Source organism: Cuculus canorus, chromosome 28 (genome assembly GCF_017976375.1).
Source record: "Cuculus canorus isolate bCucCan1 chromosome 28, bCucCan1.pri, whole genome shotgun sequence".
NCBI classification, from domain to species: domain Eukaryota; kingdom Metazoa; phylum Chordata; class Aves; order Cuculiformes; family Cuculidae; genus Cuculus; species Cuculus canorus.
In genome coordinates, this window is record NC_071428.1 from 2921880 (window position 1) to 3057807 (window position 135928).

General features: G+C 59.7%; 6 protein-coding genes across 21 annotated transcripts in view; 5 read left to right on the plus strand and 1 right to left on the minus strand.

Annotated features, from left to right (window-relative positions):
* The first annotated feature begins 5579 nt into the window (after window positions 1-5579).
* KIRREL1 (kirre like nephrin family adhesion molecule 1) lies at window positions 5580-43001 on the plus strand. Of its 2 annotated transcripts, XM_054051082.1 has the most exons (15): window positions 5580-5799; window positions 33088-33237; window positions 34380-34529; window positions 37030-37187; window positions 37824-37974; window positions 39096-39201; window positions 39339-39487; window positions 39571-39698; window positions 39780-39906; window positions 40024-40124; window positions 40224-40422; window positions 40576-40683; window positions 40805-40944; window positions 41049-41126; window positions 41708-43001. In XM_054051082.1, the coding sequence occupies exons 1-15, from the start codon at window positions 5748-5750 to the stop codon at window positions 42176-42178; spliced, it is 2268 nt and encodes a 755-aa protein (XP_053907057.1). In that variant the 5' UTR covers window positions 5580-5747; the 3' UTR covers window positions 42179-43001. The 2 variants fall into 2 exon arrangements, with proteins under 2 accessions (XP_053907057.1, XP_053907056.1); XM_054051081.1 differs by lacking the exon at window positions 5580-5799 and having other exon boundaries at window positions 32697-33237.
* Window positions 43002-52378: 9377 nt separating this feature from the next.
* Window positions 52379-61743, plus strand: LOC128849411 (SLAM family member 9-like). 3 transcript variants are annotated; one of them, XR_008447376.1, is made up of 8 exons: window positions 52379-52824; window positions 56083-56175; window positions 56557-56898; window positions 58017-58310; window positions 58443-58562; window positions 58682-58762; window positions 59941-60065; window positions 60892-61743. XR_008447376.1 is itself a non-coding variant. In XM_054051216.1 (8 exons), the coding sequence occupies exons 1-7, from the start codon at window positions 52752-52754 to the stop codon at window positions 60055-60057; spliced, it is 1131 nt and encodes a 376-aa protein (XP_053907191.1). In that variant the 5' UTR covers window positions 52381-52751; the 3' UTR covers window positions 60058-60065; window positions 60892-61741. The 3 variants fall into 3 exon arrangements, 2 of the variants coding, with proteins under 2 accessions (XP_053907191.1, XP_053907192.1); XM_054051216.1 differs by having other exon boundaries at window positions 52381-52824; window positions 58682-58773; window positions 60892-61741; XM_054051217.1 differs by lacking the exon at window positions 56083-56175 and having other exon boundaries at window positions 52399-52824; window positions 58682-58773; window positions 60892-61737.
* Window positions 61744-65125: 3382 nt separating this feature from the next.
* ETV3 (ETS variant transcription factor 3) lies at window positions 65126-79400 on the plus strand. Its single transcript, XM_054051037.1, has 5 exons — window positions 65126-65261; window positions 67654-67716; window positions 68660-68897; window positions 71613-71728; window positions 75181-79400. The coding sequence occupies exons 2-5, from the start codon at window positions 67671-67673 to the stop codon at window positions 76356-76358; spliced, it is 1578 nt and encodes a 525-aa protein (XP_053907012.1). The 5' UTR covers window positions 65126-65261; window positions 67654-67670; the 3' UTR covers window positions 76359-79400.
* An 8866-nt stretch (window positions 79401-88266) lies between these two features.
* Window positions 88267-90461, plus strand: LOC104059575 (ETS translocation variant 3-like protein). Its single transcript, XM_054050637.1, has 4 exons — window positions 88267-88420; window positions 88635-88872; window positions 89690-89846; window positions 90423-90461. The coding sequence occupies exons 1-4, from the start codon at window positions 88318-88320 to the stop codon at window positions 90459-90461; spliced, it is 537 nt and encodes a 178-aa protein (XP_053906612.1). The 5' UTR covers window positions 88267-88317.
* A 3861-nt stretch (window positions 90462-94322) lies between these two features.
* On the plus strand, window positions 94323-131304 carry ARHGEF11 (Rho guanine nucleotide exchange factor 11). Of its 13 annotated transcripts, XR_008447349.1 has the most exons (42): window positions 94324-94435; window positions 104587-104678; window positions 105314-105412; window positions 107603-107652; window positions 107751-107808; window positions 108901-109079; window positions 109192-109263; window positions 110403-110522; window positions 110727-110784; window positions 110861-110937; window positions 111682-111819; window positions 111971-112045; window positions 113072-113173; window positions 113567-113665; window positions 114205-114247; window positions 115736-115832; window positions 115911-116033; window positions 116316-116339; window positions 117188-117332; window positions 117569-117668; window positions 118114-118143; window positions 118529-118658; window positions 119719-119898; window positions 120730-120777; window positions 121271-121458; window positions 121565-121711; window positions 122250-122329; window positions 122517-122642; window positions 122922-123039; window positions 123414-123592; window positions 123683-123758; window positions 124594-124761; window positions 125295-125382; window positions 125487-125588; window positions 126210-126292; window positions 126371-126607; window positions 127077-127346; window positions 128134-128226; window positions 128877-129070; window positions 129711-129897; window positions 130458-131194; window positions 131235-131304. XR_008447349.1 is itself a non-coding variant. In XM_054050980.1 (41 exons), exons 1-41 carry the CDS (start codon window positions 94408-94410, stop codon window positions 130505-130507), a joined length of 4557 nt encoding a protein of 1518 aa, XP_053906955.1. In that variant the 5' UTR covers window positions 94323-94407; the 3' UTR covers window positions 130508-131208. The 13 variants fall into 13 exon arrangements, 12 of the variants coding, with proteins under 12 accessions (XP_053906955.1, XP_053906948.1, XP_053906951.1 ...); XM_054050980.1 differs by lacking the exon at window positions 131235-131304 and having other exon boundaries at window positions 94323-94439; window positions 130458-131208; XM_054050973.1 differs by lacking the exon at window positions 131235-131304 and having other exon boundaries at window positions 130458-131208.
* A 64-nt stretch (window positions 131305-131368) lies between these two features.
* Window positions 131369-135928, minus strand: part of LRRC71 (leucine rich repeat containing 71) — a 6353-nt gene continuing 1793 nt past the window's right edge. The window contains 14 exon segments of the mRNA XM_054051021.1: window positions 131369-131510; window positions 131864-131976; window positions 132053-132161; window positions 132248-132315; window positions 132401-132440; window positions 132974-133069; window positions 133149-133235; window positions 133321-133404; window positions 134001-134148; window positions 134224-134292; window positions 134391-134465; window positions 135176-135251; window positions 135537-135671; window positions 135750-135928. The exon segment at window positions 135750-135928 is cut by the window's right edge and continues 125 nt beyond it. Of these exon segments, the coding sequence (XP_053906996.1) occupies window positions 131394-131510; window positions 131864-131976; window positions 132053-132161; window positions 132248-132315; window positions 132401-132440; window positions 132974-133069; window positions 133149-133235; window positions 133321-133404; window positions 134001-134148; window positions 134224-134292; window positions 134391-134465; window positions 135176-135251; window positions 135537-135671; window positions 135750-135928 (1396 nt within the window). The 3' untranslated portion in view covers window positions 131369-131393.

A 135928-nucleotide genomic window follows, 5' to 3' on the forward strand; every position in this document is an offset into this window, starting at 1 on the left:
TGATGTCTAATATAGGGCTGAGGTCTCTCCAGCCTCCTTCTGCCCCATCCCCTTTCTCCCTGTGACATTGCCCCACTTGTGAAACCCATTGGGAAACAGCCAAGGAGTTGAGGGGTTATTGGCAAGGGAAGGAGGCCGGAGAGAAGCTGCCGCCGTTCCTTAGGAAATCAACTTTCCTGCAGCTCTTTGCAAATCACCATCCGGCGAGCAGGCAGGAGCTGAGCACGCAGCGCCCGCCGCAGCCCCTCCTGGAAGGCAGTTAATTACTACGGAATAGAGGTCACGCCGGCAGGAGCTGAGGAACGCAGGCAAAGAGGCTTCCTCGTAATTGCTTTGCAAAGAATTCATAATAATAAAGAGCCCTAACGTGGGTCTGGAGGGCTGGAGCACCGACTCCTCCATCCCAGCTGCTTAACTAAACTGGGAATTCACTTGGTTTTCCCCATCGAGGTGTTTTTCCTAAGCCAAAAAAATCCTCAAACAGAGGTTTTGCTCCCGATCGTTGCGAGCGGGGAGTGAAATCCCATCCTTTCCATTCCATCTCAACTGGAGCATCAGGCGTTGTTGGAGCTCCCTGGGGATCCTGACCCCGTGCGGCCCCGGGGCTGGCTAACGAGCGGCTTCGTTAGCCATTCCGCTCCAGCGCGTTGCTGGTAATGAGGAAAGGCGAGCGGCTGCTTCCAAATGGGTTCTGGAAGCTGCTCGGAGACATTAGGCTCTGTATAAATATCATGATGATTGTTATTATTATTGGCGCAGATGGGCTTTCATGGCCTGCCGCGCGCCGCGGGAGATCCTGTTCTGCCTCCGGCGCTCGGCGAGGGGGACAAAACAAATTGCCGATGCCAGTCCAGGCTCGGCGCGGGGCTGGGGGTGCTGGGTACCCCCACTTTGTTCCCCCAGCCTGGGGGCATCTCACCTCACACGGTGGGGATGGTGCCGTGGAGGATGTCCCCGTGCCATGAAAGATCATAGAATCAGCATAGAGTCATGGAATGGGTTGGGTTGTGTTGAAGAGACCTCAAACCCATCCAGTTCCACCCCTGCCATGGGCAGGGACACCTCCCACTGGCTCAGGGGCTCCAAGCCCCATCCAACCTGGCCTGGAACCCCTCCAGGGATGGGGCAGCCACCACTGCTCTGGGCCTCATCATCCTCATTGTGAAGAATTTCTTCCTAATATCTCATCTAAATCTTCCCCCTTCCCATTAGAAGCCATTCCCCCTCTTCCTATCATTCCATACCCTTGATAAAAAGTCCCTCCCCAGCTTTCTTGGAGCCTCTTTCCCTACTGGAAGCTGCTCTAAGGTCTCCCTGTAGCCTTCTCTCCTCCAGGCTGAACAACTCCAACTCTCTCAGCCCATCAAGGATGTCCCCATGCCATGAAGGACGTCCTCAGGGCTGCGATGCCACAAGGATGGGGTTGATGGGCGTAACACCAACTTGGCCAGGTTGTGCTGCCCCATTGGACTTTGCCCTCCAATCTGCCAAGGGTTTGGGGGTCTCACATTGCCCCCTTCACACACCCCCCCCCCCCCCCCCCAGCCCATCCCTGCTCCACAGGGAGCTCCAACCCCCAAGCAGCCACCGTGGTGGGTTTCTCCTCCCGTCAGCAAATTCCTGGCTCCTCCTTGACCTCTCTCCTCTTCCTCCGCGCTTCAGAAACTCCTTCATATTCCTCTCCTCCTCAAATTCCTCCAGGTGGCTGTGGGAGGGGGTGGCAGCTCCCAAGGGCCCCTCCAGCACCCAGGGAAGAGTTTGACCGGATTTAGGGAAAGAAGGAGCCCATGGACACATGATGCTACAGCCACACTTGCCCATCAACACCTTGAGGTGTTGCTCCAGACAACCTACATCGCCCGTGCGCCGCCTTCCGAGCAGAGCGGCTGTTATGACTTTTAATAAAACATCCTTTATTTTCAGCTCTTTTTATTGCCATCATCCATCTCGGCTGCTTTGGAACCCGGTGTGGCCTCCACAAAAGCTCCCGGCGCTGTGGAGGTGTTTGGGGTCCCTGGGTCCATCCCTGGGAGAAGAATCCGGGAGCAGTGGGGCCTTGGAAAAAAAGCTGAGGCTCAAGGGAGGCCCTGAGGAAGAAGAGGGAGCTGAGAACCTGGTAGGAGCCACACGAGGGACATCAGAGATGTCACGGCCACCAGGATGGGCAACAAAGACGGAGAGCTGGAGCTCTAAGAGGGCCTGAAGGCCCTGGAGAAGAGGATCCTGGAGAAGAGACCTCATCCTTCTCCACGGCTCCCAGAGAGGAGGTTGTGGTGAGGTGGGTGTTGGTCTCTTCTCCCAAGGATCAAGAGGAAATGACCTCAAGTTTTGCCAGGGGAGGTTCAGATTGGATATTGGGGGAAAATTCCTTTACTGACAGAGTGGTGAAGCCCTGGCAGAGGCTGCGGTGGAGTCCCCATCCCTGGAGGAGCTCCAAAAGTCTGTAGGTGCGGCACTTTGGGACACGGTTTGGTCGGTACTGTGGGGTCTGACTGACAGAGAGGATCATGGAATCGGTTGGGTTGGAAGGGACCTCAAACCCATCCAGTCCCACCACGGGCAGGGACACCTCCCCCTGGATCAGGGATTCTCAAAGCTCCACGAGCCTCCAACACCTCCAGGGATGGAGCAGCCACTTCTCCGGGCACAAGCTTGGAAGTCTTTTCCAAGCGTGACGATTCCATGACCCCGTGGTTGGGTTTGGGGGCAAAAAAATCCCTTCTCGGATTCCCTGCTAGACCTAAAACCATGGCATGTGGTGGCTCTACAACCTTCACTCCTGCCTTGATGGCCCCAAAGGCTGCTCTCCTTCCCCCTTGGCCGATCCAGCGGCTGCCGGAGGAGCCGGAGCTGCTGACTCAGGCACTGCTTCCCATTTGCGATGTTTTCTCTAAAACCCTCAGGGCCAGAAATTCTATTTAAGAAGGGAGGGGGGGGGGAGGGAAAAAAAAAAAAGGAAAAAAAAAAAGAAAGAAACTCAACAACAACAACTGAGGCAAAAAAAAAAATCCCAAAAAAAAACCCAACCAAACCCATTTCATGAAAGCTTTTGCCTCCACCGAGGGCTTAGCGGGCTCGGCTGGGATTGGAAAGCTTCCCTTCCCGGGAGCCTGCGGGCAAGAGGATTTTTGGAGGAGCTGAGATCCAGAGCCCTCAGCTGGAGCTTAGCAAGTTCTCCAAGGAGAAAGAGGGAAAGGAAGGGCTGGATGAGTGCGGGGAGAGGGAGGGGAAGGTGCTGGGGAAGGGAGGGCGGTGCTGGCACCAGTGTGTCCTGGGCTGGGGTGCTGGGGGGTCCTGGGTGGGTGCTGGGGGGTCCTGAGTGGGTGCTGTGAGGTCCTGAGTGGGTGCTGGGGAGACATGGATTGGTGCTGTGTGGTGCTGAGTGGTTGCTGTGAGGTCCTGAGTGGGTGCTGGGGGGTATGGATTGGTGCTGTGAGGTCCTGGGTGATGCTGTGAGGTCCTGAGTGGGTGCTGGGGAGACATGGATTGGTGCTGTGTGGTGCTGAGTGGGTGCTGTGAGGTCCTGAGTGGGTGCTGGGGGGTCCTGAGTGGGTGCTGGGAGGTCCTGAGTGGGTGCTTCGGAGACATGGATTGGTGCTGTGTGGTGCTGAGTGGGTGCTGTGAGGTCCTGAGTGGGTGCTGTGGGGTATGGATTGGTGCTGTGAGGTCCTGGGTGATGCTGTGAGGTCCTGAGTGGGTGCTGGGGAGACATGGATTGGTGCTGTGTGGTGCTGAGTGGGTGCTGGGAGGTCCTGAGTGGGTGCTGGGGAGACATGGATTAATGCTGTGTGGTGCTGAGTGGGTGCTGGGAGGTCCTGGGTGGGTGCTGTGGGGTATGGATTGGTGCTGTGAGATCCTGAGTGATGCTGTGATGTCCTGAGTGGGTGCTGTGAGGCCCTGAGTGCTGCTGGGGGGTCCTGGGTGGGTGCTGTGAGGTCCTGAGTGGGTACTGTGGGGTCCTGAGTGGGTGCTGTGGGGGCATGGATTGATGCTCTGTGGTCCTGATTGATGCTGTGGGGTCCTGAGTGGGTGCTGGGGGAGACATGGATTGGTGCTGGGTGGTGCTGAGTGGGTGCTGTGGGGTCCTGAGTGGGTGCTGGGGGTGCATGGATTGGTGCTTTGTGGTCCTGAGTGATGCTGTGGGGTCCTGAGTGGGTGCTGGGGGACATGGATTGGTGCTGGGGGGGGTCCTGGGGGGGTGCTGGGGGGGTGCAAACACAGACAAGCACATATTCCAACACTCGAGTGCACCCCAACAGACATGCGCACCCCCCAATACACACGTGTGAACCCCAACATGCAAACACACAGCTAAACATGCACGCACGCGCCCCAAGACACACGTGTGCACCAGAACATGCGGGTGTGCACCCCAACACACGTGTGTGCACCCCAACACAGGTGTGTGAACCCCAACACAGATGTGTGAACCCCAACACACGTGTGCACTCCAAGACACATGTACACACACACCTGTGCACCTCAACACACACATGCACCCCCTAACACACATGTACACCCCCACATGTACCCCCCAACACATATGCACCCCCATATGCACTCCCCAACACACACGCACCCCCCCACATGCACCCTAACACACATATACACCCCCCCACACACATGTACACCCCCACACACGTGTGCACCCCTCAACACACATGCACCCCCCACATACCCCCCAACACACATGTACACCCCCCCATGCACCCCCAACACATACGCACCCCCCCAAATGCACCCTCAACACACATGCACACCCCCCCACACATATACACCCACACCCACACACGTACACCCCCACACACATGTGTGTGCACCCCCACATGCACCCCCCCACATACACTCCCCAACACACATGTACACCCACACACACACACGTGTGCACCCCCCAACACACACACACGCACCCCCACATGCACCCCCCAACACACATATACACCCCTCACACACACACGTACACCCCCCAACACACGTGTGCACCCCCACATGCACCCCCCATACACCCCCCAACACACATATCCACCCCCACACACGTACACCCACACACATGTACACCCCCCAACACACACACGCACCCCCCCACATGCACCCCCCAACACACGTACACCCCCACACACACACGTGTGCACCCCAACACACACGTGTGCACCCTCCAACGCACACGCTCCCCCCATGCACCCCCCAACACACATATGTACACCCCTCACACACACATATACACCCACACGTGTGCACACCCCAACACAAATGCACCCCCCCACATACACCCCGCAACACACACATACACCCACACACACACATGTACACCCCCACACACACGTGTGCACCCCCCAACACACACGCTCCCCCCATGCACCCCCCAACACACACGCACACAGATCCCCCCCACGCACGTGCACCCCAAACCCCCCCACGCCCCCCAACCCCCAGCGCACCGCCCCCCCCTTCCCCCTCCCCGCTTTTCCTCCTCCCCCTCTCCCCCCTCCTCCCCCTCTCCTCCCCCTCTCCCCCCCTCCCCGCCCCCTCCCCGCCCCCCATCCCCGCCCCCCATCCCCATCCCCGCCCCCCCGCCCCGCCCGCTCCTCACTCCGGGGCTCCGCTCGGTGCGCAGCGGACCCCGCCGCCCCTTCGCCGGCCCCCGCCCGGCCGGGCCATGGTTTAACGGGGCCGAACGGGGCCGAAGGGGGCGGCGGAGAGGGGGAACGGGCACCCCCCCACCCCCGGAGAGCGGCCGGGACGGGAGCATGCGGATCCTCCTCCTCTGCCTTGTGACTCTCGCCGAGACCCGCGGGCAAGGTGGGAACCGGCAGTGTGTCCGGGGAACGGGGACCGGGGGGGATCGGGCATCGTGTCCCGGGAACCGGGCATCGGGCACCGGGACCGGGAACGGAGCATCGGGCACCGGCACCGGGAACTCGGGGGGATCGAGCATCGTGTCCCGGGAACGGGACATGGGACCGGTACCGGAGCATCGGGCACCGGCACCGGGACCGGGAACGGAGCATCCGGTACCGGGAACTGGGGAGGATCGAGCATCGTGTCCCGGGAAACGGGGCATTGGGGACCGGGAACTGGGGGGGATCGAGCATCGTGTCCCGGGAAACGGGGCATTGGGGACCGGGAACTGGGGGGGATCGAGCATCGTGTCCCGGGAAACGGGGCATTGGGGACCGGGAACTGGGGGGGATCGAGCATCGTGTCCCGGGAACGGGGCATCGGGCACCGGGACCGGGAACGGAGCATCGCGGATCGGTACCGGGATCTGGGGGGGATCGAGCATCGGGGACCGGTACTGGGAACCGGGCATCGGTGACCGAGCACCGGGAACTGGGGGCCATCGAGCATCGTGTCCCGGGAACGGGGCATGGGACCGGTACCGGGAACCGGCCATCGGGGACCGATACCGGGAACGGAGCATCGGGGACCGGGACAGGGAACTCGGGGGGATCGAGCATCGTGTCCCGGGAACGGGGCATCAGGGACCGAGCACCGCGTACCGGGCATCACGTCCCGGGAACGGGATATCGAGTACCAGCACCGGGAATCGAGCATCGAGGAGCGGGCATTGGGTACCGGCACCGGAGGCACCGGGCAGCGTATTCTGGGAATGGGGCATCGGGTACCGGCACCGAGCATCGGGGACTGAGCACCGGGGACCGGGCATCACGTCCCGGGAATGGGGCACCGGGAACCGGGGGCACCGGGCAGCGTGTCCTGGGAAAGGGGCATCGAGTACCGGCACCGTTCATCGGGGGATCGGAGACTGGGCATCACGTCCCGGGAACGGGGCACCGGGAACCGGGGGAGTCGAGCATCGTGTCCCGGGAACGGGGTATTGCGAATGGGCACCGGGAACCGGGCATCATGTCCTGGGAACCGATCATCGGGCACCGAGTACCGGGAATCGGGGGTTGGGGTACCGGGCATCACGTCTCGGGAACGGGGCATCGAGTACCGGCACCGGGCATTAGGGACCGGGATCGGGGGATCGGGCATGGGGGATCGAGTACCGGCACCGGGGGGGTCGGGGACCGGGAATCACGTCCCAGGAACGGGACTTCGAGTACAGGCACCGGGGACCGGGCACGGGGGATCGAGTACCGGCACCGGGGATCGGGAACCGCGAACCCGGTACCGGCACCGAGAAGCGGGTACTGAGCATCCGCCACCGGGCATCAGGTCCCGGTCCTCGCGGAACCGGGCACGGGGGATCAGGGACCGGCAGAGAGCACCGAGGACCGGTACCGGCACCGGGGACCGGGCACGGGGGGATGGAGGACTGACACCGGGCATCGGGTACCGACACCGGGTGCCGGGTACGGGACATCGGGGATGGACAGCAGGTCCCGGGCATCGGGTACGGAACATTGGGGACCGGGACCGGGCATCGGGGACCTGGTACAGGGGATCGGGTACCGGCACCGGGCATTGGGTACCGGGTACCGGGGCAGCGGATACTGACACTGAGCATCGAGTACGGAGCATCGGGGACCGGGCACGGGGAACCGGGGCATCGGATACCGGGAACCGGGGCATCGGATACCGGGAACCGGGTGGTAACGGCGGCAGCAGCAGCGCGGAGCCTCCGCGAGTGCCAATCCCAACTCCGCGGGCAGCGCTCCAGCCCGGTCCCGCCCGGTCCCGGTGGAATGAGAGCGGGTTCCATCCTGCCCACCCTTTCCCGGTGGCGATGAGAGCGGTTTCGGTCCCGGGGGGGGGACACACACTGGTGTCGTTGGGGACCCCCTTTCCCCCCCCCCCCGGGGTTGCTGGGATCCCGAAGGACTGGGTTCGGATCCTGGAGAACCAGGTTTGGATCCCAGATCCTGTGCCAGTGACACCCCCCCTCCGTTTGCCGGGGGTCCTGGTGGAGATGGGGGTCCTGATGGAACCAGGACCAATTCCACCCGCGCCCCAGGATTGCATCTGTTCTCCCAGCTCGGACCCGGTCGGATGCTCTGATCTGGGACCGAGGTCTTGGGTTGGGTTCCCCCCATTAAATCAGGGTGCTGGACCCCCCCACCCCCCAAATCTGAGTGCTGAGCCCCCCCCCATTCTGGTCCCGTGGGGCTCCCAGTCGTGGGGGGGCCAGAGGAGTCGGGATACGGGGTGGGAAGCGGGGGGGGGGTTGGATATGGGGAGTTGGGGGTGTCAGGAAGTTGGGGAGGGGATCCCGGTTGGGGGTTGGGGGTGGAGGAGGGGGGGACACGGGGCTGAGGGTGATGGAGGGGGCCCAGCCTGGACATGGTGATGTTGGGGGGGCGCAAATGGGGGCTGCCGTCTGTCCGTCCATCCATAGGGAGCAGAGGGGGCACCTCTGCAAGACTGGGGGCAGCCAGGACCCCCATCTCCCAACCCTTGAGAGGGTCTGAGGGCAGCGTGGCACGACCTCTCCCCCCACCCCCTATTTCATTGTGACCCCTCCCCCTCCTCTTCCCAAGCCTCTGTTTGACCCCCAAAGGCTTGGGGAAACTGAGGCACTGGGAGTTGCTCAGCCAAGGTCACCTAGAGCAGGGGCAGAGGGGGGGACACAACCCTGCTGCCCCCCCCAGGGCCGCCCCGAAGCTGGAGGGGAGCGTGCCATGCGTGCGGCGAGCTCGCCAGGTCTCAGCTGGCTCATGGCGGGCATTGCCCTGCGCCGCAGCAGCCCCTGCACGGCCTCCGGCTCCTTCCCTGCTGCAAAATCCAATCTAATTTTTAATTAAGGGGGCGGCGTTGCTAAGATGCCAAGAGGAGGGGAAAAAATTGAGTCGACCCGGGGTTTCAAAGGAGCGTGCAAAGCCTCTTAGGGGGCCTGGGGGGGTGTTGGGGGGGGGGGGCAGATCCCAGGCTCCCCCGCGCCCGGGGGGCTTTGCTGCCCTCCCAGGAACAAAAGCACCCGCTTTCCCTCCTGGTGCCATGTGGATCTCGTTGGCGAGAGGGGGGCCCAGCGCCGGCATCGAGGGAAAAGGATCTGGAGATCCAGCATGGTGGGAATTGGGGGGGGGGGGGTCACATCCCTTGGTGAGGGATGCGCTGACCCCCCCCCGCCCTTATCCTTCCATTTCCCACCATCCAAGTTTTGCTTCGCCTCGGAGAAGAACCTCGCTCTAAACTGGGGGTCCCATTGCTTTGGGGGGGGGGGGGGACAGACAAAGGGGTCGCATCGCTTTGGGGAGGGGGCAACATTTGGGGTGCCCCCTCCCCTTTCCTTGCAGCCAGGGCCGCGTGCGAGCCCCGAGGGAGGGGGGTCGGTGCCATTCATGTCGTGGCACACAGGGATGTTGAATGGGTTTCATCACTCTTCATTTCTCACTAAATAATTTTCTGTATCTTATCTAAATGAAACCCATTATTCTTCGCCCCGTTTCAATCACTCGCCGTGATTGCGCCTCAAATTGAAATATTTATTCATTTTCTGGGCGATTCTTCTCCTCTTTCTGGCTGTGGTTGGGGTTGTTTTTTTTTTTTGAGTCCTCCCTCCCCTTTCCTTCTCAAAAGGAGCACAATTGAAGCAGCTCAGAGGTGGAGGCTGAGAGAGAGAGGCTCCTGCCAGCCCCGCGTGGCTCGTGGGCCACCGCAGTGGGTGGCTCTGAGACCCGGCGCGCTCGCCGCACGTCCCGGCTCAGCCCCTCTCCCCCTGTGGACGGCGCCGCCGAAGGAGTCGGGGTGGCAAAGGGTGGTTTGAGGTCAGGTTGGGCTCTTTGCTGGCGACCAAAAAGTTCCCAGGCCCCTCTGGAGAGCTTGGATGGGGTGGATGGATGGAGCTTGGATGGGGCTTCGATGGTGTTCAGATGGGGCTTGGGTGGGGCATGGATGGAGATTTGATGGGGCTTTGGATGGGGCTTTGATGGTGTTTGGATGGGGCATGGATGGGGCTATGGATGGGGCTTGGATGGGGCTATGGATGGGGCTATGGATGGGGCTATGGATGGGGCTATGGATGGGGCATGGATGGGGCTTTGGATGGGGCTATGGATGGGGCTATGGATGGGGCATGGATGGGGCTATGGATGGGGCATGGATGGGGCTTTGGATGGTGCTTGGATGGGGCTTTGATGGTGTTTGGATGGGGCTTTGGATGGTGCTTTGGATGGGGCTTGGATGGGGCTTTGGATGGTGCTTTGGATGGGGCTTTGGATGAGGCTATGGATGAGGCTATGGATGAGGCTATGGATGGGGCTTTGGATGTGGCTTTGGATGGGGCTTTGGATGGGGCTATGGATGGGGCTATGGATGGGGCTTTGGATGGGGCTTTGATGGTGTTTGGATGGGGCACGGATGGGGCTTTGGATGCGGCTTTGGATGGGGCATGGATGGTTTTGGATGAGGCTTTGGATGGAGCATGGATAGGGCTTTGGATGGAGCATGGATGGGGCTTTGGATGGAGCATGGATGGGGGCTTGATGGGGCATGGTTGGAGCTTGGATGATGGGATGTGGCCCCTCAGCCCCACATTTCCAGGGCAGGAGAGATGGTGCAGGGGCACGAGCCCACCCTGGTTGGCCCCGATCTGAGCTGTTGATGCCCTCAGTGGCTCCCCAACGCGGAAGGAGGTGAAGGAAGGTCCCGGTGGTTCCAGCACCACCAGGGAGATGACGGGGATGGTGATGGGCACCTGCCCCTCCTCCCTCTGGCACAGCAGCATCGGCTCAGCTCCCCGTGTGCCGCCGGAGCTGCGTTGGTGGGATGGGGTTTGTAAGGTGACCGTCGGCTGCTGCAGGGTGGCAAAAGCTCCAAGAGATGCTCCAGGGCTGAGAGGTGGTCGTTGAGAAGAGAGACCCTCACAGCCATCCCTGGGGCTGTGCCAGAGCTGGGGGAGGCTGGCGGTGATGCTGGTGGCCACTGGGTGATCCTGGTGGTCCCTGGGTGATGCTGGTGGCCCCTGGGCTTCCCTTGGGCTCTTCCCTGGGTTGACCCCCACCATCCCCACAAGCACGTGGTGCCCTTGGCCCAGCGCTGCCCTTCTGGGGATGCTGATCCGGCTCTGGCTCCGCTTTGGCGTCGCGGTGCCTGCGGTGGTGGCCGACCTCTGCCTTGCAGCGTCCCCCGCTGTCCCCCGATGCCACGTGGACCCGTGCCAGCCGTCCCCCCCAGGCAGGAGCGCAGGTGACCGCGGTCGTACCCATCCCCAAAGCCCTCAGTGGAGGGGATGGAGCTGCGGTTCGGGCAGGATGAGCGCCTCAGCCCCACAACCACCCTTCAGAAACCATTTTGGCAACTGGAACCGGGGCTCGGGGGCACTGGTGGGGATCTGCTGGTGCTTCCCTTCTCCAGGGTGGGCACGGGAAGGGGACAAAGCCCTTTTCCCCACCCTGGAGATGCTGTGGGATGCAGGAGGGGTTGGGACGCAGCCCTGGCTCTGCGGCGCTGGGGCCAAGGCAGCCTTTGGGACTGACGGGACAGGCTTTGCCGCCGCAGCCGCCGCCCCATGCCGGGACCTGCCTGGGCAGCCCATGCCAGGGCTGAATCACCCGCTGCCGTGCCGGAGCCCGCTGCTGTGCCCGTGGGGAGGCAGCCAGCGCAGCCGCCGAGCCCCCCCGGCAGCATCTTCTGCTGGGACACGGCACCGTCCGTCTGTCTGTCCATCCACGGTGACATCCCAACCCGCCTGAAGGTGACACCAGGGTCGTCGGGCACCTCTCTCCCACCCTCCAGAGCGGCATTAATTCCATTCCCAGCCTTTAATTCAGGATTGGGTTAATCCCGAGCTTGCCCTGCGCCTGGCCTAGATCCTACCTGGGATGCGCGCCTGTCCGGTGAGGACATCCCTAAGGACCGTGGCACACGGTGCCTGCCTGGCCTCGTCTGTCTGTGCGTCTGTCCGTGCGTCTGTCCGTGCGTCCAGCCCCCCGGCGCGTGGGCGACGTGGGGATTATAGCTAACTCTCCATAAAGATTCCCCTAATTGCTTGCCTTACCTCAGGTTTTATCATCAAAGCATCCGTTATTCCCTCTCCAGCCTCCTTTTCTTTTTATTATCTCTTAATTAATCACTCTAGCTTTCACACTTAGCAGATAATTACAGTCTCCTGGGCACGCGGCTCATTTTCATAACCTCCTGCTCCCAGCCAGGAGTGGGCACGGCGCGGGAGCGAGGCGGCAAGCAGGAAAGATGGGATGGGGAGACCATCCTGCGTCACTTCTCTGGGGGGGCAGCGTGGCCGCCGTGTCACCCTCTGGATGGGGGAGCGGGTGGCGCTGGGTACCAACCCCAAGGGGAGGGTCCTCGGCGAGGAATCCATCCCAAAGGGGTGAAGTTTGGGGGGAGGAACCCCTGGGTTCCAACTCAAAGGGGAGGATGCTCAGTAAGGAACCCTTGGGTTCCAGATCAAAGAGGAGGATGCTCAGTGAGGAACCCCTGGGTTCCAGATCAAAGAGGAGGATGCTCAGGTGAGGAACCCTTGGGTTCCAGATCAAAGAGGAGAATGCTCAGTGAGGAACCCCTGGGTTCCAGATCAAAGAGGAGGATGCTTGGGTGAGGAACCCCAGGGTTCCAGATCAAAGAGGAGGATGCTCAGGTGAGGAACCCCTGGGTTCCAGATCAAAGAGGAGGATGCTCAGTGAGGAACCCCTGGGTTCCAGATCAAAGAGGAGGATGCTCAGTGAGGAACCCCTGCGTTCCAGATCAAAGAGGAGGATGCTCAGTGAGGAACCCCTGGGTTCCAGATCAAAGAGGAGGATGCTCAGTGAGGAACCCCTGGGTTCCAGATCAAAGAAGAGGATGCTCAGGTGAGGAACCCCTGGGTTCCAGATCAAAGAGGAGGATGCTCAGTGAGGAACCCCTGGGTTCCAGATCAAAGAGGAGGATGCTCAGTGAGGAACCCTTGGGTTCCAGCCCAAAGAGGAGGATGCTCAGTGAGGAACCCTTGGGTTCCAGCCCAAAGAGGAGGATGCTCAGTGAGGAACCCCTGGGTTCCAGATCAAAGAGGAGGATGCTCAGTGAGGAACCCCTGGGTTCCAGATCAAAGAGGAGGATGCTCAGTGAGGAACCCCTGCGTTCCAGATCAAAGAGGAGGATGCTCAGTGAGGAACCCCTGCGTTCCAGATCAAAGAGGAGGATGCTCAGTGAGGAACCCCTGCGTTCCAGATCAAAGAGGAGGATGCTCAGTGAGGAACCCTTGGGTTCCAACTCAAAGAGGAGGATGCTCAGTGCAGAGTGTGGCCGATAATGGGCAGAGTTAAGAGTATCCAGAAAAGTGATGGAGCTCCGGTCTGGGATCCAGCCTGGGCTTGGCTGGGATGCTTCTGCTGGGGCTGAGAGCTGGAAAAGAAGCTCCTTTCCACCCACCGGCCGCCAAAGCCCCGTTGGCGTGGCATCAGGCGTGGCACAGCCGGCGATGTCCGGCCCTGGATCTGGCGATGCCGGGGTCGGAGCTGCGAGGGGATGGCCCGAAGGAGGGATTTAAAGAGCAAAACCCACTCAGGGAAGATGCCGGGAAGGGAAAAAAGGGGAGAAAGGCCTTTTCTGCAAGGCCTGGGACATAAAGGGCTGCCAGTGCTGCCATGGCAACGGGCGGATTATGATCCAAATGGAAATCAAAATAAGGGGGGGGGGGAGAAGCGAAAGAGTGGAGTAAAGGAGGAGGGGAGGAAAAACAACTTTTTATTTCCAATCGGAGAGCGGTTGTGTGCCTTGGAGGGGTTGCCATAGGAACGGGAGAGAAAAGGAGCCGGGAAAGTGTGTGTGCGGGCGTGCAAGGGAGCGTGGGTGTGCGAGGGAGCGTGCATGGGCATGGGGGGGGTGGGAGCACGTGAGTGTGCAAAGGAGTTTGGGGAGGGGAGGGTGTGTACATGGGTGTTTGAGAGAGGGTGCGTGCGCGTGGGGGTGAGAGGGAGCACGTGAGTGTGCAAGGGAGCACAGGGGAGTATGTGCGGTGCCAGGGAGAGTACCTGTGTGTGGGTGTGCAAGGGAGCATGTGGGTGTGCAAGGGAGCGTGCATGTATGGAGGTGTGCAAGGGAGCGTGTGGGTGTGCAAGGGAGAGTGCATGTATGGAGGTGTGCAAGGGAGCGTGTGGGTGTGCAAGGGAGAGTGCATATATGGAGGTGTGCAAGGGAGCGTGCATGCATGTGGGTGTACAAGGGAGCATGTAGGTGTGCAAGGGAGAGTGCATATGCACATTGGTGTGCGAGGGAGCCTGTGTGCACGTGGGTGTGCACGTGGGTGTGCGAGGGTGCCCGGGTCCCACCGCCGCCCCGGGCAGAGCAGGACTGGGGGGGTCACAGCCGCCTCCTCTCCTGCTTCCCCCTTCCCTTTCTGATACGGTCAAAAACCCCCAACGTTCGGAGGGGATTTGATGTAAAATAATGACTTTCGACAGTCGAGAGGGGATTTCCCATCCCAGGAAGCTCCATCCCGTGCCTCCAGGGAGGGCTGGAGGTGCTGAGCACCCCCCTGGCCAGGCTGGTGGGGTGCTGGAGGCATCTCAGGGGGGTTCCTGGTGGGATGCAGGGCGATGGGCTGGGGGCTGTGTTTGGGTGAAGGCATCTCCGGGGGGTTCCTGGTGAGGTGGAGGACGTGGGGTGATGGTGGGTGCTGGGTGATGGGCTGAGTGCTGTTATGGTGAAGGCATCTCCATGGGGTTCCTGGTGAGATGGAGGACATGGGGTGATGGGCTGAGTGCTGTTAGGGTGAAGGCATCTCCGTGGGGTTCCTGGTGAGATGGAGGACATGGGGTGATTAGAGTGAAGGCATCTCTATGGGGTTCCTGGTGAGATGGAGGACATGGGGTGATGGACTGGGTGCTGTGTTTGGGTGAAGGCATCTCCATGGGGTTCCTGGTGAGATGGAGGACATGGGGTGATGGGCTGAGTGCTGTGTTTGGGTGAAGGCATCTCGGGGGGATTGTGATGGGTTGGAGGACCCGGGGTGATGGGCTGGCTGCTGTTTGGCTGAAGGCTGGAGAAAGGAAGCCAGGATGGAGGCAGGAGAGCAGCAGTGGGGAAACTGAGGCACGAAGCACTTTGTTTTCTCCAGGCAACTCGGGTTCAGGGCCCCAAACCTCCCTTCAGCTTTAAACACAGCAGCGGGTGCCCAAAAACCAGTGGGGAGGAGCAAGAAGCGACCCCCAAACCTCAATCTCCAACCTCCTAAAATGCCCCCACCAACCCCACCAGTCCCCTTCCCTTGGATCCCAGTCCCTTCCCTTGGATCCCAGTCCCTTCCCTGGGATCCCAGTCCCCTTCCCTTGGATCCCAGTCCCCTTCCCTTGGATCCCAGTCCCTTCCCTGGGATCCCAGTCCCTTCCCTTGGATCCCAGTCCCCTTCCCTTGGATCCCAGTCCCCTTCCCTGGGATCCCAGTCCCTTCCCTTGGATCCCAGTCCCCTTCCCTTGGATCCCAGTCCCTTCCCTTGGATCCCAGTCCCCTTCCCTTGGATCCCAGTCCCTTCCCTTGGATCCCAGTCCCCTTCCCTTGGATCCCAGTCCCCTCCTTGGGATCTCAGTCCCTTCCCTTGGATCCCAGTCCCTTCCCTTGGATCCCAGTCCCCTTCCCTGGGGTCTCAGTCCCTTCCCTTGGATCCCAGTCCCTTCCCTTGGATCCCAGTCCCCTTCCCTGGGGTCTCAGTCCCTTCCCTTGGATCCCAGTCCCTTCTCTTGGATCCCAGTCCCCTTCCCGTGGATCCCAGTCCCTTCCCTTGGATCCCAGTCCCTTCCCAGGGGTTCCAGCTCTCTGCCCGCTGCGGGGAGCTGAGGGTTAAGTTCGGGTTTTTCTTTCTCTCCCTCTTCTTCCAGAGAGCCTTGGCAGGAAATTCCTCAAATTCCAGGCTTGTGGGATCATTGCTGCGCTGCGACCGCAGAGCGGGGCCGGGGCTGCTCCTCCGGCTCCTCCCCAGCACCGTGTGCTGAGCCCGGGGGGAGGCAGCGAGGGGCCCCCCAGGACAGGGTCCCCCCAAATGCAGGGTCTCCTCAAATCCAGAGTCCCCCAAATCCAGAGTCCCCCAAAATCCAGGGTCTCCTCAAATCCAAAGTGCCCCCAAATCCAGGGTCTCCTCAAATCCAGGGTCCCCCAAATCCAGAGTCCCCCAAAATCCAGAGTCTCCTCAAATCCAAAGTCCCCCCAAATGCAGGGTCTCCTCAAATCCAAGGTCTCCTCGAATCCAAGGTCCCCCCAAATCCAAGGTCCCCCCAAATCCAGGGTCTCCTCAAATCCAGGGTCTCCTCAAATCCAGAGTCCCCCAAATCCAGAGTCCCCCAAAATCCTGGGTCTCCTCAAATCCAAAGTCCCCTCAAATGCAGGGTCTCCTCAAATCCAGAGTCCCACAAAATCCAGGGTCTCCTCAAATCCAAAGTCCCCCCAAATCCAGGGTCCCCCTCAAATCCAGGGTCACCTGGGTTGGATGGGACTCCCCCAAACCCAGGGTCCCCCCAAACCCAGGGTCCCCCCGGGGGGACAGGACCCCCCTCCCGCCGCGTTGGGCGATGACCCCACTGCCCACTGGGGAGAAGGAGCCAAAATTCCTGCTTTTATTGTCCCCGGCGGGAAGGGAGCGCCCAGCCCAGGGCACAACTTGGGGTCCCCCCAGTATTTGGGGTCCGGCGGGTGGGGGGACACCACGCTGTGCCTCAGCCCTGTTGGGTTTTGCCCTTCCTTTCAACCCATTTCCTCCTGAATTCATTATTTTACACACCCCCCCCCCTTTGCCAGGGATCGGAATGAGCTCCGAGTTTAACCTCATCTCGTTAGCGATGCTCGTGGTGATGCCTTTCCCAGTCGGGAGCCAAGTCACGAGTGGGGAAACTGAGGCACGGAATGGATTCGCACACCCTCTATCCCACCCACAGTCCCCATCTCTAAGGAGACCCCCGACCGACAAAGCCAGGATTCCATCCCAGCGAGCTCCGGATTAAACCTCAATGCGTTAGTGATGCTCACGATCCAAATTTAACCCCATCTCATTAGCGATGCCTTTCCCAGTCAGGATCCAAGCCAATCGTGGGGAAACTGAGGCACAGAGTGGGGCACGCACCCCAATTCCACCCATGTTCGCCATCCCTAACGAGACCTTGACTAACAAGGCTGAGGTTTCGACTAATGAGGCTGAGACCTCCACTAATGAAGCCGGGCTCAATCAGAACGAGCTCCGAATTAAACCTCATCTCGTTAGCGATGTTTGCGACGCCGACTTTCCCAGTCAGGATCCAAACCATCCACGGGGGAAACTGAGGCACAGAGTGGGACACTCATCCTTAACAAGACCTCAACTAACGAGGCTGAGATCTGGACTAACGAGGCTGAGACCTTAACTAACAAAACCAGGGCTTGAATTAAACCTCATCTCGTTAGTGATGCTCATGGCACCACCTTTCCCAGTCAGGATCCAAGCCATGCATGGGGAAACTGAGGCACAGAGTGGGACACTCATCCTTAACAAGACCTCAACTAACGAGGCTGAGACCTTAACTAACAAAACCAGGGCTTGAATTAAACCTCATCTCGTTAGTGATGCTCAAGGCACCACCTTTCCCAGTCAGGATCCAAGCCATGCATGGGGAAACTGAGGCACAGAGTGGGACGTGCACCCTAGGTCCCATCCATGCTCCCCATCCCTAACGAGACCCAAACTAACGAGGCTGAGATCTCGACTAACTAACTAAGTAACGAGGCCAGGGCTCGTCCTCTGACTCATCCCTTTCCATCGGCGCTCTCCCAGCTGCTTGTCCCGATTCAATGTGAATGATAATCCCATTATTAAGAGATGTCTCATTAAGACATCTGTAACGAGAGCGCTCACCAGCAGCTCGGTGGAACGATGCCAGCGCTGTTTAAATATGTTTCCCCCCCCCTTCATTAATAATTAGGGATTTTTATTCCCCCCTTTTCCCAAAGAAGAGCTCCCCTCCCCCTCCCCGCACACACACACACAAAAGTCTTAATTAGACATTGTTCCTAACAGGGATATTACACAAATTAATTAAACTCAAGCCAATAAACAGCGCTGCTCCATCATTCCGGCGGCCCCAGAAATGAAGAGGAAATAACAAGGGGAGAGGCTCCAAAATAACAAGGGGGGGGGGGGGTTCTGCCAGTGCCTTCCAGGGTGCGGGGAGAGGGTATCTGGGTGCCTGGGGTGTCCCAGGACTTGGGGGGGTTAAGCCAAGGTCTGGGGGGGGGGTGTCTGAACCCCCTGGGAGATGCTGGGGGGGTCTCTGGGGATGTTGGGTGGGGTGGGATGCTGAGGATGCAGGACCAGTGGGTGCAGGGGGGATGCTGGGGGTGCAGCACCACTTGTGGGGGGATGCCTGGACACCTGGGTGCCCCCAGGACTTGGGGGGGGGGTCAGGCTGGGTGTCCAGGGCTCTGTCCTGGGGGGGGCTTTGGACCCCAATGGGAGATGCTGGGGGGGTCCCTGGAGATGTTGGATGGGGTGGGATGCTCAGGGTACAGGACAAATGGGTGTAGGGGGAATGCTGGGGGTGCAGGATCACTTGTGGGGGGATGCCTAGACACCTGGGTGCCCCCAGGACTTGGGGGGGGGGGGTTGGGAGGCTCTGTCCTGGGGAGCTTTGGCCCCCAATGGGAGATGCTGGGGGGGTCTCCGGGGATGTTGGATGGGGTGGGATGCTCAGGGTGCAGGAGCACTGGGTGGGGGGCAACGCCCTGGGTGGGGGCTGCTGAGCGGGAGGTGCTGGGAGGGGGGGGTCTGACCCTGGGAAACCCGAGCGGGAGCAACATCTGCAGCATCGCGCACATCTGCAGCCCAGGCCTTTGTCTGGCAGCGGAGCAAAGGGCACTGGGGGAGGAGGAGGAGGAGGAGGAGGAGGAGGAAGGCTGAGCTTTGGAGGCAGTTCTGCACCCACAGCCCCTCTGCAGCCCCCCAAAGCGCAGCCCGAGCGCTGCTGGGAGCAAAGGGTGCACCAAAGCGCCAGGAGCCCGCGGGGACCCCAACCCCGGGGGGGCTGAGGGAGCCTGGTTGGGGGTGGCATGGAGGGATCCTCACCCAGGGCGTGCAAACGGCTGCACACGCGTGTGCACACGTGTGGCTTGCGCTCAGGCTCCCGGCTCTTCCAGACATACGTGTTCCTGTGCAGGCGTGTGGCTGGCGTGCACACGCACACACACCCAGGCACACACACACCCATGCACATGCACACACACACGCACACACGTGTTCCAATGCATGAATGTGGCTGTGCACACACAACACACACACACGTGGTTGCAAGAACAGAGCTGCTTTGCACATGCTCCCCTGTGCCCCCCATAGTCCCCTCCAGACCCCCTATGCTCCCCAGAGCCCCCCGTGCCCCCCATAGTCCCCTCCAGACCCCCATGTCCCCCATAGCCCCCCATGTTCCCCACACTCCCCTTTGCCCCCCACAGCCCCCTCCAGACCCCCATGTCCCCCTATAGCCCCCTGTGCCCCCCATAGTCCCCTCCAGACTCCCCGTATCCCCCACAGCCCCCATGTCCCCACTCTCCCCTGTGCCCCCCCAGCCCCCTCCAGCCCTCCCTGCTCCCCACACCCCCCCTGTGCTCCCCACACCCCCCCTGTGCTCCCCACATTCCCCAGTGCCCCCCCCCAGCCCCCCTGTGCCCCCCACATTCCCCAGTGCCCCCCACATTCTCCGGTGCCCCCCAGCCCCCCTGTGCCCCCCACATTCCCCAGTGCCCCCCCAGCCCCCCTCCGAGCCCTTTGTCTTTCTGCCTGGCTGCCCCCTTTCACCAGGATTAGTGATGGGTAGAAAGGGGCTGAGTTTTTCCACTAACTTGGGGTGGCCGAGGGGTCCTTCCCCAGCGCGGGGCGAGTGGGGGGCAGACAAAGACCCCCGAGCCCCCCCTCCAGCCTCTGCCTGCACTCGGGGGGCAGGAGCTGTGAGCAAGAGTGGGATGGGGGGGTACAGGGGTTCCTGATGGGACCCCCGAGCCAGGGACCCCTTGGGTGACACCTTGGGGGGGGGCTGAGCCTAACCTGGACCTTCAAAGACCTTGAGGACCCCCCAGTATGGAAAGGGGCTCCAGGAAAGCTGGGGAGGGGCTCTGGATCGGGGAGGGGGGGGGGGGTGCAGGGATGGGATGAGGAGGAAGGGTTTTGAGCTGAAAGAAGGGAGATTGAGATGAGAATTTAGGGAGAAATTCTTCATGACGAGGGTGGGGAGACCCTGGCCCAGGGTGCCCAGAGCAGTGGTGGCTGCTCCATCCCTGGAGGGGTTCCAGGCCACGTTGGATGGGGTTTGGAGCCCCCTGGGATTGGATCTGGCTGGGCTTGGAGGTCCCTTCCAACCCAACCCATTCCTTTTTTCCCCCACCCCCCGCCTGGTTCGGTTGCCGTAACGCGCTGAAGCAATTCATTTATTTTCATCTCTATTTTCTCTCTCTGCCCGGCGCTGGGCTCTGCTTTATTGGCATCTTTGCAGCGCTGAAAGTAATGTAATTACGAGGGGAATTTATATGTTGTTTCATAAGTCGGGAGTTCATTTTTTTTTGATATTATTATTATTATTATTATTAGGTGGGGAATATTTAAGGCTCCTTGGGAAGGAAAAATAGAACCCAATTCCACCACGTCATCTCCCCCCGGTATTTATGCCTCTTCCCAGGGAGGTTTTAATTGAAAATTGTTCTGCCTGGGCCCTGTGTTGCGTGTTTTAAACCCATCTCTAATGACAGCCCGGAGCCTCCGCTCGTCTCCGCGCGCCGGTGCCCTGGGTGGGTGGAAAAGGCAGGAGATGGATGGAAAGCAGGGAGGGAGCGAGGGGGATTCTGCCCCTCTGCTCTGGTGAGACCCAACCTGGAGCCCTGTGTCCCGTTCTGGAGTCCTCAGCACTGGAAGGATACGGAGCTGTTGGAGCGAGGTCAGAGGAGGGCACGGAGATGATGCGAGGGCTGAAGAACCTCCTGTATGAGGACACACTGAGAGGGTTGGGGTTGTTCAGCCTGGAGAAGAGAAAGCTCCGAGGAGACCTTAGAGCAGCTTCCAGCGCTGAAAGGGGCTCCAGAAAAGCTGTGGAGGGGCTCTGGATCAGGGAGTGCAGGGAGAGGATGAGGAGGAACGGGTTTGAGCTGAAAGAGGGGAGATTGAGATGAGACCTTGGGGAGAAACTCTTCATGATGAGGGTGGGGAGGCCCTGGCCCAGGGTGCCCAGAGCAGCGGTGGCTGCTCCATCCCTGGAGGGGTTCCAGGCCAGGTTGGATGGTTCCTGGAGCCCCTGAGCCAGTGGGAGGTGTCCCTGCCCATGGCAGGGGTGGGACTGGATGGGCTTTGAGGTCCCCTCCCATTCCATGATTCCATGGACGTGTGCCTGCACACGCACGCCCGTATCTCTCTGTGCATCCACGCGTGGACCCGTTGTCATAAAAGCAACCTGGGGACAGGGTTATCCACTGAGCTGATGGACCCCTTCAATCTCTCCCTTCCCCGTGCCTCAGTTTCCTCGCGAGGATGACCAGCATCTTCTGGTAACCATGGCAACCTGAGGATGCTGCCCCGGCAGTGGTACCCGGGTAGCAGGGACTTTCCTTGCCGCCGCAGGCATCCCCCCCCCCGCCAGGCTGAGCCTGATGGGATCCGACACGGAGGTGCCGGCGCGGCACAGCAGCGCCCGTCTCCCTGCCCAAGGAATAATCGAGGTGGAATATTTGATCGGATGGGAAATGAGCTGCTAAATTTGTTGTGAGATTGGTGTCACCAGCGATGGCGGCCGGGCTGGGAAATGAGAAATCGGGAGGTTACAGAGAAGCCATCGCAGCGGCAAAGGGATGTGGTACAGCGGTTTGCTGGGGACACGGAGGGACCGCAGAGCCGGGGTCACCAAGGGTGTTGCGGTGGCACAGAGGAGATGGGGGGCTCTGGTCCCCGTGGATGCTCACACTGGTGATACAGAGATGGGGGGCTCTGGTCCCCATGGATGCTCACACTGGTGATACAGAGATGGGGGGCTCTGGTCCCCATGGATGCTCACACTGGTGATACAGAGATGGTCCCCATGGATGCTCACCCTGGTGATACAGAGATGGGGAGACTGGTCCTTATGGATGCTCACACTGGTGATACAGAGATGGGGGGCTCTGGTCCCCATGGATGCTCACACTGGTGACACAGAGATGGGGGGCTCTGGTCCCCATGGATGCTCACACTGGTGATACAGAGACGGGGACTCTGGTCCCCATGGATGCTCACACTGGTGATACAGAGATGGGGGGCTCTGGTCCCCATGGATGCTCACCCTGGTGACACAGAGATGGGGGGCTCTGGTCCCCATGGATGCTCACCCTGGTGACACAGAGATGGGGACTCTGGTCCCCATGGATGCTCACACTGGTGATACAGAGATGGGGGGCTCTGGTCCCCATGGATGCTCACACTGGTGATACAGAGATGGGGGGCTCTGGTCCCCATGGATGCTCACACTGGTGATACAGAGATGGTCCCCATGGATACTCACCCTGGTGGCACAGAGATAGGGAACCCTGGTCCCCACGAGCACCCATCCTGCATCCCAGTGCTCCGGGCAATGCTGTGCCAGCGTGGCACGGTCAAGGTGACCTCTTCCGGGGTGCAGGGAGGCGGTGGGGACCCAACGCTGCCGGCAGCGGGTGGGCAGGAGAAGACGGCGGGGCCGGGGGAGGGGAACCAATCTCCTCCTCATTTGTTTTTATAATTTTGCCTTTTAAAAAATGAAAATAACTGGAGCATCCTTTCCCCGGAGAGCTTCGCTACCAACAGCTTCGGGAGCGAGAAGCAGAGGGGGGAGGCACGGAGCAGCCCCCGCCAGCACCCGGGAACACTGGGGACGCCCGAGTGTCCCCAGCCACACAGGGAGGGATGCGCAGCCCTGGGGGAAACTGAGGCACGGTGTGGCTCTGAGGCTCTGGTGGGATGGGGGGCAGTTTGCGTTGGTTTTTGTGCCCCCCATGCCTCGTTTTGCCCCTCGGAGAGGGTTTGGGTTAAAACAGCCCCGGTTCTGCCACTGCACGTGTGGAATTAACAGGGTCAAACACAGCAGCAGGCGGGGAAACGATGTCCCTCGAGATGGCGGCGAGGGGGGCCGGGCTGGATGTGGCCCCGTCCTGGTGCCTCCCAAGCCCGGGCGCTGGGTGCTCGCCAACGATGCGCTGGCGTCATATGATGGTGTTGAAATACTTTCCGTTCCTGCCGGGATGGGGAGGACCCGCCAGCGCCGGGAGACGAGCCAGGGCACGGGGTCCAGAGGCAGCCGGGATGGCGGTGGGGACAACCGGCCACCAAGGATGCTGGCACAGTCAGAACAGGGATGGGGACAACTGGGCATCAAGGATGCTGGTGCAGGAGGGATGGGGACAGGGATGGGGACAACTGGGCACCAAGGATGCTGGCACGCTTTGAATAGGGACATGGATGGGGACAACTGGGCACCAAGGATGCTGGCACGCTTTGGATGGGGACAGGGATGGGGACAACTGGGCATCAAGGATGCTGGTGCAGGAGGGATGGGGACAACCGTTGCTGAGGGTGCTGGCATGGTGGGGATGGGGACAACCAGCCACCAAGGGTGCTGGCGCGCTTTGGATGGGGACAGGGATGGGGACAACCAGGCACCAAGGATGCTGGCACACTTTGGATGGGGACAGGGACGGGGACAACCATCTACTGAGGGTGCTGGCACAGTGGGGATGGGGACAGGGATGGGACAACTGTCCGCTAAGGATGCTGGCACACTTGGGATGGGGACAGCGGTAGGGAGAACGGGCTGCCGAGGATGCCAAGGGTACTGGCGTGGCTGGGATGGGGACAGGAATGGGGACAGCTGGTCACCTGGGATGCTGGCACATCCAGGATGAGGATGGGGACAAGTGGCTGCTGAGGATGCTGGCGCGGCGGGGATGCTGTCAGCTCCCCGTGCATCACAGAGCAGCGGCTGCAGGATTCAATTAACGAGGAATTAAAGGCTAGTAATATTCAATTAATGTCAATCAGAGCAGGATTATAGGATAGAGATTTTGGTCAAATGGGGTCGATGCCTTTTTAACGAAGATGCGCTGGGAGCTGATAACGGAGCTCGGAGGGGAAGAGCTTTGACCCCCAAACGGCGCTACCAGCACTGGGATGGGACCCTGGCTGCCAGCATCCCCACACCAGTGCCCCCAGCATCCCCACACCAGTACCCTCAGCATCCCCACACCAGTACCCTCAGCATCCCCACACCAGTATCCCCAGCATCCCCAAACTGGTGCCTCCAGCATCATCACATTGGTGCCCCCAGCATCCCTGTGCCAGTGTCCTCAGCATCCACACACCAGTAACCCCGGCCCCCCGAAACTGGTACCTACACTATCCTCACACCAGTGCCCCCAGCGTCCCCACACCAGTGCCCCAGCGTCCCCACACCAGTACCCCCAGCATCCCCACACCAGTGCCCCAGCGTCCCCACACCAATGCCCCCAGCATCCCCACACCAGTATCCCCAGCATCCCCAAACTGGTGCCTCCAGCATCATCACATTGGTGCCCCCAGCATCCCTGTGCCAGTGTCCTCAGCGTCCACACACCAGTAACCCCGGCCCCCCGAAACTGGTACCTACACTATCCTCACACCAGTGCCCCCAGCGTCCCCACACCAGTGCCCCAGCGTCCCCACACCAGTACCCCCAGCATCCTCACACCAGTGCCCCAGCATCCCCACACCAGTGCCCCAGCGTCCCCACACCAATGCCCCCAGCATCCCCACACCAGTATCCCCAGCATCCCCAAACTGGTGCCTCCAGCATCATCACATTGGTGCCCCCAGCATCCCTGTGCCAGTGTCCTCAGCATCCACACACCAGTAACCCCGGCACCCCGAAACTGGTACCTACACTATCCTCACACCAGTGCCCCCAGCGTCCCCACACCAGTGCCCCAGCGTCCCCACACCAGTACCCCCAGCATCCCCACACCAGTGCCCCCAGCATCCCCACACCAATGCCCTCAGCATCCCCACACCAGTATCCCCAGCGTCCCCACACCAGTGCCCCCAGCGTCCCCACACCAGTATCCCCAGCGTCCCCACACCAGTGCCCCCAGCATCCCCACACCAGTGCCCCAGCGTCCCCACACCAGTGCCCCAGCGTCCCCACACCAGTATCCCCAGCATCCCCACACCAATGCCCGCAGCATCCCCACACCAGTACCCCCAGCATCCCCACACCAGTGCCCCCAGCATCCCCACACCAGTGCCCCCAGCATCCCCACACCAATGCCCGCAGCATCCCCACACCAGTACCCCCAGCATCCCCACACCAGTGCCCCAGCGTCCCCACACCAGTACCCCCAGCATCCCCACACCAGTGCCCCAGTGTCCCCACACCAGTATCCCCAGCGTCCCCACACCAGTGCCCCCAGCGTCCCCACACCAGTGCCCCCAGCATCCCCACACCAGTATCCCCAGCATCCCCACACCAGTGCCCCCAGCATCCCCACACCAGTATCCCCAGTATCCCCATCCCAGAGCCCTCCCTGGAGCTGCTCCGGCTTTGGCGCTCAGCACCCATCCCCGTTAGCGTTAAAAAGCCAAGTGGAAAAAGAGAAGAAAATAGAAGAGGGCATTGAGTGACTTCGAACAAGGAGCGGAAGCGGCTTCTCCTGCCAAGCGCCTTTCGGAGCGCGCGGCTCGGCCCGTTCCCGGCCAGCGCTGTCGTGCCGGGGTGAGCGTGGCAAAAGAGGCTCAGAAATTGTTGATGGCACCCGAGATCCTCGCTAGCAAATACCCCGTTACCAGCTGGGTGGGCGCCTGCTGCCTGGGTCCCATCCTGCTCCGGCTGGCAGGGAGCGAGGGATGCTGTGCGAGATGGTTGGGGGCATCGCCGAAGCGAAGATCCCTCTTTATCCCAGCCCTGCTTCCCATCTCTGGGGTCAGGATGGGATCCTTGGGGTTCCTGGGGTCAGGATGGGACCCCTGGGGTCAGGGTGGGATCTTTGGGTCCACGAGGTCAGGGTGGGCTCCCTCGTCTCCTTGGAGCCCAGATGGGCTCCGTGGGGTCAGGATGGGATCCTTGGGGTCCCTGGCATCCCGATGAGGTCCCTGGGCTCCGAGGGATGCTGAGGTCAGGATGGGATCCTTGGGGGCTCTGGGGTCAGGATGGGGTCCGTGGCCTGAGGATGGGATCCATGGAGTCAGGATGGGATCTTTGGGGTCCGTGGCATGTCAGGATGGGCTCCCTGCGGTCAGGATGGGATCCTTGGGATCCCTGGGGACAGGTTGAGGTCCTTGGGGTCCCCAGGACCAGGCAGGATGAGGGTCCCCAGCACCCACCCGCGACCTAGCTGGGTTTCAGTGAAAGCCTAAAATAGGCGCCGGTGCCAGGGGGAGCGCGGGGACGTGCCAGGACCGATCGCATCTCAGCACCGCCACAGCCCCCCGGCGAGGCAGCAGGATGGGACCCTTCGGGGCTGCATCCCTAATCCCTGGTGGGATCCATCGGTGGGACACAGTGCTGCCGGGTAGGGCTGAGCTCAGCCCCCTTCGTGCCTCAGTTTCCCCCCCGCAGGGCGCGCGGGGTCGTCGCAGTTGGTCCTGAGCTGCGGTGCTTGCGCCTGTTTTCCATGCCATTGCCTCGCGCGGGTGACGCGTGGCTCGAGGCGGTGACAGCGCTGTGACAGGGACAACAGCGATGCCTCATCCTCAGCATCCAGCCAGGGCCTCATCCTGCCCTCCTCTCCCATCTCCCAGCGCCGTGACAGGGATGGGGATGGGGACAGCAGCTGTGCCACACGCTCAGCATCCAGCCAGGGTCTCATCCTGCCCTCCTCTCCCATCTCCCAGCATGGTGACAGGGATGGGGACAGCAGCTGTGCCACATGCTCAGCATCCAGCCAGGGCCTCATCCTGCCCTCCTCTCCCATCTCCCAGCATGGTGACAGGGATGGGGACAGCAGCTGTGCCACACGCTCAGCATCCAGCCAGGGCCTCATCCTGCCCTCGTCTCCCATCTCCCAGCGCCGTGACAGGGATGGGGATGGGGACAGCAGCTGTGCCTCATCCTCAGCATCCAGCCAGGGTCTCATCCTGCCCTCCTCTCCCATCTCCCAGCATGGTGACAGGGATGGGGATGGGGACAGCAGCTGTGCCACACGCTCAGCATCCAGCCAGGGTCTCATCCTGCCCTCCTCTCCCATCTCCCAGCATGGTGACAGGGATGGGGACAGCAGCTGTGCCACACGCTCAGCATCCAGCCAGGGCCTCATCCTGCCCTCCTCTCCCATCTCCCAGCATGGTGACAGGGATGGGGACAGCAGCTGTGCCATACGCTCAGCATCCAGCCAGGGCCTCATCCTGCCCTCCTCTCCCATCTCCCAGCATGGTGACAGGGATGGGGATGGGGACAGCAGCTGTGCCTCATCCTCAGCATCCAGCCAGGGTCTCATCCTGCCCTCCTCTCCCATCTCCCAGCATGGTGACAGGGATGGGGATGGGGACAGCAGCTGTGCCACACGCTCAGCATCCAGCCAGGGTCTCATCCTGCTCTCCTCTCCCATCTCCCAGCATGGTGACAGGGATGGGGACAGCAGCTGTGCCACACGCTCAGCATCCAGCCAGGGTCTCATCCTGCTCTCCTCTCCCATCTCTCCCAGCAATGGGGACAGGGACAGCCCTGCTCCACGCTCAGCATCCTCCCGGGGCTTCATCCTTCCCTCCTCTCCCATCCTTTCCGCTCTGCCGGGCAGGGCCACAAGGAAACCAAATCCTCTTTTCTCTCCCGCAGAATAAAACCAGCGGAGGGTTAGGGTGGGTGGGTTTTTTTTTCCCACCCCTCCCTGTCTATTTTTTGCCAATATAAATAGAAGCGAAGAACTTGGGAAGAGGAAGGGGGGAAAAAGGCTTAAAATTTAAAAGCAGAGAGAAGAGGACGGGGAGGAGGGAGAGAGATAAAATAATAAAAAAAAATAAAAAAACCTCTAGCGGGGAGAGATTTGGCTCCATCTGAGAGCTGTCAGCGCAAATAAAAAGCTTTTCTTTGAACCCTGAGTTTAATAGCGAGAGGAGAGAGAGGGAGATTGGAGCACCAGCCCCGGGGCTTAATCAGCCCTGCAGTGGATAAATAGAGGGAGACAGGGCCGGGAGTGGGGGTCCCCGCGTCCCCCCGCGCCCCACCGGCCACCCCGAGCCCTCCAGGGGCACCCAGCGCCGCCCCCGGCCCTCGCACACGCGTGTGGCACATCCCAGTGTGCACATTCCCTGCTCACAGGGGTGTGATTCCGTGCACAGACACATCCCGTGTGCACATTCCCTGCTCACATGGGTGTGATTCCGTGCACAGATACATCCCAGTGTGCACATTCCCTGCTCACACGGGTGTGATTCCGTGCACAGACACATCCCGTGTGCACATTCCCTGCTCACATGGGTGTGATTCCGTGCACAGACACATCCCGGTGTGCACATTCCCTGCTCACGGGGGTGTGATTCCGTGCACAGACACATCCCGGTGTGCACAGACACATCCCGGTGTGCACATTCCCTGCTCACGGGGGTGTGATTCCGTGCACAGACACATCCCAGTGTGCACATTCCCTGCTCACATGGGTGTCATTCCGTGCACAGACACATCCTGGTGTGTACATTCCCTGCTCACATGGGTGTGATTCCGTGCACAGACATATCCCGTGTGCACAGACACATCCCGGTGTGCACATTCCCTGCTCACACGGGTGTGATTCCATGCACAGACACATCCTGATGTGCACAGACACATCCCGGTGTGCACAGACACATCCTGGTGTGCACATTCCCTGCTCACAGGCGTGTGATTCCGTGCACAGACACATCCCGTGTGCACATTCCCTGCTCACACGGGTGTGAGTCCGTGCACAAATACATCCCGGTGTGCACAGACACATCCCGTGTGCACATTCCCTGCTCACAGGGGTGTGATTCCATGCACAGACACATCCTGGTGTGCACAGACACATCCCAGTGTGCACAGACACATCCCGTGTGCACATTCCCTGCTCACAGGGGTGTGATTCCGTGCACAGACACATCCCGGTGTGCACAGACACATCCCGGTGTGCACATTCCCTGCTCACGGGGGTGTGATTCCGTGCACAGACACGTCCTGATGTGCACATTCCCTGCTCACAGGCGTGTGATTCCGTGCACAGACACATCCCGGTGTGCACAAACATACAGTCCATGTACACACATGTACTCCCCTGCAGACACGCTCCCATGCACACACACACATTCCCATATGCACACACGCACATTCCCATGCGCACACACATTCCCATGCGCACACGCGTGTTCTCATGCACACAGGTTTGTCCCTATGCACACTGGCGTGTTCCCAGCGCACACATGTGCATTCCCATACACATACACGGATTCCCCTGCACGTGGATGCATTCCCATCCTCATCCCTATGCACCCATGCACATTCCCATGCACACATGCACGTGTTTCCATGCACGTGGGCTCCTTCCCACGCCCAATCCGTGGGTTCCCCGTGCCCACACGCGTGTGCTTGCACTCCCGCGTGCTCCCTTGCACACGCGTGTGCACGCACAGAGAGCGACGAGCGGGTGGGATGGGCGATGCCGAGGTGTAAACCCTCAGCCTTTGGGAAGCCAACATCTCCTCGGCATCATGGCACGGCCCCGCGACACGGAGAGCCTTTCGGCGCTCGCTGTGCCGTGGCAGTCGCTTGGCACTCGGCCTCCCCCGCGCCCGCCGGCCTCGCGTCGCCCTCCGCCAGACTCAACAGCCCTCGGCCTCGCGGGACGCGCGGCGCAGGCGGTTACGTGGTGGGGGAGAGGTTGGACGTGGTGATGGGTCCACCAGGACGTGTCTCCACACCAAATCCCTCCCGGAGAAGCCCTTTTGAGGAGGGATTCCTGGGGTGCCAGATCTGGGGGTGTCCTGAGCCAGGGATGCTGGGGTGTCTCCATCCTGAGGATCGTGGGGTGTCTGATCTGGGGGTGTCCTGAGCCAGAGATGCTGGGGTGTCCCCATCTGGGGATCCTGAGATGCCATGTCCCGAGGATCATGGGGTGCCAGATCTGGGGGTGTCCTGAGCCAGGGATGCTGGGGTGTCCCCATCTGGGGATCATGAGATGCCATGTCCCGAGGATCCTGGGGTGCCTGATCTGGGGGTGTCCTGAGCCAGGGATGCTGGGGTGTCCCCATCTGGGGATCGTGAGATGCCATGTCCCGAGGATCGTGGGGTGCCAGATCTGGGGGTGTCCTGAGCCAGAGATGCTGGGGTGTCCCCATCTGGGGATCGTGAGATGCCATGTCCCGAGGATCGTGGGGTGCCAGATCTGGGGGTGTCCTGAGCCAGGGATGTGGGGGTGTCCCCATCCTGAGGATCATGGGGTGCCAGATCTGGGGGTGTCCTGAGCCAGGGATGCTGGGGTGTCTCCATCTGGGGATCATGAGATGCCATGTCCCGAGGATCCTGGGGTGCCTGATCTGGGGGTGTCCTGAGCCAGGGATGTGGGGGTGTCCCCATCCTGAGGATCCTGGGGTGCCAGATCTGGGGGTGTCCTGAGCCAGGGATGCTGGGATTCCGTATCCTGAGGATCCTGGGGTGCCCCTTGCCAAGGATCCCGGGTGCCTGATCCACGGATACCCCACTTCAAGGAACACCGGTACCCCATCTCGGGGATCCTGGGGTGCCATGTCCAGAGGATCTGTGTGTACCCCGTCACCGGGATCCTGGGTGCCCCCTTGGTTGCGGGTAGTCCCCATCCCTGTCCCCAGCCCCACTCCAGCCCCACTCCAGCCCCACTCCGGCCCCCCCGGTGCCAGGCGGTGCCCGTGGGGCAGGTGGGGGGCTGGGGGTCCCCCGGTGCTGTCTGGCAGCCGCTGCCTGCGCCTCCTCCCGCCTGTCTCGCTCCCGGTTCCCCGGCTCTGATCTTCCCTCACACCCACCTCTCTCCAGGCACCTTTCTCTTTGATCTCCGCTCTGCTTTTTCTTTCCCCCTCCCCTCGCCCCCCCCAATCCCTCTCCATCCCCCTCTCCTCCTCCTCCTCTTCTTCTCTCTCCTTCCTTTATCTCCCTCCTTCCCTGCATCCCGGCTCTCTCTCCCATCCCGGGGGGGCCACAGGACCGACAGGCGTGGGATGGGGGGGACCGGGATGGTGGCACTGGGTCACCCCAGAGTGGCCGGAGCAGGGACTGTCCCCACATCACCGCTGTGGCTTTGGGATCCTGGGGTACCGTATCCTGGGGATCCTGAGGTGCCCGATCCATGGGTACCCCACCTCAAGGAACCCCAGGCATACCGTCCTGGGGATCCTGGGGTCCCTTGTCCCACGGATGCTGGGGTGTCCCCATCCTGAGGATGCTGAGTTGGCATGTCCCAAGGATCCTTGGGTGACTGATCTGGGGGTGTCCTATCCCAGGGATGCTGGGGTGTCCTCATTGTAGGGTTCCTGCAGTGCCTGATCCAGGGGTACCCCAACTCCAAGATCCATGGGTACCCTATCCCGGAGATCCTGGGATGCTCTATCACTCAGATCCTGGAACGCTTTGTCCCAGAGATCTTGGGGTTCTTCATCCTGGGGATCCCTGGATGCCCCATCAAATGGGTCCTGGGGTGCTTGGTCCCAGGGATCTTGGGGTTCCTCATCCTGGGGATCCCTGGATGCCCCATCAAATGGGTCCTGGGGTGCTTGGTCCCAGGGATCTTGGGGTTCCTCATCCTGGGGATCCCTGGATGCCCCATCAAATGGGTCCTGGGGTGCTTGGTCCCAGGGATCTTGGGGTTCCTCATCCTGGGGATCCCTGGATGCCCCATCAAATGGGTCATGGGGTGCTTGGTCCCAGGGACCTTGGGGTTCCACATCCTGGGGATCCCTGGATGCCCCATCAAATGGGTCATGGGGTGCTTGGTCCCAGGGACCTTGGGGTTCCACATCCTGGGGATCCCTGGATGCCCCATTAAATGGGTCCTGGGGTGCTTGGTCCCAGGGATCTTGGGGTTCCTCATCCTGGGGATCCCTGGATGCCCCATCAAATGGGTCCTGGGGTGCTTGGTCCCAGGGATCTTGGGGTTCCTCATCCTGGGGATCCCTGGATGCCCCATGAAATGGGTCCTGGGGTGCTTGGTCCCAGGGATCTTGGGGTTCCCCATCCTGTGGATCCTGGAGTGCCTGATCTGAGTGTACCCCATCTCAAGGATCTCCAGGTTCCCCATGCCAGGGATCCTGGGGCGCTTGATCCCAGGGATCTTGGGGTTCCCCGCCCTGGGGTTCCATGTCCCGGGGATACAGGTGTACCCCATCTCAGCCCTGCAGCATCCTCAGGGCCCGAGCGAGAGCAGGGGCTGCCGGGAAGGGCTGCCAGCGGGGATTTGGGAGCTGCCTTTGCAGGATCAAAGGCAGGAGGGAGCTCCTGGTTCTCCAGGGATGTGGCACAAGCCCGGGACAAACCCAGCGGCTTGGGGAGCCCGGGATGGAGCTGCGCCCAGCTCGGCGGGGGCGTGGGGCACCCCACGAGCGGCACAGCCCTGTTGTGCTGTGCTGTACGTGGACACGGTTTAGAGGCAGACGGCAACGGTTGGACTCGATCATCTCCGAGGTCTTTTCCACCCTAGCGAGTCTACGCTGTGCCAAGCCGTGCCGTGCCATTCCGGTCGAGGCGGGCGGAGGCCGTGCTGGGGACTTAGCAACTTCATTATCCGCAGCTCGCTCATCCCCAAAAGGGATTTTGGGATTTCTGCCTCCCCCTCTCCCGCCTCGGCGGAAATCGGTGGAATATTTTAGAGACGAGGGTTTTAAGGGGAGGGGGGGCGGAAAAACCACCAAGGAGAGCGGCTCCTCCGCCGCGATGCCTCTTCCCTCTTGGGGTCCTGGTCCCCAGCTCCTGCCCCGGGGCCGGCAGCACACGCGTGTGTGGGACACGCGTGTGTCAGGCCCGTCCCACGCCTCCCCGCACCGGATCGATTCCCGCTGGCCGCGTGCCGGGCGCTGTGCCGGGGCACCGAGATCGATCCCGGCTGCTGCACCGCGTTGGGGCTCGGGAAAGGGGGGTCCCAATCCCCCGGCAGCCCCTCGGAAGCCTCCAAGGACTGCAAGCGGCTCCAAGGAGACCCCAACCCGTCGTGTTGGAGCCTCCGGAATGCCAGAGCGCCGGTTGGTGCCGGCACAGCCGCCGGCATGCTGGGCACCCCAAGCCCTCGCTGAGCCCCGTTCTCTGTCCGCAGTGGCGCAGACGCGGTTCGTGGAGGAGCCCGAGGACCAGACGGTGGTGGCCGGCCAGAGGATCGTCCTCTCCTGCGTGGTGCTCAACTACTCGGGGATCGTGCAATGGACCAAAGACGGCCTCGCCCTGGGCATGGGCCAAGGGCTCAAAGGTACCCGCGAGCGGCGCTGGGGACGTCACCGTGCGGGGCTGGGATTGTCACCGCGCTCTTGAGAGGCTCAGGGGTGCTGCAGCTCTTGTTTCCCAGTTCCCTCTGCACCATCCCTGCTGCGGGGTCCGGGCCACGCGCCCAGCAGCAAAGCCACAGCTGGGGTTGAGTGCCCACGCTCCGCTCCTTCCTGCGTGCAGCGACGTCCCTGCGTGCAGCGATGTCCCTGCATGCACCAGGGTCTCTGCCTGCACTGAGGTCCCTGCCCGCTGGGGTCCCTGCATGGCAGCGCATTCCCTGCACGCATCAAGGTCTCTGTGTGACACCAGGGTCCCTGCACCCCTTGGGGTCCCTGCCTGGCACCGCATTCCCTGCACACCAAGAGCCCTGCATGCACTGGGGTCTCTGCATGCGCCGGAGTCCATGTCTGCATCAGGGTCTCTGCACACACTGAGCTCCCTGCGTGGCACCGCGTTCCCTGCGGGCACTGCATTCCCTGCACACAATGCAGTCCCTGCACCCACTGAGGTCCCTGCACATCAGGGTCCCTGCACACCACGTTCCCTGCACTCCAGGGTCCCTGCATGCACTGAGGCTCCTGCATGCACCACATTCCCTGCACACATTGAGGTCGCTGCACGCCAGGGTCCTTGCATGCACCACATTCCCTGCATGCACCACGTTCCCTGCATGCACCACCTCCCTGCATGCCGTGTTCCCTGCATGCACCACCTCCCTGCATGCCGTGTTCCCTGCATGCACCAAGGTCCCTGCACGCCACATTCCCTGCACTCCAGGGTCCCTGCATGCACCAAAGTCCCTGCACGCCACATTCCCTGCACTCCAGGGTCCCTGCATGCACTGCATCCCCTGCACGCCACATTCCCTGCACTCCAGGGTCCCTGCATGCACTGCATCCCCTGCACCCACGGAGGTCCCTGCACCCACCAGGGTCTTTGCATACACCGAGCACCCCACGTGCCCCGGGGACCCCTCAGGTGTTGGGTCCCCTCCCTGCGAAAGCGCCCCTGAAGCCTTCGTGGCCACAGCAAAGCGGGCTGAGCCGTGTGCCGTGGGCGCTGAGCCGCGTGCCGTGGGTGCTGAGCCGCGTGCCGTGGGCGCTGAGCTGCGTGCCGTCCCCGCAGCGTGGCCGCGCTACCGCATCGTGGGCACGGCCGACTCGGGTCAGTACAACCTGGAGATCTCCGACGCCGAGCTCTCCGATGACGCCGTGTACGAGTGCCAGGCCACCGAGGCCGCCCTGCGGTCGCGCCGCGCCAAGCTCACCGTGCTCAGTAAGGAGAACCCCCCCACATACCTCACATCCCCCCACTGCACCCCACATCTCCACCGGACCCCACATCCCCCCCTGCCCCACACATCTCTGACCATCCCCTCCATCTCATTCCAAGCCCCACATCCCCTTCTGTATCCCACATTCCCCACTACACCCCGCATCCCTCGCTGCACCCCACCCTCACATCCCGGTGATGGGGTATGCCCGGATCCTCAGGACATGGCACCCCAAGATCCCCGAGATGGGGTACCAGTGTTCCTTGAAGTGGGGTATCCATGGATCAGGCACCCAGGATCCTCAGGATACGGAATCCCAGCATCCCTGAGACAGGACACCCCCAGATCTGGCACCCCAGGATCCTCAGGAATGAGACACCCCCACATCCCCCTCCATGCCCCACATCCACCTCCGTATCCTACATCCCACACCACACCCCACATCCCTCACTGCACCCCACATCTCTGACCATCCCCTCCATCCCCCTCCATTCCCCACACCCCCCTTCATGCCCCACATCCTCCTCCGTACCCCACAACCCCTTCTGTATCCCACATCCTCCTCTGTAGCCCACATCCCCCACTGCACCCCACATCTCTCATCGCACCCCACATCCCCCTCCGTGCCCCATATCCCCTTCTGTGCCCCACCTCCCGCTCCGTACCCCACAGTCCCCCCGTGTCCCCCGTGTCGTCGCAGGCGCGGGTGAGGCTGTGGCTGCGCTGCCGCCCCTTCTCCGGCTGTGCCGTTATCTTTAATGCCTTCATCTATATTCACGCCGAGGCTGAGTTACGGGACCGACGAGCGCAGTAACTTTGATTTCCCTGACTTTTGTAAAAGGAAAAAAAAAAAATAGGAAAGAAGACACCAGAGCGGCAGCAGAAACGCTGCAGGAATGGGGGTTTGGGGCGGAATTCTTGCTTTTCTTCATTCTTTTTCTTTTTCTTTTTTTTTAACTTCTTTCTCCTTCTTCTTCCCCTGGCATTGAAATTCCCGTTAGGAAGACGGGAGATAAAAGGCGTGTGGGATGTGGCGCGGGTGCTGAGCAGCGTCGTTCTCCCCGCGCCGCAGCATCTCCCCAGGCAGGGAGGGTCCCTGGGGACCCTAAACAGCGAGGGGCCACGCTTTGGGGGGCACTGGGGGCTCCCCCATCCCTACCAAGATCAGCGAGGTCCCCCTGTGTCCTCTGCCCAGTGTTCCCCAGCAGAGGAGACCTGGGCATGGGGGTCCCTGGGCATGGGGGGGTAAGCATGGGGGTCCCTGGGCATGGGGGTCACCAGGAAAAGGGGTCCCTGAGGAAGGGGCATCCCCAGACATGGAGGTCGCCAGGCAGAGGGGAGGGTGTCCCAGGCACAGGAGGTCCATGGGCACAGGGGGTTCTCTAGATATGGGGGGATCCCTGGGCACGGGGGTCCCAGGAAAGGGGGGGGGTCCCTGGAAAGGGGGGTCCCTGGAAAGGGGAGTCCATGGGCAGCGAGGATCCTGGACTTGGGGGTCTCCAGGCATGGAGGGCACTGGTCATGGGGGTCACCAGGCACAGGAGGACCTGGGCAGGGGGTCCCTGGGCAGGGGGGTTCTCCAGACACAGGGGGTCCCTGGAGAGGGGAGTACATGGGCAGCAGGGTCCCTGGACAGGGGGTGTCTCCAGGCATGGGGGACCCTGGATACGGGGGTCACCGTGCAGAGGGGTCCCTGAGGAAGGGGGATGCTCAGACACAGAGGTCCCCACGCGGGGTGGGGGGGGCCCTGGGCAATGGGGGTTCATGGGCATGGGGCGTCCCTGGACAGGGGAGTCCCTGGAGAGGGGAGTCTATGGGCAGCAGGGTCCCCGGACGGGGGGGTGTCTCCAAGCATGGGGGACCCTGGACACGGGAGTCTCCAGGCAGGGGGTCACGTACCAATCAACCCATGTCCCAAAGTCCCCCATCCATGCGGTTTTTGAACCCCTCCAGGGATGGCGACTCCCCCACTGCAGCCTCTGCCAGGGCTTCACCACTCACTCAGTAAAGATATTTTTTCCCAGTATCCAATCTAAACCTCCCCTGGAGCAACTTGAAGCCACTTCATCCCATTCCTTGTTTCCTGGCAGCACAGCCCAGCACCCCCCTCCCTCCAGCCTCCCTTCCAGGAGCTGCTGAGAGCGATAAGGTCTCCCCTCAGCCTCCTCTTCTCCAGATTAAGCAGTCCCAGGACCCTCACCCCTCCCCATAAGACCTTCCCGACACCAAACGGCATCTTTCCCTCTCCCCAAGAGCCAAACCCTACTAAATCAGCAACGGCGCTTTAGCTCCTGATCAGAAAAGTGGATTAAAACCAGGCGGCCTCAGCACGGTTGATGCTCTGCTGGCAGCAGGGTTGGGTCTCATCCTGCTCCCTTCGTCGCTCCCCCTTTCTCCGTGCAGCATCAATCGATATTTCAGCCTCTTTTGGTGTGGAATGGGGTCTGCCTGTGCCCAGGGTCACCCCAGGCAGCCACCCGGTGTCCCCTGTCCCCTCTGCAGTCCCCCCCGAGGACCCCATCATTGACGGAGCCCCCGAGATCCTGCTGCGCGCGGGGACGCCGTACAACCTGACGTGCCGGGCACGCAGCGCCAAGCCGGCGGCCACCATCATCTGGTACCGCGATGGGCTCCAGCAGGAGGGCGCCGTCACCAGCACGGTACGGGGACGTTGGGCAGGGCAGGGGGGTCATGGGCAAGGGGGTCCCCAAGGAGGGTGAGTCCTTGGGCAAGGGATTCTCCAGGCAGGAGGGTCTCCAGGCAGGAGGTTCTCCAAGCAGGGGAGTCCTTGGGTACGAGGATCCCTGGAAAGGGGGTCCCTGGGCAAGGGGACCCCAAGCAAGTTGGGTTCCTGGATAGAGGGGTCCCTGGGCAAGAGGATTCTCCATGCAGGGGGGGCCCTGGGTAAGGGGGTTCTCCATGCAGGGGTTCCCTGGGCAAAGGGGTCTCTGGGCAGGAGGTTCTCCAAGCAGGGGCGTCCCTGGGTATGGGGATCCCTGGAAAGGGGGTCCCTGGGCAGGGGGATTCTCCATGCGGGGGGAGGGGGGTCCCTGAGCAGGGGGTCCCTGGGTAGGGGGGTCCCTCGGCAGAGGGGTCCCTGGGCAGGGGACTCTCCATGCAGGGTGAGTCCCTGGGTAAGAGGGGGGGCCCAGGCAGGAGGTTCTCCATGCAGAGGGGTCTCCAAGCAGGGACGACCCTGGGCAAGGGGGTCCGTGGGCAGAAGGGACCCCGCACCCATGCCCTCCACCCCGTGCCGTGCTTTGGAGCCAACAGGGCCCACTCGCTCTCCCTGGCAGGAGGTGTTGCCTGACGGCAAGCGGGAGACAACCACCAGCCTGCTCGCCATCAACCCAACCGACCTCGACATCGGGCGGGTGTTCTCCTGCCGCAGCACCAACGATGCCATCCCAGCGGGCAAGGAGACCTTCGTCAAGCTCAATGTTCACCGTGAGTCGGTGCCGAGGGGACAATCCCTGCGCATGGGAGGCACAGGGTAGAGCCGGGACAGGGAGCCAGACACCAGTTCTTGGGGTACCTGGGCATCGTAGGGTGCCCAGGGGACCCCAGCGCTGGGGTTGGAGTTGATCCCTGCAGAGGGGGCTGTGCCTACAGGCAGGATTCACCCAGTCCCAGCTGGTGCCAGGCTGGAGGCCAGGCTGGGACTTTGTGGTGAACACCGACCTCCAGTGGCTGCTGTGGGAAGGCTCTCCCTGCCCCAGTACCCACCGGCAGCACCCACGTTGGGTGGGGATGATGGGTGTCCACCACCAGCACCCGTGTTGGGTGGAGATGCTGGGTGCCTATAGTGAGCACCTACATCAAGAAGGGATGATGGATGCCCATAGTGAGCACCTACACCAGGAAGGGGTGATGGGTACCCATGGTGAGCACCTACATCAAGAAGGGATGATGGGCGCCCATGGTGAGCACCTACATCAAGAAGGGATGATGGGTGCCCATGGTGAGCACCTACAACAGGAAGGGATGATGGGTGCCCATGGTGAGCACCTACACCAGGAAGGGGTGATGGGTGCCCATGGTGAGCACCTACATCAAGAAGGGATGGTGGGTGCCCATGGTGAGCACCTACAACAGGAAGGGATGATGGGTGCCCATGGTGAGCACCTACAACAGGAAGGGATGATGGGTGCCCATGGTGAGCACCTACACCAGGAAGGGATGATGGGTGCCCATGGTGAGCACCTACATCAAGAAGGGATGATGGGTGCCCATGGTGAGCACCTACATCAAGAAGGGATGATGGGTGCCCATGGTGAGCACCTACACCAGGAAGAGATGATGGGCGCCCATGGTGAGCACCTACACCAGGAAGGGGTGATGTGTACCCATGGTGAGCACCTACACCAGGAAGGGATGATGGGTGCCCATGGTGAGCACCTACATCAAGAAGGGATGATGGGTGCCCATGGCGAGCACCTACACCAGGAAGGGATGATGGGCGCCCATGGTGAGCCAGGGCAGCTGGGCAGGGGGACTGTCCCTTTGTCCCCTCTGCCATGCTGACCCCACGCCAGCACTCGTGACGGCTCCATCCACCCTCCCCACAGATCCCCCGACTGTCACGTTGTCCATCCAACCCCAGACAGTGCAGGAAGGCGAGAGGGTCGTGTTCACCTGCATGGCGACGGCCAACCCTGAGATCAAAGGCTACAGGTGAGGGTCCCGCGGGACCCCAGGAGGTCCCTCCTGGCTTGGCTTCGGCATCATATGGAGACAGGGGTCAAACAAGGTCATGGATGTCCTGTGCGCCCCCTGAATGCACCCATCTTGGGTCTCTGCTCCCTACCCAGGTGGGCCAAAGGGGGGGTGATCATTGAGGACGCCAAGGAGAACAAGTACGACACGCAGGTGGATTACACCTTCTTCACGGAGCCCGTCTCCTGCGAGGTGCACAACGACATCGGCAGCACCAACGTCAGCACGCTGGTGGACGTGCACTGTGAGTGGGGCAGCACCCCCCAGCACCCCCAGGCTGCTTCCACCCCCAGTTCTGTCTTTCACCCTCTTCCCCCCCATCTCCAGTTGCCCCTCGGATCGTGGTGGACCCCAAACCCACCATCACGGACATCGGCTCCGACGTGACGCTGACGTGCGTGTGGTCTGGCAACCCACCGCTGACCCTCACCTGGACCAAAAAGGAGTCCAACATGGTAGGATCCGGCAGCTGAGGTGGGGCTGGAGGTCTGGAGGGGTCTCGTACCCCCTCCCTGATGTCCCCATGTTTGCCCCAGGTCCTGAGCAACAGCAACCAGCTGTACCTGAAGTCGGTGACACAAGCCGACGCGGGGCAGTACGTCTGCAAAGCCATCGTCCCCCGCATCGGCGTGGGCGAGCGCGAGGTCACCCTCTTTGTTAACGGTGAGTTTTCCACATGCCAGATCCCCACCGGGGCCATGGCTGGGTGGGTGCAGATGCCGCGGTGACCAGTGCCTGCGGTGCCTTAGGTCTCCCTAAAGCCCCCCGTGCTTCTCGTAGGTCCCCCCATCATCTCGAGCGAGGCCGTGCAGTACGCTGTGCGCGGGGACCGCGGCAAGGTAGAATGTTTCATCGGCAGCACTCCGCCCCCGGACCGCATCGTGAGTGCCGCGGGGCGCTGGGGACCGGGGGGCGCTGGGGACAACGCTGAGCTGTGGGTGCTGACGCAGCCCCCCATCTCCCCACCCCACCGGGGCCAGGCGTGGGCCTGGAAGGAGAACATTTTGGAGGCAGGAACGCTGGAGCGGTACACGGTGGAGCGGACGAACACAGGCAGCGGGGTCCTCTCCACCCTGACCATCAACAACGTCATGGACGCCGACTTCCAGACGCGCTACAACTGCACGGCCTGGAACAGCTTCGGGCCAGGAACGGCCATCATCCAACTGGAGGAGAAAGGTAGCGCCAGCATGGGATGCCGGGAAGCCCACCCAGGTCTCTGGAACTGCAGGCAACGGGGCTTCAGCGAGGGCAAGCGCCCTCCTGGCGTAGCCACCTCCTGGCAGTGCCCCTGTCCCCTGTCCCCAGCTAACGTCTCCCCGTCTCCTGTAGAGGTCTTGCCCGTGGGCATCATCGCCGGGGCCACCATCGGGGCCAGCATCCTCGTCATCTGCTTCCTCATCGCGCTCGCCTGCTTCCTCTACCGGCGGCGGAAAGGAAGTGAGTGAGAGGCGTAGAGGAGACAATGGGTGCTACCCACGGTGGAGACGGCACCCAAGAGGTGGGTTTTGGGGTGGTGGGGCTGGTGGCTGCTTCCATCCCTGGTCCCGCCTCTCCCCAGGCCGTAAGGATGTCACCCTACGCAAGCTGGACATCAAGGTAGAGACGGTGAACAGGGAGCCCCTGACGCTGCACACGGACCGCGAGGAGGACACGGCCAGCGTCTCCACAGCCACCCGTGTCATGAAGGCCATCTACTCAGTAAGGGACACTCCACGGTGAAGGGGTAGTATCTTTCTCACCCTGTGCTGGGATGGCTGGGACCATGGAGGAATGGGCGCATCTCTCTCCTCCTTCTCTTGCAGTCATTCAAGGATGACGTGGACTTGAAGCAGGACCTTCGCTGTGACACCATTGACACACGCGAGGAGTATGAACTCAAGGTCTGTTGATGGCGCTGGGGCGTGTAGGGTGTAGGAGAGGGGCAGGCTCTGGTTTTCATGGAACCATATAATGTCCTGAGTTGGAAGGGACCCACAAGGATCAGAGTCCAACTCCTGTCCCTGCACAGCACAATCCCAACATTCACACCATGTGGCTGAGGGCATTGGCCAAATGCTTCTGGAATATTGTCCGACTTGGTGCCATGACGGCTTCCCTGAGGAGCTGTTCCAGTGCTCCACCACCCTCTGGGTGAAGAACCTTCTCCTAATGTCCAACCTCACCCTGCCCTGGCACATCTTCCTGCCATTCCCTCGGGTCCAGAGAGAAGAGCTCAGCACCTGCTCCTCCTCCTGCCCTTGTGAGGAAGCTGGTGACCACAATGAGGTCTCAGTCTCCTCACTTGATCTTCTCCAAGCTGACCAAATGTCTTCAGCCTCTCCTCATATGGCTTCCCCTCCTTTTCTCCTGGGTTGGGTGCCTGTGGGATGCCTGGCAGACAAGAAAGCGGCTGAGACTTGTGGGTTCTCTTCCTGCCCAACCTGGTCCCCACCAGGCTCAGCGCATCCCTTTCTCCTTGCAGGACCCCACCAATGGCTACTACAACGTCCGCGCCCACGAAGATCGCCCGTCCTCCCGCACCGTCCTCTACGCTGACTACCGCAACCCCGCTCCAGCGCGCTATGACACCCGCCCTCCTTCTCGCCTCTCGCACTCCAGCGGCTACGCTCAACTCAACACCTACAGCCGCGGCCCCGCGTCCGACTACAACACCGAGGCAGCACCGGGTCCCGGTCCTCCTCCCGGCACGGCGGGCGGCGAGACAGCGAGCCAACTGTCCTATGAGAACTACGGGGGTCACACCGCCTTCCCGGCCGGTGCCGGTTACGCTACGTACCGCCTGGGGTACGGTCAGCCGCCCAGCCTGGAGCGGGCACCCTACGACGCCTACGATGCCATGGGCAAATACGCCAGCGCCACCCGCTTCTCCTACACCTCCCAGCACTCGGACTACGGGCAGCGCTTCCAGCAGCGGATGCAGACGCACGTTTAGGGCGGGGGACGCGGGCAGCGGGGTCTGCAGGTACCTCACGACTGTCCCCTGATATTCAGGGGCTCATCCTGACCCTCCTGCCCCGCTTCTCCTCCAGCGGCTGGAGTCCACGTGCCATGTCATCAACCCCAGGACGTGCTCAGAGCCTCTTCGAGCTTCCACTCATTCAGTTCTTTCGTTTCGGTACCTTCCCGGAGGAGGGAAGGGGTTGGGGGGCATCTTTACCCCACGTCCATCCCGGCCCTCCATCCCAGCCAGTCTCTGGGTGCGTGCGGGTCTTTGCGGCTGACGGGGCCGGCTCTGCAGCCTCCGCTCTCCCACCACCCCAGATCTCCCCTAGACCAAGCTCCCCGGGGCCAGATCCTTCCCCAGTGGGTCCCCAGCACCCCGGAGCGAGGGGCTGCACCCCAGCTGCCCCACCAGACCCCCCCAGACCCTGTGCAAGGGAGCAGGGAGGTGCTGTGTGTACATACCCATCGGTGCGTACACACACACACACGTATGCAACACCCGCTTTCTGTTTTCACCCCAAAAAAGCCCCTTTCCAACCCCTTCCCTGTGCCTTGACTTCAGGGATGGTTCCCCCTTCCCTGCCGACAGCCGCTGCGCCCGCTCTCGGAGCCCCGAGCAGGGTCCTGGGGGATCAGGAGCAGCAGATGCCGGGTGTCGTCCCCCCATACGCACACCTATAGGTGCTGGGATTCCCTCCCCTTGATCCCAGTAACGCCCACCCGGCTCCGTCCCGCCACCGCCGGCAGTGTGGGGATGTGGGGAGCCCTCATGAATGTATAGCACGGCACACGTATGGGGTGGCAGCACCCCCTGACCTGCCACGCTCCCCCCATGAGGGGTTGGGGAGTTTGGAGCCATAGGGAATCAAATCCGCTGGCAGCGGGAGCTCAGCTGGCGCTGCAGCTCCCGGGACTGGGAGGTACTGGGCAGCCAGGGGGATGGGGACCCCGGTTTAGCTCCCTGCAGCAGCAGGAGCCCCGATTTTGCTCCCTGCAGCAACGGGACTCCCTGATTTCACTGCCTACTTCAAGAGGGGCCCCCAATTCTGCTCCTTGCAGCAATGAGGGCTCCCAATTCCACTCCCTGTGGCAATGGGGGTCCCCAATTCCACTCCCTGCAGTAACAAGGGTCCCCAACTCCACTCCCTGTGGCAATGGGGTACCCCCTCCACTCCTTGCAGCAACAGGGGTATCCAATTTCACTACCTGTAGGATCAGGGGTCCCCAATTTCTCACGCTGCAGCCACCTGGGTCCTCGATTTCACTCCCTGCAGTAACAGGGACCCCCGATTTTCAGCCAGTGGCAACAGGGGTCCCCTATTTTTCTCCCTGTGGCCATGGGGGCCCTCGATTTCGCTGCCTGCTGAGATAACACTCCCCCAGCCACCAGCGCAGCAGTTGGGGGATGAAGGTCTTGCTGGGGCGCGATGAGTTTGGGAGGGAGGGAGGGTGGAACCCTTCCCCGGTCACAGCTTCCCTGCAGCCCCCCAGGATTAGGTACAAGCTGCCCCCCATGCCCTGGGAAGGGTCCCCATCCTGCTGAGCGCCCCTTTCCAATGGGGTCGGACCCCCAGCGGGCTGGATCCGGCCCTATGGCAAGCAGGTACGATTTGGGGGGGGGGGGGGGGGGAGGTTAGAAAGGGGCTGGTACAGCTGCCACAGCCCCAGCGGCACAGCCGGGGGGGGTCTTTGCCCCTTTTCTTCCCCCATCCTCTGCCCCAAAAGGTACTGTCAGGACAGGCCAAACCCTGGAAGGTGCTGAGTCTGAGCCGCTCACCGCAGGACCGCGTGCCATTTCATGCAATGGTGCCTGATTTACCCCCCTCCTCCCCGGCAGCCCCATCTCGGGGGGGGCTCCCACCCCAGGTGCTCCCCCCTCCTCAATAGCAATAGCAGCACGGGCTGGGGCCCCGAGGCGAAGCCGAAGCTTTAAACCCAAACTCCCGAGGGTGGGAAGGGGACCCTGAGGCCACGGCCGAGCCCCCTATCCCGGGCGAGGGGGCCCTTCCCGAGCACAGGCTGGTTTAGACCCTAGAGACGCGTATCTGTGACCCCCCCACACCCCCCAAGCCCATTTTTTTATGTTTCATTTTCCTTTTTTTTAAATATTATGTACTATATTTTTAGTCTTAAACACGATATATTATATATATTTAATTTTTTTATATATATATAAATATAAATGTTAAAAAAGGGGCTGTGCATCGCTTCTGTTCTGCGTGAATGAGGCAGAGTTGGGTCCACAAGATTTAGAGTTGAAGGTCCACAAGGTTTCGAGTTGGGGGTCCTCAAGGTTTAGGGGCCCACAGGAAAGATGAGTTCCTTCCCTGCAACACTTTGACCTCATCTTATGTTTTCCAGTTCCCTCGCGCCCAACTTGGCTTTATTTCATCTACTTTTTAGGGTGGGGTTTTTTTCCTGAAAGCCCTGCAAACAGGCTGGTTTGGCGGTTGTGTTTCCCTCCAAACACAACCCATCGCTCGCTGGGTTTCCACGCCTGATTTATTATGCATGAAGCAGGCAATTTGCCTCCTTGCTCCCAGGGACCCATCTTTAAAACCAAAAAAGGTGCTTCGTCATTCCTAACGGCTCCTGCCGGCGCGAGGATGGGAGCACGGAGAGACGGATGGATGGACACGAAGGAATGGAGAGACATTAAGCTTCTTCTCCATCCATAACCCCTCTAATTCGAACACCAGCTCCCAAATCCCACCTCAGAGGTGCCTCTGCCTTGCAGCCTCTTTCCCCCAGGAAACAAATCTCCTTCCCTCACCATCCGGCTAATTTATTCCCAAGATATTATCCTAATATATTCCCCCGGACGGCACAGCAGGCTCGCCGCCTCCAGAAATCTCTTTGCTTCCTCACAGCCTTCAGGAGGAGCGAGGGGGGAAATTTGGGGTGGGCTGTGTGATTTTATTCCCCCTCCAGCCCCAGGCACCCGTTCTCCTCTGGATGTGAGGAAAAGGAGGGCAGAAGGCGGGTGTGGAAGCATCTCTGCTGAAGTTTAGGGGTTGGATGAAACCTCTGCTCCCATCCCAGCGTTTTGGGGGGCAGGAACCCCCAGGGACCAACACGAACCTGCCCTTAGCTGCCAGGATTTTCATTACCAGGGGGTACAAACCGCTATGGTTTAACTCCCAGCCACCTCGAGAGCTGCAGGTTAAATCAAATAATAAATAGACTCCCCCAAGAAAACCCTTATTTGCCTCTCAGAACCTGACAATAACACGCTGTAACCAATCAGAGATACGATTCCCATCCCTTCCCTCGCCACCGCCTGTCAGGCTGGAATTTAATCTTTCAGCCTTCTGCTACTCAGGCTGGTGATAAACTAGAGTTTGATTTCGTTCCTAATAAATCACAAGCTCTTGGAGAGAGAAAAAAAGACAGAGAGAGGGGTTGGGGGGCCTTGAATTTGTCCAGAAGGATGGAGAAGTGGGGGTTAACGCCAGGAGCCCTACCCGCAGGGGTTAAAGATGGGTGCTGCCCTTGTGCCTCAGTTTCCCCTAGGGCTCTACTAGGGCCAGCACACCCCTGGTGAGCACTGGGAGCAAACTGGGAGGGCAGGGATCATGGGACAGCCTGTGTTCCTGCAGGCTGGCTGCTTTGAGGGCAACAGAAACGGCGAGCCAGGGGTTAGAACACCCCTTGGCGCCAGCCCTCAAAGCCACCAAACTCCTTGAGTCCCAGGAAGGGGCTCCACAGGCCCAGGAGAATCACAGAACCCCGAGGTTGGAAAAGACCTTTGAGATCATCAAGCCCAAACCATCCCGTCCACTACTGACCCATCCCTGAGCACCTCATCCACACGGCTTTTGGGCCCCTCCAGGGATGGGGACTCCACCACCTCCCTGCGCAGCTGTTCCAGTGCCCATGAACCATTCTGGTGAAGAGCTTTTTCCTGATGTCCAATTTGAACCTGCTCTGGTGCAGCTTGAGGCCATTCCCTCTCACCCCATCACTTGGGAGAGAGACCAACACCCACTTCACTCCAACCTCCTTCCAGGCCGTTGGAGACAGCAATGAGGCCTCCCTTCAGCCTCCTTTTCTCCAGGCTAAACAAATCCAGGTCCCTCAGCTGCTCCCACAACCCCTGTTCTCCAGCCCCTTCCCCTTCTCCGGATGCGCTCCAGCCCCTCAAGGTTTTTCTTGGAGTGAGGAGCCCACAACTGAACACAAGATTTGAAGTGCAGACTCAACAGTACTGAGCCCAGGAGCAGAATCCCATCCCTGCTCCTGCTGGCCACCCCATGGCCGATCTAAGCCAGGATGCTGGTGGCCTTCTTGGCCACCTGGGCCATTGCTGGCTCATGTTCAGCCGCTGCCAACCAACCCCCTCAGGTTCTTTCCTGCTGAACAGCTTTTCCAGCCGCTCTTCCCCAAGCCTGGAGTGCTGCATGGGGTTGTTGTGACTCAAGTGCAGGACTTGACGCTTAGTCGTGTTAAACCTCATCCTGCTGCTCGCAACCCATCGATCCAGCCCGTCTGGAGCCCCAACACCGGGCTCTGCCCCCACAGGCCCCTAAGGCAGCAGTTATAGCCCCTTATAGCCCACTATAGCCCCACCCACCCCCCAGCCAAGGCGGGGTCTGAGCACCTCTATTTATACCCTCGGTAATCTCGCGAGATTTGAAGTCGCTGTGCCGCCAAGAGAAGGCGCCTCGGGGGCGGGGCTTGGGAAGGTCTCTGTTTGTGACGTCATCACGCGGCGCCCGGGGTTGGGTGGGGTTGGGTTGGGTTGGGGGCGGAGCGCTATGGGAGCTGGGTCTGCAGGCTTTGGGGGTGCAGGGGAGGCCCGGGGGGAGGTCAGGGCTGAGCCTTGGGGCTTATGGGGGAGGAGGGATCAGGGCTGGGGGCTGAGAGGCTCAAGGGTTCGGGGGGGCCAGGGCTGAGGGTGCTGAGCCTGGAAGGGCCCAAGGGTGGGGCCTGAGCCCAGGGATTTGGGGGGGAGGGGGCAGCGATGGGGCGACTGAGGGGCCAGGGCTGGGGGCTGAGGGCAGAGATTTAGGGGGGCAGGGCTGAAGGTGCTGAGCCTGGGAGGCCCAAGGCTGAAGCTTGAGCCCAGAAATTTGGGGGGCAGAAGTGGGGGGGCTGAGAGGCCAGGCCTGGGGGCTGAGATGAGGGGTTTGGGGGGTCCAGGGCTGGGGACTGAGGCCAGGGATTTGGGGGGCCCAGAGCTGCGGGGAGTGGGGCTGAGAGGCCAGGCCTGGGGGCTGAGACCAGGGGTTTGGGGGGTCCAGGCCTGGGGGCTGAGACCAGGGATTTGGGGGGCCCAGGGCTGGGGTTGAGGCCAGGGATTTGAGGGGGCCAAGGGTGGGGGCTGAACCCGGGGAGTCAGGAAGGGGGGCAGAAACAGGGGGGCTGAGGCCCAGGTTTTGGGGACCCAGGGCCGGGGGCTGAGGCCAGGGATTTGGGGGGGGCAGGGCTGAGGGTGCTGAGCCTGGGGAGGCCAAGGCTGGGGCGTGAGCCCAAGGATTTGGGGGGGGCTGAGGGGCCAGGGCTGAGGCCAAGAGTTTATGGGGGGCAGAGCTGGGGGTGCTGAGCCCAATATTGATGAGGGCTGAGGGGCAAGGGTTGGGAGCTGAGCATGGGGGTGCAGGCAAGGCTGTGGGGTGCAGAGGGGCCAGAGCTGGGGCTGGGGCTCGGGACCCAGGGCTTGGGGTGCTGAGGGGCCAGGGGCTGAGCCCAGGGATTGGGGGGGGGGCGGGGTAAGGGCTTTGGGGTGCTGAGGAGCCGGGGCTGGGGGTGTCCCTGCCAAATAGTCGTCAAAGTGTACCATCAAATGTTCGACAAAAGTCAATTAATTACATTAAATCCTCTATGTAGGCACTATTAAGGGAGACCCTTTGCCCTCTCCTGGGGGGGGTGGCATCTCCCCCCGCCCCTCATGCTGCAACGCTAATTGGAGGTCGTGTGGGATCGTTTGCTAACGAAGCTGATGGAGAAAACAAGACAAAGTTGCCCCTTGAGACCTGTCAGGAGTGCTAAATCGCTTTAATGACTGTCTTAATCGATAATCAAAAACCTATGGTTAACCCGGAGTTCGGTGAATCTCTGTTGCCGCAATCTTTCCCTGACACGGGAGCACTGGGAGAGCGAATCCGTCCCTAACGGGGTGATAAACAACAAATCAATCAACGTGATGCTCCGCAGAGATGATTAACGAGATGGGAGCTGGAATGGGGCAATGTCGGGTCTATAGGGACCGGATCAAACTGCACCCGGTACTGGAGGATCAGTCCTTCAGCCTCTCCGTCTTTGCTAAGTGGCTGCACCCCACGTTTTGGCAGAGGGTAAAGAGAGGAAGCTCTGAGTGGGATCACAAATCCCTTCCAGGTGGGGAAACTGAGGCACAGGGCGATGATTGGGTTCATCACAATAAACAGAAAGCCCTAAGTGTGAGCAATAACCCTTTTACAGGTGGGGAAACTGAGGCATGGAGCAATGATTGGTTTTACTAGGGTAAATAGTGAGCCCTGAGTGTGAGAACTAATCCCTTTACAGGTGGGGAAACTGAGGCATGGAGCGATGATGGGGGTTTATTAGAGTAAATAGCCCCAAGTGTAAGAGCTAATCCCTTAACAGGTGGGGAAACTGAGGCACAGAGCAATGATGGGGTTCACCAGGGTTAGATTGGACCCCAACCTTTACACCCCAGTGCCTGCAGCCCCTCAAGCTCTGCAAAAGGCCAAATCCTGCCACCCCAGGGGTCCCCGAGGTGGCTGTGCTGAGCTTCACTGGGGAAAAATGTGGTGATGGGGATGAGTGGAGTGGAGAAATCCCTGTTGTCCTGCACTGGTCCATCCCCTCCATCAGGTCTGGAGCCGGTGCTGAGCCCACAGACCCCCAACCAGCACCCTGAACTGGTGCAAACTGGTGCTGTGTTGGCACTGCGCTGGTGGAGAATCAACCCTTCAACCTCTCCATCCACCCTGGGTGGGTGCATCGGTGGGGATGGAACTTGGAGGAACCCTTTGGTGTCGGCGCGTGGCCTCTGCCGGTGCAGCTGCGCCGTTTGCAGCCCTGGGGCCACATTTGTCCCCTGTCCCCTTCTCTCCCGGTACCAAGTGACGATTTGAGGTCACATCCAGCCGAGTTCTCGGCATTTATGTGGTTTTCCTGGTTGTGCACCAGTGCAGTTCCTGCCTTCCTCCTGCCTGGGGCTCAGCGCCGCTCAGCATCCACCACGCTCCGGACTTGGGGTCACGCTTCTCTCCCTGCGTGGCACTCGCTGTTTCTCGCCTGCAGAACGCGGCAGGAGCTGAGGTGAAGCTGGTGAGCACGTAGGCACCTCGAGCTCTGAGCTCCCCGCGCCGGATCCCACCCTCCCGGCTCTGCGGCGCTGTGACGGTGCTGGGCTTGAACTAATTGGCTCTGGCAGCCGGCTGCGGCACGGGGCGTGCGGCCGCTCCCTGAGGCTCTGGGGCTTCTTGGGCTGCTCCCAGCTTCTGAGGAAACTGAGGCACAGAGCAATGATGGGGTTCACCAGGGTTAGATTGGACCCCAACCTTTGCACCCCAGTGCCTGCAGCCCCTCAAGCTCTGCAAAAGGCCAAATCCTGCCACCCCAGGGGTCCCCGAGGTGGCTGTGCTGAGCTTCACTGGGGAAAAATGTGGTTGTGGAGATGAGTGGAGTGGAGAAATCCCTGTCGTTCTGCACTGATCCATCCCCTCCATCAGGTCTGGAGTCGGTGCTGAGCCCACAGAGCACCCTGGACTGGTGCAAACTGGTGCTGTATTGCCACGGTATGCGTGGAGAATCAATCCTTCAACCTCTCCATCCACCTTGGGTGGGTGCAACGGTGGGGATGGAAGGCTCCCTGAGGCTCTGGGGCTTCTTGGGCTGCTCCGGGCTTCTGCCCAACCTTTTGGTGGCCCAGAGGAAAGGAGGGCACTGGAGGATCCACTCTGGCCGTTGTGTGTAAGCCCATCCCACTGCTGGACCCCAAAATGCAGAGCTGGCTGCTTTGGAAGACCCTGTGTTGGTGCCACCTCCTGCTGGAGTTCCATGTATCCAGCAGGACTGGAGGCACCATCGCCTGGATGAAGCCCTGGAGCTGTGGGATATCGGGGTGAGGGAAGGAAAGGTGTCATAGAATCCAAGAATCATAGAACAGATTGGGTTGGAAGGGACCTCAAAGCCCATCCAGTCCCACCTCTGCATCACCTCCCACTGGCTCAGGGGCTCCAAGCCCCATCCAACCTGGCCTTGGACACCTCCAGGGATGGGACAACCATAATTTCTCTCAGCAACCTGGGCCAGGGTCTCACGGGAGAACATTTCTCCCTAAGATCTCATCTCAATCTCCCCTCTTGCAGCTTCAACCATCCCCATTGTCCTATCCCTGTGCTCCTTGATCAAGAGGCCAGGTTGGATGGGCTTTGGAGCCCCTGATCCAGCGGGAGGTGTCCCTGCCCATGGCAGGGGTGGGACTGGATGGGCTTTGAGGTCCCTTCCAACCCAAACCGTTCCATGATTCTATGATTCCAGCCACAGGGAGCAGCTCTGACCGTGACACATTCCGATGGGAATGACAACCTTGGGTCCTTCCCTTGGGTCCCACCTTGACATCCCCACAGAGGACAGAGCCGGTGGCTTTTCCCTCTGTGTCAGCGAGGGAGCGAGAGACCCAGCGGCTCTGCTGGGTGCTTCCCAAAGTCCCGCGTCAGCTCCTGATGCCTTCGGCCCTCCCAGCGAGCCCTGCCATGGTGCTGCCATCTCCCACCACGCATGGACCGCGGGGATCTCCAGAGCAGCGACGCTTCCCCTCGCTGCCCATGTCCCAACCCACGAAACCCCTCGGCGCCGGCGCACGGGGAGGATTTGGCAGGAGGAAGCCTCTGCCTTGCCCAAGAGCTGCCGTCACCCCTTCCGAGCATCCTCGCCGAGCTCTGTCTCTGGATGAGTGGCCTTCAGAAGCGTTTTTCTCCTCTTCCTCAGCTTTGAAGAACCAGCCGGGTTTCCCCGGTAGCTGGAAATTTCAACTCAGCGACTTTCATTTCCCTTCTGCCTTCGAGATGTGGGAGGAAAGGGCAGAGCGGGCAGCGCATCCACCCCCTCCTCGGCTGCCCCTTCCTCTTGGGGGGACCCCGACGGGGACTCCGGGGGCATCCACTGCCCATAAACACCCCGTGTCCCTCTCCACGCTGCCCTCAGCTTCCCCGGCGCTTGGAGGATCCTCGTTTTAAGGTGCCCCAGGAGAAGCCTTGGAGTTAAAAATCTCTTGGGTGACTGCGGATGCTTTTACGCAGAGGTGGGGAGTGATGCGTATTGTCCCCTCCGTTGTCCCCACCGCGCTGTCCTGCTGCAGGGAGAGGCGCCCGGCGGTGGGGGCTGCTTTCCCCCCTCCCTCTTTTCCACTTGGAGTTGCTAGAGGGTTTAAATAAAAAATAAGCTTTCAGTGCTGCTAATGGAAAGCTTTTCCTTCCAGCCACGGCCCCCGCAGCATCGCAGAGCTCTTAAATCCTGGTTGATGGGGGCTTTTCTGCAGCCCAGAAGAGCAAGAGGTGTGGGAGGGACTGGGGGAGCCCATGGGGATGGATTGGCGGGTCCGTGGTTGCTTCTGCATTGCTGTTGGACCTTCCAGGGTGTCTGTTCCCCAGCTGCATCCCTGGGATTGAGCCAAGACCTTGCAGCCCCTTGGAGACGTCCCCTCCTGTGGTGCTTTCTGCACCCAAAGGGTCCTCCCACCACCCATATCCCACCCTGGATGGGAGGCAAGGGTGGTCCCACCACCCATATCCTACCCTGGAGTAAAGCTGAGGGTGTTCCCACCACCCATATCCCACCCTGGAGAGGAGCTCAGAGTGTTCCCACCACCCTTATCCCACCCTGGAGAGGAGCTGAGGGTGTTCCCACCACCCATATCCTACCCTGGAGTAAAGCTGAGGGTGTTCCCACCACCCATATCCCACCCTGGAGAGGAGCTGAGAGTGTTCCCACCACCCATATCCCACCCTGGAGAGGAGCTGAGGGTGTTCCTACCACCCATATCCCACCTTGGAGAGGAGCTGAGGGTGTTCCCACCACCCATATCCCACCCTGGAGAGGAGCTGAGGGTGTTCCCACCACCCATATCCCACATTGGATCAGAGATAAAGGTATTCCCACCACCCATATCCCACCCTGGAGAGGAGCTGAGGATGTTCCCACCACCCAGCCCCAGGATGCTCCTGCCTCCGCATCTCCCCCAGCTCTTGCTCTTGGGCAGCCCTATTTTAACGAGCCCTCGCCCATCTCCAGGACCAGCAGGAGACCTGGCAGGACCATGCCGGGCATCGCCGATGTTAATCCGGGCACTGAACCACGCTGACGAGGGATGCCGCGAGGTCGAGGGTCACCAGCAGCCCCCGCCGTGCTCGCGTAGCATCCTCAACGGCGTCGCTCGTGCGTGCTTCCCCCAGCCTGCCTGATCATTTATGGCGAGCTAATTAATAAGCTGGCGGTGCCCGGCGATGCACGGCTTCCTACGGGTTGCAGCCAGAAGCTGCTTTGCTCCTCCCCGTCTCTCCTGCCGCTGACTCTGCCCACTGAACCGCACGAAGAGTCGAGGAGGAGAAATGGAGGGGGAATTGGCCAGGACCAAAGCCCGCTTGCCCTCGCTGCTCTTGGCACTGCTCGGCCTCGGGCCAGGTGAGTGCACGGGTGGCCGTCACCGAGAACCTCACCCGGTGGGAGCCTCGTGGTGGGGACAAGCCGTGGGGTGGGCTGCGGGCAGGGATGCTGACCCCATCCTTGCCATCTCCGGGCTCCTTGCAGCCCACCCTCGAGCTGTTATTCCATCCCTCCCCTTTCCCGGTGGGGCGCAAGGTGTTTTCTGCCTCGGCGGTCCAGCCTGAACGAGAGGTTTCGTAACGAGCTCGGCGACGGACCCCCCAATCTCCATCCCCCTCCGAGGGTTCCCTAAGGTGGTTTCTACCGCTGTCGCCCCACAGAGCCCTTTAACCCCCAGATCCGAGCGCGAAGCAGCTCCTTACGTAAAGCAGAGGCGAGGAATCCCCTTTAATTCCCTGCGTGCTAATCCACACATTTAATAACTCCCATAAAACCTCCAATTCCTCCCCAAAGCATCTAATACTACAGGCAGATTAGCAAAGAGGGGTTATCTTCCTAACGATTAATTGGCTTCGGGAGCAGGATGGGTTGTCGGCAGCCAGCGGGCGGGAGGGATGTGGCACAAGGTGTCAGCCCTGCTGTGCCGATGACAAATGTCTGACCCAGCTAGCGGAAAATAAGCTGTTAACGATGCTTCGGAGTTTTCCAGCTCTTTTCTTTGATCAAAATTATTTGATAGCAGATTGTAAGGGGGTGGATGATGAGCAAAAAAAAAGCAAAACCTTTATCAGAGTGGATAAATGCGGGGGGAAAATCAACCTAGGAGCTCTGGGTTTTCGGGTCCGATGGAGATCCGAGCTGGGCTCGCGGTGCATCGAGCATCAAGGGGTTCATCCCCATCCCGCACCCACTGGATTCTGCCGTGGGGTCAAGGCTCCGGAGCCTCACGTTCCTGGAACCCCAGAGTAAACAGGATGAGCCGGGAGGATGCCAGAGAGGCGAGGAGACGGCTGGGTTCGGCGGAGGCCTGGCACCAGCCGGCTTTTCCCAGCCGTCATTTCCTCCAGCCGCTCGTACAATAGCGCGGGGGTGGCCGGAGGGGACCCCCCCGTCACCCCGAGAGCCGCAGATGTGCAGCGGGAGAGTGGAAAATAGCAGCAGGGGTGCAAGGAGGATGCTGGTACCGGTGCCCGTGCCAATGTTTGTGGCTGTAGCCCGGCTGGGCAGCACCTGGGGGGACTCCTGGCTGATGGACAGACGGACAGCGGGCACAGACGTCCACCTCCAGCCTTCACACGGCTGCAGCGATGGGAGAGGAGCATCCACCTGAGCTCTGCCAGGACCCCCTCCAGCTCCTTTCTTGCCACTTTCTGCACTCCTGTCCCCCCTCTGAACCCCAAATCCACCACTTCGGGACCCCAGCCGCCCCCTTGCCGCCTGCTGACCCCCCCATGTCCCCCCACTCCCACGCCCGAGCTCAACATCCTCCCTCTGTGCTCAGCAAGAGCCTCGCGGTGCCGGTGCTCACGCTTCCCGGGACCCCTGAAACTTCCGAGCCGCGCAGGGAAGCATCAGCAATTCGGTTGGGTTTAAAGCTGAGCTGGAAGAATGGAATTGAAGGTTGGGATAAGCGGGATCAGAGCAGCAAAAGCTCCAGCGAGGTGGTGCGCGTCTTAGAAAGCAAAGCAAAGAGGCAGCTCTGTAACGTGGGGGCTGCTGGAGGGTTTTAGACGAGTAAACAGTCGCTTGGCTGTGTTTAATCTGCTTTAATATAGAGGCACATCTGCTTCTGCCTCCTGCGGGCGGGGGGAGAGCAGGGGGGGCGGCGCAGGAGGCATAAAAGCGATGCAGGACTCATCGTTGGGTTCCATCGCAGCCAGGATGGGGGTAAAAGCCTTTGCTCCGATGTCTCCATCCCAGCAGCTGAGCATCCCGGTCCCCCCGCGTGGGACAAGGAGAAGGAGAAGGGGAGGCTGTTATCCCAGCGGCAGAGGAGCGTGGGGGGCTGCGGGGGCCCTGGGCCGGCACAGGAGACAGCTTGTAGGTAGGCGGGAGCTGCCAGGAGCGCGGGAGGTGGTGCTGAGCAGCTCCTGGCAGTGAGTTTTTGCAGAGAGATGTCGATGCTGCCAAAAAAAAAAAGCCAACCTCATGGTGGAGGCTCAGATGGAGGAGATTGAAATAGGGATAGGTTAGGATAGAGAGCTGGCCTGGATGGAGATAGAAACTCCATCCCTGCAAGAACAACCCTGGTCCTGCATCCCAGAGGTGGCTTCAACCCCATCCTCTTTGGCATAACCCTATTCCTGAATCCCAGAGGTGGCTTCAACCCCATCCTCTTTGCCATAACCCTATTCCTGAATCCCAGAGGTGGCTTCAACCCCATCCTCTTTGGCATAACCCTATTCCTGAATCCCAGAGGTGGCTTCAACCCCATCCTCTTTGCCATAACCCTATTCCTGAATCCCAGAGGTGGCTTCAACCCCATCCTCTTTGGCATAACCCTATTCCTGAATCCCAGAGGTGGCTTCAACCCCATCCTCTTTGGCATAACCCTATTCCTGAATCCCAGAGGTGGCTTCAACCCCATCCTCTTTGCCATAACCCTATTCCTCAATCCCAGAGGTGGCTACAACCCCATCCTCTTTGCCATAACTCTATTCCTGCATCCCAGAGGTGGCTTCAACCCCATCCTTGTTGGAACCACGCTGGTCCTGCATCCCAGAGGTGGCTTCAACCCCATCCTCTTTGCCATAACTCTATTCCTCCATCGCAGAGGTGGCTTCAACCCCATCCTTGTAGGAACCACCCTGGTCCTGCATCCCAGAGGTGGCTTCAACCCCATCCTCTTTGGCATAACCCTATTCCTGAATCCCAGAGGTGGAGGTGGCTTCAACCCCATCCTCTTTGGCATAACCCTATTCCTGAATCCCAGAGGTGGCTACAACCCCATCCTTGTAGGAACCACCCTGGTCCTGCATCCCAGAGGTGGCTACAACCCCATCCTCTTTGCCATAATTCTATTCGTCCATCGCAGAGGTGGCTACAACCCCATCCTTGTAGGAACCACCCTATTCCTGCATCCCAGAGGTGGCTTCAACCCCATCCTCTTTGCCATAACTCTATTCCTGCATCCCAGAGGTGGCTTCAACCCCATCCTCTTTGCCATAACTCTATTCCTGCATCCCAGAGGTGGCTTCAACCCCATCCTTGTTGGAACCACGCTGGTCCTGCATCCCAGAGGTGGCTGCATCCCTCCCGGCTCTGGGAGCAGCATCCTCACCAAGCACGGACCTTGCCCCGCCGTCGAGCGCGTTAACCCTTGTCGATCTTTCGTAGGCATCTTGGCCGAGGCGCATTTTAAGGCGGACAATGAGGTTTTGCAGCTGCTGGCTGGGAATTCTTCCCAGACGCTGTTGGAGCGATGTTCCGGTGAGAGCCCGGCCGCAGCCCCGGCGACGTTCAGATGGGGCACCCGCATCTGAACCCCGTAGATGCTTTCTCTTTTCTTTTTGGAAACCAGTCTCCAACCCCAGCATCCTTCCCTCCCTGCCGGAGCGGGACGCAGCTCCGTTGGGATATGGGGGTCTTCTAGGGGGGGACAACCTCGTCCCCAACCTGGCGAGGGACCTGTGCAGCGGAGAGGACACCGAGCGGCTTCGTCAGGGCACGGAGATGCTGCTTCTTCCCTTCAAAAAGGGACCCAACCCCGAGGGTCCTTCTGTCCCCGTCTTGTCCTCGCTGTCCCCAGCTTGTCCCTGCTGTCCCCCAGCTTGTCCGCGTGCACTTGGTGACATTCCACCTTGTCCTCAGAGCTCCTCTTCGGCCAAGCCCGGGCGCAGCCCCAGCAGGTCAACGGCATCTTGGGGGGGTCGGTGCTGCTCGCCCCGGCTCTGCCCCCCAACAAGACGGTCAAGGAGATCGAGTGGAGCTTCTCAGCCGGTACCGGGGCCACCATCCAAGTGGCAGAGTTTGGCCCCGGTGGCTTCGAGCGTCCGGATCCCAAGGATCGGTTCAAGGATCGCCTGGAGATGTTCAATAAAACGGTGCTGAAGATCCGGGCGTTGGAACGGGGCGACAGCGGGGTCTACGGGGCCCGGATCAAACTGCACCCGGCGCTGGTGGACGATCAGTCCTTCAACCTCTCCGTCTACGGTGAGAAGCGAGAGGGTAAAGAGAGAAAGCCCTGAGTGGGAGCACAAATCCCTTCCAGGTGGGGAAACTGAGGCACGGGGTGATGATAGGGTTCACCAGAATAAACAGAAAGCCCCGAGTGTGAGCAATAACCCTTTTACAGGTGGGGAAACTGAGGCACGGTGCAATGATGGGTTCTCCAAGGGGAATAGAAAGCCCTGAGTGCAAGCAATGATTGGTTGGACTCGAGGGTCCAGTGGGTCCTTTCCAACCCAGTGATTCTGTGAATCTATGATTCCATTGCTTTTCATAGATTCATAGAATCACTGGGTTGGAAAGGACCCACTGGAGCATCGAGTCCAACCAATAACTCCTTTACAGATGGGGAAACTGAGGCAGGGGTTTACCAGCTTAAATAGAAGGCATTGAGTGCAAGCACTGATCCATTTACAGATGGGGAAACTGAGGAACGGAGCAATGAAGGGGTTCACTCGGGTAAATAGAAATCCCTGAGTGTGAGTTCCAATTCCTTTATAGGTTGGGAAACTGAGGCAGGGGTTGACCAGGGTAGATAGAAAACCTGAAATTCAAGCTTTAATCCCTTTACAGAGGGGGAAACTGAGGCACAGAGCCATGATGGGGTTCAGCAGGGTTAGATTGGACCCCAACTTTTGCACCCCAGTGCCTGCAGCTCCTCAAGCTCTGCGAAAGGCCAAATCCTGCCACCCCAGGGGTCCCCGAGGAGGCTGAGGAGAGACCTCATCCCTGTCTCCAGCTGCCTGGAAGGAGCTTGGAGCCGGGTGGGTGCGGCGCTCTTCTCCCAAGTGATGGGATGAGGGGGAATGGCCTCAAGGTGCACCAGGGCAGGTTCAGATTGGACATCAGGAAAAAGGTCTTCACCAAAAGGGTTCTCAGGCGCTGGAACGGCTGCGCAGGGAGGTGGTGGAGTCCCCATCCGGAGGGCTTCAAAGGATGAGCGCATGAGGTGCTCCGGGATGGGTTCAGTGGTGGACGGGGATGGTTGGACTGGATGATCTCAAAGGTCTTTTCCAACCAACCGATCCTGTGACGATGGGGATGAGCAGGGGCGGAGCGGCCGCTTCCATCCCGCCCTGATCCATCCTCTCCGTCGGGTCCAGAGTCGGTGCCGAGTCCCCGGACGCGCAGCCAGCTCTTGGCCAGCACCGTGGAATGGTGCAACCTGACGCTGCAGTGCCAAGGCGCCGGCAAAGGCGCCGTCAACGTCACTTGGAAGAGGGACAACATCATCCGGGAGTTGACCTCGGACCGCCACCAGCTCTCCAAGGATGGCACCACCTTACGGGTGGCTCTGCCACCCACCGCCGCCAACGTCACCTACGCCTGCACCGTCAGCAACCCCGCCGACCAGAAGGTCGTCCTCTTCGATCTCCAAACCATCTGCCAAAGCGGAGGTGGGACCTTCACGGGGGGGAGGAGGAGATGCTCGGGGAGGTCCCAAAGCACCCGAGTGGCTCAGCACAGGGTGGGGGCTCAGCTTATAAAGGGGGGGACGCATCGCTCAGCGCTTCTCTCTGCCCTCGCAGGGGGACAAACGTCCTTCTCGAAGTCGGGGTACATCGTCCTGACCCTCATCCTGCTGGTGGTGAGCTTGGGGGGAGCATTTTGGTGTTGGCGGATGAATAGCGAGAAGACAGCAGACCCAGGTAAGTGACACCCCCTCAGCCCCCCAAAAATAAAAGAGCCGATGTGGCTTTGAGGGGGGGTTGAGGGAGTGGAGGAGGGGGTGCCACCCCCACCTGGTGACGTCCCCGCTCCCCCGCAGCTGCCACCCCCACCGTCCCCGCCGAGGAGAGCCCCTCTGACCCCCAATACGCGGAGATCGTACGCAGGAGCCCCCCGGAAGGTAATGACCAGGTGAGGCCCCCGGGGGGCTGGGGGCTGCGCCGGCCAAACAGTCGCACCGGCGTCACCGGCGGAACAGTCACACCGGCATCACCGGCACACCACAGGAATTGTCACACAGGGGGTCTGGGTACACCGGGAGCACCGTCACACCGGGGGAACCATCACACCGGGGGTCTGGGTACACCGGTGTCACCGTCACACGGGGGGAACCATCACACTGGGGTCACCCTCACACCGGGGTCACCATCACATCAGGGTCACCCTCACACCGGGGGTCTGGGTACACCGGTGTCACCGTCACACAGGGGGAAACTGTCACACCAGGGTCACCATCACACCAGCATCACTGTCACATTGGGGCCACTGTCATATCGGGGGCACTGTCACATTGGGGCCACTGTCACATTGGGGTCACTGTCACATTGGGGTCACTGTCACATTGGGGTCCCAGTCAAACTGGGGCCATGGCCAGACTGGAGTCACGGTCACACTGGGGTCCTCCTCGAACTGGGATCCTGGACAGGCTGAGTCCTGGTCACACTGGGGTCATTGTCACACTGGGATCATGGCCATATTGGGGTCATGGCCACATTGGGGTCATTGTCACACTGGGGTCATGGCCAAAGTGGGGTTCCAGCCACACTGGGGTCACAGCAAAATGGGGGTCACAGCCAAACTGGAGTCACAGCCACCCTGGGATCCTGGTCAAACTGGGGTCACAGCACAGCGAGGGCCACAGTGACACTGGGGTCCCATCCACGTTGGGTTCCTCAGCCGTACTGGGGTTCCGGCCACGCTGGGGTCCCAACCACACTGAGGTCATGGCCAAACTGGGGTCCCAGTCATGCCAAGGTCATGACACCATTGGGGGTTCTGGGCAGACTGGGAATGTTTGCCATGCTGTGGTGTCCACCAGACTGGGGCTCCTGACCAAGGTGGGGGTTCCAGCATCACTGGAGTCACGGCAGCACTCGGGTCACGGCCAAACTGGGGGGTCCTGACCAAACTGGGGGTTCCAGCAACCCCAAGTGTCCCAACCAGACCAGGGTCCCCTGGGACACCCATGGGTGCAAGACGGGCTCCGCGCCGGGCGGAACATCCCATGGGGTTCCTCAGGAACCGGGGTGGGGTTTGGGGTCGGTGGGACCCTCAGCAGCCCCCCAACTTCTGCTGCAGGGCCTGGGTCACCCTGAAAACAGCCAGGAGCCGAGCTCGCCGCAGAAAGCACCGGTCACCACCGTCTACGAGCAGATCCACCGAGTGCCCGAGGACACGGCCGAGGAGGTGACATAGAGCCTCAGGTGCGGCTGCAGAGGGGACACCCCGGCGCCATCCTGCCCAGGCCATGGCCAGACTGGGGTCACGGCCAAGAGGGGGTCATGGCCAGACTGGGGTCACGGCCAAGAGGGGGTCATGGCCAAGCGGGGGTCATGGTCACACTGGGGTCATTGTCACACTGGGGTCATGGCCAAACTGGGGTCATGGTCACATTGGGGTCATGGCCAAACTGGGATCCTGGACACACTGGGGTCATGGTCACACTGGGGTCACAGCCAAGCTGGGGTCATGGCCACATGGAGGTCATGGCCAGACTGGGGTCCTGGTCACACTGGGGTCATGGTCACACTGGAGTTGTGGCCAAACAGGGGTCACAGACACATCAAGGTCACAGCTACACTGGGGTCCTGGTCAAACTGGGGTCACAGCCAAACTGGGGTCCTGGTCATACTGGGGTCATGGCCAAACTGGGGTCATGGTCACACTGGGGTCACAGCCAAACTGGGGTCCTGGTCATACTGGGGTCCTGGTCAAACTGGAGTCACGGCCAAACTGGGATGACAGTCAAACTGGGGTCATAGACACATCAAGGTCACAGCTACACTGGGGTCCTGGTCAAACTGGGGTCACAGCCAAACTGGGGCTCCAGCCCCACTGGGATACTGGCCATACTGGGATACTGGCCATACTGGGATCATAGCGGTCACCACCGTCTACGAGCGGATCCACTGGGCGCCAGAGGACACGGCCGAGGAGGTGACACAGCCCTTCAGGTTGGGGAGTGGGGGCCGCAGATGGGGACCCCCCAAACTCCATCCTGCGAAGGCTGAAGGGCTCCTCTTTCCTCAGGCACCCGCAGAGCCGGAGCATCGGGATCTCCCGGAAGGGCTGTAAAGTGCGTTTTGTGCCAAATCCGACCCCTCCAGCCCCCGTTTCGGCTCCGGGGATGAGAGGCACCATCTCGGGGTGACAACCAGATGGATGCTTTCACCCCCCCCTTATCCCACCCCCTCCCAAAAAAAAAACAGAAAGAAAACCCCCTCTGGTTTCTCTCCAACCTCCTTCTCCGAAGCCCTCAAAGACTGTTTGGGAAGTGGGATCCCAGAGACGAGAAGCGATGGCGAAGCTGAGGACCCTCTATGATCTCTGGATGCCTCAGGACACCCCGAGATGCTCCAGGATGGGGGGGGACACCCCAGGTGCCCCCAGTGCTGGGTTGACTGGGGGGCACATCCTGGTGCTGGCTGGACCTTGGACCTTTCCCGTGGGTGCAGGATGAGACCCCTTTGGGGTAAATTGGACCCTCTCCCCACCTCCTCAACCCCCACCCCCCAACCTCCAGGTCCCCCCAGAACCTCATGGAAGGAGGGGGGGAACCTGCCCACCCGCTTTGCCACTGCCACGAAGACACAAGAGGGGGACACCGAGGTGTCCCCCCAAGCCCTGTCCCACCTCGGGGGGGCATCTCCAAGGCCACGGAGGATGCAGAAGGGATCGTTGCCTGCATGGATCCGCCGAGAAGCACCCCTGCTCCCCCCCCCCTCTCCGTAGCTGTTGCCTGTGTCGCCCGTGCACCGTCGCGTGGAGGGGGTGTCACTGCCTGTGTGTCCTGCAGCCACCGCCACGGGGCCCCTCGCTCGGCCGGACCTCCCGACTCCGTCCAAACGGCAAATAAATGTTGGTGAGATCACGAGAGGAGAGCTGAGCGCCATGAGGGGGAGAGTGAGAGACCAAAGAGGTGGGAAACAGCGGGGAGAGGGGATTCTGTCCCTCCGCTCTGGTGAGACCTCGTCTGGAGCTCCGGAGTCCTCAGCACAGGGAGGACACGGGAGAGAGTCATGGGTTGGGTTGGGTTGGAAGGGACCTCAAAGCCCATCCAGTTCCACACCTCCCACCGGCTCAGGGGCTCCAAACCCCATCCAACCTGGCCTGGAACCCCTCCAGGGATGGGGCAGCCACCACTGCTCTGGGCAACCTGGGCCAGGGCCTCCCCACCCTCCCAGGAGAACATTCCTCCCCAAGATCTCATCTCAATCTCCCCTCTTTCAGCCCAAAACCATTCCTCTCATCCTCTCCCTGATCCAGAGCCCCTCCTCAGCTCTCCTGGAGCCCCTTTCAGCACTGGAAGCTGCTCTAAGGTCTCCATGAAGCCTTCTCCAGGCTGGACAACCTCAACGTGTCCTGGTACAGGAGGTGCTCCAGCCCTTGCATCATCCCGGAGCCTTTTGGATTGGTTACATCCAGCGTTGGTCGCATCCAGCGTTGGTCTCCATGGGTGGAAGGAGTGAGCAGGGCTTGGTTGCTACCAAGGTGACGGTTGGGACACAGAGGTGCCACCATCTCGCTGGCCATCACCAGAGCTCAGCACAAGGTCTCCTCAGCACCCACCCACGGCACCCAAATGAATCCCCCACCTCCTCTCCACGAAGCACCGGGGCGTGCGGTTTGCCGGCTAAATGCCGGCCACACGGTTCCTCTCGCCAAAGCGGCTGCGGAGAAGCCAAACCCATTGTCACCTCAGGAAAAGGAGGGTTGCACCCCAAAAGCTCCACATTGAGCTGTTCCACAGCCCTTGTCCCCACCAGGACCCATGGGGACGTTTCTGGAAGGTTTAACCTCAAAGGTGCTCTGGTTTGAGCCCCACATGGGAGCAAGAGTGGTGGGAAGAGCATCTCCATCCTCTCCATGAAGCCCTGGCCGGTCCCCATTGTGGGGGTGACCCACGCACAGTGTGGGGTGACACCAGGTGATGGTGGGACAACATGATGTGATACTGGGACAGCGCGAGGTGATACTGGGAAAACACGAGGTGATGGTGGGACAACATGAGGTGATGGTTGGATGACACGAGGTGATGGTGGGACAGCACGAGGTGATGATGGGATGACACAAAGTGATATTGGGATGACACGAGGTGATGATGGGACAACATGAGGTGATGATGGGATAGCACGAGGTGATGGGACGACATGAGGTGATGATGGGACAGCGTGAGCTGATGGTGGGACAACATGAGGTGACGGTGGAACAGCACAAGGTGGTGGTGGGACAATGCGAGGTGATGGTGGGACAGCATGAGGTGATGGTGGGACAACATGAGGTGCCTGGGACCTCCCTTAACTTCTGAAGCTCCTTCACCCCAAGCCCGGGCGCAGCCCCAGCAGGTCAACGGCATCTTGGGGGGGTCGGTGCTGCTCGCCCCGGCTCTGCCCCCCAACAAGACGGTCAAGGAGATCGAGTGGAGCTTCTCAGCCGGTACCGGGGCCACCATCCAGGTGGCAGAGTTTGGCCCCGGTGGCTTCGAGCGTCCGGATCCCAAGGATCGGTTCAAGGATCGCCTGGAGATGTTCAATAAACGGTGCTGAAGATCCGGGCGTTGGAACGGGGCGACAGCGGGGTCTACGGGGCCCGGATCAAACTGCACCCGGCGCTGGTGGACGATCAGTCCTTCAACCTCTCCACACCAGGTCCACACCAGGGTGGAGGAGATGGGTTCCCACCTCATGAGCGAGGTGCTAAAACCCTCCCGTGCGCCGAGTTATGAGAAAGGGGAAGAGGAATCGCTGCTGCCGAACATCTGCACGGGATTTGCCCGAGTTTGTGACTCACCACGAGCCGCCACCACCGGCGCTTCCCCTTCCCACACCCTCTGCCCAGCTCACCCTCGCCAGGGGGACAACGAGGGTCCCCAGGTGGACAAGGGAGTCCCCAAGATATCCTCAGGGTGTCCTTGGGGTGTGCTCTGATGTCTCCAAGGTGTCCCAAGGGGATGAGGGAGTCTCCAGAGTGTCCCTGGGGTGTGCTGTGATGTCCCCAAGGTGTCCCCAAGGGGACGAGGGAGTCCCCAGTGTCCCCCTGGGGTGTGCTGTGATGTCCCCAAGGTGTCCCCAAGGGGATGAGGGAGTCCCCAGTGTCCCCCTGGGGTGTGCTGTGATGTCCCCAAGGTGTCCCCAAGGGGACGAGGGAGTCCCCAGTGTCCCCCTGGGGTGTGCTGTGATGTCCCCAAGGTGTCCCCAAGGGGATGAGGGAGTCCCCAGTGTCCCCCTGGGGTGTGCTGTGATGTCCCCAAGGGGATGAGGGTATCCCCAGGGTGATCCCAGGGTCTCTTCAGGGGGACAAGAGTGTCCTGGGGTGTCCCTGGGAGGATGAGGGCGTCCGCAGGGTGTCCCCAGGGTGTCCCCAGGCAGCCTGAGTCCTGGAGGAGCCCGAGGGCTGTGAGCAGCCTGTCACCTCCCCTGTCCCCAAAGCCCGGGGACAGGCCGGGGGTCCCCCAGACCCCCCCTTGGCTCAGCCGTGACCCCAGCAAAGGTGGTGGAGATGCCCTGGAGGCTTCCAGGGGCACCTGGGGGGGCTGTAGCCTTGGGGGGACCCCAGACACAGGGTCTCTGCACATCTGGATCCAGATAGGATTCCTGCACAGCTGGATCTCCACACAGCTGGATCCTCTGCACCAGGATCCCTGCACAGCTGGATCCCAGCACAGCTGGATCCCCATACAGTCACACCCCTGCCCAACCCTACCCCTGCACAGCTGGATGCCCGTGCAGCTGGATCCTCCATCCTAGGATCCCTGCACAGCTGGATCTCTGCACACCTGGATCCCTTCACATCTGGATGCTCGCACAGTTGGATCCTCTATACCGGGATCCCTGCACAGCTGGATCCCCATAAAGTGGTCTCCACACTCACCACGATCCCTGCACAGCTGGATCTCTGCACAGCTGGATCTCTGCACAGCTGGATCCCTGCACAGCCGCATTCCCATACAGTCATACCTCCCACACAGCTGGATCCTCTATACCAGGATCCCTGCACAGCTGGATTCCCACACAGCTGGATCCTTGCACAGCTGGATCCCCATACAATCCTCCCCCCCATCCCGCACAGCTGGATCCTTTATCCCAGGATCTCTGCCGAGTGAACGAGTGCCCCTCCCCTTCGCTTTCCGCCCCGTTCTGTCCCCCCTCGGCCGCCGTCGCCGCTCGGGGGCGGGGCTGAGGAGGGGAGGGCCGTGCGCGCGCGCATCGGGGCGGGAAGGAGGAGGGGGGCCGGAAGCGGAAGCGCGTGGGCGCGTGCCCGGAAGTGTGTGGGCGGTGGCGGTGGTTCCGGTTCCGGCGGCCGCAGTGCGGGGGAGGCAGCGGCGGCGGCGGCAGCGAGGCGAGTGGCGCGCACCCCGCATCGGTTTCATCCCCCTCCCTCCTCCTCCTCCGCCCCCGCAGGTGCGTCCCGAGCTGCGGCTCCGCCGCCACTCACGGGGCGAAGGCAGCGGCTAAGGGCGAGGCCTCGCCATGGCGGGCGGGGGGGGGGGCACTGGGGCTACCGGAGACTTTGAGGGGGAGGGGGCCGCCGCGAGTGGGTGGTTAAAAGTGGACCCACCGGTTACCGGACGCTTTGGGCGGCGATGCTGGGGTAATGGGGGGTGACGAGGGGACGGGAACGGGGATCTCTCGGTAACCGGATTGGAGGATGAGGAGCGTGGGTGCCCCTGGGAGCCGCAACTACCGGAGGCTTTGTGCGGAAGGAATGGGGAGCCGTGGTTGTCGAAGGCTTTGGAGGGGGGTGAACGGGGAGCCCCCGTTACCGGAGGCTTTGGAGGGGGGAGGGAAACGAGGAGCCTCGCCTACCGGAGGCTTTAGAGGGGGATGGGAATGGGGAGCCCCGGTTACCGGAGTTGGGGGCAGAGCGTGGGTGCCCTCAGGAACCGGAGACGCTGAGTGCCCGTGGTAACAGGGAACTGCGACTGCCCGGGGAGGGGGCGGCGAGGGAGGAAACGGGAGGCGAGCGTCGGTTACCGGAGGCGGGGAGGGAGCGTGGGTGCCCGCAGGAACCGAGGAGCCGTGGTTACTCTCGGTAACGGGGGAAGCGCGGCTAGCGGAGGCTTTGGGGGGGGGGGGGGGGAGGGGAGGGAAGGAACGAGGACATTCCGGTTACCGGAGGCTTTATGCGGCGATGCTGGAATGGAGCGGGGGAGACTGGGACACCCCCGGTTACCAGAGGGAGTGAGGGGTGTGGGTGCCCCCAGGAACCGTGGCTACCGGAGGCTTTGGGATGGGGGAGGAAACGGGGACCTCTCGGTTAGTGGAGGTTTCGGGTGGCAACGCCAGGATGGTGGACAACAACGGGGGTGTAAACGGGGACCTCTCGGTTACCGGGGGAGGTGAGGGGGTAACCGAGGGGGAGGAAGCGTAGGTGCCTCCGGTAACCAGGGAGCCGCGATTACGGGAGCCTTTGTGCAGCAATGCCAGCGTGGGAGGAGGGCAGGTGGTTTGGGGGGCTTTGAGGGGGAAACGGGGACCCCCTGTTACCCGAGGGGGTGGCTCGAGGCGAGGCGCGGGGGCGGCGGGGATGTGGGTGATGAGTGGGGGTCATCCCCGGTACCGGGAGAGGGGGCGGCAGAGCTGTAACGGGGGGCCCAGGCCCGGCTGCCGCTGCCTCGCTCCTCCCGGCAGCCATTTCCAAGCTTGGATTCCACTGGAGTGGAAGGAAAAGCCAAGAGTGGGGGGCAGCGAGGGGGCTCCCCGTTCCTGTTTGGGCCCCGGTAGAGGCGGGAGCAGGGAGCTCTTCCCACTGAGCCTCCCCCGAAACAGCTGGAATTGTCCAAACCGGGATGAGGAGCCGGGATTTTCCCCCCTCCCCCTCCCCTCGCTGGCACATCTGGGCCAGCTCAGCACTTGTGTATTTTGGCAACGGAGCCGTCTCGGAACAGCAGACAAACTGTGCCGGGCTTGTTCCCGGCTGGGCCGGCGTCGAAGCCGACGGCGGGGAGGGAGGCAGGGACTCCTTCCCGCTGTTCCATGCTGAGGTGGAAAAACAGATGGGAATCGTGGTGATTTGGGAGACGTAGAGTGGGAGTCGAGGTTTCATTCCCGCTTTTCCAAGGTGAGGTGGAAAAATAGACGGGCATGGTGGCGGTTTGGGAGATTTTGGGGCAGGAGGCAGGGATTCATTCCTGCTTTTCCAAGGTGAGGTGGAAAAATAGACAGGAATGGTGGTACTTTGGGAGATTTTTGGGGTAGGAGGAGGGATTCATTCCTGCTTTTCCATGGTGGGATGGAAAAATGAACAGGAATGGTGGTGCTTTTGGAGACCCTGGGGCAGGAGGCAGGGATTCATTCCTGCTTTTCCGTGGTAAGGTGAAAAAATAGATGGGAATGGTGGTGCTTTTGGAGACCCTGGGGCAGGAGGCAGGGATTCATTCCTGCTTTTCCGTGGTAAGGTGAAAAAATAGATGGGAATGATGGAGTTTTGTGAGATTTTAGGGCAGGAGGCAGGGATTCATTCCTGCTTTTCCATAGTGAGGTGGAAAAATAGACGGGAGTGGTGGGAGATCTTGGGACAGGAGGCAGGGATTCATTCCTGCTTTTCCATGGTGGGGTGGAAAAATGGACAGGAATGGTGGTGGTTTGGGAGATCTTGGGGCAGGAGGCAGGGATTCATTCCTGCTTTTCCATGCTAAGGTGGAAAACCCGATGGGAATGATGGTTGTTTTTGAGACCCCAGGTTGGGTCCCTTGGGGTGGGCAGGGTTACAGCTGGAGGTGGCTTCTCCAGAGGGATTCCAAGTGCCACCCGCGGTCGGTGCTGCTGATGCCACTTTCCTTCTGTTTCGCAGTCAGCAGGAGGGAGAAAATGAAAGCAGGCTGCAGCATCGTGGATAAGCCAGAAGGAGGAGGAGGTAAGGAAGTCAAAAGGCTGAGTTGTTCAGCTGGTAGGAATTCTTTTCACGGGATAAAGAAGCTCAGGAGGGATTAATTCCACCTCTCCCAAAAGCTCCCAGACGTGGGCAAGGCTGTGTGTGAGCAAGGATCTGCTGGGAGGGGGTGTGAGTTTTTAGGAGAACTGGGTTTAATAGGGAAAGAAATCTTCCCAGCGATTTTTTTTTTTTTTATCCCTAAGAATTTGGGATCCTTAAGGCGGATCCTCTCTGGGCTGGCAGAGCTCGTGCCTGGTTTTGTCTCTGCCGCAGCCTCCGATAGTGGTGTGGGCGGTGTCGGAGCGTGATGCGACTCCTTCTACTCTGCCAGAGCTTGAAATTGTGGCCACGATGATTTGGAAAGTGAAAAAAAAACAACCCCAACACACACATCAACCCACCCTCGCGTTCGGAATTGTGCTGGGAAACTATTCCGAGAAAGCCGGACTTGGCAGGCGCTCAGAAACATCTGCCGGCACGCTTGAAGCCGAAGCGAGCTGCTGTGCTCAGAAACTGGGGGGGAACTGGAGTTGTTGAGAGCTCTCTGCCCTCGCCCCACCTCAATATCAGCGCCCCAAGTGCTCGGATCTGGATTATCTGATGTATTTCAGCCATTTGGAATTCAAATTGTAGCCGCATCCAGAGCTTTTGGGCTCCTTCCTGCTGTTTTTCATGCATGTGTCCCTTCAATTTTACCATTTTTCTTGTTGCTTGGGGCTAAAATGAGTGGGAAAACGAGCAGCTAGAGTAGGAAAGATGTGTTTTCCTGCTCCCGCATTGGAAGTTTAATGGAATTACAGCTTCCATCAGTGCTTGGTGGTCTCACTCTGGAGAAATCCTGATAGATAAGCAGCGCAGCTCCGCCGTTGTCAACTCCTGGCGCTGTCCGAATGACTTTTCCTTTCATTTTTTGGCCCCTTCCAAGGTTATCATTTCCCGGAGTGGGCATACAAGACCGAATCCAGCCCTGGCTCCCGACAGATCCAGTTATGGCATTTCATCCTGGAGCTGCTGCAGAAGGAGGAGTTCCGTCACGTCATCGCCTGGCAGCAGGGCGAGTACGGGGAGTTCGTCATCAAGGACCCCGACGAGGTGGCGCGGCTGTGGGGCAGGAGGAAATGCAAACCCCAGATGAACTACGACAAACTCAGCCGCGCGCTCAGGTGAGCGAGAGGCTCTGCAGAGACCAGGAAACCCCCATTCCACCCTCCCTGCTCTGTTAGAGCGAGTCCAGAGGATGCCACGGAGATGATCCGAGGGCTGGAGCACCTCCTGTACAAGGCCAGGCTGGCAGAGTTGGGGTTGTTCAGCCTGGAGAAAAAAAACCTCCGGGGAGACCTTAGAGCAGCTTCCAGTCCTGAAAGGGGCTCCAGGAAAGCTGGGGAGGGACTTTTTACAAGGGCATGGAGTGATAGGATGAGCGGGAATGGCTTTAAATTGGAAGGGGGAAGATTTAGATGAGATGTTAGGAAGAAATTCTTCACGATGAGGGTGGGGAGGCCCTGGCCCAGGTTGCCCAGAGCAGTGGTGGCTGCTCCATCTTCCAGGCCAGGTTGGATGGGGCTTGGAGCCCCTGATCCAGTGGAAGGTGTCCCTGCCCATGGCAGGGGTGAAACTGGATGGGCTTTGAGGTCCCTTCCAACCCAAACCATCCCATGATTCTGTAATTCAGGCTCTGGGTCACTGGCAGCTCCATTTCTTGGAGGTTTATCTCCAATGCTGGGTTCTGGGTAGGTCTGACAGGACTTGGATGTGATGAAGAGTCCCTGGATCCCTGTCCCGGGCTCCACATCACACTGCGAATTGGGTTCAGGTTGTTTTTATCAGGATGGTGTACTTCCGGGGAGCTTTTCCTTCTCTTTTCTGAGCTGCCGGTGTGGGAGGAAAGCAGAGGTGTTGCTCTTATTGCACCATCAAGTTTGCCATTTCAGAAAGCAACTCCTCTTCCGAACAGAATGGGAGTCGCCTCCTTCCTGCTCAGTCTGTGCCAGTCCCACAGCAAGTGCCTGAACCGGGTCATTCCCAAGCCCCGAGGAGGGGAATTTGGGTATCCTTAGGGATACCCTCTGGGTGTTTGAGAAGGGCTGGGCGTTCCTCACCTTGCACTTCACACAAAGCCTCCGCTACAGCTCTGCTCTCTTTATTTAGACCCTTCCATAGTGGTTTTCCCCTTATCCTGTCTATTTTGAAGCCTGGCAGTGGGGAAACCCACACAACCCCTTGAAGCATTCCAGGTTTTCAAGCCCGTCACCCATAGGAGTGGCTGGACTCCTGCGGGTTCAGGCATTATCCTAACATGGACTTCGCTGCCGTACGCCCTCTGATACCTCCTGGGTGGAGCTGACAAAGACAAACACGGCAACAAAGACAAACAGGGCAGCAAACACAGGAGTCTGACTGAAAGAGGAAGGAAACAATAAATGGAATGGCATTGGGGCTGTAATTGGTGCCTGGGAGTGGAAAACAGCCTCCGCCTGCCACGTCTTGGCATCTTGATGCCGAGTGTGACAGCAGCAGAGCAAGAGAACTGCAGGAATCAGTCGCCGCTCTGGCGCAGGACCTGTGGCTCCGGCCCCGATGGTGCTGGGCGCTGGCCCTGCGCAGTCTGGGCCGCGTTGTGGTAACACGCAGCGCGTGTTAATCTCCTAACAACCAGCACCGGCAGAGCTGTGCCTGCAACACCTTTGTTTGTGCATCAGCGTGAGGGGGCTGGGGACAAACAGTGGTGCAGGGAGGAGGCTGCGTGGGGATTATACCGAGCCGGTCTCCCTTTGCTCCGTGCCGAGGAGGTGAAGAGGGGAAAACTGTCTGGCAATCTGGGCTGGCTCCGAGCCCCTGTTCTCAGCAAGGAGTATTTTAATGGAAAGGGGCGATTGGGTGAACAAGGGAAGGAGAGGAAGGACATGGATGTGTGGGAGCGAGTCCAGGGGAAGCCATGGAGATGATCTGAGGGCTGAAGCACCTCCTGTACGAGGACAGACTGGGAGAGTTGAGGTTGTTCAGCCTGGAGAAGAGACCTTAGAGCAGTTTCCAGTGCTGAAAGGGGCTCCAAGAAAGCTGGGGAGGGGCTCATGATCAAGGAGGGCAGGGAGAGGATGAGGGGGAGTGGTTTGAGCTGAAAGAGGTGAGATTGAGATGAGATCTTAGGAAGAAATGTTTTGCTGTGAGGGTGGGGAGGCCCTGGCCCAGGTTGCCCAGAGCAGCGGTGGCTGCCCCATCCCTGGAGGGGTTCCAGGCCAGGTTGGATGGGGCTTGGAGCCCCTGAGCCAGTGGGAGGTGTCCCTGTCCATGGCAGGGGTGGGACTGGATGGGCTTTGAGGTCCCTTCCAAACCATTCCATGATTCTGTGAACTCGCTGACGAGCATGAGAGCAGCAGGAAGCAGCTCTCCTGATTCCCAGCCTGTGGTCCTGGACACTGTTACAAAACCCTGGCCCTTGTGATTGCAGAAATAAACGCCTAATCTGGCTAATTTGGTCCCTTGTGTTCAGCTCTGTGCTTGCAACCAGTTTTGATTCTGCATCAACTCAGGGACACGCTCCCCCCTTTCGAGTTCTGTGTCCTTGCGCAGGTTCACCTGCATTTTTCCCTGCTGTTCTGGATCACGTCACATTCCCCTGTTGTTCAGCTTTTCTTTTCTTTAGCATCTCATCTTTTCCCACATGTTCTGAGGAACATAGTGACCCGCAAAAGGGTTTGAAACCTTCTGCTAAGGAATGTGTTATAAAAGGCGTGGGTGTCCTTTGGAAACTTCCCCGCCAACTAATATTTTCTTGTATTAATGGCACAAATTCTCTGGGCACCTTCATTTTTGTCAGTGCCAGACCTTTAATCAGGTCCCCACATGCTGTGATTAATCTCTGTTACTTTCCTTCACAGATATTATTACAACAAGAGGATTCTCCACAAGACAAAAGGCAAAAGGTTTACCTACAAGTTCAACTTCAACAAGCTGGTGATGCCCAACTATCCCTTCATTAACATCAGGCCTAACGGTGAGTGTGGCTCCAGGGCTGCTGCGTTTAACTGTCTCCACTCCCAGCGTGCGGAGTGGGTCCGGCACCGATCCCGCAGCCTCTGCAGATCCCTGTCAAGTCACCTCCTACCCTTGGAAAGCCACCAAGGCAATCAGCGCTGCCACGGCGGGAATGTCTGGATGCTGATAAAGGCTTATCTGGAGCGCTCTTGCCCTCGGGTTTTTCACAGATGCATCTTCAGGGGATACTGGAGGCCTTTTGGCTTCCTATTTGAGCTCACTTCTTGTCCTGCCTTTCTGGGTGCCGAGGATTTGGTTTGCTTTGCTGTCGGAGGGCGGGTGGCCTTGGGATCAGAGGGTTTTACTTGGGTTGCAGGGACCTTGCCTCACTCACATGCTTGTAATGCAAGTTTATGGTGCCATATAAATGTGACCCTTCCCGACAAGGAGAGGCTCGTGGCGAGGCAGGCGGGAGCACTATCAGAAAGTCCTTGGCTTAACAGCAGTTTGCTGTCCTCCCTGCCCCTGCGAAAGTCCCTTGTTTGCTTCAGTTCTGATCCTCTGCTCTGGTGAGACCTCACCTGGGGCCCTGTGTCCAGTTCGGGAGTCCTCAGCCCAGGGAGAACGTGGAGCTGTTGGAACGGGTCCAGAGGAGGCCACGGAGATAATGCGAGGGCTGGAGAACCTCCCGCGTGAGGACAGGCTGAGAGAGTTGGGGTTGTTCAGCCTGGAGAGGAGAAGGCTCTGAGGAGACCTTAGAGCAGCTTCCAGTGCTGAAAGGGGCTCCAGGAAAGCTGCAGAGGGGCTCTGGATCAGGGAGGGAGAGGACGAGGGGAACGGTTTTGAACTGAAAATGGGGAGATTGAGATGAGATCTTAGGAAGAAATGTTTTGCTGTGAGGGTGGGGAGGCCCTGGCCCAGGTTGCCCAGAGCAGTGGTGGCTGCCCCGTCCTTGGAGGGGTTCCAGGCCAGGCTGGATGGGGCTTGGAGCCCCTGAGCCACTGGGAGGTGTCCCTGCCCATGGCAGGGGTGGGACTGGATGGGCTTTGAGGTCCCTTCCAACCTAAACCATTCCATCATGCTATGATTTTCTTTAACCACCTTCTTCAGAGGAACGTGGTAGCGAATGCAGAGCAGTTGTAGAGAAGAGCAGAAACTTGTCTGCGTTTGGCTAAAAGCACAGGTATTTCTGACTCTCCCTGCGGCAGAACGGCGCGCTGGCATTCCGGGTAACGAAAGAAAGAGTTTGGGAATGGAGCATAATTGTTCTTCGCTCGCCCTGAAAGGCCTTTGAGTCTCTTGCCAGGAGCCAGGAGTTCACTCAGGGTTTGTCCCAGAGTCAGCAGTGCCGCCGTGGTTTCGCCGGGAGAGGATCCTTTGTTCCCAGGATCCTTTTTGGTGGAGCTCAGTTGTCCCCGTTGTAGCTGGATTTCTGCAGCTGGAGTGATTCCCTGCACAGGGAAATTAGTGGCCGTGCAGTCCATCAGAAAAAAGCCTTCTGGAAGTCATTACAGCCAGGGCCGAGACTCCAAAGGCTCCGCAGCAAAGGGAGCGGGAAGGCAGAGGCGCCTGAACCAGCCTTTCCCACAGCACTGCGTTCTCACCTCGCAACGAGCGCCCCAGGGGAAGCCTTGAAGATCCGTCTGGCAGGGAGAGAGCAGGAGAAAAGCGGGGATTGAATGTTGACTCTGAAACCCCGGCGGCTGAGAAAAACAGGTTTACGTGTGGGCAAGAGCATTTCTCAGCAGTGCCGGCATAGCCGGTGGTGGCTCATGGTTGATCTTGGCAGTGGAAGCTCCCTGCATCCCTCCCTGCCCCTGCAGAGCCCCAGCCGGGCACGAGGACCACTGGGATTTCAAGGCACTGTCTTCTAAGCAAACAGTAAGCTAAAACAGGGCTGAGAAAGGAGAAATATTCACCGATGCCTCCTGCCTCACTTGTGTGGGACACGCTGCCTTTGTGGCAGCGGGGAGAGGGAAATAGATTCTCGAGGAGCCCTCAGCCAAGGCACGGGGGTGTAAGATGTAGTACGAAGCTGCGCTGCAGCTCTATAATTACTTGCAGCGACGAGTCTGGGCAGTTCCAGCTCAATATTGCTCACTGCTGTTCCTTTTCCCTGTTTGCAGCCACTCCCTCCTATCTCTGGGGCACGCATTTAAAAAAAGAAGTTTGGAGAACTGGAATGCACTTGTCTAATTACAACCTGTTTTCTTTCCTTCTGGCTGGGATGGGGGTTGGGATATCAAACCTGTTTGGGGCACCGGAGTCAGGTTTCTTCTCTTGACTTCGTGCTCACGCACTTTTGAAAGGAAAGGAGAATCCATGGGTGCCTTGCGGAGGTGAGAAAGCAGGTGGAAGAGTTTGCCTCGGCGCGGCTTGTCACGGCACAAGGGAGTCATAGACGGGTGGCTCCGTAGGCCTGGCAGTGGAATGGAGCCAGCGAGAGCTGGCAGAACTGTTGGAGGGAAGATATCTTCCCAGAAAAGCACAAATCGGTGACTTTCAGTCAGCCCTGAGAGCTTGAGGTTTACCAGCAGCGCTGCTGCCGGCAGCGTTGGAGTAGGATTGCTCAGCCGAGCTCCTAATGTTCTGTTGCCGCGCCGTTGTCTGGTTAAACCGGAGGGAGGAGGTCAGCGGAGGGCGTCCAAAAGTGGAAGTTACTTAGAGCCCTGTTCAGTTGTGGAGTCCTCAGAGCAGGAAGGACATGGAGTGAGTCCAGAGGAGGCCACGGAGATGATCTGAGGGCTGGAGAACCTCCTGTATGAGGACAGGCTGAGAGAGTTGGGGTTGTTCAGCCTGGAGAAGAGAAGGATCCAGGGAGACCTTAGAGCAGCTTCCAGTGCTGAAAGGGACTCCAGGAAAGCTGGAGAGGGGCTCCTGATCAGGCAGTGCAGGAAGAGGATGAGGGGAATGGTTTTGAGCTGAAAGAGGAGAGATTGAGGTGAGATCTTAGGGAGAAATGTTCTCCTGTGAGGGTGGGGAGGCCCTGGCCCAGGTTGCCCAGAGCAGTAGTGGCTGCCCCATCCCTGGAGGGGCTCAAGTCCAGGTTGGATGGGGTTTGGAGCCCCTGAGCCAGTGGAGGTGTCCCTGCCCGTGGCACGGGTGGGACTGGTGGGTTTGAGGTCCCTTCCAGTCTAATAAACCATTCTGTGATTCTATGATTCAGCAGCACTGGAGGTTCACAAACCTCAGCCGGGGTGGAGGGAGGTGAGGATTCATCCCCTGCAGTGGCGAGGTTTGAGGTAGGCAGAGGAGGCGGTAGCTGTGCAGGGAAGGGAGCAGATGGGGAAAGGCACCTCCCAGCTCCTCTCCTGCTGCCTCACTGATAGTGCCGGGTGGTATTTTTGTGTTACTGGTTCAAAACGCCTTCGGGCACAGCCCAACGAGCAGCGCTCTACCTGGGATTTAACCCTCTCAGCAACCGCGTTCCTAACCCTCTGCCATCCTTTCTCTTTCCCCTCCCTGTCCCAGGTGTGGTGCCGCAGAGCGCTCCTCCTGTCCCTACGGCTTCGTCCCGCTTCCATTTCCCACCACTGGACGGCCACTCGCCCACCGAAGATGCCCAACCCAGTCGATTCTCCGGTGGGTCCTTGGTCCCATCCAACCCAGAAGCATTGGTTGACGGTGGCGAGAGGAAGCCAGATATGCCGGAGCTTGAGGACGGCTCCTCGGATTGGCGCCGTGGCGTGGATCTCATGGCTTCCCGCAACGCTGTGGGTGCTGGTAGCGTCAACCACCAGAAGCGCAAGCCTGATATTATGCTCCCTCTCTTCACCAGGCCCGGGATGTACCCGGATCCTCACAGTCCCTTTGCCGTGTCCCCTCTGCCGGGGCGCGGCGGGGTCCTCAACGTCCCCATCTCTCCGGCGTTGTCCCTGACTCCCACCCTGTTCTCCTACAGCCCCTCTCCGGGCCTCAGCCCCTTCACGGGGAGCAGCTGCTTCTCTTTTAATCCCGAGGAAATGAAACACTACCTGCATTCACAAGCTTGCTCTGTCTTCAACTACCACCTGAGTCCGCGGACTTTCCCCCGCTATCCGCTCATGGTGCCGCCACTACAGTGCCAAATGCCGCACGAGGAGCAACCCCAGTTTCCCATCAAGCTCCAACCTCCACCCGTGGGCCGGAAAAACAGAGAGAGATTGGAAAGCGCCGAGGAGCCGGTGGCCCCCCAGCTGGCTACTCCTCCTCCCAGGGTCAAGGTGGAGCCCGCGATGGATAAGGAGGCAGAGTCCGAAGAACCAGCGGCCAAAGGAAAAGAGGAGAGAGAGGAAAGCTCCGGCGCGGCAGCCGGCCAGGAAGAAGAGAAAGGGCCGGTGTTTGCCAGACCAGCTGCACCATTGTGGCTCCCAGCGCCACCGGCACCCAGCCAGGCCTGCTTCTTAGCCGAAGAATCCCAAGAGCAAGGGGAAAGCAGCGGGGAGAAATCATCCCGCGAGGCTACCGGAGACCCAGGAGCGCAGGAGAAAAGAGAGGATGCCCTGATGCCTCCCAAGCTGCGTCTCAAGCGTCGTTGGAACGGTGACCGGCAGGCAGATGTCCCCGAGGAACGTCCCAATGGCCAAGTCCACTGGAACGGGGCGCTGGGCAGCCCGCATCTGCCAGCGGGGCCCAAGGCCGTGCCGGCCACGGCTGCCTCCGACACCTAAAGCTGGAGGAGCCTGGCAGAGTCTGTCTGTGCTGGAAACATCCGTGTATTTATGTAGCAAGGTTGCAGAGCGCGGGGGGCGGGCGGGGGGCTGGGGCTAGCCTGGTTTGGTAATTCTAGAAAACTAGGGGGGGGTTGTGTTCTTTGTTTTCGTTGTTGACTTGCAGGTGAGACGCGGTTGTCTCGCTCCGATTCGGAGAGGCGAGGGAAGCCGACCGCCCTTGTGTGTGCGAGCTTCAAACCTCGCACGGAACTCCAGTGGGGTTGAGGCCTCCACCGGGCCGGAGGAACTCCAGACACGGTCTATTTTCCGTACGCTCTAGTATTTATAGAAGCAGGAATCTTACCAATTCATCTAATTCCCTTTTTTATATATATATATACATATATATATATATTTACGGAGCCTGGTGTGATGAGGGGAGAGAGGATTTCCTGCCCGTGCGTCAGCCTCGGAAGCCGGCTGCGTTTGGGGCGGGCAGAGGGAACACAGCGCCGGCTGTGGAGCAGGGAATGATGCGGAAAGACAGACACCAGTGGGACGCTGCCGGAGAGGGAGCGGCGTTCCCGGCGAGCGGATCTCTGTAGCGCTTTGGGCTACGTTTTAAGTCATCCCTTTTTTTGCCTTTCTGAATGAATTGCAGAAGCCATGAGCAAAATCTTAGGAACCTTTCAGGGAAAAGGGAGTGGGGTGGGAAAGAAAAATAACCTAATGCCTTTAATCGACGCATTAAAATGTACCCTAGGATTGTTTTTTTTCCCCCTAATTGTATGGGTGGAGTTGGGAGTGATTGGAAGATTAACGCTGCAGTGATTGTGGTGAGTTCATGGAGAAGGAATGGCAGGAGCTTTGTTCAATCCCGTTTCCTTTGTTCGGATCCCCTATCACTTTTGACTCATGCCTTAACTACGTGTACACTTTATAGGAACGGGGTTGGCTGAAAGCAGCCGCTCTGATCCAGGTTGGGTTTCGTGGAGTTTTTGGGGCCTTTACCCCACGATGGAGAAGCGCGGTGGTGGCGAGAGCGAAGGCCAACGGAGAGGAGCAGCCGTTCCGGGCTCCGCCTCTGCCGAGGTGGCGTTGACGGTGTAAATCTCGCTGTATTTTTTTTTTTTTGCTGTAAATCTGCTATTTCCCTACGCAGCTTAGGCTGAGGAACTTAGGCTCCAGCTTACACCGAGGGAACGCGCTCGTCTCTCGCTACATTGGGACGAATCCCTTCTCGATTCCTTGAAAGGAGCTTGGAAAGAGCCGATCTCCGCGGGGATAGCGCTGTAGCCAGAAGGTGGCTGTTTATTCCCGCGGCCGTAGGCGAGAGGCGTGCGTGGGCACATCCCTCCCATCCTGGACTCCGGAACAGTTGCAGGAGGGCAGGGAAGCGTGAGTTGAGCACAAGATGATTTGCAGACGCTATTTGATGGGGCTGGAGATGCCCGGAGCGCTCCTAGGGGGATGCAGGACCTGTTATCCGCTTCCCTGGGTGACCTCGACCTCTCCCCGGCACATGGATTTACCTCCACGGCCGGAGCGTGGAGGAAAGGGGGAAGGAGCCCCTCAATCCAGCCCCGGCGAGGGCTTGAGCGAGCGAACGAACTCAGGAATTAGAAACACGAGGCCTTTCCCGTCACTGATCCATATCGTCACCCCCGCGTGCCCAAGTGCCGGGCGGGAGCCGCCCTCTCGCCCTTCCGTAACGGCAAAAACAAACAAATAATCAATTGAACTCTTGGTTTGGCTTTAAAATCGGATTGGGGAGGGGAGGGAAAGGGGTTGGATTTTGTCTTCATAGCCATTGCACTGCAAACCGGGAGCTCCGCGTTCAGGGATAACGGACTCAGGTTCTCAGGACAACGGACCAGTGACCGGCTGCGGGCGATGGGAGCTCCGGGACGGCTCCTCCCAACATCCCCTTGCCCGGCAGCAGCCTCGGAGGAGGGCGCTTATAAATACAGTTTAAATAATTAACAAAACCACAAAAAAAAACAAAAACACAAAAAAAAAATGAATTATATATATTCCGATGTGCCAAAATATTTAAACTTGTAAAGTTTAAATGGTTTGAAATCTCCACGTCCACCTGTATTAATTAATCAAGAGCATGTTAATGTTTTTAAACCATTTTTGCTTTGTTTAGTCATAGAGAAGCTGTAGGAAAGAGACTTTTTTAAGCGAGACAACCAAGACTTTGGGGGGGAAAAAGGATTAAGACGGGGCAGGAAGGATTCTCCGTGTGTCTTGAGCGGCGGGAAAGAATGGAAGGCGCTGTGGAGCCGGAATGAGGAGAAGAAAGAGGAGAAAGAAGAGGAACGGCCCCTCTCCAGAAGCATTAAGAAGCCACCAGGACGTCCCCCCTCAGGACTGTGTTGTCCCTTTCTTTTTATTTATTCCATAATTAACGTTTTTGTTTTTAAAAGTAACTTTGTTTTTGTTTTCCTCTTTTTTTTTGTTGTTGTTTTTTTCTTTTCGTGTGTGTGTCTCTCTCTTACGGATCCAGGTGGGGTTTTAAAACAAAATGAATTTCTTCTCGTTTTCAATAATCCGAATCAAATTGGTTAAAAACCACCGAGTTCGATGATGATTATATTTTAGAGTGCTTTTAAGGAGAAAATATTTACCGCTAGCGAGCTGGGGGGGGTGTTTTTTTTAACGGATCCCTTTTCCCAAGGCATGTTCTTTGATTTATTAGGATCGATTCAGCAGGGAATGAGTGTTGGATGCACACACGGATGCAGGGAAGAGCAGGAGGAACTGGGACCGTGTGCGGCTGTGTATATAACCGTGTAAAGTAGTCCTTAATACTCATTGTGCAGTGCCTTTAGACGTTCCACTTTCTATAAAGTCTTCAAAAATAAAAGTTTGCATATATATATTATATATATATGATGTAATGTTATAGAAATATATGTATAATATACATATTTTTTTCCAGGGGTATCTGATAGCTCTGTATTTTGTTATGGAAGTTGAAAGAAAACAGAAAAACAAACAAAAAAAAGTATTTTACCTCAAATTAAAAAGTTAAATAAACCTTTTAAATAAGCAGTCGCGGGGTGGTTTGGTTCTTGGGGTTCGGATGTCGCTCAGAAGTCATCTCGGAGTCTTTCCTATAGGGATGGAGATGCTCTTGGTTTGGTTTGAGAGAGGAATGGACCCACAAGACCTCCAGACCTTCATCCCTGCGTTCCAGCGTCCAGAGGGAATTCTCAAGGTAATCTGTGCCCCACAAACCTCTGGTGATCCTGGTTGGGTGATGGCAGTCCCTGTCTCCTGGGGGTCACTGTGGGGAAGCCCTGGACTTGGACGGATGGACAGACAGACGGACAGGCACATGGGTGTGGGTTTGGTGCCACTGAGTGGAAGAAGAGTCATGGGTTGGGTTGGGTTGGGTTGGAAGGGACCTCAAAGCCAGGATCCAGGGACTCTCCATCACCTCCAAGTCCTGTCAGACCTACCCAGAACCCAGCGTTGGAGATAAACCTCCAAGAAATGGAGCTGCCAGTGACCCAGAGCCTGGATTATAGAATCATGGAATGGTTTGGGTAGAAAAGGACCTCAAAGCCCATCCAGTCCCACCCCCTTCCATGGGCTTGGAGGTCCCTTCCAACCCAACCCATTCCATGATTTCCATTTCATTATTAATTGTAGAATTATAATTATTAATAGTTATGACTCTCCTGCAAACGGCTCAGCAGCAGCACCCGCACGAGGTTCCTCAAGACCGCAGCTCCCTCATCTTCCCAGATTTTTTCTCTCTTCCTTGGACTCACAATTAATCTTATAACTCTATTTAATTAACAACCCATTAATTCCGAGGACACACGCGCTGGGATTCCAGCAGCCGGCAAACCCTCTGGGTGGATTTGTTCCATTTATCAACTTGTTGTGCATCCAAGACCCTGGTTTTCCTGGTGCTGGTGGTTTTGCCGAGGCAACTCCAGGTCAATCCTGGGGAGATTTGAGCCATCTCGGGGCAGAAAAGGTCCTATTTGGAAGATCGAAAATGTTCATCGCATCAAACACCCCATAGTGAGGCACCAAACCCAGAGACGGAGTTTTATCGCTGCTTCCCGAGGTGCTGCCGGTCCCCGTGCAGGATCCGGCGCTTCCTGGGGGAACGTGGCCAGGAAAATAAGGGGGGAAACCCCCCATTTTTTGTAGATGCTTTTCCAGCTTCTTGATGAAAAAGGGAAAGTGCGAACGCTCTTCCAGTTCTGGGCTGAAGCCGAACCCCCTTGAAGCCCCACTGAGGATTCCTCGGGAGCAGGACACTGCTTTCCAGGGAAAACCAAAGGAGATTGGAGCCCAAACCTGGAAAACCCAAACTTTAGGCATTTCCAGCACCATCCAAGTGGGAATTTTCCAATGTCACCCCAAGTGATGTGGGAGCTGGGAAACCCCCCCATCCCATTCCTTCTTAGAATCATAGAGTAGTTTGAGTTGGAACGGCCCTCAAAGCCCATCCAGTTCCACCCCTGCCATGGGCAGGGACACCTCCCACCGGATCGGGGGCTCCAAACCCCATCCAACCTGGCCTGGAACCCCTCCAGGGATGGGGCAGCCACGGCTTCGGGGCTGCGAGCACACAGCGACAGCTCATGTTGGGCTTCTCCTTCTCCCTTGGCTGTGGGGTTGGGGTTTCTGGGGGGGCAGCCTGTGATTCAGGACCCCCAACCTCATCCCGACCTCAGGATGAGTCCTGGATGGGGAGGATGGAGTAGGACAAGGGCTGCAGCTCCCTCTGTGCCCCCTTTTCCCTCTTCCTCTCTCTACTCCTCTTTCCCTCTTCCTCCTCGCTGGCCGGTACCGATCTCAGCCGCTCCTCCATTCCGCCCGTCTGGATCGGACAATCGCATTCTCTCTTCTTCGGCGCTCTCAGCTCTCTTTCCCAGCCCTGTTCCTTAGGGAACACCAAAACCCCACACTGGCGGTTGCGTTCCTTCATCTTTTCCATAAGGATTCATGTCCCCAAGAGAATCCCTTCACGGTTACACCAAGCTGTGAGCAGAATCCGGCCTCGCACAGGGGCACCTCCTGCCCTTCTATCAATGCCCTCATCCGTGTTTCTCCTGCTCCATCCTGGAATAGGTTTGGGAAGAGGCAATCCATGCTTTGCTCCGCTGCCCCGTGTCCTCACGGGATGGTGGGACAGGAGCTTCTGATGCTCTGGTTGGTGCCAGCATCCAATGCCACTGGGAGCCCTGGAAGAGGAAAATCAGATTTAAGGAGCCCACAGGGTTTTCCCTTCTCCCTCGGAGGTGCGGGAGCCCTGGTGAGGTCTGGGATAGGGATGGGATAAAGGTCCCTGTCCCCAACTTGCTCCGTGTCACCCCACCCTGTCCCCAAGCTCTGGCTTCCAGGTGGTGAAGAAGGAATGGGGATAAGGGGACGAAGCTCTGCAGCTCCTGGTGGGAGCTGGGCTGAACCGGACAATCCTGGGAGCTGCTCCTCCTCATCCCAGCACCTCGCCAGCACGTTGTGGTTGAGCATCTCCATGCCGGAGCATCCTTCTCCCAGGTAGGGTGGATAACCCGGCCCGGGGCAGGCGGTGGGGAATCTCTCCGGGACTTTCCAAAGCCTTTTTGGGGAGCGCTGCTGGGCTGGGGGGATGCTGGGGCGCAGCTGGGCGCGTGGGAGGTCCCCCCGAGGGCAGCGAGCAGGCGGACCCACCGGGGATTTCCCCACGCCTTCACCACACCCGGGGCTCATCCCACCCCCCAAATTCATCCGGAGGGTCCCCGGTCCCCGCAAGGATCCAGCCAGGAGCACCCCTCAGTCGGGGGGACCCTGATGTTGTCGGAACCCCCCAAATTCCCAGGTCTAATAAAACCCCAGAGCTCTTTCATCCAGTCCCAACCTCCTCTTAACGGCAATTAAAACCGCCTCCAGCCCCATTCCTGCCTGGGGTGCCGTTAATCCGCCCTTGGCACCCCGGAGAGGTGGAGAACGGCTCCCCGAAGCCCCAGGGCCTGATCCTGCCCAGCACATGGGCTTTGCACCACATGGGCTGCAGCCAAACAGGGGCCGGGGGAGGGGGTGGGTGCTGGGGGGGGTCTGAGTGTGTGGGAACAGCAGTGAAATGGGTTTATTAGAGGGCGTTTGTCAGCGCCACTGCCATCGATCGGGAGCTGTCACCTTCCATCCCCACTAAAGGGAACTGAAGAGGGTTGGGGAACCGGAGCGGAGCGTGCACCGACCCCATCCTGCGCACAGCACCATCCCCAGCACCACTCTCCTGCCTCCTTTCTCCCTTTTCCTTTCCTCCCCTTTGCTCCTTTGGCATTTTCTGCCTTCCCTCAGGCTCTCCCCATCGCCTGCTCTTCATCTCCTCCCCTTCCTTCATCCCCATCTCTATCCCCTTCCTCATCCCTTTCCCCATCCTCCCCCCATCTTCATTCTCATCCCTTATCCCCATCCTCATCTCCTTCCTCTCCTCTATCCCCATCCCCATCCTCTCACCATCTTCATCCCCACCTCTCTCTTCATCCCCATCCTCATCCGCCTCCTCCCTCCCCCTCGGATGAGCCCCCTCCCCTCTTCCCCCCCCTCCCCTCTTCCCCTTTTCATCCCATTTCTCCCTTTTTCTTTCATTCTCCCCCCTCGCTCCCCGGCTTTGCCCCCTCCCCTCCACCCCAACCCGGCATCGATGTCCGTCCTCCCCCCTCAGCTCCCCACTCCCATCCCACCCTTTGCTTTTCTCCGCTTTGTGGTTGGGTTATAGAATGATGGAATGGTTTGGGTTGGAAGGGACCTCAAAGCCCATCCAGTGCCACCCCTGCCATGGGCAGGGACACCTCCCACTGGATCAGGGGCTCCAAACCCCATCCAACCTGGCCTGGAACCCCTCCAGGGATGGGGCACCACCACTGCTCTGGGCAACCTGAGCTCCTCATCCTCACAGGAGAATATTCCTCCCCAAGATCTCCCCTCAGTCTCCCCTCTTTCAGCTCAAACCCATTCCCCTCGCCCCATCCCTGCCCTCCCTGATCCAGAGCCCCTCCACAGCTTTCCTGGAGCCCCTTTCAGCACTGGAAGCTGCTCTAAGGTCTCCCCGGAGCCTTCTCTTCTCCAGGCTGAACAACCCCAACTCTCTCAGCCTGTCCTCATACAGGAGGTTCTCCAGCCCTTGCATCATCTCCCTGGCCTCGCTCCAACCGCTCCATGTCCTTCCTGAGCTCAGGACTCCAGAAGTGAACACAGAGCTCCAGGTGGGTCTCCCCAGAGTGGAGCAGAGGGGCCGAATCCTCTCCCTGCTGCTCCCACGGCTCTGGATGCAGCCCAGGACACAGGTGGTTACGGCTCCGGCTGGACCAGGAGCATCCCCAGCTCTGAGCTGATGCAACGGGAAGGGGACGTCCTGCCTGCTGGAACATGGTGGGTTGGGGTCCACCACCAGCTTTGGGTGCTGGGACGTTGTGAGTTGGAGGTCTGGCAGTGGCCCTTTGTGCTGGGACATGGTGGGTTGGGGTCTGGCACTGGTCCTGGATGCTGGAATGCAGTGGGTTGGGGTCCTCCACCATCCTTGGGTGTTGGGACATGATGGGTTGGGGTCCTCCACCATCCTTGGGTGCTGGGACTCAATGGGTTGAGGTCCTCCACCATCTTTGGGTGCTGGGATATGGTGGGTTGGGGTCCTCCATCATGCTTGGGTGCTGGAACATGTTGAGTTGGGGTCCTCCACCGTGCTTGGGTGCTGGGACTCAATGGGTTGGGGTCCTCCACCCACCCTGCTGCCTCGCCATGGTGCTCGCTGCCGGCACACTCCCGGCGCGCCTCACCCATTCAAGTCTGAACAGAGTGCGACTCGCCTGGGCCTTTTTCTTCCCAATTACGAGGAGGGAAAGCAAAGGAGCAGGAACTCGCCCCGGCGCTTTGGTAGGCAAAGCTCTGGCGCCCCGAGGACCTGGCACCGCGCCGCGGCGGCTGACGGGCCGCTCTGGGTGGGCAGCCGGTGACGCCCTGCGGGATTCGAAGCCAATTCCTGGATTGGCAAGAACCATTTGTTGGCTCCACCCGGGCTCCGCGCTGCCAGGGCGCGTCCGGCTGGCTCCAACCGGGCTTGGGCCGCAGGCAGGAGCGTTGCCGGTGGTGCTGTGCCGGCTGGGAGAGGGCAAAACCGAGCCCGAGCGCCAGGGAGGTGCCGTGGGCACGGGATGGTGGGAGCATCCCGGTGAGGGCGGCGGTGCAGGGCGCTCACGTCCCACCGTGTGCTGTGTGGGATCCGGCAAATCCGGCTGGGATGGGGATTCTCGGCACTGGGAAGGGGTGCAGCTCCCACCCTGATGGCCACAGCTGGAAACCTCAATGTCACCCCATCCCCGTCAGTCCCGCGGGGATGAGCGCCCACCGGGGACCCCCAGCACCCATCGACTCCTGGATTGGGGCAATCCCCGATTTCGGTTCAGGATGGGGAGGATGTGATTGGGAGCAGCCCCGAGGAGAAGGACTTGGGGTGCTGCTCCATGAGGAGCTCAACAGGAGCCGCAACGTGCGCTCCCAGCCCAGAAACCAACCGTGTCCTGGGCTGCATCCAGAGAAGCGCGGCCAGCAGGGAGGGAGGGGATTCTGCCCCTCTGCTCCTCTCTGGGGAGACCTCAGCGGGAGGATTGGGTCCAGTTCTGGAATCCTCAACAGAAGGAGATGGAGCTGTTGGAATGGGTCCAGAGGAGGCTCCAAGGATGATGTGAGGGCTGGAGAACCTCTGTCCGAGGACAGGCTGAGAGAGTTGGGGTTGTTCAGCCTGGAGAAGGCTCTGAGGAGACCTCAGAGTGACTTTCCAGTGCCTGAAGGGGCTCCAAGAAAGCTGCAGAGGGGCCGTTGATAAAGGCTGTGGGGATGGGACGAGGGGGAATGGGGATTAACTAGAGAGGAGAAGATTTAGACTTGATATAAGGAAGAGGATTTGGGCAGCGAGGGAAAACCCCAAGGAGCTTTGAGGATTAGGGCTGGGGAGATGAAGCCAATGAGATCCCAGCCCAAATCCCAGCTGCACTCCCCACAGCAGCCGTAAGCGCCAGCGCCTCTCTCCACTCCAGTGCTGAGCGCGACTGGCACCAGGATGGCCATTCCCAGCCCTGGGATAGGTGTATCCAACTCCGGGATGATCAAATGTGGCCGAGGAAGGGTGGTTCCACCCTGGTATGGACACATCAAGCTCCAGGATGGCCATATCCATCCTTGGAAGATCATATCCAGCTCCAGGATGGATGTATCCAGCTCCAGGATGACCACATCCAGCCCAGGATGGCAATATCCATCCCTGGAATATCATATCCAGCTCCAGGATGGCCGTATCCAGCCCAGGATGGATGTATCCAGACACAGGATAGGTATATCCAACTCCAGGATGAATGTATCCAGCCCTGAGGTGGCCATATCCAACTCTGGGATGGCCATATCCAGCCCTGGGATGGATGTACCAACCCAGCATGGCCATATGCAGCTCCAGGATGGATATACTAAACCCCTGGGTGGCCATATCCAACCCCAAGATGGATGTATACAGCTCCAAAATGACCATATCCAGCCCCAGGGTGGATGTATTCACCTCCGCGATGGCCATATCCAGCTCTTGGATGGCCGTATCCAATCCAGGATGGACACATCCAGCCCAGGGTGGCTGTATTCAGCCCCAGGATGGCCATGTCCAGCCTCAGGAAGACTTTATCCAGACCCAGGATGGATGTATCCGACTCCAGGATGGCCATATCCAGCTCAGGAAGACCTTACCCAGTCCCAGGATGGACACATTGCCAGTTCACGTGGTGCTTCTCATCCTCCAGCACCCCCAAATCCTTCTCCTCAGGGCTGCTGCCAATCTCATCGTCCCCATCCTGTATGGAAACCATGGTTTTGCTCAACCCAGGGGTAGGACCTTGTCATTGGCATTGTTGAACCTCATGAGATCCACATGGCTCTCCAGCCTGTCCAGGTCTCTTTGGATGCCATCCCATCCTTCTGGCGTGACAACTGCCCCGCTCAGCTTGGTGGCATCTCCAAACCCGCTGAAGGTGCCCTCGATCTCGTTATCGATATCATCGATGAAGGTATTAAACAGTAAGAACCTCTGAGGGACACCACTTGGCAGATGATGCTCCATCTCCATCCCTCTCTGCTGCCCCATACCTGAGATGAACCTTGGGACCTCCCACCCCATGGGGGTCCCCCCCCAGCTCCCGGCTGTTCCGTTGCTCCCTAATCCGCTTGTTTTAATAGCATTAAATGCTTTGAAACAAACCCTTCCCTTCACCTCCCCAGGTGTCTCCTCGCTCCCCAGGGCTGGATAAGGAGATTGGAGCAGGATTTGGGTGAGATAAAGGGGCAGGAACCCCACCAAATCCCAACGTGGACAACCAGCTCTGCAGGATCAGCCCTCAAAGATCCTCTCCGTGACCCCCCTCTTCCATCCTCCTTCCCAGTCTTGGGGGCACTCAGGCATCCTGGCTCCCTGCCCACCCCCAAAGTGGGGCAGAGAGGACCTCCTGCCCCAATTCAGAGCTTCTGCCCCACGTCTGTGCTCCCTGCTTGGCTCCTCTCCTCCTAATCCAAGGGGAACCCTCACCCGGAGATGGGAGATCTTCACCCAGAGATGGAGCAGCCTCGCTTGGAGATGAGAAGCCCTCAGCTGGAGATGGGGAACCCCTACTGGAGATGAGGGACCCTCACCTGAAGCTGGGGAACCCCTACTGGAGATGAGGGACCCTCACCTGAAGCTGGGGAACCCTCACCTGGATATGGGGACCCTCACCCAGAGATGGGAGACCCTCACCCAGAGATTGAAGAGCCTCACCTGGAGATCGGGAACCCTCACCCAGACATGGGAGACCCTCACCTGGAGACTGGGGAACTTCACCCAGAGATAGGAGACCCTCACCCAGAGGTGGGCAATAAATGAGCAGAGGAAAGCAAATTAGGAGAGGGACAAACCACGCACGAAGCTTTTCCATCACTGTCCGAGCCCTCAGGGTGGTCGCAACCTCCTGCTCTTTGGATCTGCTGCCCTCAAAGCCCTCTTTGCTTTCCTGTTCCAACCCTAACGCCCCAAATCACCCCATTTCCATTGACCCACCTGGGACACGGGATCAAGGAAGGGTTGTAGCCTCTTGGGTGAGGAAGAGGAGGGAGCAGGGGGGACAAAGCCGCTGTCACCCTGTCCCCTTGCTCCCAGCCCTTCTCCCCTCTTGTTTTCTTGGCTCAATTTGGAATCACGCTCCCATAAAACAACGGTGAGTGTGGGGACCTCCCACCTCCGGGCATGAACCAGTTGGGGTTTGGGCAGCAGGTCCTTCACCACCACCAGGAATGGATCTCCAGAGCTCCCCCTCTGCACCCCAACCTTCTGCTCCCCCTTCTCCTTCTGAGCCATCTCCCTCTCCTCCCACCCGGTGTAAGCAGATTTACGCTCATCCCATCCCCTCCCTCTATAAATCCAGGTGATGCCTCCTAAGACCCTCAGAAGGTTCCTCCTGCCCAGCAGCTCCTCGGCGGCACCACAGGTGAGAGGGATGGGGGCAGCTGGGGTCCTTCCACCCCAGGATCACGCGGGAAGCGGTTGGGGATGGTGGCAGTTGGGTTTTTGGTGAGGAGGACATGACTGGTCCCATGAGCTTCAGCGGTGTGGCCTGAGTGCCCCAGGGAGGTCACTCACCACCAAAGCATCGTCCTCTGGTGATGGGTGCATCCCTCAAGTGATGGGTTCATCCCTCAAGTGATGGGTTCATCCTTCAAGCGATGGGTCCATCCCTCGTGATGGGTTCATCCTTCAAGTGATGGGTCCATCCCTCGTGATGGGTGCATCTCCATGGTCCAGGGTGCATCCCTCAAGCGATGGGTGCATCCCAAGTGATGGGTTCATCCCTCAAGTGATGGGTTCATCCCTCAAGTGATAGGTTCATCCCTCAAGTGATGGGTCCATCCCTCGTGATGGGTGCATCTCCATGGTCCAGGGTGCATCCCTCAAGCGATGGGTGCTCCCCAGAGGGTTCCTCTGCTCACAGGTTGGAGGATGCAGTGTGGCTGCGTGTCCCCAGCGTTGCCCATCCCACCCGGCTCCTACTGGGTATCAGGTGAGCACCCAATGCCCAAGGTGAAGATCTGGGGAGGGAAGAGGTGACAAGTCCAGCCCTGCTTCCCTCCCTGCCTGCACCCAGGGTTGGTCCCTCTGGGATGGACCATGGATCTCATCACCATCTTCCCTGGAGCTAAAAACCAGCTGCTTTGCAGGGAATGGTGACATTGTGGTCCCCAGAGAGCCCCAAGCGTGCCCTGCTTGCTCCACAGCGTTGGTCTTTCCCAACTGGGCGTACAAGACCGAATCCAGCCCTGGCTCCCGACAGATCCAGTTATGGCATTTCATCCTGGAGCTGCTGCAGAAGGAGGAGTTCCGTCACGTCATCGCCTGGCAGCAGGGCGAGTACGGGGAGTTCGTCATCAAGGACCCCGACGAGGTGGCGCGGCTGTGGGGCAGGAGGAAATGCAAACCCCAGATGAACTACGACAAACTCAGCCGCGCGCTCAGGTGCCACAGGGGATGCGGAGTCTGGGGGTGCAGAGACCTCACCATCCCCAAGGAAATAGTTTGGGTTGGAAGGGACCTCAAAGCCCATCCAGTCCCACCCCCTGCCATGGGCAGGGACACCTCCCACTGGATCAGGGGCTCCAAACCCCATCCAACCTGGCCTGGAACCCCTCCAGGGATGGGGCAGCCACCACTGCTCTGGGCAACCTGGGCCAGGGCCTCATCACCCTCATGGTGAAGAAATTCCTCCTTATGTCCAGTCTAACTCTGCCCCTCTCCAGTTTATCCCCATTCCCCCTCGTCCCATCCCCACAGCCTTTATGAACAGCCCCTCCTCAGCTTTCCTGGAGCCCCTTCAGGTACTGGAAGGTCTCTCTAAGGTCTCCTCGGAGCCTTCTCTTCTCCAGGCTGAACAACCCCAACTCTCTCAGCCTGTCCTCGTACAGAGGTTCTCCAGCCCTCGCATCATCCTCGGAGCCTCCTCTGGACCCGTTCCAACAGCTCCATCTCCTTCTTCTGTTGAGGATTCCAGAACTGTCCCCAATCCTCCCGCTGAGGTCTCCCCAGAGAGGAGCAGAGGGGCAGAATCCCCTCCCTCCCTGCTGGCCGCGCTTCTCGGGATGCAGCCCAGGACACGGTTGGTTTCTGGGCTGTGAGCACACGTTGCAGCTCCTGTGGAGCTTCTCACCGACCACTAATAAAGGGATGTGGGACCCCTCAGGTCACCCCATTCCCAGCCCTCGTTGGGGATGTCCATCCGTCCATCCACCCATTTGTCCATCTGTCCACTCACACCCCAGCCTTGCCCCCCCCCCAGGTACTACTACAACAAGCGCATCTTGCACAAGACCAAGGGCAAACGCTTCACCTATCGGTTCAACTTCAACAAACTCTTCTTCCTCTACTGCCCAACGTGGGATCCCCTTTGTCCCTCCTCGCTGTTGGGCGCCAGATCCCCCGACGGACCCCCCCAGGTAAGGGGACCCACCGTGACCCCAATATCATAGAATCATGGAATGGTATGGGTTGGAAGGGACCTCAAAGCCCATCCAGTCCCACCCCTGCCATGGGAAGGGACACCTCCCACTGGCTCTGGTTGACTTGCTGTCAACCAGAACCCCCAGATCCCACCCCTGGAGGGGTTCCAGGCCAGGTTGGATGGGGTTTGGAGCCCCTCCAGGGATGGGATCTGGGGGTTCTGGTTGATGGCAAGTGAGAATCATGGAACTGTGAGATGGTTTGGGTTGGAAGGGACCTCAAAGCTCATGGGCAGGGACACCTCCCACTGGATCAGGGGCTCCAAGCCCCATCCAACCTGGCCTGGAACCCCTCCAGGGATGGGGCAGCCACCCCTGCTCTGGGCAACCACCCACGAAGGGGATTTGGGGACCCTACCGTCTCCCCCATCATCCCCAGTCAGATAAGGGGACCCCTCCTTTTGTCCTACCATGTCCAGCCAGGTATGGGGACCCCACCGTGCCCCCCAATATCTCCAGCCAGGTAGGGGATGTGGGGACCCCATTGTGCCCCCAACTTGCCCACCCAGATAGGCGGACATTGCAGTGACGCCAATATCCACACCCAGGTAGGGGGACCCCACTGTGCCCCCCAACATGCCTGGCCAGGTAGGGGGACTCCATGGTGCTCCCCAATATCCACACCCAGGTAGGGGATTTGGGGAACCCCCACTGTGCCCCCTACCATGCTCAACGTGGTAGTGGGACCCCAATGTGTCCCCCCAATATCCATACCTGGGTAGGAGATTTGGGGACCCCACTGTGCCCCCCAATATCCCCACTCAGGTAGGGGATACAGGGACCCCCCTGTGCCCCCTCCTGTGCCCAGTCAGGTAGGGGGACCCCACTCTGCCCCCCAATATCCCCACCCAGGTAGGAAATGTGGGGACCCCACTGTGCCCAGACAAGCAGGGGGACCCCCTCTGTGCCCCCCCAATATCGCCACCCACACTGTCCCCATGGGTCCCCCCACATCCACATTGTCACCATGGGTCCCCCCACCCAGCTGTCCCCCTGCGTCCCCCTCCCTCCTCATTGCCCCCATGTCCCCCCCACTGTCCCATGTGTCCCCCCCCACTGTCCCATGTGTCCCCCTCTGTCCCATGTGTCCCCACTCTCCCATGTGTCCCCCCCACTGTCCCATGTCCCCCTACTCTCCCATGTCCCCCCCACTCTCCCATGTGTCCCCCCCACTCTCCCATGTCCCCCCTCTGTCCCATGTGTCCCCCCCACTGTCCCATGCCCCCCCCGCGCCCTCACTGCCGCCGTGGCTGATCCCACAGCAGCACCCAGTGGCTGCTGCCGGGACAGAGTTTGGGGTTCCCCCCCCCGGGGGTGTTGGGGGTCAGGGGGAGCCCCCCCCGGTCACCCCGGCTGTGCCGTGCGGTGTCACCGCCAACCACGCTGACGGTGCTCCCCATCTCCTGCTCTCCACAGGTTTTGTGCCCCCCCAATATCTGGGGGGCTCCTGCTGCTGTTTGGGGGTCCCGGGGGGGGCTTAGCCCCCTGGCTACCATCCTCCCACCCTTTGGCCACCCAACACCCACTTGGGCCACCATCCCTGGCCACCTCCTGGTCCCCAACTATGGTCCCCAACCGAGTGGGGCGCCCCCCATCCTCGCTCCTGCACCCCATCTTCTCCCCCCAAGCCCTCGCGGGGGTCCCATTCCGGGGGCGGTGGAGCCCCCATTGTCCCGGGTGGGGGGAGGAAGGCCAAGAGGAGGAGGAGGGGGGCGGGAGGAAGGCACTTCACCCCCACAAGGATTTTGGGGTGTCCCTGTGGTCCCCAGTCTCAGCCCTTCACCCTCCTCAAGGGTTTTGGGGTGCCCCACAGCCTCAGCTCTTTGCCTGTCCCCCCAGCCATGGGGACCCTTCCTGCACCCCACAAAGTAGCTGGTAAGCCCCCAGGGTCCAGCTGAGCCCCCCCAAGGGTTTTGGGGTGCCCCTGTGAACCCCAGTCTCAGCCCTTCAATCCCCCCAAGGGTTTTGGGGTGCTCTTATGGACCCCCAAGCTCAGCCCTTCACCCCCCCCATTGTGGGGTCCCCGCCTGCACTCAGACCCCCAAATAAAATGGTTGGCAGAGAAGGGTCTGTCTCTTCTTTGGGTGTACCCCAAAACCACCGTCACCCCAACCCCGCTGTCACCCCAACTCGGCCGTCACCGCGGCAGCGAGGACGTGGCCAAATGCAAGGGATTTGGGGTTCGTTAGCGCAGAGGGGAAGGTGCCCCCCCCCCCCAAAAAAAAACCCCAATTTCTGGCTCCAGGAGCTGATGTGGGGTTCAGGGTCCAGGTTTTGGGGTGCAAGGGGGGTGGGCTGGGTGAGTTCCTCTCCCTCCCAACCATTCCCGGAAAATGGCTCGTTTTCATTTTCACTTTTCCATGTTTTCCACTCTCGGAAAACTGGGGGGGGTGGAACTCGCTCTCCTTTTTGGGGACACCCCCCCCCCCCAAGCTCCCCACATGGCACAGGGCTCAAAGGGTGGTGAGGGTTTGGGGGGGTCCCTGTGAGGCCCCCCATTATCCCAGTGTAGAGGAAGAGCAGAAGGAGGAAGGCCAGGTGCCCCCCCCAAAGCCTTGTGCCCCCCCAAATCCCTGCGGTGGGTCAGGGCCCCCCCATTCTTGGGGTCCAAGAGGGAATCCCCACAGCGGGGCTGGAGCTGTGGGACCCCCATATCCATGTCTTTAGGTCACCCCATGTCCTCCCACCCTACCCAATGTCATCCCCCCCCGTGTCCCCCCACATGTCCCCATCTCCCTGTGTCCTCCCTCCCCTCCATGTCCCCCCTCCCCATATCCCCATGTCCCCCTTCCTCCCCCCATAACCCCCTGTGTCCCCAAGGGCCCCATATCTTCCTCCCTCCCCTCATGTCCCCCACACCCCCCCATGTCCCTTCCCTGTCCCCATGTCCCCCATATCCCCCCACACCCCCATGTCATCTCCTTGTCCCCAAATCCCCCCATGTCCCCCATATCCCCCCACAGCCCCATGTCCCCTCCCTGTCTCCATGTCCCCCATACCCCCCCAACATCCCCCCATGTCCCCCCACATCGCCCCACGTCCTCTACACCCCCATGTCCCCTCCCTGTCCCCATGTCCCCCCACATCCCCCCATGTCCCCCACATCCCCCCCACCCCCATGTCCCCCCTTACCCCCCCACACCCCCACGTCCCCTCCCTGTCCCCATACCCCTCCATGCCCCGCATCCCCCGATGTCCCCTCCCTGTCCCCCCATGTCCCCCACACCCCCATGTCCCCTCCTTGTCCCTGTGCCCCATATTCCCTCACAACCCCCCACGTCCTCCACACCCCCATGTCCCCTACATCCCTCCACATCCCCCCATGTCCCCTCCCTGTCCCCCCATGTCCCCCATATCCCCCCACGTCCCTCACACCCCCACGTCCCCTCCCTGTCCCCATGTCCCCCACATTCCCCCATGTCCCCCACGCCCCCATGTCCCCTCCCTGTCCCCATGTCCCCCATATCCTCCCATATCCCCCCATGTCCCTCACACCCCCACGTCCCCTCCCTGTCCCCATATCCCCCCATGTCCCTTCCCTGTCCCCCCATTTTCCCCATACCCCCCCACATTCCCCATATCCCCCCACACCCCCACGTCCCCTCCCTGTCCCCATATCCCCCCATGTCCCTTCCCTGTCCCCCCATTTTCCCCATACCCCCCCACATTCCCCATATCCCCCCACACCCCCATCTCCCCTCCCTGTCCCCCCATCCCCCCACATTCCCCCATGTCCCCCATATCCCCCCATGTCCCTCACACCCCCACGTCCCCTCCCTGTCCCTCACACCCCCATCTCCCCTCCCTGTCCCCCCATCCCCCCACATTCCCCCATGTCCCCCCATTTCCCTCACACCCCCACGTCCCCTCCCTGTCCCCACACCCCCATGTCCCCTCCCTGTCTCCCATATCCTCCCATGTCCCCCATATCCCCCTATCCCCCCACACCCCCATGTCCCCTCCCTGTCCCCCCATATCCCCCCACATTCCCCCACGTCCCCTCCCTGTCCCCACATCCCCCCATGTCCCTTCCCTGTCCCCCCATTTCCCCCATACCCCCCCACGTTCCCCCATATCCCCCCACCCTCCATCTCCCCTCCCTGTCCCCCCATCCCCCCACATTCCCCCATGTCCCCCATATCCCCCCATGTCCCTCACACCCCCATGTCCCCACCCTGTCCCCCCATTTCCCCCATACCCCCCACATTCCCCCATATCCCCCCACACCCCCATCTCCCCTCCCTGTCCCCCCATCCCCCCACATTCCCCCATGTCCCCCATATCCTCCCATGTCCCCCATATCCCCCTATCCCCCCACACCCCCATGTCCCCTCCCCGTCCCCACGTTCCCCCCCCCGTCTCTCCCCGCTGGGGGCGGGCTCTGAGGCCTCTCCCCCTCCGTGTGTGCTTCCTCCTCCTCCTCCTCCTCCTCCTCCCCCTCCTCCCCGTCCTCCCCCTCTCCCCTCTCCCGGGATGGTGCCGGGGGGGCGGCGGCACCATGAGCGTTCGAGCTCCGCGGGCACCGGGCAGGTAACGGGGGGGGCAGCCTGCACCCCCCCACCCCCCCTCATTGCATTTATGTGGATTGGGGGGAAAATCCGTGGGGTTTGGGGGGGGAAAATCCCTGGCTTTGGGGAACGGGAAGGCAAGGGGGGGGGGGCAGCCTTTCCCCCGCCATGAACGGCCCTCATGTGTTTTGGGGTGAAAATCTGTGTTTTAGGGGCAGATCAGCCCTTCCCCCGCGCCCTTCTGTGTTTTGGGTGAATATCAGTGAGGTTGGTGGGGTTTTTTTTTGGGGGGGAGGTCAGGCTGCACCCCCCCTGCATTGCATTTATGTGGATTGAGGGGAAAATCCGTGGCTTTGGGGTGAAAATCGGTGTTTTGGGGAACAAGGGTGGGGTGGGGGGTTGCTCAGCTTTTCCCCCACCGTGCACGGCCCTCATGGGTTTGGATGGGAAAAAAAAGCAGTGTTTTGGGGTGAAAAGCAGCGTTTTGGGGTGAAAAGCAGTGTTTTGGAGTGGGGGGGGCTCAGCCTGTCCCCCCCTCTGCATCGCATTTATGTGGATTGGAATGAAAATCAGTGTTTTGGGGTGAAAATCAGTGTTTTGGAGTGGGCAGTGTCAGCCTTTCCCTCACTGATCATGGCCCTTATGTGTTTTGGGGTGAAAATCTGTGTTTTGGGGTGAAAAATCAGTGTTTTGGGGTGGGAGGGCTCAGCCTGTACCCCTCCTCTGCATTGCATTTATGTGGATTGGGATGAAAATCAGTGTTTTGGGGTGGGCAGTGTCAGCCTTTCCCCCACCGATCACAGCCCTTAATCTGTGTTTTGGGGTGAAAAGCAGTGTTTTGGGGTGGGGGGGCTCAGCTTGCACCCCTGCTCCCGTATTGCTTTTATGTTGTTTGGGATGAAAATCCGTGGTTTTGGGGTGAAAATCAGTGTTTTGGGGTGGGCAGTATCAACCTTTCCCCTACCGATCATGGCCCTTATGTGTTTTGGGGTGAAAAGCAGTGTTTTGAGGTGGGGGGGCCTCAGCCTGTACCCCCCCCCCGCATTGCATTTATGTGGATTGGGATGAAAATCCATGTTTTGGGGTGAAAAATCACTGTATTGGGGTGGGCAGTGTCAGCCTTTCCCCTACCGATCACAGCCCTTAATCTGTGTTTTGGGGTGAAAATCTGTGTTTTGGGGTGAAAAATCAGTGTTTTGGGATGGGGGGGCTTAGTCTGTACCCCCCCACACCCCCCCCGCATTGCATTTATGTCTTTTGGGGTGAAAATCTGTGGTTTTTGGGGGGAAATCCATGCTTTTGGGGAAAAGAGGCGTCTGTGTGTCAGCCTTTCCCCCACCGATCACGGCCCTTATGTGTTTTGGGGTGAAAATACGTGTTTTAGGGGGAGGTCAGGCTTTCCCCCACTTCCTCCACCACCCTCATGTGTTTTGGGTGAATATCGGTGGTTTTGGGGTGGGGGAGCTCAGCCTGGACCCCCCCTGCATTGCATTTATTTGTTTGGGGGTGAAAATGCGTGGTTTTGGGGTGAAAATCCATGGGTTTGGAGAACTGGGGTGTCAGTCTTTCCCCACCGTGCATGGCCCTTATGTGTTTTGGGGTGAAAATCCATGGTTTGGGATGGGGAGGGTCAGCTTGCCTCCCATTATGTGTTTTGGGGTGAAAATCTGTGTTTTGGGGCGGATGGGGCAGCCTTTCCCTCTTTATGTGTTTTGGGGTGAAAATTGGTATTTTGGGCAGCAGGTGTTTGGGGGGGGGGGTCAGCCTTTGCCCCCCTGCAGCGCCTTTATGCATTTTGAGGTGAAACTCAGTGTTTTGGGGAGTGAATGTATTGGGGGAGGGTGTCTCAGCATCTCAGCCTTTCTCTTGTTACGCATTTTGGGGTGAAAATCAATGTTTTGCAGAGGGACGGTTCTCAGTCCCCCCCATCACTTGTATGTGGCTTGGGGTGAATCTCAGTGTTTTGGGGAGCGGCGGGGGTCATGAGGGGTTCCTCAGTTTCCTCCTGTTATGTGTTTTGGGGTGAAACTCAGTGTTTTCAGGGAGCAGGCAAGGTTTCTCCATCTCCGGGGGGGTCTCAGCCTTCTCCTCCCCCTTTTCCATCACCCCAGTTGATCCCATCCCACCACGATGCTCAGACCAGGTCTTCTCCCTCCCCTAAACCCACCCCAAACCCTGGTTGGGTTGGTTGGGTTCCCATCTCTCATATTCCCACCTACATCCCCTCCTCCTGGAGCATTTTGTCCCAACTAACCTCTTTTTTACCCTAAATTGCTACAGGTGGGCTTTTTGGGGTGGGGACGTGCAACTGGGATGAATGAGGCATCGTATCCTCAACAGTTCCTCACAGCTAATTAAGCTAATTAAATCCTGGTGGGATGCGGTCGCCTTCTGTATGGGAGGCAAACCAATAGTGAAGGTCCAGCTCATGTCCCCATCATCTCCAGATGGGTTGGTCTCAGGTTGGTGGCGCTTCCGTTGGGAAGATGGAGTTTTGTGTGTGTTTTGGAGCTGGGTATGGACATCTCGTTCCTTGAAGGCCCACTCGGACCCGTCTTAGCATCCTGGACAAGCTGGAGAAGTGGGGGGAGAAGTGTGAACCTTGTGAGGTTCAACCAGGCCAAGGGCAAGGTCCTACACCTTGGTCAGAGCAATCTTCAGTTTCAATACAGGCTGGGGGACGACATGAGCGAGAGCAGCTCTGAGGAGGACTTGAGGTGCTGGGGGATGAGAAGCTCAACGTGAGCTGGCAATGTGCATTTGCAGCCCAGAAACCAACTGTGTCCTGGGCTGCATCCAAAGCGGTGGGACCATCAGGGAGGGAGAGGATTCTGCCCCTCTGCTCCACTCTGGTGAGACCCAGCCTGGAGCCCCGAGTCCAGTTCTGGAGTCCTCAGCCCAGGAAGGATGTGGAGCTGTTGGAGTGAGTCCAGAGGAGGCCACGGAGATGATGCGAGGGCTGGAGAACCTCCTGTACGAGGACAGACTGAGAGAGTTGGGGGTTTTCAGCCTGGAGAAGAGAAGGCTCTGAGGAGACCTTAGAGCAGCTTCCAGCGCTGAAAGGGGCTCCAGAAAAGCTGGAGAGGGGCTCTGGATCAGGGAGTGTAGGAGTAGGATGAGGGGACCGATTTTGAGCTGAAAAAGGGGAGATTGAGATGAGATCTTGGGGAGAAATGTTTTGCTGTGAGGGTGGAGAGCCCCTGGCCCAGGTTGCCCAGAGCAGTGGTGGTGCCCCATCCCTGGAGGGGTTCCAGGCCAGGTTGGATGGGGTTTGGAGCCCCTGAGCCAGTGGGAGGTGTCCCTGCCCATGGCAGGGGTGGGACTGGATGGGCTTTGAGGTCCCTTCCAAGCCAACCCATCCCATGATTCTATGTCCACGATCCAAGCAGAGCGCTGTGGCAGGAGGGCTGCGATCTGGTGGGAAAACGCCGTTGGGGTGACTTGAGGGATGGTTTTGGATTGTGTCTTGGATTGAGGAGCATCCCGGTGTCCCTGGCACGGCTGGGTCGTGGGCTGGGACCCCCAGTCTAGCTGCAGGGACGCATCAGCATCTGTTCCACGTGGATCTCTCCTATTTGTGCCGCCGGCATGGATTTGTGCTGAAAACAAGGGTTTATTCACTCCCCATGCCCCAAAAGATGCTGTTTCAGGGCGTTGGGGGCGTCTGTGATGCCATTGTCGCTGGAGACATCCCTCTCTGGCCGTGTTGGAGATGCTCAACGTGGCCTCCTTGTCCATTGGCACGTGCTGCTGTGCCAAAAGGCGGTTGGGTTCATGCGTTGGTGGGACAGGCAGTGCGTTCCCACCTCCTGGTTTGAGGGAAAGAGCGTGTGCGTGAGTCCCAAACCCCGCTTCTCTTTGGCGTGACTCTTAATTAACCAGAAAACCCAGACACAAGGTGCTTGATGAGGCTTTACCTCTTCAGAGGCAGCCCCTCTGGATCAGGAATGAAGGTTCTGCTGGATTTCGCTCCAGTCTCAGGCAGGATTTGGTCCGACTGCCTGGCTTCCCCACTTCGAGGAGCTGCGAGGCGTCATTGCCCAGCTTAAGACTTCTCTCTGCTCTTTAAATAGCCACGCTCTCCTCCGCTCTTTAAGGTCAGGCGCCTCAAGTGCCCTGGCCAAGCCAGGAGCTGCTTGTTGCTGGGTGACGGGGCTTCTTCAGCACCAAAAATGACCTGAAAATGGCTTAATATGAGGATTTCCCCCCAAGAAAACCCACCCCAGCAGCCTTCCTGCCACCACCAAGCAAGGAATGGACATGGGCATGGTCCATGCAGCCCATCCATGTTCAGGCAGGTTCCCAGAACCAGACCAGTGCAAACCAGTATAGATCTTCCAGTTCCGGTGTTGGGAGACACAGAAGGAGCCAGGCATCACCAACGAGTGCCATCCAGGGCTTGTCCATGGGTTTGATCGCTGCTCTTTAACCTCTCGATAGTTTTGAGCGTAGAGGGAGGCTGGAGGAAAGTGTTTAGGCTGTTCCCAAGCTGCGCTGGTGGAAAGAGGAGTTTCCTTCCCCGCTGCGGGCTGCGTGGCTTTTTATTTAGGAGGCAGGTCAGGAAAGAAAACATCCCTTCGGGATAGGTTATTCCATATCTCACACCCCAAAAGCGCCCTGGGTGCTGGACAAACCAGCTCTGCCAGTCTGTGTTCCAGGAGGTGATGAGTGGCACCGTTAATCATTTACACTGCTCGGCGCAGGGAGAGTTTGGGATTGGAGTCGGAGTCCTTGCACCCGGGGCAAGGAGAGCTTGGGATTGGAGTCCTTGCACGTGGTGTGAGGAGAACTTGGGATTGGAGTCCTTGCACCCGGTGCGAGGAGAGCTTGGGATTGGAATCGGAGTCCTTGCACCCGGTGCGAGGAGAGCTTGGGATTGGAATCGGAGTCCTTGCACCTGGTGCAAGGAGAACTTGGGAGTGAAGTTGGAGTCCCCGCATCTTGCATGGTGGGGAATTTGGATTCTGGCTCCGCTTTCCCTCTCGAATTCCCTCTGCGCTCCCGTGCTGTGGTTTTCTTGCAGGCCAGGAGGGGAAGAATGGCACACACGATTTTCCACCCAGAAAATCTGGTTTTAAGGGCTTTTTGTGTGCAGGATCCGACCAAACTTTGCTAGTAGCGGTTGTGAAACTTCGCTTTTATGTAGCAGACATCATCTAATTCAGATAGGAGTCCTTCTCGCCCCTTTCTTGCCTCCCACCTTGGCTCCACAGCCCCTCCAGGTTCTTCCCCAACTCTTGCTGGTCTCTGCTGGGCAGAGCGCTCCAATTTTCATCCCTTTTTGGGTCTAATTCTGTTTGGGAAGCTCCCAGAACCACCCCTATAGTTGTTTAGGGTCTCCTTCGCCTGCTTGGAGAGGTTGCCAGCGCTGTTTTGGGAGAGAGCGGAACAGGACCCCCAGCCCAGTGAGCACCAATGCGAAAGCCAAGGGCTTTTGCGTAACCTCCTGCCTGAAATCACAGCTGTCCCCACGCTCCGGCTCCGTTCCTCTCCGTCGGAAATCGGCATTGCAAAAATTTGCAGCACACAGACAATTGGAAATGTGAGGAGCAGATTCGGCCCCCCCAGGGAACAACCAGGGCTGCTCTGCTCGCTGGGGTTGGTGTTTCATGCCTCCTCCTATTTAATTAGAAGTCTTAATTTAAATCAAACTTTTGCTGAATTCCCTGTCTGCTGCAAGGAAGTTGCTGGCGGAATCCAGGGATTTAGAATCATGGGATGGGTTGGGTTGGAGGGGACCTTGAAGCCCATCCAGTCCCACCTCCTGCCATGGGCAGGGACACCTCCTGCTGGCTCAGGGGCTCCAAACCCCATCCAACCTGGCCTGGAACCCCTCCAGGGATGGGGCAGCCACCGCTGCTCTGGGCAACCTGGGCCAGGGCCTCCCCACCCTCACAGGAGAACATTTCTCCCCAAGATCTCATCTCAATCTCCCCTCTTGCAGCTCAAAACCATTCCCTTTTGCCCTATCCCTGCCGTCTCTGATCAAAAGCTTTCCTGGAGCCCCTTTCAGTCCTGGAAGGTGCTCTAAGGTCTCCGTGGAGCCTTCTCTTCTCCAGGCTGAACAACCCCAACTCTCAGTCTGTCCTCGTACAGGAGGTGCTCCAGCCCTCGCATCGTCTCCGTGCCCTCCTCTGGACCTGTTCTACCATCTCTGTGTCTTTATGTTGGGGATTCCAGAACTGGACACAGGGTTCTATTTCAATTCACTTTGCTGTATGTGCGTACATGAGATTTTGCATCTGATTTGCAAACTGAACTGTGCTACCAACCCACCACCGGGATGAGGCTTCGCTTTCTTCCTTTGGAAAAAAAGAAAAGAGGGAAAGAGAAAGAGAGAAAAGGGAAAAGCTTTGCTGTAGAAAGCCCGGATGACTCTGGCCCTCTGGATTTGCGGGCGCGCAGCAGCTGCAGGGTGGCTGCTTGGCAGTCGCACGTAGCCTGCGTGCCACGGGGACACACCGGATCTCGGCTAGCTGCCGATGCTTTGCCGAATCCCTGGCATTCCCGGCTCTGCTGCCGGCAAGAAGGAAGCTGGGATGCAGCCTGGGAACGGTGGGGATGGAGGCAGTGGGTTCTTGGTTCACGTCCTTGATGAGCTTTGCCGAGTGGGAGTCAGAAACCTGGTTTGCATTCTCATGTGGGAAAAGATGGTATGAACCCCAGATTTCGGCAATGTGAGGTTTTGGCACGATGTGTGTCTGCAGCAGCCAAAAATGTGGAGAAAAGGGTTTTTTTTCCCTTTCTTTCCTTTGCGAAGGATACCTCGGAAAGGTTTAAATCTGCCTCACCATGCAAACTCAGCCGCAGCCGCATCATCCCGAGCTTCCCTGATGCGTCATCGTGCAGCAGCCGAATGGAGCGGCCACAGAGCCCAAGCAGTGGGCGGCTTCCAGTCTCAAGCCCGTTATTTCCAGCTGAGAGGCTGCCGGTATTCCCAGGGGACACCAAACCCAAGGGGACGCGGTGGGATGTCCCCGTATCCCCACCACCACCGGCTTTTCCACTGCAAGGCTGGAGCAGCTCCAGGAGAGGAGCCTTTTCCCTCTGCCCTGCTGCGGGGAGGGGGAAGGGGAGGAAGCTGAATCATTTCTAGTGGGTTTTTTTCAAGCTGAAATTCCTTCCTTCCTTCCTGTCCCCAGAATGGGAAGCCGGTGGCAGGGTTTGGCACGGGAGACGCTGGGTAATCCTGGTGCTACAGGTATCATTTGGGTTGTGGTGGAAGCAATGACTCAATCGCAAGAGGCGTCTCACCAAGACGCTGATTTCCCTTTTCAAACTGTGATTTCTTTTCCTTTTTTTTTCCATATATATTGCTATTTTTTTCCGTGTTTCCTGCCGGTCCCGCCTGCGTCCTCGCTCACCTCCCAGAACAACCCATTTTCTCTTCCCCAAAGCTGGGAATTGTAGGGAGCAGCTGTTTGGAAACTGTTTGGAAGGACTAAAATGAGACCTCCTGGTCTTGGAGACTGTTCCGTCTGCAGGCTGAGACGCTTGAGGATTTGATAATGTTTGTAGAGTCATAGAAGGCGTTGTGTTGGAAGAGACCTAAAAGCCCATCTAATTCCACTCCTGCCATGGGCAGGGACACCTCCCACTGGATCAGGGGCTCCAAGCCCCATCCAACCTGGCCTGGAACCCCTCCAGGGATGGGGCACCACCACTGCTCTGGGCAACCTGGGCCAGGGCCTCCCCACCTTCACAGCAAAACATTTCTCCCCAAAATCTCATCTCAATCTCCCCTCTTGCAGCTCAAAACTGTTCCTGCTCATCCTCTCCCTGATCCAGAGCCCCTCTCCAGCTTTCCTGGAGCCCCTTCAGGCACTGGAAGGTCACTCTAAGGTCTCCTCGGAGCCTTCTCTTCTCCAGGCTGAACAACCCCAACTCTCTCAGCCTGTTCTCGTACGGGAGGTTCTCCAGCCCTCGGATCATCTCCGTGGCCTCCTTTGGTCTGGCTCCAACAGCTCCATGTCCTTCCTGAGCTCAGGACTCCAGAACTGGACACAGGGCTCCAGGTTGGGTCTCACCGGAGCGGATCGGAGGGGCAGAATCCCCTCCCTCGTCCTGCTGCTCCCACTGCTCCGGATGCAGCCCAGGACGCAGGTGGTTTCTGGGCTGCGAATCAGAGAAAATAACCCCAGCACAGAAACTTCCATGGGTTTCTCATGCGTAGGATCATAGAATCACCAGGTTGGAAAAGACCTCCAAGATCATCAAGTCCAACCATTCCTATCTGCCACTAAACCATGTGGCTCTGCCGATTCAGAGACCCGGACCGCGTGAATCATGCGTGGTGGCAGGATTTCGGCATTGTTTGAGGGCTCTGGACTTGCAGCTTTCAGGAAAACCAGGAGGCTGAGCTTTCAGGGCACCGAAAGGAGCTTTCCTGGCTGGAAACGGGTGCCGGGGTCAGGTCTGTGTCAAGCTGGCAGGCGTTGGGTTTAAAATGGGGCGTTTTGGCTCTCCGTAAGTCAATTAGGAAGGAGCTTACGCAAAGCCGAATTAAACCACTCTTTTAGACAGCAATAAGCCAGCGCCCTCCCTGCTCCTTCCAGAGGCTCCTGCTTGGAGTTGGCATCTCTCCGTGTGGGACTTGGGTTGGAACAGTGGCTCTTGGCCGGGCTCGGGGTCCTGGCACCCTTGGGCACCAGGGAGCTTCCCCTTAAGGAAGGTGGTTAATTAGTGTCACATTGTGCAGCAGCGCCTTAAGTCTTGGCATACAGAGTGATGCGGAAAGAGAAGCCAATCCTTCCTTGGCCTGGATTAGGGCTGACCTGCCCCATGCACCCTCCGCTCCGGGTAATCCCGCGGAGTTAATCCTGCACCTTCCCTTTGACCGATGAAGGAGCCGGTCCTCATCCCACGTTGCCTGAGAAATGAGGTCCCACCTCAGGCTGCAGCTCCTTGAGGAGCTGTTGGGATGCTTTGACCATATCTTTGCTTCCACAGCCCCCACCCTGGGCTGTGACCGTGCCTGGGCTCCTGCTTTATCTCCCGCTTTAGCGAGTGAGGGTCATAATGGAGTTAATTAGAGGCTGTGGAAGAACGGTTGTGCAGATCAGGTCTGGATTAAGATCGTCCAGGCAACCTTAAAGGAGGTGTTTCCTAATATTCACCTCCTGGAGCAGGGAAGGAGCCTTGGGAAGTGGTTATAGCAGCTGTTGGGTTTACACTGGGCTTACACTGCATCCTCATGGGGTGTTTTGGGGCAGGACATCCTCTTGCTTGGACCCTGCAGAGGGGTGGAGGTCTCACCTGGCTTTGTGGTCTTGGCTGGGCTCACTGAGGGCATTATTTTGGGTGGGAAAGGGCTTGCCAGGAGGGATGCTCACCTAGGAGACACCCAGCCTGCCTCCACAGAAGGGACGAGAGGATCCGAGGGTCGATCCCCATCATCCAGAGGAAGGTGTGAAGCCAGGGGTATGGTTCACACCAGCAAATGCGAATCCCACCCTGAGCCTGGTGGGCGCTGCGAGGCTGTGCCGGGCACGGGGAGGTGGGTTTGGGTCCCACCACACTTCCCATGGGTGCTTCTTGATCTGTTTGTCTCCTTTTGCCCCAACTCCCTCCTCTGCTGCCCTCCTGGTGTCCCCTGTGCCACCTCTGCCACCACCCTTGTCTCTGCCCTCCCCGACAGCTGACTGGGCAGCAAGAGACAACCTCACCTGCCCAGATAAACGGGACAGAAATGGGGCTGCTTGTGCTCTCATCCTGCACCCTCGCTTCATCGCAGCCTTCAGGGTGTGAGCTGGAGACCAACTGCTCTTCCTATAGGGACCACCTGCATTTTCTCACTCTTGCCCGTGCTTTCGGACCCCTCTGTCCCTGCTCCAACAGGAAGGCGTGTGGCTGGAGGCCCTGGTCCAGGTTGCCCAGAGCTGCCCCATCCCTGGAGGCTTTCCAGGCCAGGTTGGATGGGGCTTGGAGCCCCTGAGCCAGTGGGAGGTGTCCCTGCCCATGGCAGGGGTGGAATTCGATGGGCTTTGAGGTCCCTTCCAACCCAACCTATTCCATGATTCCCAGAAGGTCAACTGTGTCCTGGGCTGCCTCAAGAGAAGGGTGGCCAGCAGGGCAAGGGAGGGGATTCTGCTTCATCCCAGTCCCATCCATGACTGAGCAATCGCTCCGTCCATCCATCCCCATCCCTGACATCTCCTCGTCCTCTGCAGGTTAAGCAGCCTGTCTTCCCTGGGTGATTCGTCTTCAGAGCGGAGGTCACCTGGGCACCACCGCCAGCCCTCCGACTCCTCCGAAACCACAGGTGAGTTTTCCTGCCCTTTCTTCTTCCATATCCTTCTTATGGATAGTCTTCTCTTCTTCTCTTCCATATCCTTCTTATGTTGAGGATTCCAGTACTGTGTCCAGTTCTGGAATCCTCAGTGTAGTAAGGAGATGGAGCTGTTGGAACAGGGTCAGAGGAGGCTCCAAGGATGATCCGAGGGCTGGAGCACCTCCCGTACGAGGACAGGCTGAGAGAGTTGGGGTTGTTCAGCCTGGAGAAGAGAAGGCTCCGAGGAGACCTTAGAGTGACCTTCCAGTGCCTGAAGGGACTCCAAGAAAGCTGGGGAGGGGCTGTTCATAAAGGCTTGTGGGGATGGGACGAGGGGGAACGGGGGTAAACTGGAGAGGGGCAGATTTAGACTTGATATAAGAAAGAATTTCTTCACCATGATGGTGGGGAGGCCCTGGCCCAGGTTGCCCAGGGAAGTTGTGGCTGCCCCATCCCTGGAGGGGTTCCAGGCCAGGTTGGATGGGCCTTGGAGCCTCTGATCCAGAGGGAGGTGTCCCTGCCCATGGCAGGGGGGTTGGAACTGGATGATCTTTAAGATCCCTTCCGACCCAAACTATTCTATGATTCCATGATTCTCACTGTTCTCCCTCCTCTCCCTCCCCCAGGTCTGGTCCAGCGCTGCGTCATCATCCAGAAGGACCAGCATGGCTTTGGCTTCACCGTCAGCGGGGACCGTGTTGTCCTGGTGCAGTCGGTGCGGCCAGGTGAGAGGGGGCATTGAGGAGGTCAGGAGGCGCAAGGGAACTCCACTCATCTTCTCAGAGCCACATCCCTTGGGAGAAAATGAAGGAAAGCCTTTTTCCTTCCTCCTGAAACGTTGCTGGCTTGGGATTTTGCTACAGCATCCGCCAGGGCTTGAGGCTGGGTCCAGTACCTTTATCAATGACCTGGATGAAGGCGTTGGGTGCACCCCAAGTGATTTTGGGGGTGACACTAAGCTGGGAGGAAGTGTGGATCTGCTGGAGGGTTTTGAGGGATCTGAACAGGCTGGACCGATGGGCTGAGACCCGTGAGGTTTAACAAGGCCAAACGCCGGGTCCTGCACTTGGGGCACAACAACCCTGTGCAGCTCCAGACCAGGGGAAGAGTGGCTGGAAAGTGTCCGGAGGAGAAGGACCTGGGGGTGTTGGTTGAGTGAACATGAGCCAGCGGTGGCCCAGGGGGCCAAGAAGGCCGATGGCATCTTGGCTTGGATCAGAAACAGCGTGGCCAGCAGGAGCAGGGAGGGGATTCTGCCCCTGGACTCGGCACTGGTGAGGCCGCACCTCGAATCCTGGGTTCAATTCACTCCAAGAAGGATGTTGAGTCTCTGGAGTGTGTCCAGAGAAGAGCAACAAAGCTGGGGAAGGGGCTGGAGAACGAGTCTGACGAGGAGCGGCTGAGGGACCTGGGGGTGTTCAGCCCTGAGAAGAGGAGGCTGAGGGGAGACCTTATTGCTCTACAACTGCCTGGAGGGAGAGTGTGGAGAGGAGGGAGCTGAGCTCTTCTCCCAAGGTGATAGGACAAGGGGGAATGGCCTCAAACTGCGCCAGGGGAGGGTCAAACTGGACATCAGGAAGAAGTTCTTCACTGGAAGGGTCATGGGGCCCTGGCAGAGGCTGCCCGGGGAGATGGTGGAGTCCCCGTCCCTGGAGGTGTTTAAAAGATGGGTAGACGAGGTGCTCAGGAACATGGTTTAGTGTCAGATGGGAATGGTTGGACTTAATGATCCAAGAGGTCTTTTCCAACCTGGTGATACTATGATTCTACGGCCTCGTCCGGGATGGACAGGGCGCAATTGCTGGGGGTAGGAATGGTTTTTTGGGGTGGTGTTTTAAAGGAACTCCCCGAAACCGCTCTCCCTACTCCTTTTACAACCTGGGGAGCTGCTGCCAGCGGGTGGGTGAGGAATTCCCTTTTGGAGCCCTCGGTAAACATGGATTCAGCAGCTCGCTGCTCTTGGCACTGAGCTGCAGGAGACGCCACTGGTTTTGCTGTCTAATGACTTTGTGGGGTGGCATGGCTGGGAGCAGCAATTTAAATGGACAATGAGCCGCTTATTTTACAGCGGATGTTCCCACCTCCTCCCCCCTTCCCCCTTCTCTATCCCAAAAGCCAGGAAAAATGAGAATATAGGGAAATGAAAGTGGGTTTTGAGGGCAAGTTCGTGCTGGATCCCTCTCTCCCGAAGCTGCGTGGGGAGCTGCCCACGTTGGCTTCTTCATCCCAGGGCTGGATGAGATCCCCAGGAGCAGGACAGCCTGGAATCCTGTCCCCCCTCTCTCACCGCTCGCTTCATTTGCCAATAACGAGATCGTTAGAGCCGAAAGAATCCCAACCATCCAGCGCACTTTCCACTCTTGGAGCTCACTGCTGTGTCTCAGGCCCTTGGCTTGGAGTTGAACCTCATGGAAACATTTTCTTCTTGGTTTTGGCTTTAGGAAAAGTGCATTTTTCATGTATTCCAACCTCGGCAGCTTTGTTAAAGAGCAGGCGGGGCGAGAGGAGGCAAAACAACGCTGCTTTTCCCTGCTCCTGCCTTTAGATCCAGGCACGTGGTGGCTCTTTAGATTTGTCGGACCCAACCTAAATGGTGGGCTAACAGGTTGGGGCCCCCTCATCCATCCTGAGACGGATGGAAAAGGCTGGACTTGGGCTGGGTGAGCAGAGAAGGGCTTATCTGGGTGATCTACAAGCTGAACATACGTTGGGTGTCGTGTGTGGAGCACCCAAAGCTCAGTATCCAACCTTGTCCTATGAGGAATACGTGCCTGGTGGTCCTGGTATCCGACCTGAGCAGGACAATAGCTGCACAACCTGTGCCTGGATGATGTGGGATGGGTGGGAGGGGAGTTCCCAGTTCCATCTGCTGCCTCAACATCCCTCCTGATGCCTCTCTCCTCCCTGTGCTGCAGGCGGGGCGGCGATGAGAGCCGGGGTGCAGGAAGGGGACCGGATAGTCAAGGTGAGCATCGCCAACCGTCACCCCTGCTGCGTCTCCACGCGGGGCTGTGTGTCCTGCTTCCCCCACCAACCTGTTTGACCCCCTCACTCCTCTCCTAGGTGAACGGCACGATGGTGACCAACAGCTCACACCTCGAAGTGGTGAAGTTAATCAAGTGTGAGTACGGGCAGGGAGCTGCGGTGGCTTTTTCCCACCCGGCGGGATGAGCAGCCCTTGTGCCCACCGGCCACCTCGTGGCATCGTGCCTGGGCTGCAGCGCATGGAGCAGAGGAGGCAGGACGGGAATGCAGGAACACGTGAGAACCTCAGGAGGTTCAAGCAGGCCAAGGGCAAGGTCCTACCCCTGGGTTGGGGCAATCCCTGATTTCAGTACACGATGGGGATGATGTGAGTGAGAGCGGCTCTGAGGAGAAGGACTTGGGGTGCTGGTTGATGAGAAGCTCTACAGGAGCCGCAACGTGTGCTCCCAGCCCAGAAACCAACCGTGTCCTGGGCTGCATCCAGAGAAGCGCGGCCAGCAGGGAGGGAGGGGATTCTGCCCCTCTGCTCCTCTCTGGGGAGACCTCATAGGGAGGATTTGGTCCAGTTCTGGAATCCTCAACAGAAGAAAGAGATGGAGCTGTTGGAACGGGTCCAGAGGAGGCTCCAAGGATGATGTGAGGGCTGGAGAACCTCTGTACGAGGACAGGCTGAGAGAGTTGGGGTTGTTCAGCCTGAAAGCTCCAAGGAGACCTTATAGCGACCTTCCAGTACCTGAGGGTGCTCCAAGAAAGCTGGAGAGGGGCTGTTCATAAAGGCTTGTGGGGATGGGACGAGGGGGAACGGGGATAAACTGGAGAGGGGCAGATTTAGACTGGACATAAGGAAGAATTTCTTCACCATGAGGGTGGTGAGGCCCTGGAACAGGTTGCCCAGAGCAGTGGTGGCTGCCCCATCCCTGGAGGGGTTCCAGGCCAGGTTGGATGGGCGTTGGGCAGCCTGAGCCAGGGGGATGTCCCTGTCCATGGCAGGGGGTGAGACTGGATGATCTTTGAGGTCCCTTCCAACCCAAACTATTCTCTGGTTCTATGATTCCTGGGAAAATTGGTCTCAATACATCTGGGGTGGCACCCACCATGGCAGAGGTGGCCTCGCTGCTTGCAAGGACAGGGATATGGCTGCCCTGATGCCCATCAGCTGTTTTAGGTTGATCGAGTGGATAAGGAGAATCTTTCTCACCTTCCCTTTCCCGCTCCCACATTTTTCCAGCCGGTGCCTACGTCGCTTTGACCCTCCTGGGCTCTCCTCCTCCCTCGGTGGGGCTCTCCGGTTCTCAGCCAGATGTGAGCACGGCAGGGGCTCCCCACATCACCCCTGCCTGTCCCCCCCCACCTCCCCCACCGCCACTCCCCCCACCGCAGCGCATCACCGACCCCAAACCCCTGCAGGTAGAAACCTCACCACCATCACACCTTACTGTCCTGCTCTGTCCCACCACCACCGGTGGGAAGCGGGAGAGCAAAGCTCAGCCTATCTCTTTGCATCCATCCAAAACTGCAGGACCCTGAAGTCCAGAAGCACGCGACACAGATTCTCCGGAACATGCTGCGGCAGGAGGAGGCAGAGTTACAGGTATGGCAGCAGCGAAGCCCAGAGAGTGGTGAGCAATGGAGTTCACTCTGGCCGGAGGTCGGTCACCAGGGCTCGGGGCTGTGTCCCATATCTTTATCAATGACCTGGATGAAGGCGTTGGGTGCACCCCAAGTGAGTTTGGGGGTGACACTAAGCTGGGAGGAAGTGTGGATCTGCTGGAGGGTTTTGAGGGTCTCCAAAGGGATCTGAACAGGCTGGACCGATGGGCTGAGACCCGTGAGGTTTAACAAGGCCAAACGCCGGGTCCTGCACTTGGGGCACAACAACCCTGTGCAGCTCCAGACCAGGGGAAGAGTGGCTGGAAAGTGTCCGGAGGAGAAGGACCTGGGGGTGTTGGTTGAGTGAACATGAGCCAGCGGTGGCCCAGGGGGCCAAGAAGGCCAACGGCATCTTGGCTTGGATCAGAAACAGCGTGGCCAGCAGGGCCAGGGAGGGGATTCTGCCCCTGGACTCGGCACTGGTGAGGCCGCACCTCGAATCCTGGGTTCAATTCACTCCAAGAAGGATGTTGAGGCTCTGGAGTGTGTCCAGAGAAGAGCAACGAAGCTGGTGAGGGGCTGGAGAACGAGTCTGACGAGGAGCGGCTGAGGGACCTGGGGGTGTTCAGCCCTGAGAAGAGGAGGCTGAGGGGAGACCTTATTGCTCTACAACTGCTTGAAAGGAGAGTGTAGAGAGGAGGGAGCTGAGCTCTTCTCCCAAGGTGATAGGACAAGGGGGAACGGCCTCAAACTGCACCAGGGGAGGGTCAAACTGGACATCAGGAAGAAATTCTTCACTGGAAGGGTCATGGGGCCCTGGCAGAGGCTGCCCGGGGAGGTGGTGGAGTCCCCATCCCTGGAGGTGTTTAGAAGACGGGTAGACGAGGTGCTCAGGGACATGGTTTAGTGTCAAATGGGAATGGTTGGACTCGATGATCCAAGAGGTCTTTTCCAACCTGGTGATTCTATGATTCTTGGCACTTTCCTGGTGCTCTCCTGGCTTCCCTGCCCTCCAAGGACTCGGTGACCTGTGAATCCTTCAGTCCGTGATCCCAGAGAACCTGCTCAGCCTCATTCCCTCGTGGGGAGAGGGATGGATTGAGGCTGATGGAAGGGTCCCCTCTTATTCTCTCCACTCAGCGCTTCTACGAGGTGTACAGCCGAAACCCCGCCACGGCGGTGGAGGAGCAGATCGAGGGCGCCCGCCGGCGTGTCAGCCAACTGCAGCTCAAAATCCTCCAGGAGACCGGGGGCTTCGTGGTACGTGAAATGCGCTGGGGAATTAATGGGATTCCCCTTGGTTTAGGGCTGCTGCCACCCTCCCAGCTCCCTCCAAGCCTGGAGAAACCCATCTGAGGCCAAGACACACGTGGTTTCCAAAGGCTGCTGCGGTGGGCGCTGTGTGCTTGGTTGTCCCCACATGCCGGGGAACTTCCCACTGCTCCAACACATCTCGTGTTGCAGGATTCGGGGCGGCTGGGCAGCGGCGACTCTGGCTCCACCGGTTTCAGGGCGACGGAAGGTGAGTTGTACTGGTAGACACCATCTCCGTGTCCCCATCTCCTGAACACGTGGGTCAAGTTCTCCTTTGCTCTCAGGACGCCTCTCTGTGGACTCACAGGATGGTGACAGCGGGTTGGAGTCCGGCACAGAGCGATTCCCTTCTGTAAGCGAGGTGAGAGCAGTCGTGGGGAGCTCACCCCAACTTCTGCTGGGACCTGGGAGAGAGGAGAAACCCCTGGTGGATGGGTCTGTGTGTCCTTAGGGGCTGAGAACCTGATATTACTGTCACAATTATTTGTTGACCGTCTGAAGAAGCTGAATTTCTTGTAGCGCAGTCTTTGGCTCTGAGTTTTTAGGGCTTGGAATGCTCAGCCTGGTGTGACTGGAGCCTGCCGGAGAGCTGGGGAGGGGCTCTGGATCAGGGACAGGATAAGGGGGAAGAGTTTTGAGTTGCAAGAGGGGAGATTGAGATGAGATCTTGGGGAGAAATGTTCTCCTGTGAGGGTGGGGAGGCCCTGGCCCAGGTTGCCCAGAGCAGTGGTGGCTGCCCCATCCCTGGAGGGGTTCCAGGCCAGGTTGGATGGGGCTTGGAGCCCCTGATCCCGTGGGAGGTGTCCCTGCCCATGGCAGGGGTGGAACTGGCTTGGAGGTCCCTTCCAACTCAACCCATTCCATAATTCCATGACTGCCCCAAAATGAAGGGTACCCCGAAGCTCTTGGCTTGTGGTCCCAATCTTCAAGGGTTTCTGATGGCCCTTGAGGTGGTTTATGGCTTCCAAATTCCCTCGGCCCGTCTCCCTTTGTGATCTCTGCCCTGGAAGCTGCTCTCCTGACGGCTGAGTGAGTGAGCGGCAGTGTCAGCTTGGACCCTCATTGTCCCCACGCCTCGTGACACCTTCCCTGCTGTCCCAAGCAGGTCTCCTTGAAACGCAACTCCGTTCTCTCTGACCACGGCCTGGACAGCCCACGAACCTCCCCAGTTATCACCGCCCGCCTCTTCCAGCACCATCGCCGGCAGGGATCCGACACCGCCTTCACCCCCTCTGCCGGGCAGGTGGGCTGGGGCTGAGCCGGGGGGTCCCAGGGCATCCCATGGGTGCTGAACCATATCAGATGGGACCGAATCCTCCCTCGGGATGCAGGGAGGATGAAAGTGTCCCCCCAAAGCAAGCGCCTGGCTCCTAATTGTCCCCTCTCCGTGGCAGTGGATGGACTTGACGGGACGACCGCTCATCATTGGGCCCGAGGAGGATTGCGACCCAGGATATTTCAATAATGAGGTAACGGCGTCCGAGGTCTTCTTGGCTTTCAGCTCCTCTCCTCAGGGCTGTTGCTCTCCCACATAGGTCCCTTTGTGATTCTCCTGGCGGCTTTTAGAAATCCAGGGATATTCAGGCGGGTCCAAGGGAGAGGGCTTGCAGGAGCTGGAGGTTCATCCTGGTGCTGAGCTGTAGGACAGGTCTGATCCAGAGAACCTCATGAGGTTCAACCAGGCCAAGGGCACGGTTCTACCCCTCGATCGGGGCAGTCCCTGATTTCAGTACAGGCTGAGGGATGATGTGATGGAGAGCAGCCCTGAGGAGAAGGACTTGGGGTGCTGGTCGAGGAGGAGCTCGACAGGAGCCGCAACGTGCGCTCCCAGCCCAGAAACCAACCGTGTCCTGGGCTGCATCCAGAGAAGCGCGGCCAGCAGGGAGGGAGGGGATTCTGCCCCTCTCCTCTCTGGGGAGACCTCAGCTGGAGGATTGGGTCCAGTTCTGGAATCCTCAACAGAAGAAGGAGATGGAGCTGTTGGAACGGGTCCAGAGGAGGCTCCAAGGATGATGTGAGGGCTGGAGAACCTCTGTCTGAGGACAGGCTGAGAGAGTTGGGGTTGTTCAGCCTGGAGAAGAGAAGGCTCTGAGGAGACCTTAGAGTGACCTTCCAGTGCCTGAAGGGACTCCAAGAAAGCTGAGGAGGGGCTGTTCATAAGGACTTGTGGGGATGGGACGAGGGGGAACGGGGATAAACTGGAGAGGGGCAGATTTAGACTGGACATAAGGAGGAATGTCTTTACCATGAGGGTGGGGAGGCCCTGGCCCAGGTTGCCCAGAGCAGTGGTGGCTGCCCCATCCCTGGAGGGGTTCCAGGCCAGGTTGGATGGGGTTTGGAGCCTCTGATCCAGTGGGAGATGTCCCTGTCCATGGCAGGGGATGGAACTGGATCAATTTTAAGGTCTCTTCCAACCCAAACCATTCTATGATTCTGTGAGTTCATTCCTTTCCTTCCTCATGGACTCTTTCTCCTCTGGTCCTTTCTCTACGCAGTGCGACTCCCTCTTTCAAGACCTCAGCAAGCTAAAATCCCGCCCGGCACATCTTGGGGTCTTCTTACGCTACATCTTCTCCCAAGCTGATCCCAGCCCCCTGGTAAGGGCTCCAGGCGGGATGGGAGGGACGCAGACAGGGCAGCAGATTTGGCACCAGCCCCTTCTCTGGCGAGGCGTGAGGTGGTGCTGCTTTGCTGAGCTCATCCGCCAAACTCGGCGTTGCCGGAGGCTACGGCAACCGCCTGGTGCGTGTTGCCTGCTGCAGGCAGCTGCCGGCCCTCGGTTCCCCGTCATGCGTGTGCACACGAGAGGGAAGCACCGCGTAGGGTTACACTTCCTCCCCTTCCTCCCAGGCGTGGCACGGTGGGGTTTTGCCCTCCCCAGACCCCAGCCGTCGTTTCCTGTTTCATGGGCGCCGCTCTACGGAGCTTTTCTCCCTTCCAAAGCTTCTTCCTCCTCCGCCGCCCACCTCTGCTCCCTCTTCTCCTCGTAGCTTTTCTACTTGTGCACCGACGTTTGCCAGCAGACGAACCCCAAGGATTCCCGGGTCTTGGCGAAGGACATCTGGAACATCTTCTTGGACAGGAACGCGGTAAGGGCAGGACCCGGCACGGGATTCCTTGTCCCTGCAGGGCATCCGCTGGAAAAGCGGCGCTGGCTGTGGGGTCTCCTGCCCGGGGATGGTTTTTAATGCTGTTTTTGCCACTGACATGACTTTGTTGCTGCTGGTTCCTCTGTGTTGGTGCAAACTGTTGCGTAAAGCGCGTCCCCATGCATTGCACAACGGCGGCTGCGCCGGTGCCTGGGAGCTCGGGACAGGCAGGAGAGGAGGGTCCTGGGGGGAAGAAGGGGGCTCCAAGCGCTCTTGTTTGTGCTCCTGAACCCTTGGAGGGAGCAGGACCCTCCTGCGCTGCTCCAGAGGGATTGTGTTGGATGCTGGGATGAGTGCAGGGTGCTTGGAGGGGGAGATCCCCATCTCTCACCTCTCCGGCTGCCAAAATCACCATGAGGTGATGGTGCAGGAGCGCAGGGCCCTCTCTCCCGTATCCCTACTTCCTTACAGCCCTGCTCGCTGCCCGGGGAATGCAAACCAGTGCTGAGCCGCTCTTCTGTTCTGCTTTCCCTCCCCAGCCTCTCCGAGTGAAGGTGTCCGAGCAGCTCTTGGCGGAGATCGGTGAGTGAGGGGCTCCCAGGTCGGGTGCCGTTACCTTCTCTGTAAACCTGGGCTGTTAGGAGGGTGCTGCTTCTGATTGATCTCTTCATTCATGATCCAGACAAGGGATTGAGTCGTTTCTCAGTCAGTTTGGAGATGACACTGGGTGAGGTGAGAGTGGTGATCTGCTGGAGGGCAGGAAGGATCTGCAGAGGGATCTGGAGAAGCTGGATCCATGGATGGAGGGCAGGAAGGATCTGCAGAGGGATCTAGAGAAGCTGGATCCATGGATGGAGGGCAGGAAGGGTCTGCAGAGGGATCTGGAGAAGCTGGATCCATGGATGGAGGGCAGGAAGGGTCTGCAGAGGGATCTGGGCATGCTGGAGCAATGGCCAAGGCCAACGGGATGGGGTTCAACAAGGTTAACTGTCAGGTTCTTCACTTGGGTCACAACAACCCCGTGCAGCTCCAGGCTTGGGGAAGAGCGACTGGAAAGCTGCCAGTGGAAAAGAACCCAGGAATGCTGGACAACAGCAGCTGAACATGAGCCAGCAGTCACCCAGGTGGCCAAGAAGGCCACCAGCATCCTGGCTGGATCAGCCATGGGGTGGCCAGCAGGAGCAGGGACGGGATCGTCCCCCTGGACTCGGTGCTGGTGGGGCCACATCTTGAATCCTGGGTTCAGTTTTGGGCCCCTCACTCCAAGAAAGACCTTGAGGGGCTGGAGCGCATCCAGAGAAGGGAATGGAGCTGGGGAAGAGGCTGGAGAACAGGGGTTGTGGGAGCAGCTGAGGGCCCTGGGGCTGTTTAGCCTGGAGAAGAGGAGGCTGAGGGGAGACCTCATCACTCCCTGCAGCTCCTGGAAAGGTTGGAGCCAGGTGGGTGCTGGGCTCTTCTCCCAAGTGATGGGATGAGAGGAAACGGCCTCAAGTTGCTTCAGAGGAGGTTTAGGTTGGATATTGGGAAAACTCCTTTCCCCAAAAGGGTTCTCGGGCACTGGCAGAGGCTGCCCAGGGGGAGCAATAGAGGCCCCATCCCTGAGGGATTTAGAAGCTGAGGAGATGTGCTGCTCGGGGACACGGTTTGGTGGTGGACTTGGCAGTGCTGGGTTGGGTTGGACTCCATGAGCTTCAAGTTCTTTTCCAGCCTAAATGGTTCCATGATTCTATGATCCTGGGTCTCTGCCTGTTGCTCTTAGAGAGGATGCGCCGAGGGTTGGAACCGGGGCTCCTGGGCTCTTCCCCAGCTCAATTCTGTGGTCCCAGAGGCGCTTTGCTGTGGGTGGGTGTCTCATCCTGGAGGTGCACAATGGCAGACAGGTTCTCCTGGCCAGAGATAGCTGAAACCAGCCAGCAAGGCGGCTGCGCTCTGGCGGGATGGGTCCAGCAGAGAAGCTCCGTGGTCTTCCTGCCTGTCCTGCTCTGCTTTGAGGCTGCTAGAAGGTCCTTTGTGCCCTTCCTTGCGTGCTGAGCATGGTTGGTGACATGAATTCTCCTCTCCTGTCCCCAGAGACTCGCCTACGGAATGGGGACGATGTCCAAACCGCCCTCTTTGAAGCTCAGGAGATGGTGATGCCTGAGATACAGGAGCAGATCCAGGACTACAGGTAACGTGGATGCCCCACAGAGCTTGAGGAGCTCCTGCTGGTGCCTGGCTTCATGGCCCTGATCCTTGTCCTCCACAGAACGAAGCGCACCATGGGCCTGGGAAGTCTGTACGGGGAGAACGACCTCTTGGACCTGGACGGGGACCCCCAGAAGGAGCGGCAAGTGGCTGAGAAGCAGCTGGCCCAGCTGGGCGACATCCTGTGAGTGCTGGGCTACCATGAAGGCTCCTTGCCCCACACATGGGGAGGCGGCTCTCTTCTGGGTTTGGGGCAAGGACGTGGGCAAGGGGATTTGGCACAGGCTTGGATCTGCTCCTTGATCCATACGTTTACTGTTGGAGGTGGGAAGGAGAGTTTGGAGCAGGCGCTATGTGTGGTGAGGGGCAGAGGGCATGGTGGGTTGGAGGGCGACCTGCCAGGTGGCCTGAGTAGAGGAACCTGTTCCAAACAAGCTCTTTTCTCCCTCCTCACCTCTCTCTCCAGGTCAAAATACGAAGAGGACAGGAGGTGAGTGGCCCTGGGGCACGGGGGGGAGCGCGTCCAGATGCAATTGTCTTACAGATGTTAGGTGAGGAGGCCAAAGGAGAGGAGCTGCAGGAGCATCTCCTTCCCGTGCTGGCCTCCAGCTCCTTCTCCTCCTTCCAGATTTAGCCCTGTGGGCTCCCATGCTGGCCCTGGCGAAGGGGGAACGCTTACCTGGGGGTCCTGGTGTGCTCAGGGCAGCCCCCAACAGCCCCTGCCACCTCAGCTCATCCTCTTGAAATGCTTCTTGCCTTTTCTCCTGTCTCACTTGCTGCTGTCCCCACTGGGGTGTCTTCTCTTGCCTTGGGAGGGGTGGATCCTCTCTCCCTGCAGAGCCTCATGGGATGTACCTGGAGCACCTCCCTTCCGAGGACAGGCTGGGAGAGTTGGGGGTGTTCAGCCTGGAGAAGAAAAGGCTCCGAGGAGACCTTAGAGCAGCTTCCAGTGCTGAAGGGGGCTCCAGAGGAACTAGGGAGGGGCTCTGGATCAGGGGGTGCAGGAATAGGAAGAGGGGAATGGTTTTAAGCTGCAAGAGGGGAGATTGAGATGAGATTTTGGGGAGAAATGTTCTCCTGTGAGCGTGGGGAGGCCCTGGCCCAGGTTGCCCAGAGCAGTGGTGGCTGCCCCATCCCTGGAGGGGTTCCAGGCCAGGTTGGATGGGGTTTGGAGCCCCTGAGCCAGTGGGAGGTGTCCCTACACATGGCAGGGGTGGGACTGGATGGGCTTTGAGGTCCCTTCCAGCTCACCCCATCCCATGATTCCCTGTCCCAGCCTTCCCTGCGGTGCCCTGTTCTGGTGTCGGATCTCCAGCCTCACGCTCTCCTCTCTTCCAGCTCTCCCATGGCCTTTGCCCTCAGCACGTATATGAACCACACAGGCATCCGCAGCCGGGAGCCCCGGGTGGCCGGCACCAGCGAGAAGACTCAGTCCCTCCCAGATAGGGACAAGTGGCTGCCCTTCTTCCCCAAGGCCAAGAAGGTGGGTGGCTCCTCTGCCCTGAGGCCAGGCTCTTGCTGCTGGATCTTTTGAGGTGACATGGAGAGGGGTTCTCCAGAGATCCCTGTGCCCTTCCATGCCTTGGATTGCTGCTTAGTGCCAGGGCAGAGCCAGATCCTGGTCCCATCCCTCATGCCGCAGCGTTCCACCAGCATGGAGAGGCCTTGGGATGCCCTTAGGGCCGTGTGTTTTATCAGTGCTCCTCTCGGGTGTCCCAGCAGAGCAGCAGCGCGAAGAAGGACAAGGATGCCATGGAAGACAAGAAGCGCAACCCTATCCTCAAGTACATTGGGAAGCCCAAAATCTCCTCGCAGAGCAGTAAGTATCAGGATCTTCTGGAGTGCTGTGCCCACCAGCCACCACGACGGCAACCGTCTGCATGCCCTGGGCTATCGCTGGCCTTTGGCACCCATGGGACTCCCGTTGGAGCAGGCTCTTTGCGTCACCCACCTCCTGCTCTCCTCCCACCCAGTGTCTCCTGTCCATGCTCCCACATGGTTTGGAGCGGAGCGAGAAGGTGGCAGAGCTGAGCTGTCCCCCGACATTTATGTCCCGTGCCCTATCCTGGGAGCTTCCAGGCTGTGTCTTAAAAGTGCCAGAGCTCCTGGAGGGGCCGAGGTGGTGGAGAGCAAGGGTTATGTGCCCGTGTTCTTCTCCCTCCCCTTCTTCTTTTGAGTTCTCATCCCGTTAGCTCACGCCTTTGCCTTCTTCGTTGTCGAAACGCAGGATAGCTTTGACATCTCATTTTTGTTTTGCCTTTCAGCATTTCATGTCCCTTTGTCCCCTGTCGAAGGTAAAACGCCTCTTTTTTTTGTTTGCCATTCACCTCACGTGCTTAGTTTTATTTCATCCCCTCCCCGAGGTATCCCCTCCGTTGTTTCAACAGGCCTTAGGGTGGGCATTGGGTGCTGTGGGGCCAGGAGAGGAGCTGCTCCTGGTGGGTGGCTTTTCCCATCCACCGTTTGGGCATTTTGGAAGCCCTCTTGGCCACCAGGCTTGGAAAAATCCCCTTGGTGAGCGCTCACGGTGCACCACCAGCACCCTCACCTCCACAGCCCAAGCTGTACCGGCAAATAGCCAAGACCGTGGTGCCGTAGGGTGGGTGGCATCTCCAGCGTCTCCTGCCCAGCCGCACACAGCTCCATCTTGCTAGAATTGCTTCCTTGCTTTCCCTCCAGCAGTCAAACCCGGCAATGTGAGGAACATCATCCAGCACTTTGAGAACAACCAGCATTACGAGAGCCAAGAGCCTGGCACGCAGCGGCTCTCCACCGGCAGCTTCCCCGAGGACCTGCTGGAGTCGGACAGGTAGGGATTTGGGGGTCCCACAGTGGATTTTGGTGGCTTTCCATGCGTAGGGACATTTCTGCTTGTTCCACCAGGCTCAGCCTGTCCTCAGCTTTCATAGAATCATAGAATCATAGAATAGTTTGGGTTGGAAGGGACCTTAAAGATCATCCAGTTCCAACCCCTCTGCCATGGACAGGGACACCTCCCACTGGATCAGGGGCTCCAAGCCCCATCCAACCTGGCCTTGAACACCTCCAGGGATGGGGCAGCCACAACTTTCCTGGGCAACTTGGACCAGTGTCTCACTACTCTTATGGTGAAGAAATTCCTCCTCATGTCCAGTCTAACTCTGCCCCTCTCCGGTTTATCCCCGTTCCCCCTCGTCCCATCCCCACAGCCTTTATGAACAGCCCCTCTGCAGCTTTCTTGGAGCCCCTTCAAGTACTGGAAGGTCACTCTAAGGTCTCCTCGGAGCCTTCTCTTCTCCAGGCTGAACAACCCCAACTCTCAGCCTTCCTTGTACGGGAGGTGCTCCAGCCCTTGGATCATCCTTGTAGCCTCCTCTGGACCCATTCCAACAGCTCTGTCTCCTTCTTCTGTTGAGGATTCCAGAACTGGACCAAATCCTCTAGGATGAGGTCTGCCCAGAGAGGAGCAAAAGGGCAGAACCCCTTCCCTCCCTGCTGGCCGCGCTTCTCTGGATGCAGCCCAGGACACGGTTGGTTTCTGGGCTGCGAGCGCACGTTGCGGCTCATGTTGAGCTTCTCCTCGACCAGCACCCCAAGACCTTCTCTGCAGGGCAGCTCTCAATCTCCTCATCCCCCATCATGTACTGAAGCCGGAGATTGCCCCGACCCCAGTGCAGGACCTTACACTTGGCGTTGTTGAACCTCCTGAGTTTCTCCCAGCCCCACTTCTCCAACCTGTCCAGGTCCCTCTGGATGAATGACATCCTGTCCTTCCAGTGTGGCAACTGCACCCTCAGCTTGATGTCATCTGCAAATTTGCTGAGGGTGCCCTCGATCTCGCTGTCAGTATCGTTGATAACGGTACTAAACGCTTTGTCTCCCTCCTGCAGTTCCCGTGCCGAGGTCAAGCTGGGCCGCTCGGAGAGCTTGAAAGGCCGGGAGGAGATGAAGAAATCCCGCAAAGCAGAAAACGTGCCGAGGTCTCGTAGCGATGTGGACATGGATGCTGCAGCCGAGGCCACAAGGCTTCACCAGTCGGCATCATCTTCTGCTTCCAGCCTGTCCACAAGGTGGGAGACGCCATCCAAGCCCTGGGCAGGGAGGCTGTGGGTCGCCCTGGGCTTTAAAGGGGAGCTGGGATGGTGCAAGGTGTGGAAGCTGAACCCGTTGGGCTGAGATGTTGTCCCTCAGGAAAGCTTTTGCTGTGGGTCAAGGCCGTGCAGAGCGAGGTGGTCCTGGCCCCGCTCTGCCTGCAGAGCCTCCTGGCCAGAGTTGGCCAGGGGAAAACGGGGAGAATTGGGCTTTATTTCCTCTTTATACCCCAAAACCCCTCTTGGATCCAACAACACCACGTCTGGAGGAGCTCACAGAAGTGCTGCGGGGTGCAGCGATGGGAGGAGGTGGGGTGGGAGGTCAGGACATGGGCAGTCATAGACTCATGGAATGGTTTAGGTTGGAAAGGACCTCAAACCCATACAGTTCCACCTCCTGCCACGGAGGACACCTCCCACTGGCTCAGGGGCTCCAAGCCCCATCCAACCTGGCCTGGAACCCCTCCAGGGATGGGGCAGCCACCCCTGCTCTGGGCAACCTGGGCCAGGGCCTCCCCACCCTCACAGGACAACATTTCTTCCCAAAATCTCATCTCAATCACCCCTCTTGCAGCTCAAAACTGTTCCGCTTGTCCTCTCCCTGCCCTCCCTGATCCAGAGCCCCTCCCCGGCTTTCCTGGAGCCCCTTTCAGCACTGGAAGCTGCTCCAAGGTCTCCCTGGAGCCTTCTCCTCTCCAGGCTGAACACCCCCAATTCTCTCAGCCTGCCCTCGTACGGGAGGTGCTCCAGCCCTGACACTGTCTTCGTGGCTGTTCATGACACGAGGGTGACTCTCCCATCCCTCCCCAGGTCGCTGGAGAACCCCACCCCTCCGTACACACCCAAGATGGGACGCAGGTGAGTGATCCAGCCTCCGTCTCTGCCGTCTCTTCCGAGCCGGCCGGGGTCCCTGGGGCCAGTTTTCCTACAGAGCAGGAGGGTCACCATAGGGGTGTGTTGGGGCTGTTCCCACACTTTGGGGTGCCAAGGAAGCTCCATTTGTGCCTCCTGACCTTCTCCCTCCCTGTAAGCCAGCCTTGACAGAGCACAAGGGGAGGCGATGCCCAGAGGAAGGAATCCTCTGTTAGTTCTCCATCCTCCTGGGGCCAGGGGGCACCTCTGTTCCCTTGTGTCTCATGCAGGAGCTTAAAGGACCTAAATAGATGTCTGCTGGGGGACCTAGGCTTTTAGCTCGAGAGTCAGAGGCTTGTGCTTCTTGTGCTGAAGGCCCCGGGTTCAAGCCGAAATAGGGCCCAGGTAGATATTGGCTGTACTGGGAGCGCTGTGGGATGGGCTGGTTGGATGCGAGTGGTTGCCAGAGTACTCCCACCACCTCCTTTCACCTTCCCAGGAGCATCGAGTCGCCCAGCTTGGGTTTTGGCATGGATTCCTTCCTGCCTCATCTCCTGGAGGACGAGCAGGGTCAGCTTTCTGACTTAGAACCTGAGTTGGACTCCCAAAACTGGCAGCACATGGTCAGTCGGGAGTTGGTGGCCAACCTGTCGCAAAAGGAGATCGACCGACAAGAGGTGATCAACGGTAAGGAGCATGGAGCATCCCAGCGCCACCAGGGACCCCCCGGCAGCGCTTCCCGGCTCCGTGGGGCTCCCCCCGGGCACTTCTCCACCCTGTGCCTTTCGCACAGAGCTCTTTGCCACCGAAGGGTCTCACCTCCGCATCCTCCGAGTCCTCGACCTCCTCTTCTACCAGCGGATGAAGAAGGAGGGCCTGCTGTCCCGGGAAGAGCTGGCTCTCCTCTTCCCCAACCTCCCTGACCTCATCGAAATCCATAGTAAGCCTTTTCCTGCTCGGATCCTTCTCTCCCTTGGAAATAACCTCATGCAGTGGGAGCAGAAGGTGGCCCACAGCTGCCTGGTGCTCCTGCATGGTCACCCACCACTCAGACCAGCCCTGCTGATGGCTTCAGACCATCTTACCACCCCAGCTTCTCCTTTCCCCGACCTGGGAGCGATCCAGAGCCTGTTTTTTCCAGGCTCTGCCCATGCCCGTGGCTGGGACTCCTCGTTTCTACCACCCTGTGCCTTCAGGACACATTTTTGGTGTCACATTCCTTGACATGTTGCGTCTGCGGTGGCAGCAATCGCAGCCGATCTGGTTCTCAGCTCTCCTGCATCCACCATTGATAGGAATGGTTGGACTCAATGATCCAAGAGGTCTTTTCCAACCTGGTGATTCTGTGATCCATGCCGGAGAGCCAGGAGGGACCTTCTGGAGCAACCAGCTCAGCGGGTGCCTGCAGAGACAAGTGGTGGGTGCTCCGAGCACCCCGTTCACACAACTCCTGTCTGTTCTCTCACATCCTCACTCAGATTCTCTCTCCGAATCCATGAAGAAGCTCCGGGAAGAAGGACCAATCATCAAAGAAATTGGGGATCTCATGCTGTCTCGGGTAAGGGTGGTAGAGCCCGTGGGGGCATCTTGTTGTCCTCGAGCATAGATAGATTGGCGTCTTTAGGGAGAGGTGGAGGTGACCTCACTGTCCTCCTGCTTGGAGCAGACAAGCTCAGGGAGATGCGGGGCTTAGGGCCAAGCCTGAGGGGTTCCTTGAGCCCAGTTCAACCCTTCGTCCCCCGCAGTTCGACGGCCTGGCCAAAGAGGAAATCCAGCAGGTCGCTGCCGACTTCTGCGCTTACCAATCCATCGCCCTAGAGCTGATCAAAACCAAGCAGCGCAAGGAGACCCGCTTCCAGATCTTCATGCAGGTTCATCCCCCCTCCTGGGTCATTGCTCACCCTGGAGCTCTCCTGGCTTCCGCAATCCCACCTCTCAGGGCTCTTAACCTCTTCCCTTCACCGTGGAGCTCTCCTGGCTTCCCCAATCCCACCTCTCAGGGCTCTCGACCTCTTCCTTTCACCCTGGAGCTGCTGTGGCTTCCCTAATCCCACCTCTTGGGCTTCTCGCCTTCTTCCTTTCACCCTGGAGCTCTCCTGGCTTCCCTAATCCCACCTCTCAGGGCTCTCAACCTCTTCCTTCCACGCTAGGAAGCAGAAAGCAATCCACAGTGCCGGCGCCTGCAGCTCAAGGACTTGATTATCTCTGAAATGCAACGCTTGACCAAGTACCCGCTGCTGCTGGAGAACATCATCAAGCACACGGAGGGTACGGGATGGGGGGACACCAAGGGGATGGGATGGGGGCATACGGGGAGCTTCTCCCCAAGGTTGCTTGGCTCTGTGCTCCCATCTCCAGCGCGTCCTTCGATTGGCAGGAGGTGACCGCTTTCTGCCATGGGGCTAGAGCCTCTCAGTGGCCACCCAGAGCACAACCCAGGGCACTGGGGAGGACATTGTGCCTTTCCAGCAGAAGGAGATGGTCCAGGGAGGTCCTGGGGGTGGGAAAATCTCTCTCTCATCAGCAGGGAGCTCTGGGCTGGTGGCATTTTGTGCGAGGGATGAGGTTGGGAGCCTTTCACAGCTCCATCTTCTTTGGGTGCTGCTCCCTACTGACCCGTTCCTACCTCCCTGCGATTCCAGTGGGCACCTCGGAACACGACAAGCTGTGCCGAGCCCGGGACCAGTGCCGGGACATCCTCAAGTACGTGAACGAAGCAGTGAAGCGAGCGGAAAACCGGCACCGATTGGAAGGCTACCAGAAACGCCTGGATGCCACCTCGCTGGAGAGGACCAGCAACCCGCTGGCGGCCGAGTTCAAGGTAGCTTCGGCTCTTGGGAGGTGGAAGGGCTCCAAGCATGGAGCTCTTTGGCTCCAGCCCACACTCCCCATCCTGCTCCGCTTCCTGCAGAGCTTGGACCTCACCTCCCGGCGCATGATCCACGAAGGGCCGCTCACCTGGCGCATCAGCAAGGACAAGACTGTGGGTACGGATCTTCCTCAGCACTGAGAGCACTGGGAATTCTCTCCCTGCATCCTCAGCATCGTGCAGGATGTGGAGATCTTACCTCCTGCCACCACAGCATCACAGGGACCGCCCTTGGTCCCCTCTTTATTGCATCCACTGGGGTGCAAGGAGGGAGCAGCCGCCTGGCTTGGAGAGCATCCCGGGCTGAGCCTCCGCTTGGGGTGCTGAGGGAGGAGAAGCTCAGCATGAGCGGCAAAACCCAACCACATCCTGGGCTGATTCTGGACCAACAGGGCCAGGGAGGGGATTCTGCCCCTCTGCTCTGCTCTGGTGAGACCCAACCTGGAGTTCTGCATCCAGCTCTGGAGTCCTCAGCCCAGGGAGGACATGGAGCTGTTGGAGTGAGTCCAGAGGAGGCCATGGACATGATCTGAGGGCTGGAGAACCTCCTGTATGAGGACAGGCTGAGAGAGTTGGGGTTGTTGAGCCTGGAGAAGAGAAGGCTCCAAGGAGACCTTGGAGCAGCTTCCAGTGCTGAAAGGGGCTCCAGGAAAGCTGGGGAGGGGCTCTGGAGCAGGGAGAGCAGGGAGAGGACGAGGGGAAGCGATTCTGAGCTGCAAGGAGAGAGAAAATCAATGTTTTGCTGTGAGGGTGGGGAGGCCCTGGCCCAGGTTGCCCAGAGCAGTGGTGGCTGCCTCATCCCTGGAGGGGTTCCAGGCCAGGTTGGATGGGGTTTGGAGCCCCTGATCCAGTGGGAGGTGTCCCTGCCCATGGCAGGGGTGGGACTGGATGGGCTTTGAGGTCACTTCCAACCCAAACCATTTGATGATTCTGTATCTCCTCTCACACCCCAGACCTCCACGTGTTGCTTCTCGAGGACCTCTTGGTGCTGCTGCAGAAGCAGGATGAGAAACTGGTGCTCAAATGCCACAGCAAGACAGCGCTGGGCTCTTCGGACAATAAACAGACCTTCAGCCCTGTCCTCAAGCTCAACTCCGTGCTCATCCGCTCCGTGGCCACAGGTAGGGAGCGAGGCCAGGGAGAAGCTGTGGGTGTTGGCCCTTGTCACACACAGACGTGATGGGCTCCTCACTCCACGAAGGACCTTGAGGGCCTGGAGCGCGTCAGGAGAATAGAATGGAGCTGGGAAGGGGCTGGAGAACAGGGGTTGTGGAGCAGCTGGAGGACCTGGGGCTGTTTAGTCTGGAGAAAAGGCTGAAGGGAGGTCTCATCCCTGTCTCTGACTGCCTGAAGGGAGGTTGGAGCCAGGTGGGTGGTGGGCTCTTCTCCCAAGTGACGAGACAAGAAGGAATGGCCTCAAGTTGCAGGAGGGCGGGTTCGGATTGGACATCAGGAAGAAATTCTTCATTGCAAGGGTTCTCAGGCACTGGAACGGCTGCCCAGGGAGGCGGTGGAGTCCCCATCCCTGCCGAGGGGGTCAAAAGCCGGGTGGGTGAGGTGCTCAGAGATGGTTCGGTAGTGGACCGGGACGGTTGGGCTTGATGATCTCAGAAGTCTTCTCCAACCTAACGATTCTATGGTTCCTCTTGGTCAGATAAACGAGCCCTCTTCATTATCTGCACGTCAGAGTTGGGACCCCAGATCTACGAGCTGGTGGCACTGACGTCCTCGGAGAAGAACACGTAAGGGCCAGGGTGGGGAACTGGGAGCACTGGGAATGGCCTGGGGGCTTCTTGGGGGGCTTGGAGCCCCCCGGGATGCTGACGTGGGGCTCTGGGCCGGGCAGGTGGATGGAGCGGCTGGAGGAGGCGGTGCAGAGCGCCACCAGGAACGCCACCTTCCCCCCAAAGCGCCGGACAGCGGAGCCCAGCCGCGCGGCAGCCTCCGGGTGAGCAGCCCAGGCCTTACTGGGAGCTGCAGGCTCAGTCCCAGTCCCGTACTGGGAGGCTCGGGGGGGTGAGGCCAGCTGGGTGCTGGTCTTAACAGGGGGCGATGAGGAGGAGGACAGGGATTGTCCGGGGCGGGGGGGGGGCGGCACCTTGTGTGGGGAAGGGGAAGGGGAAAAGGAAAAAGGGGAAAAGGGGGAGGAGGAAAAGGGGGAGGGGGAAGGGGAAAAGGAAAAGGGGGAAAGGGGAAGGGGAAAGAGGAAGAGAAAGGAAAAGGGGAAAGGGAAAGGAGGGGAAGGGAAAGGGAAAATAGGGGAAGGGAAGGGGAAAAGGAGGGGAAAGGGGGAGGAAAAGGGAAAGGAGAAGGAGGGGAAGGGAGAGGGGGAAGGGAAAGGAGGGGAAGGGGAAAGTGGGGAAAGAGTGGGAAAGGGTAAGGCGAAGGGAAAGGAAAGAGGAAGGGGGTGGAAAGGAAAGGGGGAAGGCAAAGGGGAAGGAGAAGGGGAGAAGGGGAAAACGAGAAAAGGGAAAGGGGAAAGGGATGGGGAAAGGAAGAGGAAAGGAAGGGAAGGGCTCCTGCCTTCAGGCTCCTGCCCTTCCCTACCGCCCCTTCTCCGTCCTCGCAGCCTGGTGCTCCCGGACCCTGATGTCTCCCCCATCCTGTCACGAGGCCCCAGCTCTGGAGCCGAGGCCGAGGATGGCGGCTCCGGTGAGCTCCCCCGGCCCTGCGCGCCGCTCGCCGCCTGCCCCCTGCCTGTCTCCTGAGCTGGTCCTCTTGTGCCCACAGCAGACGACAATCCCACCGCGCTCCTGGACGGGCAGAAGCCCCCAGCGCTGCTGGAGGAGCCGCTGAGCAGCGAGGTGGAGGAAGAGGAGGAAGAGCTGCCCACAGCTCCTCTGCCCGTGGCAGCCAGCGGCGAGGCGGCCAACACCATCCCAGCCGAGCGGTTGGGGCTCCCCACGCGGCTGCCGCTCCGGGGTTCCACCAGCACCGAAGGGTTGGCCGAGGCGGCACTGGAGGATGGTGAGTGGCGTGGGGTGCTCCGGTGGGAAGATCCTTTCCATGGTCATCACTAGGTTGGAAAAGACCTTTGAGATCAAGGCCAACTGATCCACCACTGAACCATCCCTGAGCACCATCTGCTCGGCTTTTGGACCCCTCCAGGAATGGGGACTCCACCACCGCCCTGGGCAGCCATTCCAGTGCCTGAGAACCCTTGCAGTGAAGAATGTTTTCCTGATGTCCAATCTGAACCTGCCCTGGTGCACCTTGAGGCCATTCCCTCGTGTCCCATCACTTGGGAGAAGAGCCCACCACCCACCCGGCTCCAACCTCCTTTCAGGCAGTTGCAGACAGGGATGAGGTCTCCCCTCAGCCTCCTTTTCTCCAGGCTAAACCACCCCAGGGCCCTCAGCCGCCACCTCGTAAGATTTGTTCTCCAGCCTCTCCCACCCAAAACCACCTCTTCTTCCTCCTCCACGCCCCATCCCAGTGGAGAACCTGCGGCTCCTGATCCTACGGAGAATCCTGCCCTGCTGGGATGCAGAGCCTGAGGATGACTTGACGCCAACGCCGTCGGTGATCGGCGGTGCCGGCCATGCCTGGGACTCGGTGCTCGCCAGCCAGGATTCGGCGTCCCAGGAGGTTCTGGCAGAGCCCCCGAGCGCCACTGAGGACACCAAGTCCCGGTCGACCTGGGAGGAGACAGACGAGACGCATCCGGCTGCTGAGGAACCGAGCGGCTACAAGGTCGTCAGGAAAGGTAGAGAGAAGGTCCTTGGCGCTCCGTCTCCTCTCCCCAAGATGGGCTTCAGGGTCTCGTGTCCCACTCGGTTGTGTCAGTGTTGATGGGTGGGAAGCTGGGGGCTTGCAAGAGTGACCCCCCCCTTCTCTCCGATGTGGATTGGGGTGCTGGTGGTGGGCGCTGGTGTTGGGGGCTGCTATTGGGGCACTGGTGGTTGATGGTGGTGGGTGCTGGTGGATGCTGGTATTGGGGTGCTGCTTGATGCCAGTATTAGGGAACTGGTGGATGCTGGTGGTGGGTACTGGTGATGGGGTGATGTTGGGTGCCAATATTGGGGTGCTGGTGATGGGATGCTGGTGGTGGGTGCTCGTTGGTGCTGATATTGGGGTGCTGGTTGTGGGTGCTGGTATTGGGATGCTGGTGGTGGGTATTATTGGTTGATGGTATTGGGGTGCTGATGGATGCTGGTATTGGGGTGCTGGTGATGGGGTGCTGGTGGGTGCCAATATTGGGGTGCTGATGGGTACTGGTGATGGGGTGCTGGTGGATGCTGGTACTGGGGAGCTGGTGGTAGGTGCTGGTGATGGGGTGCTGATGGATGCCAGTATTGAGATGATGGGTGCTTATGGCTGCTGATATTGGGGTGATGGTGGTGGGTGCTGATGGATGCTGATATTGGGGTGCTGGTGGAGGGTGCTTATGGATGCTGATATTGGGGTGCTGGTGGTGGGTGCTGCTCGGTGCTGGTGGTGGGTGCTGCTCACCCCTTCCCTCTCCCTCCCCGCTCTCTTTTTGGGGCGCACAGCCCAGGCGGAGGGCGCCAAGGAGGCCACGCTCTCGCCAGGCAGCAGCCAATCAGAAACTGAGCTGCAGGAAGGAGGTGGAGCTAATGTAGATGGTAAAGAGACCCCCCCTCTCCGGACCTGGCATTGTCCCCATCTCCCCATGTCCCCGTCTCCCAGGAGGGCCACATCCCCATGTCCCAGGAGGACCACATCCCCAGATTCCAGGAGGACCACATCCTCGTGTGCCTGTGTCCCAGGAGGACCATGTCCCCATGTCCCAAGAGAACCACATCCCCACATTCCAGGAGGACCATGTCCCTGTATCTCCATGTCCCAGGAGGAGCAGGTTTCCGTGTCCTAGGAAGGCCATGTACCTGTGTCTTTCTGTCCCAGGAGGGCCACATTCCTGTGTCTCAGGACCACATCCCTGTTCCCCATGTCCTAGGAAGACCACATCCCTGTGTCCCTGGAGAACCATGTCCCCATGTCCTAGGAAGACCACATCCCTGTGTCCCTGGAGGGCCACCTTCCCATGTCCCCACAACAGGAATGCCCTCGTGTCCCTCGAGGGGAGCCACGTCTTCTCCAGATCAGCGTCACCTTGGAGGACGTGTCCCTGGGAAGGGACTGTGTCTGGACAGGGGTCTGTGACCGGATCCCTCCATGAAGGGACACAACCTGCGCAGAGGGGACAGCACCTCGGGCCACCAACGCCCCCCCGAGCAGGTCCATGCCGCTCTAACACTGCTCATCTCCTTCTCAGGCAACTACTTCTACGTCAGCATGCCCACGGGCCGCCCCGCCGCCCCGGACCCCCCGCCGCCCCCCAGCCCCCCGCGGGGGTCCCCGCAGGAGTCACCCCCTTGTCCCCCCCTGGACGCTCCCGCTCCCCTCCGCGACGTCGACCTCATCTTCCGCACCATCGAGCAGCTGACGCTCAAGCTCAACCGGCTGAAGGTACGTGACCCCTCAACTCGGGGGGCTCCTTGGGGTGTCCTAGAGGGAGGGACAGGAGGACCATGTCCCTGTGTCCCCGTGTCCTAGGAAAACCACATCCCTGTGTTCTACGAGGGCCATGTTCCCATGTCCCTGTGTTCCAGGAGAACCATGTCCCTCTGTCCCCATGTCCCAAGAGGGACACATTCCTGTGTTCCAGGAGAACCATGTCCCTGTGTCCCCGTGTCCTAGGAAGACCACATCCTTGTGTTCCAGGAGGGCCATGTCCCTCTGTCCCCATGTCCCAGGAGAACCATGTGCCCGTGTCCCTGCGTCCCAGGAGAACCACGTCCCTGTGTCCCAGGAGATCCATGTCCCCGTGTCCCTGTGTCCTAGGAAAACCACATCCCTGTGTCCCAGGAGATCCATGTCCCCGTGTCCCTGTGTCCTAGGAAGACCACGTCTCTGTGTTCCAGAGGGCCATGTCCCAGGAAGACCATGTCCCTCTGTCCCCGTGTCCCTGGAGGACCATATCTCTGTCCCCCCGTGTCCCTGGAGGGTCACCTCCCTGTCCCCGTGTCCCAGGCGGGGTGGGGGGGGACACAAGCTGGGCACAGCCCCACGCGTGCCCCCCACCCCAGACCTGTCCCCTCTCTCCCAGGCGGTGGAATTGGCGCACCGGGAGCTGCTGCGCTCGCTGGGATGCAGCTCCTCACCCGCTGCCGCTGCGCAGAGGGGCTCAGCCCCCGCCAGGGACGTGGGGACGCCGCGGCCCCCCAGCCCCGACGCCGACAGCCCCCTGTCCCGCGCCCTCCGGAGCCTGCAGGGCCCCAACGCCAACACCCCAGGTAAGAGCCCCCCGCTCAGTGCCTGACGCCCGTCTCCTCACCCCCCCTGTCCCCTCTCCTCTCTCCCCTCTTCACTTTCATGTCCCCTCACCCCCTGTCCCCTCTCTCTTCGCCCCATTGTCCCCCTCCCACGCCCCCCATCCCTTTGCCCTCCACTCCTCTCTCCTCTCCCCTATTTTTCAGGCTCCCGGGGCCCCCCTTTGTCCCCCTGTCCCTTTGTCTCCTCATCCCCTCACCCCGCCTGTCCCCTTGCTTCCCCCCACCCCATCCCTTCATCCCTCCCCTCTCTTCCAGGTTCCTGAGCACCCCCCTTTCCAGGCTCCTGACCCCTCTTATCCCCTCAACCCCCCCCCATCCCCTCTCGCCTCTTTTCCAGGCTCCCAAGCTCCCGCCTTGCTCTTAATCCCTTTGGCCCCCCACCCCCTTATCCCTTGTCCCCCCTTTTTCCAGGCTCCTATCCCCCCCCCCATATCCCCCCACTCCCTTATCCCCTCTCCCCCCTTTTCCAGGCTCCTGTCCCCCCTTGTCCCCCCCCCTCACCCGTGTCCCCCCTTTTCCAGGCTCCCGTGCCCCCCTGGCCGAGGACCCCTCTCCAGATGCTGCCCTTTAGCCGCAGTGAGTTGGGGGGTGGGGGGGTCACCCCCCCAGGACTCTCTCGAAGCGGGGGAGCGCCCCGACAGCCCCTGTGGCCCCTCCCTGCACTATGGGACAGGGACGGGGGGGGCTTCGGCTGGAAAGAAGCACGATTTGGGGGGACACCAGGAGCTGGGGTCCCCCCTTATCCCCTCGCATGGCCCCCCCTGCGCCCCCCCGGCCGCGAGAGCTGGATCCGGTTTGTATAAATGCACTTTGTTCCGTTCCTCTCCGCGCTCCCCCCCCCCTATAAATATGTATGTACGGACCTCCCCCCCCTCTGTAAATACCCCCCCTGCCAAGAACGGGGACCCCCCCCGGCACCGGGATCTCCTCCGCACCGGTGACAATCGGGGAGCCGGGGTGTCCCCCCCACTTTCTCCCTCTCGTGGGGGTGTTGGCGCGGGGGGGGCTGATATAAATATTATAAATACTGGAGCCGGGACGGAGCGGCCGCTGCTGCGGGCGCTGAGCCGCGTCCTGCCCTTCCCATCCACCGGAAACCTTGGATCCGCTTTATTGGGGAAAGAAGCCAAGTGCATGCGCTGCGTCACCCACGGGAGCACCCTTGGATGTTTGAGAGCACCCATGGGTCCTCAGGAGCACCCAGAGATCCTTGGGAGCACCCACAGGAGCACCCTCGGATCTTCTGGAGTACCCACAGGTCCTTGGGAGCACCCATGGATCCTCTGGAGTACCCACAGGTCCTTGGGAGCACCCATGGGAGCATCCACAGATCCTTGGGAGCACCCACAGGTCCTTGGGAGCACCCATGGGAGCACCCCCTGGATCCTTTGGAGCGTCCACAGGTCCTCGGGAGCACCCATGGCTACTCAGGAGCACCCATGGGTGTTCAGGGCCTGCTAAGCGCCCGATCTCGATTCCTGCTCCTCTTCCCGGCCGTGGGCAACCTGCTCTGAAAGTGGCACCAATGCCCGGAGCCGCGCCAGGGCCGGGCTGGCGGCGGGGATGCGGTTTCTCTGCGGGGAAAGGGGGGCGTCAGGCTCTGCCCCACGGCAGTGTCTGCCCCACGGGTGCCCCACGGCAATGGCAGCCCCATAGCAGTGCTGGCCCCATAGCGCTGTCAGTGTCCTGGGAGCCCCATGGCAGTGCCACCCTCTCCATGTGCCCAGTGGCAATTCCAGCCCCATGGCAATGCCACCCTATGTGCCCAGGGGCGCTGCCGGCCCCACGGCGCTGCCGGCCCCATGGCAATGCCAGCCCTACAGCACTGCCAGCCCCACGGCAATGCCAACCCCACGGTGCTGCCAGCCCCACGGCAATGCCAACCCCACGGTGCTGCCAGCCCCACAGCACTGCCAGCCCCACTCACCTCCAGCAAGAGGCACAGCAGTCCCTGCTGCCGTGGCCCCTTCGGCTTCTCTCGCTGCTGCGCTTCCAGTGCCACCAGGAAGGCGCCGAGGCCCCTCTCGGTGATGCGGTTGTCTGGGGGACACAGAGAGGGGTCAGGACAGGTTGGGGGGGGCCTGTGTGTCGCCACTCCCCAGCACCTCTCACTCACGGGTCAGGTTGAGGGTATGGAGCACCCGGTTTCCCAGCAGGATGACACTGCCCTGGTGCTGTGTGGCCTCCTCCAGCAGCGGGTTCGGTGGTGGGGCTGGATCCGGTGCCTGGGCACGGCGGGGGCCGTCAGGGAGTGGAGGGACCTTGGATTTGGGCACCTCTTCCCCATTCCTTCCCCTCCAGCATCTCCCACCTCCGGCCTTGGCTTCTCCTGGCTGCCCACTTTCACCTCTCTGCTGCGGCTGATTCTGGGCTCTGGCACTGCCGGGGAGGGGAGAGCAGGGAAGGAGCTGAGCCAGACGCAGCCCCCGCTGTGCTCCCCAAACCCCTCAGGACCCTCCCTCACATTTCTTGAGATGCTTGGCCTCCTCCTTCAACAGCAGCTCCTGCAAGAGAGGGACAAAACTGGAAGAGTGGGGAAACTGAGGCACGCCTGGGGATACCATCTCCATCTCTATCCTGCACACCCGGAGCATCTCCCATGCGAGGATGGGCTGAGAGAGTTGGGGTTGTTCAGCCTGGAGAAGAGAAGGCTCCGAGGAGACCTTAGAGCAGCTTCCAGGGCTGAAAGGGGCTCCAGGAAAGCTGCGGAGGGACTGTTCATAAGGGCTTGTGGGGATGGGACGAAAGGGAATGGGGATAAACTGGAGAGGGGCAGATTTAGGCTGGATATGAGGAGGAATTTCTTCACCATGAGGGTGGTGAGACCCTGGAACAGGTTGCCCAGGGAAGCTGTGGCTGCTCCATCCCTGGAGGGGTTCCAGGCCAGGTTGGATTTTGAGCCCCCTGATCCAGTGGGAGGTGTCCCTGCCCGTGGCGGGGGGGGGACTGGATGATCTTTAAGGCTTCTTTCAACCCAAACTATTCTATGAGACCCAGCAGCTCCTGTTGGGCTCCAACCAAACCCCTGGTTCCTCACCTTCTTCTTGGTCGGGCTTTTGCCGTGCTTGGTGGGTTGTGGTTTGTTGAGATGGCTGGTGGGATGCTGGCCATGGCCTTTGGTCTCCTTGGGGATCTGGGAGGAAAGAGAGGGGGGCTCAGGGTGCTGGAAGCCCCCTCGGAGCCTCTGAGCTTTCCCAGAGGAGGGGTCTCACCGTGCGGGGATGTCTGAGTGCCTCTGCGAGGAGCAGCCGCCGGCGCTGCACCACCTCGGCGTGCGTTAGGGGGAACGGGGCCAGGACCTGGCAAGGCAGCAGGGCAGGAGGTGGGACAGGAGCAGGATGAGCCTTGGAGCCCCCGCTCCCGGGGAACTCGGGGGGCACCCACCTCGGCCAGCCTGGTGGCCCCCGCGTCACCGATGTCATTGCTCGAGAGGGACAGGGAGAGCAGGGAGCGGTTCAAGCGCAGAGCCTGGAGGGACAGGAGGGGGTGGGGATGGGGATGGGGATGGACGTGGAGGTGGAGATGGTGGAGGTAGAGGTGGGTGGTGGAGACCCAGTACCTTGAAGGCCAAGGAATGGGATGGGTGGTGGGGACCCAGTGCCCAGAGAACAATTGGATGAGATGGGTGGTGGGATCTCGGCACCCAGAGAGCCAAGGGCTGGGTGGTGGGATCTTGGCACCCAGAGAGCCAAGGGCTGGGTGGTGGGATCTCGGCACCCAGAGAGCCAAGGGATGGGTGGTGGGATCTCAGCACCCAGAGAGCCAAGGGATGGGTGGTGGGATCTCGGCACCCAGAGAGCCAAGGGCTGGGTGGTGGGATCTTGGCACCCAGAGAGCCAAGGGATGGGTGGTGGGATCTCGGCACCCAGAGAGCCAAGGGCTGGGTGGTGGGATCTCGGCACCCAGAGAGCCAAGGGCTGGGTGGTGGGATGTCGGCACCCAGAGAGCCAAGGGATGGGTGGTGGGATCTCGGCACCCAGAGAGCCAAGGGATGGGTGGTGGGATCTCAGCACCCAGAGAGCCAAGGGCTGGGTGGTGGGCTCCTCCCAGCCTGCTGTCCCCACCTCGGCGATGTAGCCGGCTCCCAGGTCCGAGATGTGGTTGAAGCTGAGGCTGAGCGAGACGAGGCTGCGGTTGGAGCTCAGGCTCTGCCCGATGAGGTGGGCGCCCACGTCCCCAATGCTGTTGTGGCGCAGCGAGAGGTGGGCGAGCCTGTGGGCAGGGGGGGGTCACAGGAGGGTTCCAGGGGGGCTCAGCCCAGCGCTGCCCCATCGGGGTGGCACTCACGTGCTGTCGCTGCCGATCAGCGAGTGGAAGGCCGGTTCCAATAAAGGGTTCCCCTCTAAGCTGAGTGTCCTACGGAGGAACACCCCCCGGCCAGCGTTAACGATCCTCCCTGCTCCCCCATTCCTTAATTAGGGATAATGAGGAGCGCCCCTCGGCCGGGCACGTACCGCAGGCTGGGGCAGCGCGCCAGCAGGGCCGACAGCGCCGGGAGCTGCTGCTCCGTCAGCCCCACCTTCCAGAGGCTGTGGGGGACAACGCGGCATCAGGACCCGCTGCTGGCGGGGGGGACGTGCCAGCATCTCGGGGGGGAGGGGGGCTGTATCCCACCCTTGCCCACACCCCATCCCTGCCTGTACCCCATCCCTGCCCGTATCCCATCCCTGCCCATACCCCATCCCTGCCCATACCCCAACCCTGCCCGTATCCCAACCCTGCCCGTATCCCAACCCTGCCCGTACCCCAACCCTGCCCGTATCCCATCCCTGCCCATACCCCATCCCTGCCCATATCCCATCCCTCCTGCATCCCAACCCTGCCCGTATCCCAACCCTGCCCGTACCCCAACCCTGCCCATATCCCATCCCTGCCCATACCCCATCCCTGCCCATATCCCATCCCTCCTGCATCCCAACCCTGCCCGTACCCCATCCCTGCCCGTATCCCATCCCTGCCCATATCCCATCCCTCCTGCATCCCAACCCTGCCCGTACCCCATCCCTGCCCGTACCCCATCCCTGCCCGTATCCCATCCCTGCCCGTATCCCATCCCTCCTGTATCCCATCCCTCCTGCATCCCAACCCTGCCCGTATCCCATCCCTGCCCATATCCCATCCCTCCTGCATCCCATCCCTGCCCGTACCCCATCCCTGCCCGTACCCCATCCCTGCCCGTATCCCATCCCTCCTGCATCCCATCCCTGCGCCCATCCCATCGCCTCCACCCCGCGCTCACTGCGCTGCCTGCAGGCTGCCCAGGGTGGGCAGACAGCGGCTCAGGACCCACAGCATGGGCTCCTCCACCTTCCAACCTGCAGAGAGGGACAGCACTGACACGATGGGATGGGCGGGAATTGTGGAATGGGTTGAGTTGGAAGGGACCTCCAAGCCCGTCCAGTTCCACCCCTGCCATGGGCAGGGACACCTCCCACCGGATCAGGAGCTCCAAGCCCCATCCAACCTGGCCTTCAACAACCCCAGAAGCGGCCTGCCCCGGCCCAAAGCACCCAGAAGATGCCAGAGGGGCCCTTGGGCTGAATTCAAGGGGCTCCTCATCCCTCCCGTTGCGGGGGACCCTGGTGGTCCCCAGAACCCACCTCGCAGGAAGACGGCGCGGACTCTCCGAGGGTCCTCCTGCTCCTTCTCCACCTGGATGCAGGGTTTGTAGTAGCTGTATTTGCACTCGATGCGGGTGAGAACGTCTTCCAGGGTGGGCTCGGTGGTTTCATCCTCTGCAGAAGGGGTCATAGGTGGGTCTGGGGGTGCTGCCCCACATAAAGACCCCACAGCTGCCCCCCAACCCCACTCACCATCCGCAGGAAAGCTTGGGGGTGGCCGGGGGATGACCCTGGGGGCAACAGTGATGCCAGCGCGGGCGCAGAGCTCGGGAAAGTCCTCCTCCAGAATCCCAGTGCATTCATATTCCTCTACAGAAAAGAGTTGGGGGGGACATCAGGGGGTTCCCCGCAGCCCCCCAACCCCTGCCAGG

Bases quoted from the DNA above. Each gene is read 5' to 3' on its own strand.
- LOC128849411 (XM_054051216.1), top strand. From the start codon at position 52,752: ATGGAGGGGGAATTGGCCAGGACCAAAGCCCGCTTGCCCTCGCTGCTC. The intron at 58,563-58,681 runs GTAAGTGACACC...GCTCCCCCGCAG, and splicing joins CGAGAAGACAGCAGACCCAG to CTGCCACCCCCACCGTCCCC. The intron at 58,774-59,940 runs GTGAGGCCCCCG...CTTCTGCTGCAG, and splicing joins CCCCGGAAGGTAATGACCAG to GGCCTGGGTCACCCTGAAAA.
- KIRREL1 (XM_054051081.1), top strand. From the start codon at position 32,712: ATGCCTCTTCCCTCTTGGGGTCCTGGTCCCCAGCTCCTGCCCCGGGGC. The intron at 39,488-39,570 runs GTGAGTGGGGCA...CCCCATCTCCAG, and splicing joins CACGCTGGTGGACGTGCACT to TTGCCCCTCGGATCGTGGTG. The intron at 41,127-41,707 runs GTCTGTTGATGG...TTCTCCTTGCAG, and splicing joins GCGAGGAGTATGAACTCAAG to GACCCCACCAATGGCTACTA.
- LOC104059575 (XM_054050637.1), top strand. From the start codon at position 88,318: ATGGGTGCTCCCCAGAGGGTTCCTCTGCTCACAGGTTGGAGGATGCAG. The intron at 88,421-88,634 runs GTGAGCACCCAA...CTTGCTCCACAG, and splicing joins CGGCTCCTACTGGGTATCAG to CGTTGGTCTTTCCCAACTGG. The intron at 89,847-90,422 runs GTAAGGGGACCC...CCACCCAGATAG, and splicing joins CCCCCGACGGACCCCCCCAG to GCGGACATTGCAGTGACGCC.
- ARHGEF11 (XM_054050973.1), top strand. From the start codon at position 94,383: ATGGTGCCGGGGGGGCGGCGGCACCATGAGCGTTCGAGCTCCGCGGGC. The intron at 120,778-121,270 runs GTGAGTGATCCA...TCACCTTCCCAG, and splicing joins ACACCCAAGATGGGACGCAG to GAGCATCGAGTCGCCCAGCT. The intron at 122,643-122,921 runs GTTCATCCCCCC...CTTCCACGCTAG, and splicing joins GCTTCCAGATCTTCATGCAG to GAAGCAGAAAGCAATCCACA.
- ETV3 (XM_054051037.1), top strand. From the start codon at position 67,671: ATGAAAGCAGGCTGCAGCATCGTGGATAAGCCAGAAGGAGGAGGAG. The intron at 67,717-68,659 runs GTAAGGAAGTCA...GCCCCTTCCAAG, and splicing joins TAAGCCAGAAGGAGGAGGAG to GTTATCATTTCCCGGAGTGG. The intron at 71,729-75,180 runs GTGAGTGTGGCT...TCCCTGTCCCAG, and splicing joins CATTAACATCAGGCCTAACG to GTGTGGTGCCGCAGAGCGCT.